Source organism: Furipterus horrens, unplaced genomic scaffold, assembly GCF_987537825.1.
Source record: "Furipterus horrens unplaced genomic scaffold, mFurHor1.1.pri manual_scaffold_2, whole genome shotgun sequence".
NCBI classification, from domain to species: domain Eukaryota; kingdom Metazoa; phylum Chordata; class Mammalia; order Chiroptera; family Furipteridae; genus Furipterus; species Furipterus horrens.
In genome coordinates, this window is record NW_028327172.1 from 171,217,487 (window position 1) to 171,361,665 (window position 144,179).

At 37.3% G+C, this 144,179-nt stretch overlaps 3 protein-coding genes, 2 long non-coding RNA genes and 2 pseudogenes across 6 annotated transcripts; 1 reads left to right on the plus strand and 6 right to left on the minus strand.

Annotated features, from left to right (window-relative positions):
* Positions 1-40,069: 40,069 nt before the first annotated feature.
* On the minus strand, positions 40,070-43,587 carry LOC150019977 (C-X-C motif chemokine 15-like; annotated as a pseudogene).
* Positions 43,588-51,520: 7,933 nt separating this feature from the next.
* LOC150019978 (uncharacterized) lies at positions 51,521-53,359 on the minus strand. The gene is made up of 3 exons (XR_016509313.1): positions 53,235-53,359; positions 53,063-53,146; positions 51,521-52,212 (listed from the first exon to the last, which is right to left on the minus strand). It is a non-coding gene; the product is annotated as an uncharacterized LOC150019978 (long non-coding RNA).
* Positions 53,360-65,464: 12,105 nt separating this feature from the next.
* On the minus strand, positions 65,465-66,491 carry LOC150019979 (platelet factor 4-like). The gene is made up of 3 exons (XM_090266767.1): positions 66,284-66,491; positions 65,812-65,938; positions 65,465-65,681 (listed from the first exon to the last, which is right to left on the minus strand). The coding sequence occupies exons 1-3, from the start codon at positions 66,384-66,386 to the stop codon at positions 65,582-65,584; spliced, it is 330 nt and encodes a 109-aa protein (XP_090122893.1). The 5' UTR covers positions 66,387-66,491; the 3' UTR covers positions 65,465-65,581.
* Positions 66,492-66,960: 469 nt separating this feature from the next.
* Positions 66,961-114,255, plus strand: LOC150019980 (uncharacterized). The gene is made up of 4 exons (XR_016509104.1): positions 66,961-67,057; positions 68,556-68,684; positions 113,991-114,101; positions 114,133-114,255. It is a non-coding gene; the product is annotated as an uncharacterized LOC150019980 (long non-coding RNA).
* Positions 70,128-71,314, minus strand: PPBP (pro-platelet basic protein). Of its 2 annotated transcripts, none has more exons than XM_090266765.1 (3): positions 71,066-71,314; positions 70,605-70,746; positions 70,128-70,469 (listed from the first exon to the last, which is right to left on the minus strand). In XM_090266765.1, exons 1-3 carry the CDS (start codon positions 71,184-71,186, stop codon positions 70,367-70,369), a joined length of 366 nt encoding a protein of 121 aa, XP_090122891.1. In that variant the 5' UTR covers positions 71,187-71,314; the 3' UTR covers positions 70,128-70,366. The 2 variants fall into 2 exon arrangements, with proteins under 2 accessions (XP_090122891.1, XP_090122892.1); XM_090266766.1 differs by having other exon boundaries at positions 70,605-70,734; positions 71,066-71,313.
* On the minus strand, positions 81,051-82,330 carry LOC150019982 (C-X-C motif chemokine 6-like). The gene is made up of 4 exons (XM_090266764.1): positions 82,184-82,330; positions 81,883-82,015; positions 81,682-81,765; positions 81,051-81,315 (listed from the first exon to the last, which is right to left on the minus strand). The coding sequence occupies exons 1-4, from the start codon at positions 82,287-82,289 to the stop codon at positions 81,297-81,299; spliced, it is 342 nt and encodes a 113-aa protein (XP_090122890.1). The 5' UTR covers positions 82,290-82,330; the 3' UTR covers positions 81,051-81,296.
* Positions 114,256-131,610: 17,355 nt separating the features above from the next.
* On the minus strand, positions 131,611-132,237 carry LOC150019983 (ras-related protein Rab-13-like; annotated as a pseudogene).
* Between the last annotated feature and the right edge of the window lie 11,942 nt (positions 132,238-144,179).

The window sequence follows — 144,179 nt, forward strand, 5'->3', positions numbered from 1 at the left end:
GAGTGAGGAGCCCAGTGGGGCTGGAGTGAGCAAGATGGGGATAGTCCAAACTGCCACAGCATGCAAAGCCTTGTGACTATTTCTAAGGATTTGGGCATTAACTCCAAGTGAGAGGCGAGCCAATGGTGGATTTTGAACAGAGTCCTAGTCTGTCTTATATTTTGAAAGGAACCCACAGGAAAGTGTTGTCAAGATGAGACATAGGTGAACATGGATGTTAAGTTACCAGTTAGGAAGCCATGGCAGCCAGTCAGGTAGCTGAATATGGTGGCCCAGACCAGGAGGGTCAGACCAGGAGGCTACCAGTGCGAGTAGTTAAAATCTGAGAGTAAAGCCAACAAGATTGCCTGTTGTGTTGGGAGTGAAGCATGTGAGGAAAGAGAGAGTTGAGGATGACTTTTAAGTTGGCTTGTAATAATATTCCAAGTGATAGATGCATGGCTAGAGACAATGGAACAGGAGTGGTTGGTTTGCATTCAAAAGACATTGTGAAGTAAAACCAATAATAATTGGAGAGAAAACTGCCATTTTCACTTGAAATGCAGGTACTTATCAGTTTAGGGTATATTTTATACTGCCTTCTACCTTTATTTCAAAAGCCTCCTCATAATTAATTCCACCCTACAGATAACCCTGTACTAGCTGTCTTATTTACCTTGTTCTGAACCACCATTTTCTTCTGTGTATTCTTGATGCTTCTGCATAATAATTATACAAGATAAATATTTGGGGATATAAATCCTAATGTTTTTAATGTATTGGTAATTAATAATGAGGGGAAAGGGGAAATGTGCCCAAATACTTGTGTGTGTGTGTGTGTGTGGTGTGTGTGTAGTAGTAGTAGTAATACATAGACTTCTCATTCTTTTACAGCTTTTTAAAATTAACATTTTTCTCTCTTTCTCTCTTTTTCAAATTGGGGATCAGACTTGAATGGGAAAGCTAGGATGAACTGACAGGGAGTTTTGTCATTTTCATACTGACCTGGACACATTGTTATATGAGTTCACAGGCAAAGTTGCAAAGTCAACAATTGTGGAGCAATTTTTTTTTTTTTTGTCACCTTCTCACCTTTATTCCCAAGCTTTTTTGCTCTCCACCCACCTTTTGTCTCTGTACTACCTGCTAGAGCTTTGTCACTTTGTCATGCTCTCTGGTAGACCAGAACCTGCCTTCCAGAGCTTTCACCTCTCCTTTTAAATAACAATTACCTCACCTCCCATCCCCCAGCTTCACCCCCACCTCAATGCTGCAGAGCAATAAGAAATTGATCTGGTTATAGTGCTTGATCCTAAGATAAATGAATGAGCCAAAGTTTTATCAATGAACTTGAAAGAGAATTTGCAGAACCAAAAGTCGTCTCTAATAAGATAATATGTGGGGGTTATATTGTATTTCAGACCACCTCTTTTTGAACACCCAAACCATGCACAAACACAAGCCCAGACACACATATGCACGATGTACACACACATACTCTCCCACGCTGAAAGTAAAATTGTTAAAAATGAGCTGTGACCACATGCAGTTCTTTGCTCCCATACCCCTTCCCTTTCTCCCAACCTATATTTTCATACGCAGATCTTTAAGTATAGGATAGGTTTATGTGTGTGTTATAACAGTTTTCTTTTAAATGCCATTCTTAGCTTCCTAGAAGTATCCTGTGGATTTGTGCATTGTTTTATCTGGAGGAATGCGTCCTTGCAAAATATGAAGGCAGCACAGTCTTGACTGGGTCAGGATGAAGTTCAGAAAGGGATGTAAAGAACTAACAGGCCCTTCAGTATTTTAAATGACTTTGTTTTTCTCACTCAGAAATAGTTTACTCTTTCTGTGTCAGAATTAAATTATTAGATTAAAACAAAAAGAGATCATTCTTTCTTCTTTTGTGGTCAAAGAAAATTTCAAACTACAACAAAGTAAGACAACTAATAGAAATGTTTTAGATTATAAATATAAGAAAGTACAGCAGAATTAGGCTCATTCCTGATTTATGTATTGAGGAGACTCCCAGTCTATTAACTAAGTTTCTTTTAGTCTGGGATACAGATAAGTGCTGGGCGGCCCCATGAGAGATGGAGAAACTCCCTGCAGAGGGTAGGAGCTTTCTCAATATAATGAGTAGAATCATGAAAAGGAATCAAGGGCATCTGACTCAGAGCCCATGTTTTCTAAAAGGAAACCATACTTAGAAGTTTAAATCATAGCCAAATACTGCCAAGCACAACTAACCCGAGGGACTGTGAGGAAATCAGTCATTTGGGAAAAATATATAAGAACTGTAACCTCTTGAGCCAAGCATTAAACATATCCCAGAATTATGGTGGTATCTTAACTTTGTTGACTGTAATGTAGAATTAAAGAAAGGAGGAAGCAAAACATTGAGGATGGCATTATCACCATCCTGAGACTAAACTAAGATGGGTGTTTTGGGGTAACTTGATAATTCCTAAGGACAATGAAGGACCAAAAAAAATACAAACAAAAGAACTTTAAATTGAGTAACTGGGTAGTGGAAAGCTAAAGGATTTTATAATCTATGGAATACACAGAGAGAAAAATTCTTCTGTAGACAAAATATTTTTTGCCAACCCCCCTCCCCCATTTTTAAAAAGAATTGCCATACTCTTCACTCTTTCAAAATCAGAACCTGAATCGAGGCCTTGAGTGCTGGTAGTTCACTAGTGAAGGGACCCAGGACACCAGAATGAGGAAGTGAAGTGGAATAGAGAAAGGTGGAAAGTCACTACAGGTAACTGTTCCTCATGGATCTGCTGCTGTGGGCAATAGGATTTCTAATTCCCAGAAACTTCTAGAAAGCACACAGACTGCCTCCTAGGACTTTTTGTCATAAAGACCTGGAGTCTGGAATATGAAACCATCTATTCTCCTCATCCAGTGGTTGGTCCCCTGGGGCATTAGCTCCCACCCCTACCTGTAGCTGTCCTTGCCCACTAATCAAGCAGATTCCTGTTACTGCCAAAAAAGTTATGAAGGCAGCATGCAGAAAGATCCCTGCTCTTAAAGTGGGCAACTACCAGTGCAAGGTGAATCTGAGATTGTATGGAAACTCTTCTACACAGTTGTGATTGAAATTATGGGTAAGTTGGGGGTATGTGATGTGGAGAACAATAAATGAATGCCAGAGGCTGCCCCTTGTACCACTCAGAGATTCAGTCAAGTTACTGAGTCTTAGCGGGACAAGCTACACTCCGTACTACTGCAGCTAGTCTTAGGTCATCATTGCTATCTGTCATCTCCCTTCTCCATGCTTGTTCTAGATTTTTGTTATCCTTGGTTAGAAATTGAGCTGATTTCACTTGCTTACCTGGAGGGATAACATAAACCTTCATCCCTGAGGGGTTTTAACTTCTAGTTGTCTTGCCATTATTTGGCCCCAGTTTTTGAAATTGCCCATTTACTTTTTTTCCCATGACATAGAAACACCACAAGCCCCCTTATGTATCAACAATGCTAATTCCTCATAATAATCAGGGTTAGTTATATCAACCAGGATAGTAAGGTTTTTATTTACCTGCTGGTCCATGAGCACAAGGGGTCCAAAGTGACCAGAAGGAAGTTGTAGTTTTAGGTTCAGCAGAATATTTTGGTGGGTGCTGGTACCAATGTTCTCCTTGGAACCAAAACTTTGATTTGTCAGATCTTAACATTGTAGTTCCAGAAGCACAAAATCTGCTAGTGGATTGCTGGGCATGGTGGCTAGAAAGCTGAGTACTACTTCCTGGTATTTCCCAGATCCATGTATATATTCTAGCACCATATAATGACTATTGTTTGAATACATGTACCACATCCTGGAGGATAGTGCCCCGCCTTTGAGTGTCATTCCTGAGCTGGTGCATTTTAGCTAGAAATTAAACATTGTTACAGAGAGGAATCACATGGTTTAGGACAAAAATCCACTCCATTCAATTATCTTCATAAAGTCCTAATACTCCCTCTCCCTAAACTCTTTTCCCTGTTCATTCCCAAAAATTTATTTAAAAAACTTTAGTCCTGGCTCACTTAACATTTTTCTCAATTCTTTTATTCATCTTCTCCTTCAGTCTTTGAGCTTCAAGTGGCTTTTCTTGGATGAGTTTAATGTTTTTTTTTTTTCCTAATGAAAATGAATCTAGGTTTTAGTTTTAGCTCCTTCCAAATCTCCTAGTATTCCCTCCTCCAACCAACATAAGAAAGATCCTGGAACACACTAGCTCCATCCTTAGATGAAGCAGGAAAGAGGAAACATGGAGAATACTTACTCTTCTCGGGCTTTTTTACATTGAACAAACTCTCAAGAATAAAATGAACTCTTATGTAGTTTCTCTTCCTATCCAAGGAAACCATTCATTAGAGTATCTAAGGAAGGGGGCAACTAGGCTGGTTCTGATCCTTCTCTGAATGTTGCATGCTGCTCTGTCCTACACTGTCTTTATAGGAATGTCTATTTCCTGCTTTTTCTATTTCCTGGTCTATATTATTAATCCCTGAGAATTCTTATTATATAAGTTAAATATTTATAATCAAACTTCAATTATTGAATTGTCTTTATTATTTCATATCTTTAGAATGTTTTGCTTTCCTTCAATATGATTTGTAAAATATTATACAATACTTTTATCTTGGAAAGAGTGTGTAATTTTTCAACTCTGTTTCTCTAACCTAAACTCTCTATGTTTGAGGGCGGTGGAGAGGGACAGGAGGAGGGTTCTGCCATGATAGGAATTCTCAGCCACCTGTGACAATATAACGTGTGTCAGTTCCTACTTGGAGTACAAGCTGGAAACACATCCTCATTTCACAGTGTTACACTCTTTTCCTGGGTCACGATTAAACACCCCCTCAAAGCATTATTAAGGTCATTGCTATTTTATCTCTTTATTTGCAAAACAGCATGGGCCACACTATTGTCAAGGCCATCTATTTTTGTTCCTTGGAAATTGTATGACTTTACTAATAGTGGGTAAAAACATATACTAGGCCTTTGACAGTATGTCTGTTCTTATAAAAACATATATGGACTAAGTACTAATAAGAAGTGACTATTCCTGTGATACTACATTTCTCCTTATAAACAAGAACTTGGATTAAGGCCACAATATGAAGAACTTTTTGTATTTTATTATAACAAACAAATTGAATATTATTGTGGGGAAAAAACAAAGGGGAGGGAGAGAAGTAGAGAGAAAACTGAAGAGTATGTGACCCTCAACTCTCAACTTAAGATGTTTCTTCCTCCTTTTGGCAGCTAGAATAATGAGGGAAAGAAAATGTAAACAAGATTGAGAGAATAGGACTAAGATTGACTTGTATCTCAGAGAAGCAGTTAGCTATTTGAGTGGCTATTTTGAGTTGTTTTTCTGTTTTGAGTTGTTTTTCTGTTGTATTAGAACATTGGCAGATGTTTCACTTTAAGTGAGCCAAAGCTCCTTATCCTAATTCTTTCTGAACAATTTTGATTTTGAAAATTTCTACTGCCAGTAGCCAGATCCAAAGTGTTGAATATTGGAGTAGCTATATAAGTTACATGGTCACCCAGCAGGGAGAACTTCCATGTGATTGAGCATAATTTATCATCAAATTCAAAATAAGGGCTACCCCTGGAGATGCAACTAGGGAGAGTCCACAGCAGCTTCAGCTACAGTGGTAATATTTTAGTTCCTAAAGGGAATGGTAAACATATTATTTATTACATTATTTTTATACTGCTTTGAATTTCTAAAATATTTTACAATAACTTAATTTTTAAACTAATCAATTAAATAAGAAAAATGAATATACACTTCATGATTATTTATCTGTCAATACTGAGGATGTCTTATTAGCTCTACACCCACTTGTAAAAAGGTAATCAGTACAACAATATGATAGCTCTTGCAAAAGCTTTATGCAAGCTCTGTTATACATTTATTTAACAGGAAGGAATTATTACATGATCAAGAATAGGTGTTATGAAAGGATTGTAACATACCTTATTTTCTCCTTTTATACATTGCTCCTCTGCTTCTAGTCCTGAGGTGATAAGGTAAGCCCATAAGGCATTTTGAGGGTTTAGAGTTTAGACAAAATATTTAAAAGAAGTGAGATTTGAAAAGGGGCTTCCCAGTTGAAGTGATTTTGCACCCCTCCCCCAACTTTCTTCCAGTGACTTAATGACAAAGTTCAGAGACATTTTTAATTGTTATGACTTGGGAAATAAGGTACTCTTGGTATCTATTGGGTAGAAGGCAGAGATGCTGCTAAACTTCCTACTATGCACAGAATAGCTTCCTACAAAAAAGAATTACCTGGCACAAAATATGAATAGTACTTAGGTTGAGAATCCCTGTTCTAGAGACAAGTAAAGTTTTCACTGGTGTAGGGGTGAAGTGGATTGAGAGGTGGGAGGGGATCATGACAGAGCAGATACTGGTGGGTTTCAGAGAAGGAGAGACCTTGTACTCTCTCTTCCAGAGGAGTGTTGAAAAAAATGGTACCCCACCCCACAATAGATTTGTGACATCTGATAAAAAGCAGTTTATGAAAGAAATCTGGTCAAAAGAGTCTTTAGATCACCTCACAGAGCATGGGAATATGCACCAGCAGTGTCATGGAAGAAACATAATGATTCATCTGTTCTTGATCTTTTGCCAGGGGCTATGGAGAGAGCCATGGACCTAAGGAATTTAGACAGATGGGAACTGTGGACATAATGTGGATGCCACACAGAAAATTGACAATGATGTTCAAAGGGTTATTCCTATGACCTCAGTTTTGTGCCTACCTCTTAAGTTAGAAATAATCTTTAGAAAAAGAAAGAATCTACTATCAAGTGAGATTGTGAGTCTACCACACAGGTGGAATAGGATTAAGAATAGGAAGTGAGCTGGACTACAGAAAAATAGATAAACTTCTTGTATACTTGTGGTTACAGACTAAAATTTTATCCATTTCACCATAAATTGTATTACTTAATTGGTGTTTTATTTGAAAAATAAGCCAATGATAATAAATGATATACATTTCCTCAAACATTACCCATACTCCTTTAGCTGGTGCACAGACCCCAGATCTTACCATTCTCTGCCTTGTGTGTACAGGTGTGCACTCACAGATAACAACAAGTGGAGGGAGTGAGGTTCTGCAGTTACCAGCAATTGTTTTGGGGTAGAGTTCTACTCTGGGACACTCTAAAAAGGTTGGATACTTATTGCAATGGAAATGTTTATTGGCACCTATTAGCATAGTTTGTTGCATCTTTAGGGTCATTTTGCATTACTAAAGAATAAAAGTCTACAGTAAGTCATGAGCTTATCTAACTACTCTGTCCCTGTTGTAATAGCAAAACACATTCTGAACAACCATAACATTTTCATAGCCAATAAAATGGTGGTTCAGAAAGTTAAATACCCAGAGCCACAAACCACTAATATATGAATATTTTAAAGTTATATGAAAGTCCTATTTTTAAAAAATATACATAAAATTAGAAAACAAACATATTATGTAAAAATTATTTAATCTCTGACTCTTCCCTGGAATGTTCAAAGTCATTCACTGTTTTTAAGAAATGCTCTTTCAAAGGATATTTTGGAACAAATTTATTATGACTTTAAATGTTCTTTGGCATTTGTTTCTTTGATGTCATAATGCTGGAGGAAAACTTTTAAAGGACTTTTTGCTAATATGCATTCTATTATATTGCTTACAGTTAACTGATGTGCAAATCCCAGTGTGTCTGAGGTGAGCCGTGCTTGTGGCCACTTAACGAGATTCCTCAGTTTGTAGCTTGGTCTCTGGTATAGTTATTTCTATTATCTAATGGCTGGTTCAAATTTCTACATATTTTATTTGATTAATCATGTGGACACAGACCTTGAGCAAAACCAAATTAAAGACATGGACTATGCTGTGGTTGATTTGGTAGGTTCATGGAAACAGCAGAAAATGTTGAAAACACTGAATCGGCAGCAGAGAACCAAAAGTAGCAATATAATCCATAACACTCAGTATAAAATTTGTAGTGAGTTGCTACTCAATAAAAAGTGATGAATGATCTTGACGCTTAATGTAAAATTCTAATCTCTAAGTGTAAAAATAAGTATTATAAGTGAAGATACAATGATTTCAGTTCTTTGTAACCACTGAAATCTTAAATGAAGTAAATTTACACCTGAAACTAATACAAAATAATACTGAATGTAGACTATTGTTGAAAATAGTAAAAAATAAAATAAAATGAACTTCTGTACTGAGTGTAATACTGACTGACGTCCATCCACAGAGGCATATAAGTTCTCTTTTGAATATGTGTATTCTAAAGAATTGTATATTTTTTATAAGTCAGGAAAACATGGTGATACAAAGATATGATTTTTGTCATCAAGATTTCACAATCTAGAGAGAGAGCCACATTTTATAATACAGTTACTGTGTTGCAAGGAATGATAAAATTACTCCAAATAAAATTACATACATAATAGCCTCATTTATAAAATGGAGAAATTTAATATTGAGCAAATTAATATTGGGTAAATTAATATTATCAAACCCTTAAAGCTGTTGCAATGATTGCCTATATTATCATAAGCAAAGTGCTCACAATAATGTTTGATATATATTACATATTGACAAGTGTTAGCTTTTATTATGATTATGGAAACTCTATTTGTTTCTTTGTTTCCTGGTTCTTGTACTGTAGTAGCTACCATTAAGTGAATGCTTACTATGTACCACATAGTTTACTCCAAGTAATATTTCATTAATTCTTTCAATATCTTTATTGAAATGTTTATTATCAATCATGATTTATAGAAAGGAAATGTAATGTTCAGAAATCCAGTAATTTACCCAATTTTAGCTCTAGTAAATTCTGAGCTGAAATTCTATCTATGCTTTTTTACTAACGCACACAGCCTTATGGATAGGGAAAAATACAAAAGGTCAAGTCAATGCATTTTTTTACCTCTTTTTTTATTGTATTATTTTCCATTACCATTTAGTCCCATTATATACCGCCTCCTCCCTGTGCAATCACCACACTGTTGTCCGTGACCATGAGTCCTTTTTCTTTTTTGCTGAATCCCCCCCCCCCCCCCCCCCCGCCCAGAGCTGTCATCTTGCTCTCTGTCTATGGGTCTGTCTCTATTTTGCTTGTTAGTTAAGTTTCTTCATTAGATTCCACATATGAGTAAAATGATATTGTATTTGTCTTTCTCTGAATGGCTTATTTCACTTAGCATAATGTCCTCCAGGTCCAACCATACTGTTGCAAAAGGTAGCAAAGTGGGAATAGAGGGAACATACCTAAACATAATAAAAGCCATATATGACAAACCCACTGTCAGCATCATACTCAACAGGTAAAAACTACAAGCATTCCCCTTAAGATTGAAAACAAGAGGGATGTCTGCTTTCCCCTCTCTATTCAACATAGTACTAGAAATCCTAGCCACAGCAATCAGATAAGAAGAAGAAATAAAAGGCATCCAAGTTGGAAAAAGAAAGTAAAACTGTCGTTATTTGCAGATGACATGATATTGTACATAAAGAATCTCAAAGGTTCCACCAAGAAACTACTAAAACTGATAAAGGAATTCAGCGAAGTAGCAGGATACAAAATTAACACCTAGAAATCAGTTGCATTTTTACATGTCAATAACAAACTAACAGAAAGGGAAATTAAGAAAACAATCCCATTCACAGTTGCTTCAAAAAGAATAAAATACCTAGGAATGAACTTAATCAAGGAGGTAAAAGACCTGTACTTGGAAAATTATAAGACACTGAAGAAAGAAATTGAAGGAGATAGAAATAAGTGGAAGCACATATGGTATTCATGGATAGGAAGAATTAACATCATTAAAATGTCCATACTACCCAAAGCAATCTATAAATTCAATGCAATTTTTACCAAGATTTCACAGAACTAGAATAAATATTTCAAAAATTTACATGGAATCACAAAAGGCCATGCATAGCAACAGCGATTCTGAGAAAGAAGAACAAAGTTGGGGAAATCATGCTACTGAATAGCAAACTATAATATAAGGCTATAGAAATCTAAACAGCATGGTACTGGCATAAAAACAGACAAATAGATCAATGGAACAGAATACAGAGCCCAGAAATAAACCCACACCTTTATAGTCAATGCACTTTTCTAATATATCTTCCTTTTCTACAGCCGACTTGTAGAAAAGATCGTGCTTATTGCCCTCGGCAGATGGAAAAAAAATAATTTGAGCATTGTGCTTCCTACAGTCAATGCTTTGTAGGAAAATCTCTATTTCTAGGTGATTTATGTCACATTTATAAAACATTATTAATAATCTCAATTCATTCCAAAGTACTGAGCAATCAGGAGAGTATGGACAAATGTGATCCATGAGAAACAGTGGTGAATGAAGCTAGAGGGTTGAAGCATGCTTTCCTTGGGCAGGGAGTACAGTCATGGTCTTGTCCAGCCAACCCTCGCTATGTATTTCTTAATGTAAACTAAATATCATTAAATTATATTTTTAATAATACTCAGCTCTCTTAATGAATGAGCAGCTGTATTCATTTTCATTGTTTTAAAACCTAAATATATATGTGTATATATATGTGTGCATTCACACGTGTACACACATACACATATATATTAAAAGGTAATAAATAGATAAAATTGTTAACTATACACCAAGATTGTTCTGTATACTTTGCATTTTATTTAATCTTTAAAACAGCTTTGAAATAGGTGTTATTATTATTCCATTTTCACAGAGGAGGAAACTGAGACCTAAAGAATTTTTTATAAGTATATTTTATTGATTATATTGTTGTAATAGTTCCAATATTTTCCCCTTTGCTCCCCTCCACCTATCACCCCCTCTCCCCCAACAATCTCCCCTCCCCAAGTCCATGCCCATGGGTCATACATAAAAGTTCTCCTGCCTTACCCTTTCATACATTCTTCTGCTTCTTTTTTTTTTAAATTAATTAATTAATTAATTATTTTAACAATAAAAAATAACAATACCTCCCTCTCAGACTTAAGGTCCTTTATAATCTTATAAAGGAAAATGGGCAAAGGTCTCGAGCTCCTCTAGCTGCTTCAAGCTGGACATGGTCATCATCCTACCTACCCTTGGGCCCAGAAATCCCTAATAAGAGTGGGGTTGTGGGGGCAGGGTGGCCTTCCCACATGGGGAAGGATCATGCAGACTCCAGGTCGATTGGCTGTCTCCAGACAATGGTATGCTTGATTTAACAGACTGGCATATTTGTTGTATTCTGGGGGCAACAGATTTGGCAACAGGGTTAAAAGGCATCATTCAATCCATAACCACTAGATAACAAAAGGCAGGTGTTAATTTTTCAATGTCCCACATTAGGGAAAAGAAGGGCTTCTTTGGAGGAAGGTGTACCAGGTACATCTCACCTGTCCAAAACCCTTTTGCCCATTATACTTAGTTTGGGCTGAAGGAAATAGTTTATGTTTGCCCCTCTCAGATCTCTGGGCTCTTTCTGTCCAAGCCATTAGGACAGAAAAGAGAAACCAGTTTTAAAGTGAAGCCCACAGACCACCCCGTTCTTCACCAACCCAGCCACTTAGTTCAGCCAAACCATTGAGTCTCAGGAGGCAGTGATGCAGACAGGACTAAGTGAGGCCTATACATACAGACAATCACTCAGGTAATGAGAGCATAGGTTTATGTCCTTTCAAAACAGAAAACACATGCTAATTTATGTAACATAACCCACATACAAGTCTCTAAATCTGTAAGACTGTCTTATCGGAAAGACATCCAGTTGCAAGGCATTTGACATTCTTCTTACCTGTAAATTAAATATCTTTGATAATACCACAGACATAGTTTAATTTTCAAATCAAAACAAACTTTAAATGAAGATAAACTTTAAAGACGGTTAGCTGCACTACTTTATAGTCTACCACTGAGCATTTTGATTTTCCTTGAATCACGATTTTTCTCCCTAAGATTACCCTCCTTGTCATTAAAGGGACTGCATTAAGTTCATTTTTAATTTATCTTGTTCATTTGCATAAACACAAAAAGAGCAGCAAATGATCACTTATGATCTTTAGTTCTGCTTTGCTGGAACTTACGCAAGGAACATTTAGGGTGACCTTCAGTATGCCCTTCAGGGCATAGAAGCAGAACCACATACCTGGCATTCAGCCTTGCCTGTAAACACCTGTCTTTTCCAAGTCCTTCTGGTTTTTCATTTTGCCTTAAGGTCCCTTCTAGCCATCTTTTAGAAAAACAACTTTCATTCCTTCCCTGGAAAGATTGCCATGGACTGCACATCCAATGAAGGTACCAGGCCTTTTATCTCATGGGCTTTTAACCTTTGAAAGTCAATCCTAGTTCCTCAGTGTTTTTTGGTAACAACCAGAGCCCAAGCATGTCTCCTTTAGGCATGACATTGCAGTCAAATTCTTATTAAAAATAAACCTCTATTAACAACTGGTCTTATTAGTTTTATGCAAAGAAACTTAGGTCATTACTTACTTCTTTAGAATGCCAAACTCTGGAGGAATCAGACAGGGAGAAAAATATACAGCGTGAAGGAAAATCCTTGTCCTAATATTCACTGAACTTGCATTTCCATTCTTTATATTTTCATTTTTTCCCCCACTAAAAATTTTTTTTGTTTGTTTTTCCATTACAGTTGTCCCACATTCAGTCCCCACCCAGTTGTCCATGTCCATGGGTCATTTATACATACTCTTTGACTAGACCCTTCCTCTTCTTACCCCCTTCTCTCCCTCCCATCTCCCCCTTTGTTACTGTTAGTTTATTCCTTGTTACATACCTCTGGTTCAATTTTGCTCATTTGTTTGTGTTGTTCATTAGTTTCCCGTAATAGGTGATAGCATAAGGTATTTTTCTTTCATTGCCTGGCTTATTTCACTAAGCATAATTCTCTCCAGCTCCATCCATGTCATTGTAAATGGTAGAAGTTTCTTCTTTCTTTCAGTACTTATTCATTGTCATTTTCCCCCTTTGTACTTGTGTTCCTCTCTGTCTTTCTCTGCTTCTTCATCTTCTTAAAGTAGACCCTTTAGCACCTCTTGCAATGCTGGTTTGGTGGAGATGTATTCTTTTATCATTCTTTTGTCTTGGAAACTCCTTATTTCACCTTCCATTTTGAATGAGAGTCTTTCTGGGTAGAGTATTCTTGGTTGTAGGCCTTTGTTTTTCATTGCTTGGAATATTTTTTACCATTTCCTTCTGGCTTGTAGTGTTTCTGCTGAGAAATCTGATGATAGCCTTATTGGAGCTCCCCTGTATGTTATTAGTTGTTTCTCTCTTGCTGCTTTTAGGATTCTCTGTCTTTGAATGTTGCCATTTAAATTATGATGTGTCTTGAAGTGGGCCTGTTGGGGTTCATCTTCATTGGGACTCTTTCTGTTTCCTGGACTTGCATGACTCTTTCTCTCCTCATGCTAGGGAAGTTTTCTGTCATTAGTTTTTCAAAGAGGTTTTCTATCCCTTGCTCTTCTTCTTCTCTTTCTGGAATTCCTATGATACGGATATTATTATGTTTCATGTTGTCCTGCAACTGTCTTAGAGCCTCTTCAGTCTTGTTCAGTCTTTTTTCATTTTGTTGCACTGTCTGGGAGTTTTTGTCTACATTGTCTTTCAGCTCGCTGATCTGATCTTCTGCTTCCTCTAGCCTGCTTTTAATTCCTTCTATTGTGTTCTTCAATTCAGAGATCATATTCTTCATTTCCTCCTGGCTCTTATTGATAGCTTCCATGTCCTTTTTGATGCTGGTATAATTCTCAGTAAGTTCCTTATAGTTCTTCTGGAGTTCACTGTAGTTTTTCTGGAGTTCTTTGTAGTTTCCGCTGAGCTCATTGAGCTTCTCCATAATCTGTGCTTTCAATTCCATATCTGATAGTTGGCTCCCCTCTATTTCATTTAGCACTCTTTCTGGAGATTCTACCTTTCCTTTTGATTGGGGGTTGTTTTTCTGTCTCCCCATTTTTGTGACTCCTATTGTTTGTTGGTGCTTCTTAGAATGCTCTGTACTTCCTGGATCTGCCCCTGGTGGCGTCAGATCCTGTACCAGTCTGGGCCTAGGCAGCCTGTTGGAGACTTCCAGGGATCTACTGCCTTTGTCTGAGTTCTTTAGTTGTTAATCTATTCAATCTGTGATTAGCTGTCAGGCTGAAGAACCGTGGGTGTGGCAGCTTAATTCCTGTAGGCAGGGCTTTTGCTTCCCCTCAGGCTGACGCCACTTGGATGGTGGGGAATGGTCTCCCTGCAGTGTGGGGATGAGTCAGCACTGGGACCCGGTCGGCTGCTTCCCCAGCTCTCCCCTCAAAGCCACCACACCAAATTCTCCCCAAGCATCTCTAGTCCTCTCTGTCTTCCCTCCTCTCGAGCCCAGGGTAAGTGGGGGTCAAAATACTTTCATATGTGATCCGCTTAAGAGCTCTTTTTCTCCTGCTGTTTCTCTCCGGCTAGCAGTAAACCCTGTGGCTTTTTGCCCTTCACAGCTGGATACTATTTTACTTTCCACTCTGTTGCAGTAGGCTGGGAAACTCAGCTGGGGGTTTAGACCCTGCCCTTCTCAGGGGGAACCCCTGGCTGCTGAGCTGTTTCTCAGTCCCTTCAGCTGCCACCCATGGGAGCCCAGCCAGCCCTTCCACATCTCTGCACTCCCGACTGGTCACATTGTGATGTAGTGGCCTTTTCTGTCTCTCTGTGGTTATAAGACTTCTCTCCAGCTAGTGTTCAGTTGGTTATTCCAGATGATTTCTCCAAAATTAAGTTGTAAATCCAGACTAGTTCTGGGAGGAGGTTAGTGTAGCTTCCACTTACTCTTCCGCCATCTTGTTTTTTCCCCAAAGAATTTTAAGTAAAACTCCCAAGATAACAAGACTAGTAAAATAAATGAGAGTGTAAAGCTAGTAGAAATGAGAAGCAAGACAACCAAATTCAGGTCTTGAGTTTTTACACATTGTTAGATTGATCCCCGTGTTCTTTAGAGAATTTGTTAAATAATGAGAAATAAATGTCACACATAATTGTATCCTAAGAAATAATCATTGTCTATATTGTTAAAATTTTGTGCACATATAGAATTTTATGCTGATGCAAAGTTTTCATATCTTTTGATATATTGTAATGCACAATTTACAATATTTTGAATTGCTTAAATATTATCACTTCATTTTCTACAGTATATTGTTATTTATTTAACTATTTCTTTGTTTTTAAAAATATACATTGCCCTCATTTTTTAACCATAAAAATATTACAGTGATATCTTGTGTTTAAAATATTTATGCCATTATTCAAGATTATCTTTTAGGTTCCTGCGTTTGTTTACCTCTGTGTCTTAGGTATAGCTGTTGCTCCTGTTACATTGTAAGGGGAAGAGCCTTAGGTATTCGTCATTATGGGTGACCCATTTCGCCACGTTGTGATGCTGTGTGTGTGGGAGGGGTCTGAGAGGGAACGATGCCACCTGCTCAGCACTTGCCCCTTTTCCAGGCACTTCTCACACTTCCATATGGGTCTAGTGCCTCTCTAGCTGTTGCCCTGGCTGCTGTTCCCAGAGTGGGTGGGTCTGAAGACGTTTTAGGACTGGGGGCTGGGGGTGGGGTGCTTTAAACAAGCAGACTCTGCTGAGAGACCAGCAGTTTCTCCCTCCACACCACCCCCCCACTGGTTTGCACAGTCAAAAACAATGAGGTTTTTTTTCCTCGGCACTGGGACCATGAGCTGTGCGATCTGGTCTAGTGCTGGGAGCACTCCCCAGGTGTCCACCCTGACTTATTAAAATATGTGACTGCACTTTCCATTGGCCTGCTGCTGCTGCCACCACCACACTGTGTTCTCTCCACTATAGCTCTGTCCGTCCTATCTGTCTGGATGAGTATTTCTTCTTTATACATTATCTTTGTTTGTTGGACTTCCATACAGCTCAGTTTTCTGGAACTTCTGGTTGTCTCTAGTTTTGAGGTAGTTGTTTTCCTTCTTAGTTGTGGAGGGAGATGCAGCGTGTCTATCTAGGCCTCCATCTAGGAGCCTGTCAAGATGAGGAGACAGAGAAGTATTGTCCAAAAAGGGGAATGAATCAAAATTCCAGTGGGAGAACTAAGAGACAAGGAGATAGCCAAACTAACAATCACAGAGTTCAAAACACTGGTAATAAATATGCTCAAAGGCTTGACATATATGCCTGAGTATGGCAAACACATAAGGGAAGAAGTGAAGGCTATACTAAATGAAACAAAAGAAAATCCACACAAAACCAATGGTGAAGGGAAGAAAACTGGGGTTCAAATCAATGATTTAGAACATGAGAAAGAAAATAACAATCAAACAGTACAGAATGAGGAAACAAGAATTGAAAAAATGAGCAGAGGCTTAAGAATCTCTTGGACAACTTTAAACATGCCAACACCTGGACAGTACAGGTGACAGAGGGAGAAGAGGAAGAGCAAGAAATTGAAAACTTATATGAGAAAATAATGAAGAAAAACTCCCTAAATTTGGTGAAGGGAATAGACATACAAGTCCAAGAAGCACAGAGAGTCCCAAACAAGCTAGACCCAGAAAGGACCACAAAAAGACACATCATCTTTAAAATGCCAAATGTTAAAGATAAAGAGAGAATCTTAAAAGCAGCAAGAGAAAAGCAGAGACTAACCTATAAAGAAGTACTTCTAAGACTATCAGCTGATTTCTCAAAAGAAGCTTCGCAGGCAAGAAGGGTCTGACCAGAAATATTCAAGGTGATGAAAAGCAAGGACTTACAACCAAGATTATTCTATTCAGCAAAGCTATCATTTAGAATGGAAGGGCAGATAGAGTGCTTCCCAGACAAGGTGAAGCTAAAGAAGTTCATCATTACCAAGCTATTATTATATGAAATGTCAAAGGGACTTGCTTTAAAAAAAGATCAAAATTATAAACATTAAAATGACAACAAACTTACTACTATCAACAACTGAATCTAAAAAATAAAAACAAAATTCAACTAAGCAAACCAGAATAGGAACAGAATCATAGGTATGGGGATCATTTGGAGGGTTATCAGATGGGAGGGGGTAGGGGAAGAAATGGGGAAATGGTGCAAGGATTAAGAAGCATAATTGGTTGGTACAAAATAGACGGGGAAGTTAAGAATAACATAGGAAAGGGTGAAGCCAAAAAACTTATATGCATGACCCATGGACATGAACTAAGAGGGGTTGAGATTGCTGGAGGGAAGGGTGGTACTGGGCAGAGGGGAGCAAAGGGAAAAAAAAATTAGGACTACTGTAACAACATAATCAATAAAATACACTTTAAAAACAGATGATTTTTTAGGATATATTCCAAGAGGTTTAATTCTTATACCAAACATGATTTTGTTTTAAAGCTTCAGACTTTTTTGAAGGAAAAATTATTATGAACTTCCCATGAGACTTCTTGTCTATTCTTTCTGCCTGTGGACCCCTTACTTACTCTTCTGTAGTGGCTTTTAACCCTGAAGAATTCCAAATTTCCAGTCATTTAGAAGACAATGTCATTTCCAAATGTAGTTAATTTTATCCCTTAAACTCAGTTCTTTACTGCTTCTGGATCCAGAGTTCTTCCTGTACTGTTCACTTAACCCAGAAAGTCTGTCTCTCCTTAGATTTTGCTGGTTTCTAGCTCCAGTCTTTCACATTCTCTGCCTCACAATATCATTCAAATGTAGATTCTACCTCCTGGTTCAAGTTAGTTCTGTTATTTCCCAACTTCTCTGATGGCTGAAGGCTTTGTTTGGGAGGGCAGGGTGGAGAGAGGGAGTCTGAAGAAATAGACCTTGCATTTGAGGACAACTGCATGTCCTTCTCCTAAATCCCCTGAGTTGCCCAGAGTGTTGAGCTCTGTGGTTAGGCTTTTTCCTGGAATTGTTGTGTAACATATCATGTTAAGGCAGGAGGGAAAGGGAAATTCTCCCAATCCACAAAAATGTCTCACAGACATGACCTGAGTAGAAGCCAAGATCCTAAAGATAAGTAGGACTGGAATTATTCTCAAGACCATAACTCAGCACTTCACAAAGTCACTGTGGTGAGATAAGCTCCAATGTTCAGTTGCACACTGGCTGCTACATTCACATGGCAAACAACAAATAGGATAACACAAGTTAGTTAGCTGGAAAACAAATCTCAACTTTTAAATGAAAAGTCTATGAAGAGTCCAGTGAGTTGCAAAGAAGATGACCATAGAGCTTGCAGAAGACCATCAAAGATCAACTGTATTATGCATGACAGCTTCCTATTTAGCTGAGATATTTGTACTAGCTTTATAAAAGTAGGGATCAGAGGAAGTAGAATCTTGTGAATCAAGCCAAGGACTAGGAAATAGGAATAAAAATATCCTAGGGTCTGACTTCAGTGTTGGCAATGACTTTACATACTTGTACAAGTTACTTTAACTTTTGTTTCTCAATAGCAAGTGCCAATTATGAAGAAAATTACATTACAATAGCAAATGTTGGCTATGAGGAAAATTACAAAGCAGTCCATCCAGGTCAAGTTCATCTGGAGAACAGGTGAAAATAAAAATAAGTCACTGTTCAGCTTGCAACCCATGTCATATTTTAAATGTATGTATATGTGTTTCAATATTTTTTTCATTTTTTAAAAAGATTTTATATATTTACTTTTAGAGAGAGGGGAAGAGAGGAAGAAAGGAAGAGCAACATCAGTGTGTGAGACACATGGTCAGTTGCTTCTCATGCACCTCCAACTGGGGACCTGGCCTGCAATTCAGGCGTGTGCTCTAACTGGGAATCAAACTGGCAACCCTTCAGTTTGCAGGCCAGTGCTCAATCCACTGAGCCACACCAGCCAGGGCTATTTTTTATTTTAAAAATATTATTTTTAATTATATGTATATTTTAATACTTATATTTATAAGGTTTTCAAATAATGGAAAAACAGTGCTGATATCTAGCATATAACAGTTAAAATCATTCTAAAACATTGGCCAAATATAAACATTCAAAAATTTTGGCCAACTCTACCAGAGAATAAAGCTTTGTAAAAAAACCTTAATTGGTGAGAACGCATCTTTTAGATTACTCATTTCCAAAAGATGAAAATGATAAACTCATTCTATCACCATATGCTGACAGATTTTTGGAATCATGGAAAAGGAAATAGTCTTTTTCAAAACACCTTTTAACATTTACCTCTAATTATTAGTAATATTTCTTAGCAAAGAAAGAGTCCTGGTTGGGGCACAGTTGTTAGGGAACAAAGGAGAGTGATGATAAGATATTTCAGTAACAGTCAGCCAAAGGCTTGGAAGGCTTAAGAATTCACTAAAACAAATGTGGTCTGATTGTCTATGATGAAAAACCCAGGCTTAGATAAGGAAAACTAGAATATAAAATGGAATAAAGTGTGGAATTTATTTTAATGTAAAATCAAACCAACTAAATAAAATATATTACGAAGACCATTTTGAAATGAGGTTTTAAAGCATAAAGTTCCTTGGAAACTAATGCATTATACAGTTTATCAAAGAAGCATGCTATTAGTGATAGAGGGAATCCTTTAATTTCTAGCATGGTAATTATTATTCTAATGTCAAAGAAAGAGATAGACCTGTATTAACAGATCTCTAAGGATCTAGTAAACCAGTATATAAAAAATATACTGAAAAGGCAATTCATATATTTTTGCTTGACAAGGAAATCAGATAACAAACTATTAGGCTGCAGGCCCAGGTTTGCATTTTCTGTCATCGGTTTCCAACTTTTATAAATAGGTTATATTCTAAAAATAATTTTTAATCTAAGGTGATTTGTTGTTATCAAATTTTTTTTTCTAAAAATAAGGTTCTAAATGATGAATTACTTCACAGAATATCCCTTGTTCTGACACCCCAACGCATACACACACACACCCTCTTTCTAAACCTAAATATGAAGCAACATAGTGTAGCACAGGTTTTGGGAACAGAACATGGAAATATAGACCAGCAATGGTTATGTGCTAAATTAGTGCCCTTAGGAAATTTGCTTAATTTCTATTAACATTATTTTACTCATTTGAAAATGGAAATAATAATGACTCTCTCAAGGTGGTTTGTCATGAACATGAAGTAAGGCAAGGTAAGCAAAAGCTCTTTTACATTGCAATATCCTACAAAATGTTAGTTATTAACGTACTCTTGTACTCTATGGTTCAGCTGCTCTTTGGATTTAATCACCCTGTGTAAACTACATGAGAAACTAAGTGCTGTTTATCATGAATACATTATGTGGCAAGAAGGGTCTGCAGTAGATCAAATGGTTTAAAGCCCCTAGCAGTGGTGGTGTCAGCCAGCCATCTAATCAACAGAAATATTTCTTCACGGACTCCCCTCACTTTTCCGGCTACAGCGATGATCACTGTTTCCAAGAAAACAATATACTGTGTATCTATTCTCATTCCTCTGATGGGCTCCTAACCAGTGTTTACCATATTATCCTTCTTATTTTTATAACTGCCTTGACTGTGTTCTCCACTTGTTTCATGCATATGAGATTTGTTACTTTTCTTAGATTCTAAACTGTGTGAAGGCAAGACCCATATTTTGCATCTGTAGACTCAAGAGTACCGAGCAAAATTCTAGGTGTAGAATCAATGCTTGACGAATGTTGGATGGAAAGCAGGAGCTCACTTTCCTGGTAAAGAGAATGTTCTCATGAAGCTAGAAGGTGAAAAGGGCTTTGTTGCCTCAAAGGGGTATTAGTAAGATTATAATGACTGAATTGAGTAAGAAGGAAAGGCAGTAAGATCCAAACCACAGGCAGGAGTGGTAATGACTAGATAAAAGATCTATGAGCAATAGCCCAGCATGAAGGTACTTGAGAAGCAATTCATATGATAAAAATTTTAAGTAAAAGCAGTTTCTCAAGGAACAGAGAAGTGTCATATAGCAGAAGATTATAAAAATACAGTTTTTGTGTTTTTTTTTTAGTGGGAAAAGAAGATAGAATCTGGTAGGAAGTTCATTTTCAGGAGAGTATTCTATCTGAGTAAATCTAAGTAATGAAAGTCATTCAAGCTGCAAAGTAGATGGCTAATTCACCTTATGTGTCATCTGAATCACCTACAAATAATAGATAACTATCTCTCTTTTCCAGATTTTGAACTGTGTTGGTTCAGCTAAAATCTTAAATCACAATGATAAAATCTAATATTTTTGAGTATGTGCTATGTGCCAAGACGATTTCAGCTGTTTTGCATGGATTATGATATTTAATTATTACATTAATGTAATTATTTAGAAACTACTAAGGTAAGTACAGCTCAGAACCTACAAATAACTTGCCCAAGGCTCTACTTCTCACAAGTGGTAGAGCCAGAGTTTAAATTCAGCACACCATATTCTTAAACCAGCTTTCTTAACCTCTATCCAAAACACCTCCCAAATATTTTTAAAAGCTTAATTCTTAGGTGCTCTAATTCTGTATGTTTTTAGGTGGGGGAAAAAAACCCATCTCTCTAAATTAATGTATGTGCTGTCTCCTTCCCCAGATTCATTAAGATCACCCCTTTTACTTTCACACCCTCCACCCCCTGCACTTCCCTGTCTGTTGGCTCTTCCTTCTTCCCTCACTTTGCATGCTTTATTCAGGTGAGAACATTGCACAGTGGCTCACCTGCCCATTGGCGGTCTGTGGCTAATTTCAGTTAGGTGTTAGTGGGAGTAAGATAGCAAGAGGTCTGGCAAGTGAAGGGATTGGATTAGTTTGGTTCTACTTTTGCACTTTTCTGAAACCTATAACTCATGGTGCAAAACTGCCTCGTCTCCTGCCTGGCTTCTCACAAAGATTGTCTTTGAGACTAGATATACCCAGGCTGAAGTCAAGGTGCATGACTTTCATCTCTCAGAGCAGATATGAGAGGGAGCCCCAAAATGGAGGTGGGGGGGAACAACTGCTACTACTAACATGCTTACTGTGCACTAGCCTGGCTACTTTGTGTAAATTATTTTGTATGATCTTTAGAGCAATCTTTGAGGTGGGAAGTATTCTAATTATCTCAGGCAGAAAAAGAGTGGGCCTAGTTTTTGAAAAATTTTCTCATTCTCACTGTTTTAAGTGACAGTACAAGAATTCATTTCTAGTTTATCTGATCCCAATGTGTGTGCTCTTTGCACTGTGTTGATTTCATGTCAAGGGCTGGGAGTTATCAGGGGTGAAGTGTTACAGATTGCAAGCTCCTTGCATGAACACATTTTGATAATAAAATCTATCCTTTTCAGAGCTATCACTAGGTGCCAGGCTTTATGCAGAGCACTTTGCATGTTATCTAAATCAATCCCTCTTAACACAAGAAAATATTAATGAATATTGTTGAATGAATAAATGTATAAATAAGTAAATGGAAGTATTGAATCCATGTTTAGTGTTGAGGGGAAAACAGAAGTTCTAAGTCTTATTGAACTACATTAAATCTGATAGTAAAACAAAAATTGTTTCTGTATTGCTGAATGTTTCAGATATCAGTGCAGCAATATTTTGTTTTTGATAAAACTGAACAATTGTTCAACAAGGTGTTGAGGCATAGCTGTTTCTTACTGGGGAAGATGAATACAGTTGACTCTTTATAAAGATAAAGAACATGTTTTTCAAGCCTTTTTTGAATATAACTCAATGAATTGATATTAGATCTTGACTCCATGATCTTCTTATTATAATTCCTTTCTAATTATATTACCAACAGCACACAATTTCTATTTGAGGGATATTTAAGAGGGAAACGCTTTCTGATAATGTTTTAAGTCACAACTCTTCTCTCTCTCAGGACACACCCTGTATATTTCCTGGTTCCTTGCCTTTGCTTTTGCACTTTGCTCTGTTCAAAGGCTCTTCATCTTCCCCACATGTCCCCACCCATCACCTCACACCATGTTCTCAGTCACAGAGTTCCACCTAAACTGTCCCATTCTCCACAAACTCCCCAGAAAAACAATTAATCCTGGTGTTATCATACCATTTTTCCCAAGCCATCCTGATCTCCATGAAGTTCCTTTAGCACTAGCATGCCAAGCTCTTACCCATGTTAGGGCTTTATGTTTTTGGTTTCCTCTGTCTGTATGTTAGACACCTAGGGGAAATCATAATTTTTCCCCCTTTCACTCAGTATATAACTATCTAATGAGAAACTACACACCCTAGTTCCCCTTTCAACAAGATGTAGCTTTATTACAAAACCATATGGATATGAGTGTAAATGATTATCTCTTTTAACCCTCTCAACAATGTATAGAGAAGGCACTCATACTACCATTATTCCACTTCACAAGGAAGACAAGGCTTAGAAACTTTCAGAAGTTCAATTAAAAGTTTATACTTTCAAACTGAGGCTCTTCTATTCCCATACATTTCTTATGATTTTGGTTTGCTGCAGTCAGATGCACAAAGCCCAGATAGTTCCAGGACTTTTGTAATTGAGATCCATGTGAATGATGCCCACACTGAGTCAGGCCAGTTCCAATGGAAGCTCGTTTGAACATCCAGCTGACCTTCCCACATAAGGGTGACTTCAGGTCATCTGTTTAAAATTCTTCGTAGATGTCCATTTCCTTGCTGGTTGGAAATGGTGACAGTAGAGCAACTGTAGAAGTCCATGGGGGAGTATGACAGAGCTGCCCTTTCAGCCTGACCCCTATGTGACCTGACTGAGCAGAGCCTAAGGACCCTAGGCTGTTAAGAGACAAAGAAATAAACTTCTGTATTTGTGAGCCATTGAATTTTAGTGTCTGTTTACTACCCATTACCTGCAACTAATACACTCTCAACACTTTTCAACTAGTAGTAAGTGCTACTGGCATTTCAGGTTTCAGCTTAAATATTTCTTCCTCAGAGAGACTTTCCAAATCTCTGTATCTAGACAGTTTTTCCTCTTGCACCCTAATTTATGGCCCAGCCTTTTTCTCTGAGAAATCTCAGCACCATCTAGAACTCTTTTCTACCTTTGTCATTATTTATTTCTCTTCCCCACCTGGATTATAAGCTCCATCAGTTCAGGGGCCACACCTGCTTATTCAGCAGTATTAACATACTATCTGGCACTGACCTGACATTTGATAAAGATTTGTTAAGTAAATATAGCTAATAGTAATAATTTGGAAAATCATTGCCATGTATTGAATGTTTAGAATTTGTAAGAGTTGTACTGTTTTAGATATGTCATTTCATTTAATTTTCTCAACAACATATAGAAACGTCACTTAATAATACTGTAGTTGTACCATTTTTCTAGGAAAAACTAGTTTAGCAAGCTTCAGTCACTCATACAGGGTTGCACAATTCAAAGCTTACATTTTCAGGTTGGGGTTCTGCTCTGTGCTCCTGTATCTCTTGATAGCATGGTTAGAAAGAGTCAGGAGCACACACCCAGGCAGTTCTCATTGATAAATCCAAGATTTCTACTAATCGAGGTTCAAAACCTAGTGAATTCTAACCACACCATAGCAGGCCAGGTTTAATACTAACAGGCCTTAACACCCAGCTCATCTTCCTACAGAACTACAACACTTACCCTCTTGACTGTATGTGACGGATGGCAACACTATTTATAATTTAAAAACTGTCCTCTACAGTCTGTGTAGTTAATTCAAGGTGTGGCATAAAGAAACATTGTTTTAAATTCTACATAACTTCCAAAGAAACAACCATAAGATTTTTAAAATCTTTTTTTTTTAAATCAAAAATTGAATCTGGAATTTATTCATATTTCAGAGTTAATAATAATTCTCTTATTGCATGTTAGCTGTTAACACACCCTTCCCACACCACACAAGCCAAGCCCAGGGCTTAATAGTGAGCAGGAAAAAAAACTTTCTAACTGTAAAATAACTTGTGTAACAAAAAGATTAGGAAAAGCATTAAATTAGGAGTCAGGGCACTGAGAGTCTAGGTCTGCACTGCCTAATATGGTAGTTATCTCCCACAGTGGCTCTTTACATTTTAATTTCAATTAAATAAAAATTATAAACTTAACTCCCCAGTTACATTAGCCACTAACCACATGGTTGGTGTTCAACAGTCACATGTGTCTAATAGCTTCTCTATGAGACAGTGCAGGTTTATAGAACATATTCTTTATTACAATAAATTCTATAGGACAGCATTATTCTAGACCAGTTATATTTTGTTCTTGAGACTCTTAAAATGCTTAAAATTTACTCAGGACCCCCAAGAGCTATCTTAAAAATATGAATGATAACTAAAAATATTTATTGTATTAGAAATTTAAACAGAAATTTTAAAATACCAACTTATATTCCTTTAGCCATCAGAACATCGAGATCATCACACACATTATATAGTCTCTGGAAAACTCCATTACACATTCTGAGAGAGTTGGGGGAGGGGAATGCAAATAACATCTTAGTGTTGTGAAATGTTTTAATTCTACAAATACGCTGAAAGGGTCTCAAGGTCTCCTAAGGGTCCCCAGATCACACTTTGAAAACCACTGGTCAAGATCTTACTCTCTCCTTACCTAGTTTCTTGTTCCCTTTTTTTCTAAATGCTATGGTGCTTATTTTGCCCAAACGAAGATAAATGTTATGCTAAGTGTGAAATGTTTAGCAAAGTAAAATAACATAATTTGAGCTCTATTGAGCCAGGCTTCTTTGAGAGGAAGAAAATGCAAACTCTTCTATCCAAAGACTAATTCTGACTGAATTGAGGCCTAACAGCCTAATATGATGAATACATTAGCTATGGTTGGAATTAAGTGAGGTTTAATGATTTCACTGCTTTTGCCCCAATAGGTTTTCCTAAACATATATGAAAATCACAGTGACTCAGACTGAACAGTCTCAGGCAGCAATCTGATATTTATACTTCGAATTCTTCCAATAAAATTTGTGTTCACCATCACATCACCATGTTAGGACTTTTAAAAAGATCATTATGCAGTACAAATAAGATTTTCCAAAAATATCAGTCTTCAATCTGACGTAAGATCAGTAACATTTCAGAATGTTTGGTTTTAGACAAAATAGTCATAGGTTCTTCCTGCTTGGTCCTAAAAGTGAGAAAATATTATGCAATGCTATAAACATCTTGATTTTCAGAATAAAGACTTTTTCTGACAATGTACTATTCCTAAAAGTAAAATTGAATTGCTGATTAAGCACATTATAATACTTTAACCATAATAGATTTTACAAAGGTGCTTTTAGTAAAAAATGGTTCATTTCTGGGATTTCGTAAATGTTCATTTTGGTAGTATTCTGATTCTGGATGATTTTAATAATAAAAACTCAAGAGAGATTCCACAGGTTTTACTGGTATCTGTGATTCAAGTTGCCCCTTGCTATGCTGCCTTTTTATGTCAGTGCATGATTTTGAGGGATGTAAGGGAATAAGAGGAAAGGAAGAATTCCCACTTCAGTGGTAAAGGGCAGAGCAGCCGGGTCAAACATTTCACCAAGTGCAGTTGTAGCCTCTTCTGAAGATCTCCGGCTAGTCATTGGCAAGAGAACTTACAACTAATCTCTTCACCCTGAGAGTGATCAAGTCTTAATTTCTTCTCTTCTAGATGATACCAGTTCACCTTTCAAACCCTTCAAATTTTTTTTCTAGGTGAGCTGAGTGTGTGTCCTGTGTAAGTGTGACCTTTGAGATCACCAAAGGAAGTTTCTAGAGTGATGCTGTTGGTTGTGCTGCTCGATTATTCTGTATTCATTTTCAACTCCCTTCAGGATTTGAGATGGGGCTACCATTGAAGGCTGTGGAATATGGAGGACCTTCGTCACAGACGACCTTCAGAGAAAGAAGTCACCTCTGTAGATTCATACCAGCTTGACTCCTTGACTATAAGCTCAACCTCAGAAAGAACCAGGAATGGGCACAATTTTTCTGTTATTGATTTGGACCTCATCTATTTACTTCTCCAGTTTTGCTTTATAAATATCTCCTTAAGAAAATCTTACAAATATAGAATCTATTATTGCACCTGGGAACACATAATACTTGACTTCATATAGTAGTTTGACCATGCAAAGAGTTTGGAGATTGCAAGCTCCTTTCATATATACTTTTAGACAATAAAATCTATCCTTTTGTGAGATATCACTAGATGCCAGGCTCTTCGCTGAGCACTTTGCTTGTTATCTAAATAAATTCGTCATAGCTCTAGGAAATATATACTTTTATTACTTCTAATTCACCGAGAAAGAGAAAGAGTCTCAAAAAGATTAAGAAACAATTTACCTAGGATTGGACACCGGGTTATCTGTTTCCAGATCACTTGTCTTTCCCTCAACTGCCTTTATAGGCTTAGCACAAACTAGGTATTTTTTGTTCACCTACCTTATGTTTATTTCTCTCCAAATTGCATGTATGTGTTTGTATGTGTGTGTTCAAACACTAATGTAGTGCTTTTTAAATGTCAGACACTTTTCTAGACCCTTGACATGAATTACTTCATTTAATCTATATAACAACCCTATGAAGTATAATAATTATAATCATACCATCGTGATTTGAAAAGAAAGGCTCTGTAAAATGTTAACTACATTGTATCACCGCATATTATAATATCTGTCTAGCACATTGTAATGAATTAAACCCAAGGCCTTCTAAAGAACTCTTAAATAATATTTTAAAAATCATTGCAAGCAGAATCAGTCTTATGTTAAAATTTGTATTCAATGTGCACTGAGTCTTACTTTGGCTTCTCAATAGCATTTTCTCTCTCTTTCTAATTAGTGACTATGACATCTCTGTGTTAGAGAGGTTTAATAAACATTTTTCCTTTAGGGCCAATGCCATTCTCTTGCAAAGATGGCAGATCAAGGTGTAGTTACAACTTGTTAGACCATCTCCTTTTGCACTTTCACAAATTCATTAGCTCCAAATGTTGTTCTACCCTCTTAGGACAGTCCATACTTGTATCATGTTTCTTCTTCCAATCATTACAGATGGAGTTACTGGCAGTTAAGGCAGCATGGGTTTCTTGTTTTATGCAAATGATTTCCTCCCTTTTCCATATCATTTCATATATTATATTGCAGTTTGGCATTTGGTCTTGCTTGACCACATCTGAATAGAATTATGCTCCTTGGGAGCCACATTTCTTCTTTCCTTTTGAACTAAAGCTACTTTATGAGTTCTATGAAGTAGCTTGATGAAACATGTTTATTATCACAACTTGAACTTGTGATGATTAAATGTTCCAGCAGCTGAACCTTTTAGCTTTGTCACATTACTTGATGTAAACTCTAGGTAAATGGAATGTGAGGGGAAAGGCTTGGGAACTTTTTTTATTGCTCAAGAAATTTTTTTGTGGCAACTGAGAAATGTGGGGAAAAACCTCAGTGAGTTGGTTTCTCAAGCAATACTTTGAAATATTTTTCAAGTAAATAAATTGTAAGTGCCTGCTTTGTGCAAAATTTACACTAGTTGCTTCAGGGGGTTATACATGCCACCTGCCATTAAGAATCTAACATAATAAAACCCTGAGTGCACTCATGAGTAATAGATAAGAGAGGGTCAGAGAGTTGATGTGCAGTTTTAAAGAAGGGAGAAATCACATATGTATGAGATAATCAAGAAGAGCACTGTGTAAGCAAATGACGTAGCTTGGGAAACGTAAATAAACTTTTCTCAAGTACAGATAGGATTGAGACTTTGGTTTTCAATGTCAGGCTAGGCCATTTGGAGTCACATTCCTGCAGAAAATAGATTAAAAGCCTTGATAAAATATTTTTCAAGTATTTTAAAAGTTGCAAAGCCAAAAATGTAATGAATTATTAGATCAAAGATTTGAAGAAAATCAGGAATTCAGAAAATAAATGGACCCTGAAGGGACCCTTTTTTCCTAAGGAGATTTGTTAATTCCCCAAAATATAAACTTCAATTGTGATCACCCACATATAATGACCAGCCTAGTAGAAGACTGCATTCAATAAGCTCATAGCTCAGGAGACTGCCACAGACAGAATAAAAAAGAACCATGTGTAAACTAGCCCTCAACCATATTTCACATTGAATGGTTAAGTCCAGGTAATGTTAAACTTCAAACTTTAAGATTAAAGGTGGTCTTGGACTGGTAGTGATTTGGAGCACAAATCGACTTAGAGAAAGAATGAACAGCTTACAAGAACTCAACATCAAGTTCAATACACTATTTGCTGCCAATAAGAATATGGCCACATCCAGGTACAAACAGTGTGTGTGTGTGTGTGTGTGTGTGTGTGTTGGTGGCACTATAAAGTGACACTTGCAGCTTTTACCTTTTTTTTTTTTTTAACTTGTACCGTTAATGACAAGGAATCTGCTTGCTTTTGTAATTACCTCAGAATTAGATACTGGGTGAATATTTAAGTCAAGAATACCCAGTTTATCCATCTTTTTTTGCCATGAAATAGTTTCTCTCATAGTATTCAACACTGACTAGTGAGCTCTTTCAAAGAATTTCTATTTTCAAAATATACTAACCATGGATCAATATCCTTTGAGAACTTGTAATAAAAAAGCAATTTTCCTTGGAGGGCCTGACAGACACTTTCCCTCAATTATTTGGGCTATTGTAGGATGTCACATGTCTGGTGCATTCAGCTATGACCAGTATCATTAGCCACTTGAAATATATAAGTATAAAATACAGGATTTTTTCTTTTAGTCTACATTGCTGGATCATCTTCAACTTGCTGACTCCTAAATGCTGGCCTGTGCCCAAGTACATCCTATGACCTTTTCTCAATTTATCTACAATCAAGACCTAGATTAACTTACCTAGTTCCTCAGCTTTAATTACCACTTGTATGCTGATGATGCTTCCATTGGTTTATCCACCTCTCACCTCTCCTCTGAGCATCTGAACAGATGTTGCAACTGTTCAACAGTTCCATATAGATGTCTAACAGGCATCTCAAATTCTGCCTGTCCAAAAAGAACTCTATCTTCCAACACAAACTTACTTATCCCTAGTCTTTATTTAGTAAAGGCACCACCATTCATTCAGTTGCTAAGACCAAAACTGTGTTGCCTTGATCCTTCACTTTTTTTCATGCTCTGCATCAAATCCATCAGCAAATCCTGTTGACTCTGTCTTCAGAATATATTACTCATTCAGTATTTGTCGCTCCTCCTGCTGTTAACTCCCTAGTCCAAGCCACCATTGTCGTGCGTGACATATCTACTGTAACAGCCACCAGACTCGCCCCTTTGCCTCCTTGCCCTTACATTATCACTACTCTCTACACTCTAGCCAGGATGATATTTTAAAATGAAACAAAGCATCTTACTCTCTTGCTCTCAGACATTCAGGGGCTTCACACTACACTAAGAAGAAAATCTAAAATCTTTTTCATGGCTGCAAAGTCCTTTATTAGAGTCTTTAGGTTACATCTTCAGCATCATTTTTGAGACTCTTCCTCTCACTTATTCCACTATTTCGTCCTTTATTTCCTTTTCTTCCTCATAGTTGCCACTCAGTTTCATTCAGGAACTTTGCTCCTGCTCTTCCATCTGCCAGGAATGTTCTTCCACCAGATAGTCACATGACTTTTCCCCTCATCTTAATATGTTTTCTGTTCAAATGACACCCTTTCTCATAAAAGTCTTTCTGGAATATCCTAGCAATTTCCTTCCCTTATTTTCTTATTTTTCTTCTTCGTCTTATCTCATTTTTCTGATATGAATATTAGAATATATCATAATACAACATAATATGATTTTATATATTTGTTCATTTGCTATTGTCTTATCTTCCTTGCTATGATATCAGCACCACCAAAACAGAGCTCCCTATATCCTCAGTTTCTAGAAACAGGCCAGGCAAATGGAGGTACTTGACACATACCTGTTGAATTATTGAATGAATAAATAAATGAATTTGAACGAGTGAATAAATGAATGAATGCAATTGTGCCAGGTTCTTAGGTTACATAGAATGGAGTTTTTATTTACAAATAAACTTGAAGCTGGCTTGGTCCAAGATAGTGAAAGAATCTATTTTCTCTTTATTTTCTAGAATCTGGCCTTGGAAACTGGTTAAACTTAAATAAACGCAGTTCATTGTTCATGCTACATAATATTACCTAATCTCTTCATCCTATTGCATCTGCTGTGGGGATAAAAGAACCCACCTACTTCATAAGATTGTTGTGGAGATGAAATAACAATATATAAAAGTGTTTAAGACATTGGCATATATAGTAAGTGCTCAATAATATTACTTATTGCCATTAATATTATAGTTGTTACTTTACATTTAGAGTTTCTTCCTATATTTACTTTAACCAGTAATAAATTACTCTCACTCTCTGTATCTGGCATATGGGAAAATGCATTAAGTGTTACTATAATATTTACTCCATCTGATATACGCTGTTCTGTCCTCACTTTACACGGAGGTCTGGGGCCACAAAAATGACTGTGTAAGCTGTGAGGATGCAAAAGTGATCTTAATGATTATGGGAAACATTCAATTTTGCTATTACTCTGAAAATTTTTGTCAAAACATTAAAGTATCTCTTATTACCAGTTAGTCCCATATAGGGAAATACAAATAATGAAACTAAAGCTTATTTAGTACACTGCCAGACATCGATCTGGACTCTTATGCTACCTAGGAGTTACCAGACCATACAGGTGTTACAATGAAATTCCAGGCCTGCTTGAAGGTTGACTCTTAGTGGAGAGTCATAATTTCCAGGTAGCTGAAACACCCAAATTTGGGGAAAAAATTAGTTGTGGAAAGGGAAAGTGCTATGGAAGCAAAACAAATAAATATTATTAATAAATAATTTCATGAATTAACTATACTGAAAAATAATACTTTTCATGGAGAAAAATGGAAAAAATTAAAATTTAAATGGAAAGTACAAAATAAGTATTTTGCAATTTATTTTGCAGAAAAATATTTGTTTTATATATGAATAGTTATTACAAATAAATGATAAGACCAATAATTAATAGAAAATTTCCCCAGAAAATGAAATATAAATGGCTACAAAAAAATTAAAAAGAATCCCCACATCTCTCATTAGAGAAATCCAAACTCAAAAAATAAAAGAGTAGTTTTCATCTATCAGGCTGAAAAATATTTAAAAGTTTGACATACAGCATTATTACCAGGATACTGAGAAACAGGCATTTACATGATCTAGTAGAGGAAATTTAAATTAGTGCAAATCCTTTGGAAAACCTTTAGTAATGAATATTAAAATGTGAAGTGCACATAACCCATGACTCAGAAATTTCTGTTCTGTGAATTTATCCTACAGATATACTTGCATAAATGTACATAAAAATAAATACATAAATATTAACTAACACATTATTTATTTTATAAAATAGTCTAGAAACACCTAAATGTCCATCAGAATAAACTGGTAAACTAACAACGGTACATATTTGCAATAAAAAAATCCTACTCCCACTCCTTATCTTGAGTGAGTAAGTAAGGAAAGAAAGAAAAAAGAAGGAAAGCAGGGAGGGAGGGAGAAAATGAAACAATGTTTCCATCATGTCACAAATATGCTGATGTCTGCAAAGAACATTTCTGGGAATATATTGAATTATTGGTAAAAAGCATTACTCCTAGGGATGTAAATTAGACAACTCAGAATTTGGGGTGAGAAGAAAATTTATTTCTCCTTTTTCCTATAAAAACAAACAAACAAGCTATATACTTCCTTACATTGTTTGGATTTTTATTATGTATGTGTTCTTTTTCAATAAATATAACACCTGTACCATTTACTGTTGTAAGTTAGGTCCATCGGGTAAGAAATTTACTTCAGGTGGTGGGTACAATGCAATATACAGATGATGTATCATAGAATTTATACTGGAGACCTATATGATTTTATTAACCAATATCACCATAATAAATTAAGTTTTTAAAAAACTCATTAAACTTTACATGTATGACATATGCAGAATGCTGTATGCACATTATACCTCAATTAAAAAGGTAAACTTATTAATAATGAGAATAATAACAAATCCATATTTCTCTGCAAAATAAACGAATATCAAATTGAATAAAATGATATGATAGTAAGAGTGTGAATATCTTTTTTGACCAGACTGTCCCAGGATTACCATAATTTCAGTGACTCCAAGAGAACTAGGTTACTGCTGGGTATATTCAATGTGTTTTGAGGCAAATCTTAAGGATAATGGATAATTTTTATAAAGGATCTAATTAATGGTCTTTCTTAATTATTGATTGATCCATCTTACAGATTAGGGATCCATCTCACCTGGTGAGCTTTGCTTTTTAGAACAATCACTTTGCAGTGACTAAGACTGATTGAAATAGGGACATACTGGAGTGATGGAAACTGGTTAGGAGGCCATTTCAGGGACACATGTAAAAGTTTGAGAAGGCCAGAACTAAATTGATGACAGAAGAAAGAGGATTAAATGAGGGTTGAAAAGGGTATAGAAAAGGCGGGACCTCAAGACAGGCTGATTGTGGGCCAGAGAGAGGATCAATTTAAAGTGACCTCTTAGTCCTGGCGTAGGCAGCAGGATGAACTGTCATGTAATAAAATATAAAAAGAGAGGAACGGTGGATTTGGTGAAGATAATGAATGCACATCCTTCTCTTGAGCTTCCTAGTCCATGGGATGGAACATAGTCAAGGATAAACATGTGTGTGCTTTGGGTCAGGCGTGGTGCTGAGAGGTGGGGGGACAATTATTTTCAGCAATGATTGAATCTAAAGGGAAGAGAAAATCCCCACATGAATGGTGAGTTTTGGAAGATTAGGCTAAATTAAAATGATAACATATTTTTGTTCATGCCAAGAAGAAACTGCAGAAGACAGGCCTTGGTCCAGACCGAGATTAGAGCACCTGATAACCAGTGAAGGGAGTCTGGTAGAGCTGGAAAGAAGTAGCAGTCAGGATGTTTTAACCTGATAAATTACCATGTCATGGGAAAGAAATGCACCTCACCCAGAAATACACAGAGGGTCTCTTTCTGGAGATTTATGCCTCAGCATTCCACACAGGCTGGGTGCAACCAGGGTGGGGCTGGCTAGAGCGGAAGCAATGGAAGAAAATGGAGATAACAATCATGGCATCATGCTTGGCTCTGCCACTAGCTGGTGTTATAATCCTTGACAAGTCATTTAAATGTGTATTGACTTAAAAGCATCCTCCGTGGGAAAAAAAGAAAAAAGGGTAAAATGTGAAGCAGTTGTAATTTTGACAGCCTGTACAGCCAAGGAGAAGATACCCCAGATTTGAGGGGTATGGGAGGGCTCCATGGAGGTGGTGATATACAAACTAAAGCCATTCTTCAGATCTTAGTTCCTTTAAATGTTAGGTTAGGTGAAGGACAGGTAAGAAAGCAGGGCAAGGGAAACAGATCCAAGTAGAGGAAACCGCATGAATAAAAACTTTAAGCCAACGAATAGAATAGTACCTTCAGGAAGACTATAAGTAAGTAATTGGATATGATTTGTAGAGCATAAATAGGTGAAAGAAATATACTTCTTCAGTCCCTGCAATCATCATCTAAAGAAGATATTAATGTTGACATTTAAAAGGAGACACTGAAATTCAGAACAGTTACTTGTTTGAAATCACACATCTTGTAAATCAAAGAACTAGTGGGGTCTGTGTGCTCCAGATCTTATTTTAACTATTAATTTTTAGCATTGTCCCACATTAACATTTTTAGATGGGCAGGTGGGGGCAGTAGTAATGAAGGCATACTTTTCTCAATGTATCCAGCAAGTTACACTTTGAAAAACTCTTTCAACCTAAACAAACAAAAAAATCCAGTATGTGGTTCATTAGCTATATAATGGTTGAACCACAAACATAAGGAAGCAAACTTCTCTCATAAAACAAGTCAAAGAAATCAATGAATCATTAAGCCTTGTTTCTTCTCAGTAGTTTACAATATTCTTTCGAAACTGTCTCATATTTAGGCATAATTAACACCAGATTTGGTGGCCCTGATTATTTATTACAAATGTACATTTAAAAAATCATAGCAGTTTGATTTTCTTCTACAACTAACTCATCGAGAACAATTCCATTTTAGCAAAAGCACGTATATATTTCCAGAGGCCTGCCTCAGATTTGACCTTTTCTTGAGTTCTCCTTTGGGTGCACTGGCCACCTAGTAGGCCATGCTTACCCATTCCATGGTCTTTTCTTTGTATTTTCGCTCCTGAGGGTTGGTTGTAGTTGGGTGTGAATTTTAATTTGTTCTCCTGCTTAGACTCTATTAAATATGGGGGTTTCATTACAATCATTATCCTTTCAAATATTATTTACTTCTTATCCATTCTCCCTCTCCTCACTGTCTAGAGCCCTTTCAGAAATAAATTGGATATTCTTATACTAGTGTTGAAGTCTCTTAACCTCCTTTTTGCATCATCTGTATTTTTATCCCCTCTGCAGCCTAGAGGCACTTAAAATAATTGTCTCTATAGCAGACTCTAATCCACTGTTTAAGCTATCCAAATAAATTTTACTTTATATAATCATATTTTTATTTTTAAAAGTTTCTTTGTTTTTTAAAACTTGGTCTTCCTTTCCCTATTATTTATTTTTCTGATCCCCCACCAATCTTCTTGGTTTCATAGTATCTTATCCTTTCCTTATGATTCACTTCCTTCTTTAATGTCAAATTACCTGAAACATATTTATAATGGTCTCTTTGTTGATTTTAACACATTCAGTTTAGGGATGCTGCTTATTGCAGCTCTTAACTCTTATTTAGGGTGGACGGTTTCTCCAGAGTTTTATAGATTTGGATTACAAACTCATCTTCAGAATAACTTTACCTTTGAGACTCCTGTGGGGTCATCCTGCTGGGGCATTTTTACTTTCATCTCTGCCAGACATTGATCTGGACTCCTTCTATGTTATCTGGAAGTTACAAGAATGTACAGGTGTTATAATGGAATTCCAAACCTGCTTGAGGGTAGACTTTTAGTGAAGACTTTTTGAGGGGAAAATTGTCTTTTTTTTCTCATTGTTTATGTTGAGGTAGACATACTTCCTTATCACAAACCTATGATCTTTAGTAGCTTTATTTTTATTGAAGGTTCTTATTTCATGCAAGAGTCTTTGTTACTACTCTCTGTCTTATCAATATGCACAGTCATGTCATCTGTCTTAATGTAAGATTAAAACGTCCACATCTAGGTTATTGATAAAACTACATTCAGTCCTCACCCTGCACAACTTAACTCACTTATCTTTGACATTTCTTCTCTTACTTTCGTTTTTAAAGGGTCTTGGGGAAAATCCTGAGGCTCTTTTCCCCTACTTTCTGGAGAATTAAGCTATTCATCTGAAAAGACTTATATCATATCTTATCTAGTACTTCTAGGTGATTTGTAGTATAAGGGGTTCTAGGTTATTTTTCCAAACAAACAAAAAATGTTTTAATAAATAAATAAACCACCTTCTGGAACCAGAAGTGCCATACTCATTTAACCTTCCCTTAGTTTTGAGAAGAGTGAAGAGTGCTCTCACAGTTGTAGAGAGGCCCCTGAGATGTCTGCCAGCTACTCTGGAAATCACCTGCCTCACCCTGGGGTGGCTCCTGGTGGCCACATCTCTGGAGTGGGTTCCTACTCCCCTGTCTACAGGTGTCTAGACCATAAGTGGTTGCATGACTCAGTTGTGTGAACTGGATCCTTTATCTTAAAATTTGGAATTTTATATTTTAAAATAACCTGAAAGTTCTACTTGTGGTTCCAAGATTGTTCTTTTATTAAGCTCAATCTCAGAGCTAATTGTTAGTGTACAGCTTAACAGCATAATTATTATTTTTGCCATGGTCAGCAACAATAAAACTTGCCACCTGCTTTGGTGGCTTGGTTTGTATACTTGTGGATAAGATATTGTGAACAGGTACCATAAAGCTGGCTTTATTAAGTAGTAATTGAGAATTAATTTTGTAATTTTAATAATAGCAATGGCAACACTTTATGATATTTCATGCTAACTTTCAAAGCAGCTTTAATTTTATTAACTTCTTGTAACAATCCTACAAAGGATAGAGATTCTTTCTTTAGTCTTGTTTTGCCATGTGTTCACATTTGCAACTGAGTATAGAGAAGTTCAGATACTTGCTGAGAATCATAGAGCCCAAAGTTTTTCTTGCCTAGGGCTCTTCATGGGTATCACTTAGATAAAAGGCAATAGTTTCTCTGAGGAAATGTGTTTTCTCTTTCAGCTCATCTGACTTCGTTTTCCCTCTCACATATGTAGGTTCGCACATGTAGTGACAGAATCCTGACCAATTTATTTATTAAAAATGCTCACTCCTCTGGAAACTGTTTCTGCATTCTACAGTGAGTGGTGGGTCTCAGCTGGCCTTGTTAGGACCATGTAACCAGGGTCCCTTGGCCACAGTTGATTGGACTTCTGTGGACACCTGAATCACTATGTCCAATAAGGTCTTCTAACCTAACAGTTGGAAATTGAATCTTAGGGAAAGTGAGTTACTTTTTTGTAGAAAACTTGCCATAGAGACTAGGAGAGCAGAGAGAAAGAAGAAAACTCAAGCCAGCAGAGAGAGGCAAAGACACAACTGATGTCAAGAAGACTCCTGAGGGGCTCCAGTGTCTATGGACTAAATCCCTTTCTGCCACATACTGAATGTTTGTGTCCCTCCAAAGCTCATATGAAATCCTAATTTCAATGTGATGGTATTTGAAGATGGGGCCTTTGGAAAGTAATTAATCAGGTCATGAGAGTGGAGCTCCCATGAGTAATACTGGTGCCCTTACAAGGAAAAGCCAGAGAGCTAGCTCTCTCTTTTTCCACCACAAGAAAAGAGCAAGAAGATGGCCAGGAAGAAGACCTTCATCAACAACCTGACCATACTGGCACCTTGACCTTGGATTTTCCCCCTCCAGACTGTGAGAAGTAAATGTTTGTTGTTTAAGCCACCCAGTCCATGGTCGTTTACTATAGTAACCTCAAGTGATTAAGATACTTTCTGAAGCATCATTCTTATTCATTGACGCCATTAGGATATCACTCATCTATTAACACATTTTTTTCCTTCAGAAACAGTAAAGTAATTTGATGTTTATTCACATAATATGGTGTTACATATGCAGAAATTCTAAGAAGAAGTTCAATAATTAGACCATTACTTCAGTCCTGTATTTCCCATCTCTTCTTTCTGTGATCTTTCCTGGGTCTTGATGGTCATAAATTTCATCCTCCTCTTCTCACATGATGACTCCACAATTTCCTAGGATGGATCACTTCTACTCTTGGCTGATGTTATCTGTTAGGTTTGCTTAATTTAAAAGTGAATTCTCTATATAACTGTATGACAACTGTATGACATCCCATTTCCTTCTTCTAAACGCATTCTTATTTTAGGTCTTATAATGAATGAAAAATTCCTCTAAAAGAAGTATTTTAGTTTTGAACGCTGTAGATAAATAATCTTACTTTACACAGAGATCCAAAGTTGTGAGTGACTAAAATGGGGTGGAGGTTAAGATCTTTGGAACTCAAAAGTTGAGCATTGAGACCAGGGTGTTGATAAGTTAATTAAAACACACACACACACACACACACACACACACACACACACACACAGTGATGTTATTAAGGATGGTACCAAAGGGTGGAATGGAGAGATAACCAGAAGTCAAATGCCAGAGTTAGCCAGAAAAGTAAGTGGACCAAACGATTGTAGGGGACTGCATGGAGGAGGTAAAATATTGAGCCTAACAGGGAAACCTCTCACCTGCTCTATGAGTTTAGGGGACTGTCTTTCCTACATAGTGGACATTTCATCACCTTTCCTGCTATTACTCCCCTCACATGTAGTCAGTCACCCAATTGAAAGCAGTATTTAAGTCTGCAGCATAAATAAAGAAAGCAGTTAATTATAATCCTAAATTAGCATAAATTGGTGCTATTTTCAAAGAAAATTGTGAAGGATGCCAAAGCTCACAATGAAACCAAGGGCTCTTGATATCCACAGGATGTGATGCCCCTTGAGTGACCATCAGTGAAGGGCACTATAATATAAGCAGAGTGTTGTGTAACTATATAGACACACAGGATGACCCATCCTTGTAAGAAAAAAAAAAATAAAGAAAAAATCCATCTATTTGATGAACTGAAAATTAATGATAGCCACAATTAAATACTTTATGCGTATTATCTCTACTTCTCACATGACAGACCAAAGTAAGAACAAGTGAAAGTATGTAAACCCCCAATGTTAAGTGAATTATCCAGAATGATGTAACTTACAGCTGATGGATCTGGAAGAGTAAACCATAGCTATAGGATTAAAAAAACAAGGTTTCTCCCTCCATTGCATCATTCAACTGACAAGAGGACCCTCAGATGAATCATAAGCTATACATACCCTTAACTTCTTTTCTGTTTGATTTTTCAATTAAAAAAAATACAAACACAAAATTTAGGCTTTTTTTTTTTTCATTATGAGTACTCACCTCTTTCTTTTTATCACTGCTATGACTTGAAAATATAAAAAATATTTTTTTTCACAAATTAACCCAAACACCCTCCAATCATCACCTGCTAGCTCTCATTATACCTGCTCCAATCATCATTTTGCAAATTCCATTTTGAGTTTAGTTTCTGGAAATGTTATCAGAAATACATTTTTTTCAAAGGCAGGAATTTTTTTTCTTAAAATTTATTTCATCAAAATATCTTTCATCTATTATCTGCCTACCTGGGCTGAACAAGACACCTTCTAAATATTTTAAATCACTTTCATATTCAAGGAGGGTATTTGGATATCATGTTAAATAGAAAGTGTAGGTCATTGGTTCTTGAACTGCATCAGAATTAACTAGAGTTTGTTAAAATACACTGTTGGGCCCACTCTTAGAGTTTCTGATTCAGTAGGTTGGAGATAAGACCTGAGAATTTTCATCTCTAATAAATTGCCTGGTGATGCTAATTTTTCTGATCTGGAGGCCACACTTTGTGATTCTCTGGTATAGACGTATTCTAAACTTATTGTAATTTTATTCTAATTTGTAGAAGAGTCTGTATATTTCCTAAATACATACTTAATTAAAAGAAAGCAGAGAGCACAAATACAAATGTGAGTACCCCTGGTATTAATTTTATCTGTCTATAATCTTTTTGATAACAGTCATCACCCTTTCAACCTCAGAATCCAAACAAATTAATTTTCCATTTTTTCAATATGACTCTGAAAAGAAAAGGGGGCTCTGGTTAAATAATAACTGCACTCAATAATGCTTTAAATATATTCATTAGAATTTCTGCAACAGTTAATGCATATGCTTAAAATGAGCACATGGCTCTCCAAAGAATATTAATCATATTATTAGAACATGATTTTTAGTCACATCAGTATGTACAACGAAATTAGTTTTAATCAACTAAAACAACATCTTTTCTTTAGAGACATTTTAGGTTTCCATTAATCAGCAAATATTTACTGGTCTCAGGATGTACAAGGTACAGAGCTAAACTCTGGAAAACCTGCATAAGTATAGTATCTTCCAGGCTGCCAGCTATCAATTCCTTACTATATATTTTATAATTACATCTATGCTAATTTTTTGGTTTTAGGCCCACAGTAAGCCTTATTTATTACTGGGAGAGACAGAGAGAGCATAATTTGCTTATTTTGCTTATTTAAATTAATTCTGTAGTTTTCAACTGCACTTTACAGAACCACAAATCTTTACTCCCTTGAAGTTCATTACATGAGGAACAGATTATGTTACTACAATCAGGGTTTAAGTAAATAATGCAATTTAATATTCAGTTATGAAAAACAATGATAGTAGTTAAATAATAATTCCTTAGCAAGTTACCTATACAAGGATAGCCACAAAACATCATGAATAATGGTGAAAACTCAAAAGTATTTGCTTGCTACCACCACTGCCATCTTAGCCAAGTTAGAAGGAAAAAAAAACCCTTTAACTTTTTTCAAAAGAGGAAAACTAAATTGACATTTCCCTCCAGAGATGTGACTACCCAAGTAAAATGTTGAAGAGTTTTAATAATAAAAAAAAGATATAAAAGGTTTTTGTAGAGAAAATCATAAAACTTTGAAGACATTAGAGAAGACCTCCATAATTTAGGAGCTATTTTATGTTTTTGAAATAGAAAACTCATAATCATAAAGATATCAATAATTCACAAATTAATCTATAATTTCAAAGAAATTCCACTCACAATTATAATTTAATTAGTGCAAATTTACAAGCTGCTTCTAAGATTCATGGGGAAGAGCAAAAGTCAGAGAAAGGAAAAGAAAAAGCCACTCTGAAGAAGATAAAAAAATTTTCTTTTCCTCATGTTAAGAATTATTATAAAATATTAATAATAAAGATGGTGTACATGTATAGACAAATTGATTAATGAGACAGAATAAAGTGGTCAGAACCATCCTTATGCATTGGGAGAGTTCTTGTGTTTACAGCACAAGTAGCATTGTAGATCAGTGGGAAAATGATATTTTAATAAAGAGTCTTGGAACTATTGATGAGCTGTATAGAATAATAAAATAACATTTGATAATTTCATCACATCATATACAAAAATAAATTCTGGGTCAGTTAAATTTTTAAATGCAAAAAAATTAAAAATTTTAGAATAAAAAATAAAAGTATACTTTTATAAAAAAGTATGTGAAGGGTATTTTTTTTTAAACAAAACACTAAATCTGCTAACCAGAAAAGAGCATATTGCTAAACTCACATTTATGTTAATTAAGAAAACAACATACCAAGAATGAAAATATGAACCCCAAATTGAAAGATGAGAGTTTTTATGTATAAGTCTGAGAAAAGATTAATATCCAAACTATGTAAAGAAAAGCTGATAATATCCAAATAGAAAAAGAAGCAAAGTTTATAGTAATTTTACAGAAAATGGAACAAATGCTTATAAATATATGAAAAAATTTCCCACCTCATTAATAATATATAAATGAAAATTAAAAAAATAAAAGATACCAATTTCTACCCATCAGGCTGACAAAACCAGTTATTGGCCAGTATGTGAAGCAACAGATTATTAAATGTAGGAAGGAGTGTCAGTTGTAATAGTAGGACATTACCTAGTAAGATTGAAGATGTGCACACCCTAAACCCAGCAATAACTTTTAGATACTCTCATCCACATGAACTAAGAGACATAAAATGTTGATAATAGTAAAAATCTAGAAAGAATCCAAATGTTTAACAATTTTGGATTGGATAAAACAAATCTGTATTTATTGATTTAATATTCCTACAATAGAATACTAAATACCACTTACACTGAATTAACTACATCTAAACTCATCAGAATGTATGTATTGAAGAATATGATGTTGAATAATAGAAGCAAGTCACAAAACAATACACTCAGTGTGATTTCATTGACCTAAAGTTCAAAAGCAGGCTTAGTCCTTTCTAACTTCCATATCACAAATATTGACTTAAACAACAAATATTTATTTTATTTCTCACAATTCTGGAGGTTGGGAAGTTCAAGATCAAAGTGCAGGCACTTTGGGTGTCAGGTGAAATTCCACTTTCTGGTTCATAACTCTCTTGCTGTGTCCTCCCATTGTGGAAGGGTAAGAACACTGTCTAGGGTCTCTTTTATAAGGATTCTAATCCCATTCATGAGGGTTCCACCTTCATGACCTAACCACCTCCCAAAGGCTCCTAATATCATCACATTAGTAAACTTATGATGTAGGTCACTTATATCTCAATACAAGTGGGAAAAAGTTAAAAGAAGAAAGTCTGGTATTAGAGGCTTCCATTCTCCCCATCTTCACTACTTACATAATTTCTTTTCTGCTGCAGTAGGTACCTTCAGGCATCAACTGAACATTTGAGATCAATTTGGGATGATAAAGTCAGAATAAGTCTGAATACTCTGACATCGAGACTCTTGGCTCTCACAGGGATCAGCTGTGTGAGATAAGAATAACAAAACCCTGAGTAAGAACTAGGCAGCCATGATGCTTAATTCTTTACCTGGAATTGAAATCAGTGCAACAAGGTGATCAACACACAAAATAAGTCTGATAGAAATATCTAGGGAGACAATCACACAAATCTAATCATCTACCATAGAGATGACCAATGAACATTTATTGAGCATCTACTATGTTTGAGAAACTGGTAATTACACTATATCAATAATTCATTGTCTAAAAATATAACTTATTTAATAGTAAAGTCAGCTTGATTTCCTATAATCTAAAGATTTTATATGAATTCTATCAGTTAAAGGTAGTGATTTCTATCTGTATTCCATCATTAAAATAAATACCCTAAACCTATTTGCAACACTGTTCTTGCTATCATTTGTAATAAGAAAAGCACAGATCATTACAGTCATATATTTCTAGGAATATAAGCAGATTTTTAAAAATTAATTTAAGAAAATTTTTGACACTCTGAAACCTAAATGCATGTTCTGGTTAGGTATTAATTTCACAGTTTCTACATTTTGCCTGATGCCAAATACAATCTCATTAGATCTGGAATCTTTTCTGAATTATTTCTACCGCCTAGGAGGAAAAGACAGAAGGCATGGTTGGTTTATCAAAGATACCCAGGACAAGGATGACCAGAACTGTTAGTGAGCTCTTAGCAGCCATGTCTGTGCTTGTCCTTGATCCTCATCTAAATGGTATAAGCAACACTATAGCCCTCTTTTATGTGCTCTTTGTAGCCCCGGGAACTTTTTTGCAGTTCTTGCATTCTCTCTCCCTATTGAAGAATGAAAGGAGCAGTTTATAAGTGTCATGTTTGTCACTTACAAGCTAAAGAGGAAGCTGGGTTTGTTTTTCACATTTTGTTTCATTTTGTGGGTTGGGGTAAGAAGAGGTGAATTTGTCCAAGAGAAAAATAAACCTATTTTTTCCTTAGGGTGGTGAAACTTTGTAATTGTGAAGGGTTCCATTCTAGTTGCAGTTAATGGTAACTTGCAGAATAGAATCACAAGAATATCTATATAGCTTTTCAAAGGTTACACTTGTACAAAGTAGGAAATTAAGATGCTTTCTCACAGCAAATACTTGCTTCTGGTTTTTATGCCTAGTTGCACAATCCAACTCAAGGTCATAAAAGAATCTGCCAAGCTCTAACTATATTTACAATATAGATAACCTACAAAGAAACTGAAGTTCAGATTACAATAACCCTTGTCCTCCAAAGAACAGCAAACTAAAGTTTACTTTTGGTTTGAAGGCAGCAGTTTCAATGAGCTTGAAACTGAATTATCTAACAGTGAACTATGAACTTCAATTTTTTTCCTTAAGATTTATAAGATACCTTAATTATTCCATACTTAATATATTTTTTTTCATTAACAAATTAAACACTAAAGTACTTGTATTTACTTCCTAGTGCTGCCATAACAAAAGTACCACAGACTGGGTGGCTTAACAACAGAAACTCTCTCACTGTTCTAGAGGGTAGAAGTCCAAGATCAAGGTTTGGCAAAGTTGATTCTTTCTTTGGGCTGTGAGTGAGGGAGGGAGCCGTTTTAAGCCTCTCTTCTTGGCTGGTAGATGGTCATCTTCATCTTCACATGGTGCTGTCCCTGTGTATATGTCTGTCTCTGAATTTCCCCTTTTTATAAGAAGACCAGTCATGTTGGATTAAGCCCCACCCAAATGAGCTTACTTTCATTTGGTTACTTCTGTGAAGACCTTGTACCCAAATGAGATACTGGGGGTTAGGAATTCAATGAATTTGGGAGAGGGACATAATTCAACCTATAAGAGCATTTATTTGAAGACTCAGTAACTACTGAAGAGCTGATATAGTCCAAAGGTAAACCCAGTCTAAATAATGAGATAAGTTTTCTAGTTCTCATTGAGCATTTATTACCTGCCAGGACCTTTGCTGAATACTAGATATTTAAAGAATAAAAATTGAGTTTCTGCTCTTGAGAAGTTCATAACCTGTTTGGAAAGACAGCCATGTAAGCAACTTAAACAAAAAGGTGATCTGTGCTATACTAGATTTGTCTTACCTGAGGCACACTGAGGCAGAGGAGGACAGGCTTGGCCAGAGGAAGAGGGGAGGGAAGACTTCATAGGGGCGGTAACACAAGAGTTGCTAAAGATGAAAGGATGCTTATCAAACAAAGGCTGATAAATGTTCCAGACAGAGAAATGCACAAAGAGACACTGCTTTGTTAAGAGTTGCTATGGTCTGAGTATTTATGTCTCCCCCCAAATTCGCATATTGGAATCCTAATCCCCAAAGTGATAGTATTAGGAAGTGGAGCCTTTGAGAGGTGGTTAGGTCATGAGGGTAGAATACACAGGAGTGGGATTAGTACCCTTATAAAAGAGACTCCACAGAGCTCTCTAGACCCTTCCATCCTGTGATGACACAAGGACGAGTCTGTGATGCTGGCACCCTGATCTTGGACTTTTAGCCTCCAGAACTAGAAGAAATAAATTTCTGTTGTTTATAAAAAAGCCACCCAATCTGTGGTATTTTGTTATAGCACCCCAGACAAACTAAGGCAATGGTCTTGACATGTCAAGGAAGGGGAAAAAGTTATTGCAATCTCAAAATGAGATAAATTTTAATAACTTGTCAACATTCAATTGGCCACTCTACAAACAAAAAAAGGTGCAAATAAGTTAGAAACACTATTCAGACATAACCTTAATTTATTTGGATCTTATTTTTCTTCTGTATCAAGTAGAGGTCATAAAATGCTGTGTTATCAACATGTGTAAATATTATGATGATAATAAGGAAGTATACAAGGATGATAAGCAGTGTTAAAAGACTCAAAATAATTTCATCTTTTAAAACTTTGAAGACAGGCTTGGGACATCATGGAGGTTGTTAAGAAGTTTGTTAAACAGGTGGTGATAAAAGATCCAGGTAGTTCTAATTCTAGACTTACTAAAATCTATGCTAGAGCTGGAGCAGAATTAATTTACAATTAGATCAAGATTGTTTAAAATGCTCAGATTGTCAACTTCTAAGGTTTTATAGGCAATCTACTTTATTAGCTGAATTTTTCATAACCCTGAGACCTATACAAAGATTCAAGTCACTAAGAAAATCTTATTTTTAGTTGTAATCTTATGTTTCATTCTTCAAAATATTTATCTACACTAATGGAGATAGCGTGAATGTGGTAATAGTAATGATCATTTATTGAGCTTTGCTTTGTGTCTACACACCTGTATGAACTTTTTGAATGTTATCTGGAAACTTCACAAGGCATGTTTTTATCTTATAGATGAGGAAATTAAATATCATAGAGAAATTAAATAATTGTAAAAGATTAAAAATAGTCACAAATTCTTAATAGCTGCTCACTTTAAGCTGTGGAATCTGTTTCCCAAATGCCTTGACTCTGTGCTGACCTTAGGACTTGCTTTGGCCAATAGGATGTAGTAAAAGTGATGTGGATACTTCAGGTCAGAAATACAAATAACCTAGGAGCTTCCACTCCTGCCCTCTTGAAATGTTGCTGTCACCATAAGAAGATAGTCTGATAGAAACATGATGCCCAGCCAATAGCTAGCACCAACTACCAGACATGTAAGTGAAGCAGTCCTGCTTAAGTCACTAGATGACTGAAGCCACGTAAGTGACTGCAGAAAAGACTATCAGAAGAACCACCTACTGAGCCCAGCCCAACTTTTGTATCACCTAGCCTAAATTGATGACCTGTGGGATCATAAGCCAGAATAAAATGGTTATTGTTCTAAGACACTACATTTTGTGAAGACAATAGATAACTGATAGAGCAATTTAGCAGATCACACAAAATGCCTGAATGCACTCTTTACGTCAAATTGTTTGGCCACAATATTCATCATATTTCCTTTAGACTACCCAACGGTAGCTTGTGATATGAATCACCTGTTGGTTATTAATAGTACTCTGAGATTTGTTCTCCAAATTTTAAAAGCCAATCCTAGAACTAAGATTTCAAGATAATAATCTTCTTTGGCAATTATCAGAATGGTCTAGTTAATAAAAATAGCCTTGTACTAAATTTCAGAAAGCTAAGTTCTATCCATTTTTAAATAAAACAGTTCTGTGACACTTGGTAATTACTTAGTGATCTCTGAGCCTACGCAGTCCCATTTATAAAATGAAAAACTATTTTTTTGTATGCTCTCTCAGATTTGAACTGAACAAAATCCTGCCTGGTTGCTGCTACAAGATAACTTCCTGGTTTTAATGTGTGGCTTGTTTATTCCTCTCAAAACTATGTGTTTTCTTTTTCAGGGAACTGTTGAAAGTAAAAGGTACAGTTTCAACTACCTCTCACTTTTAAAAAATGTCACTTTTAATTTGGAGAACAAAATGTCAGTAAGAGTACCATCCTTTTCACAGGTGAAAATTAGGTCATGGGTGTAGGTTTTGTTGACTATTTCCCCAACCACATCTACTTTAGGACCTTATGGATCTGGCCTCCAGGGTTTGACTTCACTTCAGCCAAGAAAGAAAAATCAGAGGCTGATGCCCTGATGTTTGGATGATCTATGACTGTCTAATGTAAATCCAGCTGCTCCTATTTCTTGATTTGAGTTGTTGTTACAGTTTCTTCAGAATAAGAAAACAAATGCAATAGCTGCTTGGGAAGTGAAGATATTACCACAGTTGTACTTAACGATGGTCAGTGTGGTTATGGTTGTACAATTTCCTATTATCACTTTTTCCTGCCCCACTTCACACTGTTCTCCCTCTAGACTCTCTGGTATTATACTCCTTAAAAAAATAGTACAAGAGTCTTAACTTTGATATTAATTTTGGGGCAATCCAAGTGATCTAATTTAGGTTCCTCTGAAAGTAATTCTGATACAAACACTTGTGTGGAGTAGTTTGTCTTAAAGATGATTACAGGAAGAACAAGTGAGGAAGTGGGAGAATGGAGGTAGGAAAGAGAAAAAGGGTAATAAAGTCTATGTCATAAATGATATATGATTGTACAGAATAACTAGAACTTAATTTTACTATGGAACCTCTGAGAAACTTTGTATAATGTTCCTTAGAATTGTTCCACCAAAACTTCCATTTCCAGCCATGTTGGAGTAAAAGGAAACAGTCCTAACCTCCAGCCATAAACAACTAGAAAACTCAACAAAACACATGAAACAGTTGTTTTTAGACATTTGAACAACAGGTACCAGAAGACTAGGGTCCCCGAGAAAAGAAACCAAACAAGGTTAGGTCCATGATCACCCTGGCTTTTTTGCTGAGGCAATTCTGGAACACTGAGCCAGGAGGAAGACCCTAAGGAGAGCACAATGGTCTTGAGGAATCGAGGAGACACAAGGAAACTGAGATGACTAGAAGTTATGGAGTTGAGTTGTATAAAGGAGACATCCATTCAGAAAAATAGAGCTCTAGGATCTACACTGGGGTTCCATTGGGTCTCTTTGATCAATGCAAAGTCACAAATGCATAGGGTGAAACTGAGCAATTCTCAGACCTCACATGGGATAAAGATATAACTGAAGCCTGACTTATTAGAGTGAAGAGATCTTGTGTGCACTCAATAAAGACACAGAGGGGCATGACTTTGTAGTTCAGCACTAGGGCAAAGAACTCTCTCTAGACAACCCTAACAAAACTGAAAAACAGCCTCAGAAATATCAAGTTGATGCTCTAGTAACTTACTTGCCTATCAGAACAGAAATCAAGAACTCTAAAGGAAATAAACAAATTTCAACAGTTGTCAACACAAGATTCAAAATTTCTTATACCCAATCAAAATTAATACACATGCCGAGAAATAGAAAAATGTGACCCATAACCAGAGAAAAAAAATCAGTCAAGAGAAATAGACTCAGAACTGACAGAATGATTAAATTTGTAGATAAGAATTTTAAAATAACTATTATAACTATGTTCAAGGGTTTAAAAGAGAATGTGAACATAACAGAGAGTTGAAAAGTATGTAGATATAGATAGATATAGATATATGTAGATGATATAGGTATATATATGTAGATATAAATACAGATATAGATTTAGATATAGAAATTGATGTAGAAATGGATATATAGTGTAACTTCTAAAACTGTCCAACCAAGGGAGACTAGAAAACAAAATATTCATCCACTAACTCCTGCCCCTCAGTGAGGGTTGCCACCGAGGGCATAAAATTACAGGCCATCCTGTCTGTGAGCTGAGAAAACTCTCTCTGCCATTCCTCCCACCTGCCTCAAATGAAGACAGACCTCAAGAAGAGAATCAGAAGGATGAAGGAGATTGAGTTGAGAAGGTGTCAGCAGAAATGTTCATTGCAACTGTGGAACTAATTGTTATGCAGAAGGAACATGGAGTAGGGCATCCACTGTGAAGATAGGACTAGTCTTCTCAGTTATTATTTGTCTAGGTAATCAGAAAAAAAGACAAAACAGTATCAGCTATTACTCTGAATTGTCCCCATTATGCTATTGCAGGTCTGCCACCTCTGCCATCCCCCAGTGTCTCTTTAGTTACTCCTGAAAGTCCTGAGAAGACGTCTCAGTAGAACTCACAAAGAATGACTCGCAAGGACAGAATAGTGTCAGCCATGTTTCATCCTCCTTGACTCTAGCTCCTTTGGTAACACTGCTCAGGAAACCTCAGTCATTGTTGCCGTTGCTCTTTCCTGCTGATGACCTACAAAGTTGTGATGTGTCACGTAGTATTCTTTCCTTACTTCCTTCACCACAAGACCACACTTCACACACCCTTGTGTCCCATTTCCTCACATAATATTCTTAATGAAAGACTGCTTTGTGATTGTAAAGACTCAGGGCAATTTGGTGTGAAAACTGCACTATATACCCACTCAATCCAGGACTGACACTGAGATAATGTCCATGGAGTTGGCCTGATGACCAATGGCATATTTCTGAAGCCATCTCTGCAACAACTTCAGAAAGCATATTCTGTTATTACATTCATTCTATTGGGGGGGGCGGTGAGGTTAGGTGAAGTCAAGAAACTTACCCAAAATCACACAGCCAATAACTAATAGAGCTGAAATTTACTCCAAAGTTTATTTGATTCTTTGAAATCTGTCTTTAACCACCATGTAAACAGAAACATATTTCTCTTTTTAGTGCTCCAATGTTCCACATTGACAAGAGCTAAGTGGACAATCCAGGAGGATCAAGACAATGTTTGAGTGCAAGAAGTGGTCTTAGGTGTGTGAGGGCTTTATTAAGCCTTTTAGGTGCTACTTGTAAATATTTTTAAATGTCCTATGATTTGCGATTAGGGAATAAATGGCTTTTGTGGAACTTCTAGAATGGTTTGCATTTATTTACTACTGTACAGTTCACAAATTTTCTCACTTCTCATTTCATTTGTCTCTAACTGATAACATTGGTGTTATGAAGAGATTATTATTTTCAACTTCTTTAAGTGCAAAAAACTCACAGAAGTTGTTTCTTGCTACATGGAGCCCTCATTTACCCAGCTCTTTGGGGCAAGCCGGAGCTTGCTCTCAAGTATACAGGCTACTAGTCCTTCCTTCTTGCCTCTGCTGAAGGCTTTTACTGACAGCTCAGGATTTACTGAATGAGTCCTGAATCAGAGACAAGGACACACCCCACACATCCACAAACATCCCTGCTTTTAAGGTTTGGAATGTGGTTTCTTATAGATTATAGGAATCTTCCATTTTTGACAAGCCAGTTTTGCTTGTCTTGGAAACCCGGGGTACTGCTGTCAAACTGGGGCAGCATTGAATACCAAACTCCAGAGGACTTTCTCAAGCTAAACAATCTATCAGGGTCTATAAAAATTGCACTAGGAAAAGTGAGAACTAATGCACTCATATCTTAAAACCATTCTATTTGACAAATAGGCAGAAAGGATTAGGATAAACATTTAACTCACTGGTAGTTCCTCACAAATAAGGATTAAAAAATTGAACCCAACTATCAATTAGGTATTTTCCTAGGTGAAGTACTCCTTCACTTTTTTTTGCTTCTACTGATTATACAAATTATTTTAGTTTTGAAGAAAAAATTCACTTCACTGTCATTTCACTGCCAGCTTCATTAAACTGTCAGTTATTAGGAAAACCATTCAGCAAAAACAATGAAACCGGGGTCCTTGTTAAGATAACTGTAAAAATGTAAATGTTAAGGAGGTAAACCTGAGGAGCAAGGTAGCAAGAAGCTACTTATTGAAACAAACAAAGAGGTGGGCAAAGTAGGTTTACAGTTGTGAATATGCAAAACACAGAGTTTATTCTGGTATTATTATTTATTAATGTCTTTTTCCATACAAACAACTGTAAACCTACTTTTGCCTGCCTCTGTATATCAGTGACTCTTGAATTGATGGCAAGGAAATAGCTCACAGTTGGAAAAGCACATTCTTGGGTAGGTGAGAGCCAATGGAATTGACAGCTACTACCAGATGAAGTTAAGCATAGTTTATAGTTTGATTTATATGTATAGCCAATTGAATGTACAAGAGAAAAAATAAGTGTTAAGAAATCATCAGATTTTCCAGTAGAGATAGTTGCTTTTTCCCCCCAGAAAATGAGACAAACACTGTTTATTTTTAAATACTTTATTTTATTTTTGGCATAAACATCAATAAATATTCAAACCTCTTAGTTTTAGGACACAAACATTGCATAATTAACACTAAACAAGGCATTATGCCTTACAAGAAAGACATGAAATGTCCAAAGGATGTTTAGAACATTGTAGTTCTTAAAGCTTCAACATTAGAAATGTCCACATACTGTGAAATTGTTCCAATAAATAAAAACTGGAATTCTTTTAAATAGTTACAAAAATAGATGTACAAATGCATCCCCCTACACTGACAATGGCCTCTCTATTTACTTGGATCCCCCATCTTCTGCCATAGCAGCTGGCACTGCTATGGGCTCCTCGGAAATATTAATTTAATGACTAAAGAATATTTGCAAACATTTTACCTTCAAATTAAATAAGAAGCAGAATTGGACTAACTTGGGTTTGACATAATATAAACAATAAAAATAATAGTACAGTGTACAGGTAGAGTCAATCACATCCTTAATGATTTTACATGTAAAATATTAACATAGAATATTTGAAAACCAACCAATAAATACATAAATAAGTAGACGAACTCTCCTAAGAGATGCTCAAACATATGAAACCCAATCCAGGTGGCTTTGGGAGCTGATGAGCCCTCTTTTTCCTCTTTGATTTTCATAAGTCAGAGCCTGCTTCAGGTATAGCCATCAATCAGCTTCTTGCGTCCTCTGGTTAGTTGAAGCCAGCCCTCTAATGAGAAAAAGATTGTCCTTAGTAGTTGCTCAGAAAAGCCATCCACAGAATTCTCTCCCCATGTCTGCCCTCTAGATTTCAAAGTTTTCTGAATCTGGTTTCCCCAGCCTGGCATGAAGTGGCTGCTTTTAGACTGTGTGGCAGAGCTCTCTTAGTTCTTGAATGCTCTTGTTTAGTAATGTGGTGGGTGGTAATGCCTGTGGTTCTTTCTGAATTACTAGCTGCTAACAGCCAGAACCTCTTGGGTAGGTAAGTGCCAAGGGAAGTGACATTGGATCATCTGTCACGTTGGACCTTACTTAAACCTCAGAGCTACCCCAGGCAGTAGCTACTATTGTTTTCCCTGTTCTGAGTCTAGATAAACTGAAGAATTGTCCTTGAGATATACAGCTAATCTGGTCAAACCCAGATTTCTACTTACTACAGTGTCTCTGCAAAGTCCCTGCTCTTCACCACTAACTAAGCTTTAGGGCCTGTGTTGCAGAGAAACAAGGGTTCTGTTTTTCAGGTGTGAAGCCCAGAAAGACCTGGGGGGACCAGAAGGATCTCAGTTTTTTGTTTGTTTGTGTATTTATTTGTTTTTTAACAGGTGGAAAACTTTTTAGCATAACTGCCCAACACCAAGGAGAATTTTAACCAAGGCAGCTTTACCCATATTCATCTGAATGGGGATGGAGAGCCCCGGAAATATCCTATTGGACCAGAGCGAATTAATAACCTTAAGGGCAAATTTAACTGTAAGATAATCACTTTTCACTTCTTCAGCTAAACCCTGGGTTTCCCTGACATAATTTTCAGGAGGCAGATGCCAGTACCTGTCATCAATGACTCTAGTCACATAACTCACTTGTTTAACATCTTTTCGATGATTTTCTTAACCAGGGGGGCTTCGGGATTGAGACAAACTTCCTGTCCATTCTTGAGAGTGGCTCTGCAGAGAGAAGGGAGAATCCACGTGAGACAAAGACGGCGGGCTGGGGTCAGGGTAGAAGCACCTGGACGATGGAGGTGATACTTACATGACTTCGGTTTGGGAGCAGTGGGGTCCTGGGTTCGTCACCTTCATACTCTGGATGCTCCTGGGGGGAATTCCCTGCGAGGTCCGCAAGCACTGGCAGCGAAGTTCATTGGCCACTGGGGAGACAACAGGCTCGGTTAGTGGAGCTGTCCCTGCGAGGGCGCCCACCCACCGTCCCCTGTCCCCCCTTGGGATCCCCGGGCTCTGAGTCTCACCTGCAGTGTGCCGGCAGGCGGCGACCAGGAGCAGGAGCAGCAGCGCCGCCCGGAGGAGTCCGGGGGCGCAGGGGACGGCGGCGGTCGCGGTGCGGGCCATGGGGCTCAGCTCGGAGAGTCGGGGCGGCGGTGCCTGGAGCGCGAGAGCTGGCAGGAGAGCTCACTGAGCGAGATCTGTGGCTCCCCGAGACGGACGAACCCCTTTTATCCATGGTCGGGGCGGAAAATTCACAGCCACCGGGCAGGGTAATTCCCGGACCTGTAGGTTGTTCCCGTGTCTGGAAAGAAGGTTCGGCCCCGCCCCCTGAAGGCAGCTTTGTGATTGTAAAGGGGACTGGTGGGTGCCTCCCCGCCTTGCCTCCCGCGTGACTCGGTGGACTCTAGGATGTTCTATTTCCGCCCAAATCCTCAAGCGGGTGGGGCAGTCGTCGCCGCGCAGGAGCTACTGCCTGCGAGGGGTGATCGTGGGCGCCCAGTGACCCCAGTGCGCGGGTCCGGGAGGGACTGGGAGCAGATCAATGCGACCCTCAAAGAAAAGTGCCACAGCGTTAGAGCGAAAGAGTTGTCTCTCTTAGTTAATAGACGTGAGGAATCAAGGAGGGGGGAAGGCTGAATTTTACTTAGCTGTTTACAGATACTACATTCATATATATTCCATATACATAAAATGAATGTAAAAACACCGTAGTTATCTATTGTTCCCTTGTTTTATATTCTCGTCACACTTCGAATGTCGGTTTTATTTTCCATTTAGTGATAAGAGGGATCAGTGTCAAAAGTTGACTCCAATGCTAATTTCAATGAAAACTAGGGGCTGTAATAAGAACTCTTCTGTATACCGCTGAAATTCCTCAGAGATCTCTTTGCCACGTGAGGGGTTCAGATTGAACTATGACATAGAGGACTGGTGGTCCCCCTGAAACTGCAAAGAGGCTAGTAGGGCAGATTCATGGGCTCACGTTTTCTGGTCTATCCTTGGACAAAACTGCACCTGAACACGAGAGCAGAGGGACCTGGCACACCCTTGCTCTGTTTGTACGGGGCTGAAATAGGAAACATCACGTCACACATAACGCCCCGTTTCATTTACTCCAGGACCTTCAGTGTTGGTCCCCCTTTCTCTAGAAACATTGACACATCTCTGTATTCTGAGCAAGAATTTCAATCTTTTAACCTGATGCCTTTATTACTTTTTTCAAATAGTAAAACATTGCTTGATTCAACATTAGGTATATAGGGTTTAAGTGTAATTATCCAGGTTGGATTCGAATCTCTTGGAGACATGGAATACAGTGGGAGGCAGGAGAGAAGAAAGGAATGGCTTCTGGCCCAGGGATGGGAGTCTAAGGACGTGGCTCCAGGCAGACCAGCTCCGTGGATCAGAGTCTATACCAGGTAGACAGCCAGCCACCTGGCATGCAGTGAAGCTGCCTGTGTATAATTGCCACCTATCACCTACAAGTTAAAGATTTCTTTGCCTATCCCAGTGTAGTTATGAGAAATGAGTCATTTGTGAAAGCCAGCACGGACAAAATGCCTTATAAATATTTGTTAAATAATAAAATGGAAATAACTCTTTCCAACATTACCTAAACAGAAGCTCAAGCTGTGTGAATCCTATAAAGAAGAAAAAAAAAAAGCAATATAATGGAAGTTTTACTCCTCAGTTTTTCTTTACACATTTGAATTTTTCTGTATCAGGCTTTCTAAGAGCAAGCCACATCTGAACTCTACCCAGAGATATACTTACCTGTTTTGTTTTGTTTTCCCTTACTGTTCAGCTGTATCATTGATTTATATTGTAGTCCTACTTCCAATCACTTCATATGTAAAAATGGAGCTTGAATTAAAGACTTTATCTTATTTATTGGAAATGATTTACAAAATGAATGACTATCTTTAAAAATACTCTAGTGTTTATCAGTATGTTCCTGAGAGAAAAACCAGGGGAATTAAAGGAACATTAAAATTTGTGTTAAGCAGCAGGAAACAAGAAATAATCTAAAGCTTATAAAATATATGACTAGATCCTGAGTAATTGAGAGTTTGTGTAGTTACTCCTCTTGGTATCAGTCATCTTCTGGGATTTGATGGGAAACTGGCCCAGAAGTACAAAAGCTATTCTTTAAAACTTGAAAGATGTATTGTTTTGTTTTCTAATTGTAAATTTAACACAGACTCATTTTATAAAGCTTATAAAAGTCAGAAAAGCATAAAGAGATTTTTTTCCCCTTCTAATCTCTCTTAACTTTTGTTTATGGAATAAACTTTAACAGGTCATTGAAACTTTTCTCTTTTCTTTAACAAACATAATAGCTGACAAGTTATAGGAGTTCACAGGACTGCATAAATATGAAGCAGGTCACTTTATTTACTGCCACAGACCACAGGCAAGTTAGCTAACCTCTATCCTCACCCCAAGCAGCAGCACATTTATTTTGTGCTAAATTCCAGGAGCTTCTCTGTTTTAAAAATATTGACTCATTCAATCTTCCAAACCTCCTTATAAAGTAGATATTATGAGACTTTAAGGTTACAGATAGAGAACTGAGGCACAAAGAGGTTTAGTGACTTTCTAAGGTTGCAAGATATGGAGGCTGGTTCTCAAAACCAGATAGAATAGTTTTTAACCATTGTGCTCTGATGAAAATGTTCTGTGATGTATCTGAGCAAGAACTTTCAGAGGAATGATTTTTTTAAAATCTGCTTGTTACTCTCTGATTTGTATGATTCAAGTTTGCTTATTCTAAAGTACAAGCACCACAAATTGGTCATACATCTCCATTGTTTGGTTTCACTAACAGCACAACTGTCTCCTGTGGCTTTGATAGAGCTCTTTAGATTTTCTTACAGTGCCCCGTTCTGATAATGTAATAGTTATTCTACCATAAAGAAACCCAGGGAGGAATCTGGCAAACATCTATCTCCTTAACTAAATGATTAAGGTCAATATCATCTGTGTGACGTCAGGTGGGTGTACCCCCTGGTATGATATGATGATAAGAGTACATCACTCTTTGGTATTTTTTCCAAAAGTTTATAAGCCAAGTCTAACAATGAGAACAGCATTCTTCAACATTAAGTTGAGAAATTTTAAATAGTTGACTAATAAGTACTCTTTAAAACTGCCAAGGTTGTGAAAAATAGGAAAAGACTAAGAAGCTGTCATAGTTCAGAAGAAAGTAGGAAGCCATGATAGATAACTGTAATGTGGATTGCATCCTGAAATAGAAAGTGTAAGCAGAAAAACTGGTGAAATTGACATAAAGACTGGAGGTTTGTCAATAGTAATGGGCCATTGTTGGTTTCTTAGCTTTGGCACAGATACCATGCTGATGTAAAGTGTTCAAAATGGCAACTTAGTGAAGAAGACGCTGAAACTGTTTCATCTTTGCACCTTTTGTGAATTTAAAATTATTTCAAAATGAAACGTTTGTTTTAAAAAAAAAATTTATCTCAATCAATTTAGAATAACACCAAAATAAAATCAGTGGGCATGTGTGCTTTACCTGGTAGCTTCGTAGAAAGGGAACTGAAGTTTTGTTGAGTTTGTATTGCTCCAATATGACAATCCAAAATATCTACTTCCTCAGTTTGGAGACTTCATCATGTTTCATAGGCTTAAATACCGTGTCTTCAGCATTAATTATGATGTCTAAATCTTTCATCTATTTCTTGTAACTGAAGAAAATCAGGTTTGCTGTAATGGTCTCCAGACCCAACCCATAACTGACTCAAATGAGGAGTACAAACAGATTAGAATTCCAATTTATGTACAGGAGCTTCCAAAAAGAAGAAGAAGAAAAAGAAGAGGAAGAAGAAGAAGGAGAAGGAGAAGAGAATTAAGCCTGTCTAGAAACAACCAACATTTGTCGATGGTGTGGATTTGATTCATGGGAAAGGCTTAATCAAAATCACTCATTTTCAGAAATAAAAGAAAAAAATTTTATTTTTGGTCATGATTATTTTCTTCCTAACATGTCATTTGAATCCATTAGATCTCCATCAACCAAAATATACAAATATTTATAACCACAGTGATGGGTAGTCTAGTGCTTATCCTCTTGTTTGATCAAGTGATATTCTAAGACAATGACTTTTGCAAGAGTTGTTCATCAGGTTTTTATGCACAATCGTTGAACCCACACAAGAAATGACTCTTAAAGAGATGAAAGAATCTTTAAAATAGAAGCTTTGGAGGTGAAATTCCTTTTGCCCTGTAATCATTATGAATCTTTCAGAATTGATATTTAGTACAATCCAGGATGATCAGTTCTTCTGGGCCCGCTGTTTACCCCGCCATTACTACAGCCACCAACTGTGTGCAAAGGGAAAGTTACAGCTCCTCACCTCAGCTGTACCGGGTACCTTTCTGCGCCAACGTTTATCTGTCGCCACCATGGTAAACCTCTTGCCCAACAAGTAACAGGAGGCAGTCAATAAATATTCCCCTTCTTTCATGTTTTAGGCCAATATTCTACCTGTCTTAGAGGGTCCCCAGTAGGATTAAATCCCAGTTGCTCATACCCTCTTTTCCTACTTCACTCTTTCCAATTTTCCAGTCCTGTCCAGTGGGGACATTTGCCCATATAAATATGCTGGAATGGCAGGCTGATGACCCAGGCTCTGCTTTTTGAGGGCACTTAGGTTAAGACACTGCTGCATCCTGAGAACTAGCCATGCTGACTGGCAGAGGCAGGAATGGGCAGTGGAGATCCACTCTACCTATAGCTTGCCTTAAAAACTTATTCCCATACAACTTTCATCTCTATTTACCTAAAATTATCTAGTGACTGGCTCTGTGGGAATGTGAGTGAAGATTTCTGAACATGAAATTAAATTCTTATATCAATCTACCCATACAGGCCACGGTCATGACTGTGCAGCAGGAACAGGGTGGTACCTAATGTGAATGGGCAGGGGACCCATTCCAGAAAAAAGAGGACCAAGTGAACAAGGGCATGAAATCTGGAAGCAGTGTGGTATGACCCAAGAATAAAAGTAAGTAGTTTATTTTGTTTTAACCTGGAGTTTTACACTGAGGCAGGGAGTGCAGAGAGACAGAACAGGAGGATAAGCATGGACCAGTCACCAGAGGCTCCTGCTTGTCACTCAGGAGCTGTTTCATATGCCACCTCTATCAGAAAGTCCCCTAACTCCATCCCAGTGATCTCATTGTGGGGGAGTATTGGTTTATACACTCCCATGTGGGTTAATGTACTCTGCAAGGGAGATAATATATCTCATTTCTCTTTGCATTGCCCATCTCCTATATGTATCTGGCTCATACTAAGCATTCAACAAATGTTTGTTAAAATAATGCATCAACAAATTGTTTCAGACCACTGTTTCTTATAACCAATGTGTCCTGTGGTCAGGACATCAGAAAACTGTCCTTGGAGAATTGAAACAGTCTAAAATGTCCTTATTTTCTTGTGCCTATTTTGACTACTTAGCATGAATAAAATCTCTTAGCAGGCATAAGTGAACCCAGATGAGCCAGAGTTTGAATTGTGTGTAAGAGCTATGGAAGATTATTCTACCTGGGGCATCCAGGGAAATGAGTCTGAATGAAAGACCCTAGAAAGGTCTGAGGCTGAGGTCTGTCATCAAGTCCAAACAACGCAGTGTAACCTGCACATATATTCAAAGCCAGAGGGTCTGAGATACCCAGGTCTAGAACAGAATGGCAGCAGTGTCAGGAATAGAGCAAAGAAAGTCCTGGTTGGCTGCCACAAATGGAGATGATGCATGTCTGGGCTTTATGGACCATCTGTCTCGTGGTAGATAGGAGAATCCAGCTAATTAATGGTATAAGATCTGGGCAGGTAGTGAGGGGCTAATAGCTATTCATCCTATACCTTTTAAAATTTTATTTATGTGCATAAGGCAAACTGATAGGTGTAGTAAGAGATGTAAGTTGGATAAAGTCCAACTTTTAACATAAAATTCTTCCTTTAGCCTGTGTACTTTCTTCTGCAATGCTAGATTACTTATTTTTCTGTTCCTGGCATGATAATAGAATGATATTTAAAATATTTTAAATCATTCACTTAGTACTGAGAACCATTTGATGTATTAGCTCTGATCAGGTGTTTTTTTTTAATGTTTATTGTTTTTTAAAAATATTTTTATAAATGGTTTTTCATCTCTATTTTCTTAAAATTGTTTCTTAAACTTTCTGAGAAGTGGTACTCACTAAACGAATAACCTCATGACCATGTTACAAGAAGAAATCCAGGATTGCCAAAATTGCAAAAGAATAAGGAAGTTAAAAAAATTTTCTTAGAAATAATCACATAAGAAATTTAGATTGGAGATGAAAATATTATTATGACATTATGATATTATGTAAACAAAGTTAGGAAGTTGAAAGATGAATGTGTAACACTCATGCAAGGCATAAAGAAACAGATTTCAACTAGGAAAGTTATGAATAATCATAAAATCTTGATATTCAGCATAATGTCAGCAGCATTTTCCAATGTTCACTATCTGCCCATTTCTGCTCAGAAATATATTTGTTTTCATTTTTTCTTTCTAGGCTCTGTCTATATACTCAGGTAATATTGGAGGCAGAGAATTTGAAGTGATATTTATTTCAAAGAGGTAGTTCTGCAAGTGTATCACTGTGCTAGTCCATTGACTGACATTTCTAAAGTAGTTGAGAACATTAAAGAAATATGAAATCCAATTAGATATGCTAAAATTATGGTGGAAGTTGAGAAAAAATGGCTTGGTTGTATACATTTTACATATGCGTATGTTATACATCGAATGTGAATATCCACAACCAAATAACATTTCATGAGCACATATAGAGCATATGTGTGTCATTAGGGGGGTAAATGGAGAGGTGAGGGCAATTCTTTACAGATTTTTTAATAGTTACAGATGTGACTTTAACTAAAAATCATACAAATCACTGATGGGACAAATGACATGAGTGTGTTATGTCTATGAATAATTTAGTGCAGCCTCTGAACCTGACAAGGTCAAGAATTGGGAACACAGTCTTTAACTAACTTTCTGTTAGCTAGGTGCAGGATCCAGCACCCAAATGCCTCATAGTGCTAACTGCATTATTTTTTCCTTCCCTGTAGTTAATATTTGACATTTATTTAGCACCTACTTTGTCAGTCTTTCTTTCTGGAAGTGGGACTAAAAGGAGGTTAATAGGTATGACCTTGTCACCTAATCTAAAGGAGGAAAACAAATAATTACAGGTCAGTTTAATCATATTCTGTGGAGATGCATATAAACTGCTTCATTCCTTATTCTCCAATAGAGTCTATTGTTACCTCTAGCTTCCTGGAAAAAGAAGACTGAATCTCCAAACACAGCTGGTCAGTAAGAGCTGATTATTCCAACTCTGTTTCATAACTGCTCTTCTTTCAACTTTTACTACCTGTCACTAAAAGGTAGCTAATACTAGCATAATCCCCAAATAGTGCTTGCTTCGGCAATGAAAGAAATATTTGACAACCTTACATCAAAGTTTATTTATTTTCCTTGTTTTCTTTACTAGATAAACAGTTAAGCCAGGCTTCTAATCATTAGCAGTCCTGTATATTTTAAAAGCTTATAGATTCACTGGTTGATAAACATTGTGGTTTGCTATTTAACTTGCCTTTAGTTGTTACCATGCATGGAAAATACAGCTGTGTCTGTCATGTTAAACCTTTTTCTTTCTTAACTAGTTCCGAGCTCCCAAGCTTTGGGTTGTAGTTCTGTGTGGAAGTACAGTCAGTCTTGTTGGCAGTGTTCTTAATGAATTGCTTCTTAGAGCCAGGATTGTGGCCACTGCTGTTTGTAAATATGTGTTCTGTGGGTAAAACTCCAAATAAAGGGAAGAAAGTAACTTGTACTTACTTGGTTTTAATTCTGAGTCAGACCCATGCTGGGTCCAATAAGAGAGATTGATTAGCTTACAGAGCCCTGTGAGGTGGACAGTACTGCCTTTGTTTGGCAGATAAAGAAACAGGAGACTCAAAGCCACACAGAGTCAAAATTGAGATGTGGCCCAAGGCTATCTTATTCAAAAACCCCTTGGGCTAAGGCCAGAAACTATATGGATAAGAAAAAAAGCTATAGGGGAAGACGAAATGATTATAAAAAACATGAATTTACTGAGTGTGTTTGCTTTTTCCAAGTCCTCCTAAAAAGCAATGTATTTTCAACCCTCAAATCAGTTTGTATGAAACCCCAAACTGAGATGTTCATGGCTGAAGCAGAGTAGGCAGTGAGTATAAATAAGAGCCCCCAGCAGTACAGGATGCAGATTCTCAACTACCCAGACAATGTTCCACTTGCTGCTGCATCTTCCTCTTAAAGGCTGCTCCTCATGGGGTTCCCAAAGACTCCAACCCCAGGTCAGGCCTGCAGGTTTGAGATTGAAGGTAGACTACATGCATCTAGATTTAACTGTCCTGCTGGTTCTGAGCATACTGCTCCAACTGACTCCCTAAGTATCTTGGGAAACACTAATTAGAGAGATTCCTTTCTAATGAATGCTTTCTTTGTCCTGTTGACTTCTCACTAATTTATTGTTTCTTTGTCTAAAAAAGTATAAAAAAAGTCCTAGTTCAACACAGAATATTAAAACTTGACTCTTCAGCCCAAGAACTAGAGAAATGTTTTCAATCTATGAGTTAATGATCCAGCAGTGGGTTATAAAATCACTTCATAGGTTTCTGGCCAATGCTTCTTTTTTAAGTGGATAAAGTAAGATAAGATAGTATAGAAACTTAAATATAAGAAAACATTGTACAAAGCAAGTATAAGTATTGTACTGTGAGCTTGTTTTAGGGGTATGTGTATGTAAATGCATACACACATAATGTATACATACATAAACACACAGTGACTACACACAGCACCTAAAATGTATAGGTAAACGCTTTCTCTGGCCAGGGAAAAACTTATTCTATTACTCAAAATTGGGACAAGCAATGCTCCCTAATTAATGTCAACTTAATGAAGTCATTAATACATGTTTCCTTTATGATGGTTCATAATGGATTTTACTGTCAATGAGCAATACACCTGATAACCATATTGTCAGGGCCAAGAGAATGCTGCCTCCAAATACCCCACAACAGCATATTGATTATTTTGGGCTGAAGTCACTTGAGGTGCAGCAAAAGCAGGAAGAACTCTCTGGCTGTCCTCTCTCCCCTCAAAAGCAGGAAATATATCTCTATAAGAGGTGTTCTGCCTGCTCCTGAAGGACTGAGAGGTAACCTTATCATGAAAGATATAAAATCCAGAGTCGAAAAAGTGTGTTTAAGCAAATATTGTAACACCTAAGCTTTGTGTAGATTCCTCACGAACAAATACCCAAACCTGCTGAGATTCCTTTCTAATAAGCACTTTCTTTGTCCTGTTTGTTAACTTCTCACTAATTTATTGTTTCTTTATCTGAAAAAGTATAAAAAAGGTCCTAGTTCAATCATTTATTTGAGCCTCAGTTTATGATGTCAGCATCAAGTAGTGATTCTCCTGTGTGAATATATTAAATTGTTTTTTCTTCTCTTAATCTGGTCTTGTGTCAATTTTGTTATTTTATCACTAGTCCAGCCATAAGAACTAAAGAAGATTAGAGTGGGGGGATTCTCTTTCACTCCCCAATAATATTAAATGACTAATATTTTCAAAAAGGAGAAGAACATTTCTGAACACAGAAAGTAATTTTTTGAAGTTTTCTTTATTTCCGTCTGTATTTTTTGTAATCTATAATGAGCATGCATTTTTTGTCTTTTATAAGGAGAAAAAATGTATAGATTTTTAAAACCAACTAAACAGTCAATGCTCTAGGTATTGAAGAAAAATAAATTTTTTTTAATCACAAAGGCTTTAGAAGGGCAAAAGGAACAAAAAGAAGAAAAATGAGCTACAACTTCCAAGAACAAAATAACCTTCGGTGTTTTCCTTTCTTTTTTCTTTTTGATAAGGCTCTTGACTATGCAGTAAGTGCCTACGTTGTAAACATTTTCTGCTGACTGTTTCAAGCCAGCCAAAGAAAAATAAAAACAAAAATAAAGTTGTAGTACATTCAATGTTTATCATTCCATAAATGTTTATAACAGCAGAGAGCTGCAGTAAACTGCACCTGACTTGGCCATTTCCTAGCAGGAAAGTCCTCTCTGGATCCTGTTGCTGATAAAAGTGGCAGCATGAAAGTGTTCTTTAGGCAAAGTAATTCTGAAGGGAGTCTTTATTTACATAGCACCAGCATTAGTTGACATGGACAAATCTGTTTTGGTCCTTTGGCCTTTTAGTCACACCTAGGTGTGTTGTTTGTAGCAGACAGTAAAAAGAAAATAAGTGAAAAATATTGTATCACCCACACTCCGTTTGCAATTATTTCTCTCCCAAAGTTCAAAAGATTTGAGGAAATTGTATTGCCACTGCAACAATTTTTGCTACTTATCACCAAGAATTGCTCTGTTAAATGACGTATTCGACACTCCAAAATGACTGAGATGGTGCATTGAGAGCAATTTTGAGAGTGATAATAATAATTAATAGTTGCTAATTTTTAAGCATAGACTATATATGAGGAACTATGCCAGGTGTTCTGCACACATCATCTATTTATTCCTCACAGTAATCTATGAAGCAGACACTCATAATATTTCCACTTTACAAATGAGGAAATTTAGGCACAGAAGCAAAGCGAGGCACAGACTTGGTGCCATGCTCAGGACTTTGGACCTTGAAGATTTTATACAGGGAAGTATCTGTGTTTTGAAAAGATAATTCAGATGACAACGCATATGGTGGACTGAAGGGAAAAATACCAAATGGGCAAAGCCTAGTTGGCAGACCATCATTCACTCTCCCTGTAGACACTCCAGCTCTGAGGAACAGTAAATGTGCTGAGGGCTTACTGATCTTGTGTCTTTCTACGTATTTTTCATCTTGTGGCAGTTCCATTCTCCCCTTTGTCTCTCTGGAAAATTGCTACTCCACCTTCCAGAGTTGGTTTAAGGAACTGTTCCTCTGTGAATGATTAGCTAGCACACCACCACCCTGTGTGAAAGGCAGCAGTGTGGAAGCAAGAGCAGGGAGTTGGTAGTCAGGCCAATCTACTCAGCTTCAAACAAACTGTGGCCTTGAAAGGGTCCTTAACCTTTCTAAGACTGTTATCTTGACTCTGCAAGGTGAATAATATTACCTACCAGGCAAAGTGGGTGTGGACATTTAGACGATAGATACTACGGTACTTCATAAGCCTCGATATATAGTGTTTAAGTTGTTTGTCAAAGCCTCTCCTGTCCTTTGCCCCTCCACCGCCTCCCACAGAAGCTGAACTGGACCATTCTACATTTGTTCTTAACAGTTCAGTTCCTTCCTCTACACAGATTAGGTTGAAATGACATTAGCTCATGAATGAATGCCTAGTTTTCTCCTGCCTCACCTAGTTTCTGCCTTCCTGCCCATTATGGTAGGCTAAATAATGACCCCTTCCCCTGAGATGTCCCTGCTATAAACCCTGGAACCTGTGAAAATACTACCTCATATGGACAAAAAAGAAAAAAGAAAGAAGAAAAAACAGTTCTCAGGTGGGTTAAGGATCATGAGATGGGAGCATTATCTTGGACTATTCAAGTAAGCCCAACATACTCACCAGGGTGCTTTTAAGAGGCAGGTATGGTGTAAGAGGAAGAGGATCAGAAATGATGAAAGAAGCTGAGGCTGGAAAGATAGAGGAAGGGACCACAAGCTGAGGACTTTTTGGACTTTTTTTACAAAGCAGCTCAGTAAAGCTTAAGTGCTATTAATATTTATTGACATAACTAATTATAACATGTGTAAACAAGTAGTTATTAAGTAATGTAATCATGTAAATATGCAAATATGTCTCAGCCAACTTGTAACACCAAGCAAAATTGGTGTTTATTAAACAAAGACTTCCTTCCAAATATATTTTTACTTAAAATTCTGGAGTTTTTTTCTTATATAAAATCACCATGCTTTGCTCCATTAAGAAATATTTTGAATGTACCACAAGTTGATTGATTTTCTTTATTTAAAATTTGAAGGATAACAAAACATCACCTTTTTCCAAAGATATACTGAAAATGGAAGAATAAGCAAAATACATTATATAGTATATGTGCAGATTCAGTCAGCCTAGTAGTTTACTTTCCGTAAGTTTCTTGATTATTTTCTTATATATGGGGGCGTGAGGGTCCAGGCAAATTTTCTTCCCATTCTTCAGCGTGGCTCTGCCAGAGAAAGAAGAGAGGCCAGCCCCTCAGTTGCTGGGCTTGCACTCAGGATTAGGCTCGGGGTGGAGGGACGATAGGCAAAGGTGGAGGCAGAGGGTGGGCACAAGAAACAAGCGCGAGGACTCACATCATTTGGGAGGTGGGGCAGTGGCGTCCAGCGCGGATCACCTCCAGGCTGCTGATGTGCTTGGGATGGACTAGGGAGGTGGTCTTCACACACATGCATTGCAGGTCCTGATCTCCTTCTTCAGGGTCTGCTGAGGAAGGGGGTTGGGGGGGAGGGCATGAGGATGGGGGAGGGAGTGGTGTCTCCTAGAATGACTCCTTAGGGGTCTTCCTCACTGCGTTTGGCCTTCATTTCCTCATCCACAGACCTCAGTAAGAAGTATTGTCTATACGGTGAAGGCACAGGACAGCGCTTGGCACAGTGCCCACACACACCTAACGTGTGTTCAGTAAATTGTCATGGATATCAGGGGCAGTTACAGACTCCACCACAGCCCTGGGGGTTCCCGGCCTTTCTCCGGGATTGCACGCCCACCCCCACCCCCACCCCCACCCCCACCTCCGGGACCTCCCTGTCTTGCTTCTGTTCTCACCACTGGCGCCAGCGACCACAGCTGGCAGAAGCAGCAACCCCAGGAGCAGCAGCCCTGGGATGAACCGAGGGCAGGACGCATGGAAACTCGCTCTGAGGCCCATGTTGCCAAGATGCCGACAGGAGACCAAAGTACAAGGGCAATACGAGCGGGCGCTCTGCAGACCAGTGGTTCTGAGGCTCTCCAGGCCTGTTTTATCCCCATTGGCCGTCCAGTCCGGAAGCCTGGGTGGAGGGTGAGGAACTGCGGTGCAGAAACCCACAAAGAGTTGGGCTCTGGCCAACCAAGATTAGAGGAACAGAAAAAAGCCTGGGTCATCTGTCTTGACTGCAAGCTGGTAGCAGGATCCACACCCCAACCCACTTTCATATACATGCACATTTGTGGAATTAGAAACAGTATTTGAACCTTATAAAATATGTGTTCTTTGTTATGTGTAACAGTAGAATTCCCTGTAGCCCCCCCGTTGCAATTTACACAGCATGTACCTTCAGGACCGAGACAGTTTCTCTTCCCTCCCCAGCTTCCAGCTGCCTTATCAAGAACTGCTCATCCACTCCTGCTTTTCTTGTTTATGATCACTGAGTTGAGTTTAGTGGCTGTGTGTGTTAAAGGTGTATAGTTTGTAATTGCTTTCTGCTACTCAAAGGTTGAATTTGGTCTCTAGGTAGTGATTCAGTTCTGAATTTCACCTGACCGTGGAAGGCTTCCTCAGTCTGTTGAATGGGGTCCACCAGCTCTACCAACTCATCATCCAATACTCTAGGAAGCAAGGTATCATCCTCATTAATCCTCTTACTCTGAGAAAAAACTGTGAAAGTAATGTTTGAATGCCCTCTTTTTGTTTCTTCATTCTGCTCAGCCAAGAAGAGAGGTGGAGAAGGAGAGTTTCCAGGCCACATCTTCCAGTGCCTGCTGTGGCCTCACAGTACCAGTGACAGTGCGAGGTGGGCTGCATGCTGGCAGGGGCAGTGATGCTCTCAGGACACAGAGCATCTGGCAGTTGTGTGGAGAAGACATGGAAGAGAGAGAGGGTGTAGGATATGCTACAGAATCCTATACCAGAAAGGTCGAGAGATCATTTTTCCTTCCTTGAAAAAGAATGACTTTGGCTCTTGATGGGGGCAAAGGACACCCTCATCTCATAGCCAGAGGCTCTCTGTCACATTGGTTAACTGTGGTGCAAGTCACCAGGAGCCCACTGCATGAAACTAGCTGACTTCTGACATCTTTGCTGCTCAGCAGGAGCAGAATTCTGTAGGGATATGCAATTTAATTCCTGAGCCTAAAATGTTATTTCTCTTATTCTCACACCACCTGCCCTTTCAGCTGGCTAAGTCCTACTCATATTTCTGTTGTCAGCTTAAATATTACTTCCGCAGAGGACCTTCCCTGAAAGCTGAAGCTAATTGTGTTCCTGTGGTTGTATCTTGTAGCACCTTCAGTTTTTCCTGTTTCTTACAAATCATGCAAATGTACACACATTTATTATGCACACAGATATATATGCTCTATGAGGTGAGAGATCATAATGTTTATCACTATCATACTGGTGGACTACGGGAAACTCAATATAAAGTTATCACATTTAGTACAGGTAATAATTGTTGGAACTAATGATGATGAGGTTTTGACTTGTTCATATATCTGTTGCTTCATGCAGTTGGAGCATACCTCTATAGTAATAAGTGTCACATGTGGTTGTGATTATCAACTTCTCTGCTTCTCCCACCAGACAGGGATCCCTTCAAGGGCAATTTTCTGTGACTCACACATTTTTGAATATCCAGCATTCAGCACAATGGCTGGTGCAGAATATGTTCATGAAAATGAAACTTGAAATCAGGTTAGTGGGTGAGGGAATGAATAGGAAGAGTAATTTGGGAGATGGATGGGAAATATAATGGATTTGTATAACTTTGCCCTCAGATTTCAATATTTGAAGTGTAAAAGAATCCTGGAAGTAGTAAGCAACAATTAAATCATTCTTTCTCTGCATCTAAATAGAGTAATTTTATATGCATACACAAAAATCAAAGACATCCACATCTCAAGAGATATTAGCATAGTGTAAAAACTGTGGCTTGTCTCAGGAGCTGGTCCTGTTGGAGTTCAGTAAGAAATGACTGGAGAAATGAAAGAAATGCTGAGCTATTTTGAATTATTGGAGAAAAGCTGACAATGACTACACTCTACATTTACTGCTTAATTCCATGTTCATTTATGTATATTTTGGGTTAACTATTACTTAATAAATGCATTTATTTTATAGACAAAGCATTTCAAGACATCGAACTTATAATGGTGAGGAGATTACAAAAGGAGACCTTAACAATGCCAACTTTGTAAATTAAAAATGCTTAATACATGAGTGTTCCTGAAACGACATGCACAAGTTGGGGTAAGTGAACGTACTTATTACTCTATAATTATTGTAGTGTATGCAGCATGCTATTTATGTATCAAGTCCTATTTTGTGTATCAATAACACTAAGTGATATATAATATGATCTCTTTACTTGTGAAAAAAGAATCAAGGGAAACAGTGTGGTGTGATGGCTAAGAGCACAGTTCTAAATCCTCACTCTGTCACCTACTTAGTTATCTGATCTTGGGGCAAATGTCCTAATCTCTTTGAACTTCAGTTTTCTTCTCTGTATTCCTGGAGAGTGCTGATTTAACAAATAATCACTAACATTTATATATGGGTTATGGTGTGACATGCTGTATTTTCACAGCCTTGAATTTATTAACTCCTTCTTTTCACATCAACTCTGTAAGATAGGCAATCTTATTGTCCCATTTTAGAGATGAAGAAACTTAGGAACAAAGAGAGACCTTAAGCAACCTGCCAAAAGTCATGGAGCTAGCAAGTGGTAGAGCAGAATGACCCAGTTATTCTTTCTCTGGAGGACATTCTTTCAATCAGATCATATCTATCTTGTAAGAATTATGTATTCTGTGGATGTAAAACACTTATTATACCTGACACATTAAGAGTTATTCATGAAGGTTAGCTATTATTTTAGTACATTAAAAAATGGAACAGATTGTCAGCTAGTGACTTTTGTTGGTCATATTGTGAATACCAAAATGTAAAAAAGAATTAAAAAATAATTAAGGCTCTCCCCCAACAATTCTGTTAAAATTAATATGTGATAACAAAGTAATAACAAATTTTAATTTTATGTTAAAAGTTATGTAAGACTAGTATGAGTGTAACTTTAAGAGATTAAGAGATAAATGAAAGTTCTGTTGATTATAAAATAATAATTAGTAACCTGGTAAATTTTTAAATATTGTACTTATTTGCAATGCTGATTTTAATACTAAAATCTTAATATTGCAAACATTAAGCAAATGCAAATATGTACAAACATATCATGCTAAAAAATTTTATACTGAGTAGAATCTGTATTATTACTATTATTCTTGTTGTAGAAAATACTGGAATTTTTGATAGTTTGTTAATGTTTTTTATCAATTTTTTGGCTTACTACTATTAAATACATTCACTTTCAAGTAAATAACCACTGCTTACAAAACTTACATTCTACAATTTTATTAATTTTAGGGTTTGAAAGCTAAAATAAACATTAGAAAAATCTTTCAGAGAATTCTCTTAAACAAGACATCCTAGGACTAAGACAATGAAAAACTCTATTAAGTCCCTAAATATATTGGCTCTATGTGATTCCTAACATCATGGACCATTATGAAACCTATCAATCATGGGCATGTCTACTAAACAATAAAGCAGATCAAGATAAGTTAACACAAATGTCTTTAGAAAGAAACTTTTAAACAAAGAAATGCAAAGCATAGTACCACATTTAGCCAAGAGTTCGGCAGTAAACCACATATTTTATTTTGAAACCAGCTTGCTTACTTCCACCTTCTCTCTGTCACCTATTAACCAGTCTTCTCAGAATAAAATGTGACTTTTGAGACAGAATGGGAAACATATCCAAAGTTTAATACAGTGTGAACAGGAGTCCTGGATAAATAAAAACTCTAGAAAGCCAGTGCTTCAAACTCCTACTCTTACTGGGTGATAAATAGGATTGACAGAAAGTGAATGGATTAAAGAGCTGACTCATCACCTTCCAAAATTTTCTGGATTATTTTCTTGATTCTGGGAGCTTCTGGATCCAGGCAGATTTCCTTCCCATTCTTCATCTTGGCTCTGCAAGAGGAAGTAGAATTATTTGTGTATCCTGGCCTATCAGAGGGGATCCATGGGGCTGAACAAACCCGTGTTGGTGGGAATAGAGGCAGAAGGCTTCCCTAATGAGTTAATAATACAGAAACAGAGACTTACATCACTTCAACTTTGGGGCAATGGACTCCTGCCTTGAACACCTTCACATTTTGGATGTTACTAAGATGAATGCCAGAGACGGTCTTTATACACTTGCAGCGAAGTTCAACGTACTTGTCCACACCGTTAGCTAGGATAGAAACTGTGACTCTATTAGTGGTCAAGATTACATTAAGGATCTTATCTATTACTTGATTCCTCAGTCCCCTTCTTTGTGAATTTTAGCTCTCTCACAAGGCCACTATGAATATGATCTGAAACCTTTAATAAAGTACCCAAGCAGAATGCTTGGCACACATTAAGTGCCCATTAAGCATAGCTCCTCCATTTAAAGTTAGTATCATTTCCTTCAGCAGCCCCAAGAGTACCTCCAGTTTCCCCCCAGACACAGCTGCAACAGAAGCAACCACAGCCACTGGGAAGCACTACTCCACAGTCAACCTTCCCGAAGGTTCTCTTACGTTTTCCAGTGGTGGAGGGAACCAGCACAATCAGGAGCAGTGACAGTGGCAGCAACACCTGTAAGACATGAAGTGGGCTGGCACGGGCACAGGAGCAGGTGGTGCTGGGTCTGGTGTTCATGGTGGAGAGAGAACTGAGCTGGAGTTGCTCAAGAGCCAGGAGGCCTCAGCTTAAGGGTGGATTGCTGCCAAGGAGTCTGCAGCTAAGCAGCTTTTCAGCTGTCCTGGTGTCTTTTATACACACTCCCTCAAGGCCGGTAAAGAGAAAAAGGATAGGGAGGGGGAGGGATAGGGGAGGAGTGAGAGAATGTGGTGATATATGCCTAAGGGTGGTCAAATTGCACCCAACCCAGATAAACACCAGGCAAGTCAAGATCCCTGCTAGACTTCATTTTATGTATTACTCTACACTCCCGCTTCCCCTTTCTCAATACCTACCTCCCCTACACATGTTGCATATATTTTCTTTGTGTAACTATCTAATATGCCCCGCCTATCCTATAATGTAATTTATATGAGACCTAATAGACATTTTATGAGCACCTGAAAACCTAAATATATGACTCTGTGGAAAGACAATTATCTTCCCTTTCTAGCTGCCTAGAAAAATAAATGTTCTTATCCTGGTTGTTTGCAGTATGTGGATAAAATAAATTAATTACAGTCAAAGCCTCACTTTGCATATTAGTTAATGGGGATTTTTCTGTCTTTGAATATTTTCTTTTTTGTATTTTTATTTAGAAAGTAGAAGCAAACTTATCCTCCCTTGTATTATAAAATAAACTGTTTCTATTGTCTGAATATACCCTAAAAAGCAAGATCCAGAATTGTTATTTTCCTTTTATTTTTTAATATGTAACATAATTTATTATAAGAGATTTATACACTGCACATGAAATAAAACATGCAAGTTTCTCTTTATTATTACTCCACATTCCCACTCTACATTGCTAACATTGCTAATAATTTGGCTTTAGTGTTTTATTCTGTCTGCATTTATGTATACACGTACATATACAGAGACACACAGAATACATAAAGATATACATATATACATAGAGGAAGACATAGATCTTTTTTATATAAATGGCATCATTGTATCACTTTTGCCCTTCAAAAAGATGTCATCAGCACCCTTTCATGCTACCTCAATGTAGTTTTGCCCCATTCTCTCTAACGGCTGTGCTACATTCTGTAGCACTGGCAATTGTCCAACCTACGTCTTATTTGTGATTTTAAGGGTGTTTCCAGTTTTGTGCTATGCAGATTGTAATAAGATCTTTATTCCTCAATTCTCAGATCCTAAATAAGGATTTTAATCTCAAACTTCACTTGATATAAACTCCCACAGAAATGCAGAGGTGGACCTACACATCATAGGCTGGTTTATATATGTTATTGTCTGGATCTCTATTCCATCTATAAGACTTGCTTTCTCAACTAGACTGTATACTTTTGGAGGCAGAGGCATGTCCAAGGTTTATTTGAATGCCTTGTGTATCCTATGGTGCATAGGGTCCTAGATAGGGCTAGTGAATAAATCAATGAATATCACATGAAAGAAAGTTTCTCTATGCTTTCTAATAAGCTACAATTCTCAAACCAAACTCCACATGGCCCAAAGTACCTGTGGGGTAAAAAGGTGATTTGGAAGGCTGGGCATCATAGATAAGGTCCTGGGCACAAGCTATCTTCCTTTCATGCTATATACAAATTTTACATCATATTTAAACTTTCCATTTTCTTTTTGCTTAATTTGTATAACTTTAAAATTGTAGAAGAAGCTCTCAAAATGTTAAATGTACAAAATTACTTTCTATCAAAAGAGTGATTACAGTAATTAATCTTTCCAATTAAAAAAATACTGTTAAACCAATTTTCCCTGTTGTTTATTAGTTATCAGCTACACCTAAAGTTCTTAGTTCCTGTTTTTTCAATGATTCCTTATTTTTCACCATCCCATTGGCTTTCTTTTTACGACTTACTGTCTTGCAATAGAACATATTAAATTAAAGTGATTTTCCAGCTCTCCCAAACCATAAATTCATTGTTTAAGAGAAGGCTTAAGGAAAACTTACGCTTGAAATTTGGATCCTTCTCAGAGCTGAGATGTAGAGAATCTCAACAGAAAACAGTGCAGAAAGCAAACTTTTTTCTAGATCTTCCTGAATGATGGTTTTATAGCCTTTTGCCATCATTGAAAATCAGATTTTTAAAAAAATTCAAACATAAACTGAAAACCATTTCCAGAGCAAAATATAAAGGTTTTTTTAACATTATTCTTAGTATCTTTCTTTTTCTGTTCATCACACCCCTCATGGTGTGCAGTGTTTACTGGTTTCACTGGGTCAAGCACAAGTTAATTTTCTTTACTTGGTTCATTTAGTAAGATTACTCAGAAATACATAATCCTTTTGGGGAAATGATATTGAAAGTCTTTGAACTGATGATGCTATTTGTGTTAGTTGGTACCTGGAAAGAGGAATGCATGTAGCACAGGATCATCAAGTCATTGTATTAATCAACAACTGTATTTTGTCACAAAAGACACATTGTCAGCAAGGTTCATGAGGAAGTATTTACAAATTTCTTGAGTCATGAGTTTACTAGTCAGCATTTGAGGTAAATAGATATTTGCTAGTTTTTATTGGTTAAATAAGTTTTGTTACGTACTTAATATGTTCTAGGCATTATAAAGTTCTCTTCATTGTGTGACTTAGTCATTAACTATTTCTATTTAAAAACTGTGACCCCAATATTTGTGCAAAGTAGTGGGATATAAATACAAATCTACTATTACTACTACTACTGCTGCTAACTGCTATTACTACCATTTGCATAATTTTCTTTGATGTCCTTGAATAGAAATACAACACAGACACTGGTAAACTGCACAGAAATGGGCAACAAAATTTTAAAATCATTATTTAATCAAAAGAAATCAGCTTTTAAAATTATAACCTAAATAAATGCTAGAAAATTAGTGTCAGGGTTCTTGGATTTAAAAATAACTAGCCTTTTTATAAATCCTACATTGTCACCCTGGTGGGTTTTTTTTTTGGTGGTGAGTTACTTTATCTTTTTTTCCTTTAAGTTGTTGTATAAATAGCAGTCATTCAGGAAACTGGAAAGTTTTCTAGAACTCAAAACAGAATTTATCTGTTAGCTATTTTAACAGAAAATATCTAGAGACATCAGAGGACCATTACCATTAAAATTAAGACATACAGGGGTGGCCAAAAATAGGCTTATAGTCATTTGTATAAAAAATGATATGATAATTAATAAATAATAATACAAGAATAAACTGTGCTTCACATTTCACAACTGTAAACATACTTTTGCCAACACCTATATATTAACTCTGCCTGACATAGAATACTTTAAACTGACATTTCTCAAGTATAAAAAAAATAAGCTATCCCCTGCAAATTAGTCATAAAAGCAATTGATACAGAAGATCCCAGGAATAATAAAAATTTGGGTCAGTTCATTAAAGTACTTGAATCAATAGATTGAAATACTAGCCAACAAAGGGTCCCTATAAGTGCTGAAATCAAAATTTTTTTATAACTCTGAGTTGATAAGAATGACCCAAACCTCAATTACTCTAGGACTCATTCAACTCAGGCTGTATTCCGTGTGGAGTTGAAGCATGGGGTTGGGATGAGGTGAGAGCGAGGAGGGTGGAGTAGGGGGAAATCTTATAAAGGGTCACTGCAATCTTTGGCAGGCCTGAGAATTTTATTCTAGTTTTTTATTGATTAATATTATTTGTTGAACATCAGACACATGATGCTCCTCTTTTGACCTTTTTGCTGTGTAACAAGCCAACCTCAAACAGTGACTTACAACATCAGTTTATTATTTCTGATAATTGTGTATGCTAATGGGAGGTTCTTCTGCTGTCTTCTGTCTTGCCTGAAATGACTGAAAAGTCTAAAATGGCTTCATTCACACAGGAGGTGGTTGGTTGGTGCTAGCTGCTGGATAAGATTTCTGCTGGGACATAGTGCTCCTGTTGTTCCTCTTCCTCCTTTAAGTAGCATCATTTTATTGCTCAGGAATAAATAAAGAATGAATGGGAGGAAGCAGAACAGAGAGTAAGAGAAAAGAAGAAAAAAAGAGAGAAAAAGAAAAGAGTTCTCTACTCTCCTCCCTTTCTTTTTCTTCCCCTGCTCTTTTCTTTCCTCTTCTCCTCTCCCTCCCCTCCCCTGCCCTTGAAATCATGATGCATCACCTAGACGCCCTTTTAGCACCACTGGTGGTGTTATTCAGCTGCTGCAATGATGGGAACAGAAAGCTCACAAGTAGAGGCCCTTTCTGGGCATAGCCCATGGCCTAAAGGAACAGGCTCGCCAAAGCTATGCCCACTCTCCAGGCGTAGCCCACACCTAATGGCTGGTCAAGATACAGAGATACCTCCTTTGTCACTATTCAGAATAACCCTGAAAGGCCATCTTAGCTCCAGAGCTTTTCATAGAACCATCTGAATCTTTTGTCATAACAGCAACTCTTCCTTTGCCCAATGCTGCTTCTGTTCTTCCTGAAAGATACAAGGTGAGCACTCTTCAGTAAACTTCTTGCACACAATTCTCCTTTCTCAGTTTGATTCTAAGAATTCCTACCTATGACTCTCTCTTTTCCTCTTTCTCTCTCTTTAAAACAATCTAGTCTCTTTTCATTCAACTGTCAGAAAAAGCTTTGTCAAACAAACAAACAAACAAACAAACAAAAAAATCTCTGAGTATATTTGCTGCCAAAGGACCTTAACTTAGGCTGAAGACATCTCATCTTTGTAATCTCTATATTCTAAGGATCCTTCACATGGTCCAGTATGTATCTCCCTTATCAATAAATGCTATCAAATGTATCAATATTTGGTGGATGAATGTTTATAAGAAGGAAAATACATTATACATTTTGATACTGTTACCACATAATTGATGAAAACATAGCAGAATATGAATGTGTTGATTTCAGAAGCTTCTTAAACAAGAATGGTGGAAAAATTCTTAAAAGCACTAAAACTTAATCACACATGCATAGCTGGAAAGACTACAGATAAATCTGAAAACAAAAAATAACTATTGAGATTTCAGTTTTCTCTTTTGTCAAGAGGAGTTTTAATTAGGAGACTTAGGAAAGAAATGAATATCTATCAAGCCTCTGCTTTGTTCCAGGAGAGGTCTTAGTGCCCGAGAGATAGATATTACTATACTGATTTTACCAAGGAAAAAACTGAGGGATGGGGATGTTTTAAAAAATTGAAAAAGTTGCAAAGCTAGAAATACTCACAACTAGATTTGAAACACAGTTACTCTGACTTTATACTGCACCACAAATTATAAAGAAGTATCACCAGTCTCTCTTATGAAAATGAATCAACTATTTTTCTTTTGATCCAACTTTAAGGAGACTCAGAGACAATCATCATATCTACTTTGTGTGGCATTGGAAACTCTTCAATATTTAAGAAACAGGACTCTACACTTTGTAGAAACAAAATTTTACATGGAAATGCTAGGCCTTTCTGTTATATTTTCACTCTACATATTTGAAGTGTGAACCATCCTTCTCAGAAATATATTAGTTTTCATACTACAGGCCACCCATGACCATCAGTCAAAATCAGGATCATGTGACTTTCCTTGTCTTCTTCAGTGATTCAGTCAGGGAGGCAAACTGAAATCCCCAGGTGCTCATTCTGTCTGGTAAATTTCTCAATTGGTCACATCCAGGAAGGACTTTTGACATTATATACAAGATGAGTTACTCTTAGCAATTTTTTTCCTTATGCAAGAATTAAAACTATGATACAAAGCCACTCGTCATATTTATCATAGATCTTGTTGGACCTTCAGGAATTGAAGGATTATGTGAAGGTGCCACACCCAGAGGCAAGCAGGAAAGTCTGGGAGAATAAAAAACATTCATTACACATGGAAATTGTCTGGATTGGAGCAATAACACAGAATAGATTTTAGCTGATATATTCAATTCCCTGTAATTTAATATATAAGAGAGTTTTAGGTGGATAACAGTAAAATAGTGTGTCAGGGTTTGTATGAGAAATATATTAAAACATATCCCAGAGGTCATACATTAGATTCATTTTTCCCAGATATGTTAGTCCTTGAGTTTGCTAGTGACAGGATCAAGAATTGGTGAATACAAACTGTCACTGAGGTTTTTATATATGTTATACTACAGTAATATATTGTAATTTATTTTCTTTATAGAATGACCAATTATGGCATGAACATAACAAATAGAATTGCAAGGATATTACAAATAGGTCTTATTGTAGGGTTTATGAACAAACTAAACTTATAAATTTTGTTTTTAGGGAAAAATAAAGATCTTGAATAATGATACAGAAAAGTATATAAGTAATATTTATTACTTTGCAAATCATATATTTCACCCACCTGAAGGGTATTTAATATGCTTTTATTTATTATTATCAGACACTCACTCAATGAGTATATTAGAGCTGATATAAAAAATCAGGTATTGTTTAAAACACTGAAATTTGTAGTTTAAACATTTATGGTACTTTGGTTTTCTTTTTCGGGTTTTCTCCATGATTAGTGTATAATTCATAGGTTCAAACAAACAAAAGGAGACCTCAGAAGTTTAATATATAGCAAAGGAGACCTCAGAAGTTTAATATATATGTTTTATTTATTTATTTATTTTTTTTGTTTTTCAATTACAGTTGACCCATTTTTCCCTCCTTTTTCTCCCCCACCCAGCCCTCCCCCTCTCCCACAATCATATTAATATATATATATTAAATTTGAAGTATTTTATGCTTTCTACATTGCTGAAAAATTGTCAACACACTCATCTCTTTGAATCTCCTCAAGGTTTTTTCATCTTTGTATTTGTGTTTCTCTCTCTGTGTATTACACTTATGCTAATAAATAATAGAAGAACATATTAATCTAATAATATTTTAGGTATAAGGGGATGAAAAGATGTAGAATAATAGGTTACATAGATATGTTAATGACATATTAGGATATACTAATATATACAAATATATGCTGATATAAACATATACAAGGGGGAACCCTCCAAATATCCAGAATTATCTTCTGGAGGGCAGACTCCTTATAGTACAGGCTTTCCCCACTAGGTGAATGTTCTAGGAATCCATCTCTATCAGTGTACCAGCTGGCATTGTTGTGAGAGGTTGTGTTCCATTTCAGTGGATTTTTTGAAGACTCAACACATTTGCCCATTTCATAATGGGTTTTTTACGAGTGCACCTGCCCACACCATGCTGAGTGTTTGGCAGCTTTTGGCCAAAAATGGCATGACTCCATGCCCCACCCTCCCTATTCACTCAATCCCACTCTATGCAATTTTTTTGTTAGTTTGTTTCCACAGATGAGAAAAGTTCTCAAAGGGAAACACTTTGCCAATGAGGAAGAGGTGAAACAAAAAGATGACAGAAGCACTAAAAGGCATCAAAATCAACAAGTTCAGCCCTGGCTTGTGTGGCTTAGTGGATTGAGTGCTGGCTTACAAACTGTAAGGTTGCTGATTCAATTCCAAGTCAGGGTACATGCTTGGGTTGCAGGCCAGGTTTCCCAAATGGGGACTCGCAAGAAGAAACCTATCCATGTATCTCTCACAATTGATGTTTTTCTCCCTCTCTTTCTTCATCCTTTCCTCTAATAAATAAAATCTTTTTTAGAAATTGACTAGTTCAAAAACTGTTTTGAGCAGTGGAAAAAATGTCTCGATAGGTGTATTGCATCAAATGGAGAGTACTTTGAAGGTGACTGAAGTTTCAACATGTAAGAATAAATACACAATTTTTATAAGTAAATGCAGGGGTTTTCTTGGGTTCCCCCTCATGTAGTATATTAATTTAATTGGTGTGTGTGTGTGTGGTACTAATTGGATTAGTCTTTTTCTCTTTGTTTTCTTGCTTCTCCTAAGAATGAGCTAACGGAACAGTGGGACTTGTTCAGCCTAGATCATGCATCTGTTCAAGCACTTACTATGAGCTAGTACTGAGTTGAATATAATAAATATTGTCTTTGACCTGAAGGAGCTTACAGTGAAGTTTGAATAGACACTAAATAAATGACCACATATATACCTATATAGTTTCTATAGACTCTAGTCATGTTGGTGACAGAATGTTAGAAAATTAAAGAACAAAGTTTTATGAGAGAATATAAAAATGGCCTTAATATGATGAGGGAAAGAGTCAGAGAGACCTTAAAGGAGAGGCAAACTGACCTCAAAGAAAGAGTGGGAGTTAGCCAGGCGTTATAAGCTGGGGTGGGGGCTGCATACACCACAGGTCTTGATGTAAAAGAATTGAATTTATTTGATACTCCCCATGAGCCAGGTTATCGATTTTAGGGCACTGACAACTTGAGGGTGAGGATAATTTATTAATTCATTAAGTCAGTCTGTGCTAGGTATGGGATATTCAAAGGGAAATGAAATATGGTTGATATTCTAGGAGAGCTCTTAGTAAAGTAGGATAAGGAAACTCTAACAAGTAAAAGCAATGCAATATTTTCTATTCAAATAAATTCATATATATATATATATACACACACACACACATATATATATATTGTCATGAGAACATCAAAACAAAAACTTTGAATTTTGCTGAGAGTATCAAGGAAAACATTATGAATGAGGTATTGTTTGAGCTGAGTGCAGAAGGATAAATAAACTTCCTCCTAGAGGCAGAAGAGGAAAGCCACCTCTACATAGAGGCTCTAGCAAATCAAAGGCATGGAGCCAGGAAAGATCTAAACACCCAACTACAAAGATGGGAAGGAAAAATGAATGAAGGAATAGTCAGGAGTTGCATGAAATGGAATATAATTTGCCATACTTTGCAACTTATATTTCATGTCTAGGAAATAGGAAGTCAGCCAAGGATTTAAGATAAGGAAGTGTCACCTATTTGTGTTTTCTAAAGGACCCAGAGACCATTGGTGTTATCAAGGAGTAACTGGAAAGGCTGAAATAATGCAACAGCATTAGTTCTCTAATGCCAGAGAGGAGCCAAAAAGGAGCATAATTAATTTCAAAATAAGGTAGAATTAAAGAAAAACACAATTTTTACAACAATATAAGAAGGAAGAAACACCATGAGTAAATTTTTTAAATCTTTTATTTTTACAAAGAATGAAAGAAGTGCTATAAATTAATAGGACACAATGTTAACATAGTAAATGTGATGTATCTGTAATTCCTTATAACAAACTGGTCAAATCCTTAAAATGATACAGTATAAGCATTTACAAATCTTAGCATGTGTATTTTTTTTAAACTAAGTAATGAGTTTATATTCAGTTCAAATATTTTTAAGACCTTCAGAGTACAGATCATTGTTAAGTTTGCCTTATTCTTAAAAAAACTAAAAGAATGTATTTTTATAGAAACTAGCCATAATGAATTTATTTATTTCCTACCTTCTTCATCCAAAGCAGTATTTGGTGACTAAGATTATAGTACTCTTAATGAAATAGTTAATAAATACAATATAAAAATCAAAGTTTAATGAGTAAGTCATGACATTATGCCATACCAAGAAGACATCAAATGTCTAAAGTTATAGGAAAGAATATATTACTCCCTATTATGAAGTTAAACATTTAGAAATTCTAAATAAGGGAATATATTCTGCGGTAATAACTGCATGATGTGCCCAGCTTTCTAATGCAATATAACTTAAATAGGATTCTAGGGTAAAGAGTAAGGAAATTCTCTAATATATTTATTCCTCAAGAAACAATACTAAAATAGTTAAAATTCATGAGAAGAGTGGGTTAGCAGTTTATCTTTTTATATAGCATTTTAAAGAAATATCATTCACATATTAAATCCACAGCTTTTTCAGTGATATTCTAGGGAACATATACTAGTAATAAACTAATCACCCTGAAAGGGTAACAACCAGTAATTCTTGACTCACTATTAAGTCAACTGCCATAACAGATAAAACAACAGCAAAGAAATAGTAGTAAATACTGTATAAATACTTCATAAGATGAACAGAAAGCTGCAGCGACAAGCATAGGTCCATCTGCCCACCCTTCCCTCAAAGTGAGGAATTCATGGTGGAACCTAACTCACTGGAAAAAATATTAGCCCTTGCTTTCTGTCTTCACTCTGTTGAGATATCCCCAGAAAACTGCTCTGCTGAAGAACTGGGCAGTTTTTCCAATGCATGATCCTTCTCTTAATTTTTCTGCTTTCCACTGCTGAAGAAAAAATAATATATCAGTTACACCAAATTTCCACACTCCTATATACTCCAGCTAGTTTGCAAAACACAGAACTTAAGATCAATAAAGAGCAAAGGGTGGACTCAAGGACTATACTAACAAAATATATACGTCTTAGTCATGAGTTCTCTGTAACAATTTAGGCGATTACATGCAAGATTGTTGATAAAGGTTTTTCCAGAACGCTGGGGAACAACTTTCCTTTTTCTCCTGAACAAGCTTTTTATTCCAAGAGTGGGCTGGGAACTAGTAGCCAAACCCATGCAAAGAATAAGGACCTTGCAAAGGCTACTCTCCAAGAGAGATTTAAAAAACCACGAAGATCAAAGTGACAGCTACCTGCTCAAAATTTTCTGGATGATTTTCTTGACCAAAGGGGCTTCTGGGTCCAGACAGACTTCCCTCCCGTTCTTCAAGGTGGCTCTGCAGGGGAAAAAAAAAAAAAAAAAAAAAAAAAATGATGATGATGCGCCCCTGACCTGCAGGGGCTGAAGACCCAGGCCAGGGTCACAGTGGACACCGCAGTGCACGAGGACTTACATCAGTTCCGCTTTGGGGCACTGTGGGCCTGCGGCGATCATCTCCAGGTTACTGATCATTTTGGGATGAATCGTGCGTGTGATGGTTAAACACAGGCAACGCAGCTCTCTAATTAAGGCCGCGGAAGGAGCAGCTGGGCAGAAAGAGAGACACTATTATAGAACGGGTTGCAGGGAAAGCTTTTCTCCAGTAAGCTTGGCTCCGGACTCTTTCCCCCCATGCCCAGGACGCTGCAGCCACTAACAGAGAGGCTGGGGCGCACCACCCTGCCAGGTGCGTCCTGCGGGCTGGGAGCTCTCACCGCTGGCCACGGGCCTGGGAGGCGTCAGCAGCAGCAGCACGAGCAGCGCACAAAGAGATCCCGAACCGCCTGGGATGCGGGCAACGCAGCTGGACAGGAGACTCATAGCAACAAAGAGGGTTAGGCGAGAGGGCGCGGATTCAGGAAGGAGGAGGCGCGAGGATTTGAAACTCCAGAGCACTGCGGAGTCCTTAAGCCCTCCGCATCCCTTATATTGGCATTCGCCCCTTCCCCCAGGCAGGAAACGCAGGCTTTGGGGTGCTTGGGAAATTCCCTGAACTGAAGGGGCGGGGGAGTGGGGGAGGTTTGAAGCGGGAGGGTGTAGGCTGTGGGAGTTGGTAAGGAGGGTGGCTGGGAGGAGTTGCCTGCACCCATCCGCGGAGCACGTGGTAACCTGGCCCGGAGGTGGATGGAGCTGCCTGTTTCTGCTGCAGGTGAGGGGCAATCCTGCGGAGATTTCATCCTCTGGGCCAACCAAAGCTAGTAAAGACCAGCTTCTCCTGGGGAACAGAGCCCTCTAGGAGGGGCCCCTCATCTCCATCTAATGAGGAAGACTGGAATCGAATTAGAGGAAGGTTTGGCTTAAGAGAAATTTGTGCTCATCCTTAACTCTACTGTATTATTATTACTCAGGAGATGTAAGCTGTGATTACAACTGCACTAAACTGAAAGCCCTACATCTTCTCCTTATGCATGGGTCATTCTAGGTTTCTCGGATTGGTTTTTTATTCTTCGGACTTCAGCCAGCTTTAGAAGCCAAGATAATATGATGAAAGTGCCTGTACTACTTTAAGTCAGTGACAGGAAAAGCCTTCAAAATCAATTCTGCTTACTGTAAATCCTACGTTTGAGTTTAGCAAGCATATTGCCCTACAAAATGATACCTTGCTTTCTGCAGTTCAATACACTATTGAATTGGAAGAGGTATGTTTTTCTTTGGGGGTTCAGATGGGGTGGGGTTAAAGCAATGCCAGGGAGATCCAGCCTGCTCAAGCTATGGTTCCTCAGCCAGGTGTGTCATTGACCTAGTTCAGAGAAGCTGTGGGAGGTTGATGGATTTGAGGAGCTAACTAACTGGGAAGCTTGGTTTGGAGATTAGAATTAATTTGTCAGCAAGACAGCACCCACTCGGGCTTCTCTCAAACAACTTCATGGGAGGGAAGAGTGACTCACATACACAAGCTTCTGTAACCATCTGACTTCGTGGTCAGTGGTGTGACCAAAGCCATTTCAGCAGGCCTGCTCTGGTGTGGAGTGAGCCCACAGCTGCCCCCTGAATTTGAGGGATAAGGTGGCTTCCAGCTTTCTCTCCCTCTTCTTTCTCTCTGTTATCTTGGAAGTAGTTAGAACACCGAAGTTTTAATGGCCAACTCTTTTACATGTCTAAATCCATGGCATGCATAGCTATGATATTGAAATACCATGCTGGCTTTCTTTCATGAAAATCTAACCAGATACTCTCCTGGATTATTCTCAAGACCCTTATCCTCACAATAGGTTAAGACAATCAGTAAACATAATGGCAATAAAAAACCAGCCATGGAACAAACTTCTTTTCCTTGTCCCACTTGACCTTGGGGCATTTTATTAACTTTTCCACTCATCTTCCTTGGCAGGACAATCATCTCCATTGGTGAGCAAGGAGGAGGAGTCATAGGCCTTTAGAACATTTAGTCTGGAAGGAAACTGAAGAAATTCTCTAGTTGAGGAAGGCTGAGAGGTTTGGTCTCACTTTGTGGGAAGCAAATTTGGAAGGTTTTTCTCCTGTATAGCTTCCTGATACCATCAGCATCATACCTGACTCAACTAATACAATCCTTCATCCTTCTAGGGAGTGGTAATCTGGCAAAAACAACCTGCAGATTTATTATACTGACTTTTTAGAGATTAGTATGCATCTGAAGACAAAAAATAAATCTCGCTAATATGGATAAGACAAGACTTCAAAAATGTGACTAAAAGTCTTAGACAATTAAATTCAACTTAACCATAAGGAATAAACCACAGTGTGATATGGCTTTATGAGAAAAAGGAAGGTTATTGAATTGTGTGTGTGTGTGTGTGTGTGTGTGTGTGTGTGTGTTAGGTGAGTTCCAAATAACCTATTTTAAATATAAGCAAACATATGAATTCATTTTGGCACTAAATGTTAAGATCAAAGAAGGGTCATGAGATGTGATTTCCAGTTGTTCTTGTCCTCTTGAAACTCTTTATAGATATCATGCTTCACATCATTGCCGCTCTAAACCAACTTAACATGCATTGTCTACAGAATATAAAGAAAAACATTTTTCCAGCTGGCAAGCAGGTAATAGAAAACCCCCACTATAAGTGGGCTATTGGGTTGCCCAACCTAATCAGGAAGTGCTACATAACTTAACCTGGGTTCTCAAAATCATTCAGGCACTTGGCCCACATATGGTTCCTATCTAGGTGTCTCTGATGTGGGTCTTATACGAAGACAAATAGGATTGTGATGGTCCAAGAATCCCTGAAGTTGAGAATGACAGCACCAAGTACCATAGGAGGCAGACCTATTTAAAAGTAATTGCTTCTTTATCACCATTTTTAAAGGGAAGCCAGCTGCCTTACCTGCACTGTGTCTAGGTAATAAAAAAAGGCATGGTATTATTTTTTCCACTAAGTATAATAAAACAATCCACAAAATGACACTGATATCTGGACAGCCCAAATGAATGGTTTACTGTTTGTCAAAAGCAGTAAAAATGTAGTCATAATACCACAGAGTATTGTAATATGAATTAGGACATTCTTAATGGTTTGAGCTTCCAAAACACTTTTATGCTTATTTTCTTTTGAACCTCATATTGATTCTTTTTGGAAGATAAAAAAAATTCTCCCATCCTCATTTTTCAGCTAGGGAAAGGAAACCCAGAGAAAGAGTTAAGAAGTAGAAAATCTAGGACTGGGAATCAAGCTCTAGATTCTATCTCCCACAAGAAATTTTTAATGGTTTCCAGATTGCGCACTGTTTTCTTCACAGTCACTGGCAAACACCCCATGGCTCTCCACATCTGGTTAACCACTTTATTTGTATTGCCCAGCAACCATATTTTAAGCTGTTGAAATCCTTGGTCTCTTTACTCCTGGTCTTTGAGACCACAATGATGTCAAAAGTCCAAGAGCCTTCCAGGTTAACCAGCCTGCAGCTGTCACCTGCTATTTAAACCCTTCTCTTCAGGTGCAAAGTTCTGTCTTCTCTGAGAACATTTATTCTGACAAAGCCAATTGAAATGTATTGCTTCCACCTTTGATCTTTGAAAATGAATGTACTTGTAATAACTCTCTCATGAAGCTGAGTTTAATTATTACTTAATTTTGCTTTTTTTCTTGTAAGTCAACTTTAAACTCTTTTAAGTCATGGTGATAGCTTATATTTCTCATGTAATCTCTCAAATTTCCAGTTCAGTGACAAGCAACCTATGAACATTTGATGACAACTAATGATAACATTTTATTTTGCAGTGTTCTTTAAATTACAAGTCGTCGTCGTCGTCGTCGGCAGCCGTCCGTCTCGAGAGACGATGGTGTAGCTTCTTAAGTGTCTATCTGCACCGCCGAGAATGGCTGTGCAGTCCGACTCGGGAGTGACACGGTATCTGTCTCCTCCCGTGTTGAATCGACATCTTGTGATGACGCTGGAGTGTCCTCTCCAGTGAAGCTGAAGCTACAGAGCCTGGGCAGGGTGATATGGAGGGTCTGCTGTTGCCCATGCAGCAGACCCCCCCTCTCTTCACAGCTGAAGGGTCCAAGGGAAAGACGGAGTCAATACAGCTTGGCTTCAGGTGCGCCGCAGGAGTTGCCGGTGTTGACTACAACGTCAAACCGCCTTAGGGACTCCGGCTCCGGATTTTCTGTCGGGGTTTACTCCCTTAGCCTTTCCCCTGAAGAGGTATGCCGCAAGGCAGCGGAGGTTTTTTGGAGTCAGAGTTTTCCTTCTCTGATGTGCCCTGACTGGAAGATCGAACCAGCGACACTTAGCTCGCAGGCCGACGCTCAATCCACTGAGCCAAACCAGCCAGGGCCTAAATTACAAGTAATCTTAACATTAAGGTGGAAAGAAAGAGGCTGTTTACTGTTGATAATCATTTGAATTCCTCTATTTAAAACTGGTGTTCTCCTATGTTGGAAATTGTTTCTTGGTTATTCTTAGGGCCAATGCAAATAATATTTTCAGTCTTTAAATTTGAACTATTCAAAAGAATGTTCAGAACCTTGCAGGATAATTGATATTAAAAGAAAGAAAATTATATAACTAAACTACCTATCAAATTACATATTTTATGTGACTTAAAGGTTAGTGAAAATAAATGACAAGGGGAAATTCTGATAAAGTTATAGTGTGTCGAATGTTAACAGTGTGGGAATGTTATTCTAAATTGGTCTCTTCTAACAAACCAGTGATGCCTTTGATTATGTGTTCATATATGACCTCAGCCTTTTCGAACGTGTTTCTAAGTTTCTATTTTTCTTTATATCCACTATGCTTTATATTAGCTTTAAAAAATGCTATAAAATTGCAAGATTTTAAGATGTAGACATATCATTTATCAGGTTAAACACATCAAGCATATCAGTAAAGAGTTTATTACTCAATAAGAGTTTAAGTGGAGGATAGAATTATTTGCTTGGATGCACAAGAGAAGAAAAAAGCCAGTTACTCTTGGGTTAATTTTGTCTGTCTCCTTCCACATTAGGCATGGCAGCATCCTTAAGTAAGAATTTTGCTTCAAAACTGCCCAGCTTTATTATGAAATATCAGGAATGAAATCCCTCCTTTTGTCTGTCACCTTTTTTTTTCTGCCTAATTTAGAATAAATCTGTTTGAAAAAAAATAAATGTGCAAACTGAGCTGGCTCCAAGTAACTATAGGTGGGCTTTTCCTTGTCACCTCCTGGGTGGGTGAGGCAGCTAGTTATCTGTTATTCAGCTGTGCAAGCCTGCAAAAAGTTTCTCTTGACAAGACATGATATATAGAAAGAAAAAAAAGATAAGGATTAAAGTTTTAAATGTTCCAGAAAGCCTTGGGCTTCTCAGAAATGAGAAGCATTCACTGGTTTCTTCAGAAATTTTGTCTGGGCTAAGCAAAAGAAAAAAAAAATCTTTTGACTACTTTTAAATTTTTTTCAATTATGGTTTACATTCTACATTATTTTGTATTATTTCCTGATGTACAGCATAGTCATTAGACAATCATGTACTTTAGAAAGTGATCCCTCTGATATTTGGAATACCCACCTGACTACATACATTATTATTATGATATTATTGGCTATATTCCCTTCTTGTAACTTATAGCTCTGTGGTTATTCTTAAATAACTTTTTTGAGAAGCGCTTTGTCTGAGGTTCTTTATGGAAGTTAGACTTCTAATACTGTGCTTAATAATGGTCATTTACTGTACTGTTTTTGACACTATTAAACTTCATACCCTTTTTTAGAACTTCTGCATTCATTTTCATTAACGATATATTAGAATGTTATTGATTGATGTTTTCATAGGAATCATTGTGATGTATTTCTGCGTGTGATTTATATACTCTCTAGATAATAACACCCCCCTTTACTTCTTTTGTCACTACTTGAACAAATAGTACACATGAATACATACACCTCACCACAACTATGGTCTGAATATCTGTGTTTCACCCAGAATTCATACTGAATTCCTAACCTCCAATTTGATTGCATTAGGAGGTGCCCTTCATGAATGGTACTAGTGTCTTATAAAAGAGGCCCCATAGAGCTCCCTGGCCCCTTTCACTCTGTGAGGACAGAAGAATGCACCATTTATAAACCAGGAAGCAGACTCTCACTAGACATTTAATCTGCCAACACCTTGATTCTGGACTTCCCAATGTCCAGAACTGTTAGAAATAATTTTTTGCTATTTTTAAGCCATCTACCTTCTCATATTTTGTTAAATTAGCCTGAATGGACTAAGATAACATTCACAAAACAAAGATCAAAAAGGAAAAATAGAAATAGAATATATCTTTGTAGTTGATTTTTGCCATGAATTATTTCATAAATCTGATCATAAATTTCAACTTAATAACTACTTTTACACATTTTTAAAATATTTTCACAAGAATCAGGAATTAGTAAATTGGTTCTACTATCGTAAGAGATGTTGCAATGCCAAACTAACTGTCATAAAATCCTAGAAATTCTGACAGATGTTAGACTATGACTACCTTGCTAACCAGTTGGAATTTTAAAGCATGGCTTCCCCTGGAGAGTAACTTGACCAAACGACTTTATAAAATGTTTCGCTTTGAGTAATTTTGGTTTCCAAAAATTCAGCATTAGTATTTCAGACTGGAAGTGATTTTCTTTGGAACAGAATATTCCTTGGGGCAGCTTTTATTTTCCCCTAATTTAAATGTGTGGACCTTACTGGTCAATGCTATTGCAAAGGATTATGCCATAGAAAAAGAGAAAAATGGTAATGACTAATGTATTAGTGACAGAACAAAGCTTGTATCTCTCACAATGTGATTTTGTACAAGTGCATTCTTTGTAATAAAGGAAAGTTGTGAAAGTTTTATATGAAGTAAATCCAAGTAGTTTTCCATAATGATTTGAAAATAAAACCACAACTAATTAAGTCAGTACAATCCATGAAGGAAAGAATTTATAAGCTGGATTATATGAAAATTAAAATTTCTGTTCTGCAAAAGACACTGCCAAGAGAATAAAAAGTCAAGACACAAACTGGGAGAAAATATTTGCAAAAAATCATATCTGATAAAAGACTGTTATTCCAAAATATACAAAGAACTCATAAAACTGAACAATAAGAGCACAAATGATCTTGTTAAAAATAAGACGGACTTAATAGACACCTCACCAAAGGAGATTTATAGATGGAAAATAAGCACATGAAAATATGCTCCCCATTATATGTCATCGGGGAAAAGCAGATTAAAACAATGAGATACCATTGCATACCTATTAGAATGACTGTCGATCGGTTGCCTTGCCTCTCATACATCCCCAACCAGGGACCTGGCCTGCAACCCAGGCATGTGCTGTCACTGGGAATGAAACCAGCCACCTTTCAGTTCACAGGCCAGTGCTCAATCAACTGAGCCACACCATATAACTCTTGTCTTTTTAATAATCGTTTCTAACAGGTATGAGGTGATATCTCATTGTGGTTTTAATTTGTATTTCCCTGATGGTTAGTGATGTTGAGTTTCTTTTCCATGGACCTGTTGGTCATTTGTGTGGGTCTATTTTTTTTTTTTTTGAAAAAACATTTATTCAGGTTCTCTCCTTATTTTTAAATCAGATTATTTGTTTGTTCACTACTGATTTGTATGAATTCTTCATATATTTTGATTATGAACTCCCTGATATATGTTTTGCAAATATTTTCTCCCATGTCATAGGTTGCCATTCTATAGGTTCATTTTGTTGATGGTTTTAGAATTTTATACATAAAAGATCAGTTAATCTGCAAAAAAAGTTTTACTTCTTTCTTTTCAATCTTTATTTTTTTAACTTGCCTTATTTCACTGGCTAAAGCCTCCAGCATAATAGAAGGTTGAAATGGTGATAATGGATATTATTGTCCTGTTCCCATTTAAGTCGGTGAAGTTGGTTGATAGTGTTGTTCAAAACATCTATACATTAAGTTATAATTTTTCTACTTCTATCAATTATTAAATGGCATTATAATCTCTAAATGTGAAGGAAGATATGCCTGTAATCAGCTCTGTTTCAGATAATTTAAAACTATGTTATTAGGCATATGCATATTTAGGAATGCGATTTTCTTGACAAATTGAGCCTTTCTCATTATGAAATGTCTTTTTTATTGCCAGTATTCCTGTGTAAAAATCCTCTTTCCTTTAAGTCTATTTTGCCTAACATTAATAAGTTCACTCTAGTGCTTTTTGCTTTCTAATTGTATTTTCAGTGTTTTATAGGTGTATTACATTTTTCCATTTTGAATGGTCCACTTTTCCAATCCAAAGTTTCCGTTTTCTTGCTAATATGTCTCATATACTCTCATTATTATTACATTATTCTTTAAATTCTTGAAAATATTAATAATAGGTGCTCTAAAAGTCTTGTCTGCCAATTCCAACATCTGATTCACCTGGGATTAATTTAAATGACTTCTTTTATTTTCTTTTTAGTTACATTTTCCTACCTTTTCATGTGTTTAGTGATATTTGATTATATGCATAACATTGTATATGCAAACTTGTCAGGAGTTGGAATAATGTTCTTTTCTTTTCATGGGTATTGACATTTGTTCTGGAAGGTATTACATTGTTAGTAGAATACTTTGGTTTTTTCAAGATGAGTTATTTTTCTATTTGGTTTTAAATTTAATCCTAAGGTATTTTTTTTACTTGCCACAGTTTTTTTTTTGCATCTCACCTGATACTGGAGCTATCCAGCAAAGTTTTTTTTTTCTCTTTTCAGACTAGAGCTGCAAGATTCCTAGCACTATATGACCTCTGGTATCACAATCCAGCTCTCAGTCACATAACAGGCCATATTTTCTAAGCCTCACAGAATCCCACCCTGTACCAGAATGCTTCAGTCTTCTACCAGGAAACTGCATTAAATTCCTCTACAGTACTCTATTTTCTTCAGTACTCCATCTCACAAATTGCAGCTCCTTCACAAGTCCATTCTGCTTGAGTTTTATTTGGGTTCCTTCTCTTTGCAGGTTAAAGATCTCCTAAGGAAGAATGTCAGAATTATTGAGGGGCTTATATCGTGTGTTTTCTTCTCTCAGTGATTAGAATTTTTCACTGACTGTTGTGCAATGCCTGAAAGCCATCACCGAGTAACTTTTGTTTAGTTTTTGATTGTTTTTGGCAGAAAGGTAAGTTTTATAACAGTTGCTCCACCGTAGCCAGGAAAGAAACACCTAGAAAACTTTTTATAAAGCATAAAAAGAATAAATAGTGTAAAATATTATTGTTAATATTACCATGTGTTAGTTAAGTTAAATAAGATGTGTCAGGAAGAGTTTTACAGAGTAACTTTATGGATTCTGAAAATTAATTTCATTCACTCATTTGAGGGTGTACTTAAACATTAACTATTTCTTTTTTGTCCATTTTAGCTTTTCACATCTCTCAAGTCTCTACCCTTGCTTCTACGAGGAATGTCTCATTTCCTTGCCTTAAAACTTTTAACGTTAGTTCTGGCAAGAAATTTTTATTATATGTACAACTGAGCTCATTTCATTTTTTATTCCTGCACACTCTACGTAGATAATATGCCACATCATGTCATGACTAAGAAGGGTGAAGTTTTCACATAGTTCATTATTTTATAATTGCTCAGGAGTTCTCAAATTCTTTAACTGTCCAGGGTATAAATGCTGGGTTTTACTGAAGAGTGTCTTGTTGCTCTTGGATATACATTAAATGACTAGTGCATCCATAGGAGCTGCATCATTGACCCGTTTGGATGCTTCCTTTCTATTTCTAGCTTTTGAAATTTCTCTCTTCCTTTAGCTATATATTAACTGGAGAATCTAGAATCTCTGCCCTAAATAGGATGTTTGTAGAGAGCCATAACTCTTAGCCGAATCTCAAAAATAGACACACAACCAAAAGCAAAAAACACAGCCAGTGACAGCATTGTTAGGAGCAGCACAAGTACAGCAGGCCAGTATGTTGTGCTTGCAGCGCTTTCACTGCTCTTCTGGCTGGGGGTAAAGAAGATTCTACTTGCCTCCATTGTGGTGCATGTCCAGGCTCCATAGGAGGAGTTCACTTTCTATTTTGAGGAGATTATAAATGGATGAGATATTGAAAAATGGGTTGTCCACATGGCATATTTTAGAAAGAGGATGAGAAAAATTTAGATGGCTGGCAGTCATGGTTACTTCTTGATGGTCAATGAATGACATGCTGAGTCATGCTAAAGGTAAGTTTTCAATGAGACCAGAAGAGAATACATGGTTTTTCAACAGATGTGATATAAAGTGCTCATTTGAATGGGGATGGATGATTTGCAGATTTTAGGTTAGTTCTTACATGGCTCCCTGGGAGTGTCAATAGTCGGTAGAATTTGTTGACTCTGATGCTGTGAGGAAATTGGAAGCAAACACATTATTTACTGTAATATTTCAAAATATTATCCCATTGCATAAGCCTTTCCCAAGATTTCAATGGCTGATTCAATAATCCTTCAACTTTGACTTAAGTGTACATGACAGTCCTTCAACTTTGACCTAAATGTGACAAGGTCTAATGAAATCTCTCTGGTTTTATATTCAATGAGTACGTCTTATATTTGCTTTGGATGTCTTCTGCCATTTTGGGCTAATCAATCAATCAGTCAACGAATCAAACCTGAACTCATACTAGTTTTAGATTACTTTCTCTTCCTGGATTATTAAACAGTAAAATAATATTATTAGAGTAAAAGATAATATGTCTGGGGCAAAATTAGAATGACTAAATTTTTATCCATCTCAAGTGCTTTCTTCTGTTCCTTTCTTTCCTGTTTTGGCTCAAATTCTTTCATTGTTAATTATTTTTGAGAATATTGTTTTGCTGAAAAAGTTCTTCAGCATCCTTTTGCCATTATCTGACTTATAGTACATGCTGAGATTACAATCAGTCGTCGTCGGCAGCCGTCCGTCTCGAGAGTGAGAGACGATGGTGTAGCTTCTTAAGAGTCTATCTGCACCGCCTATCAACACGGGATTACAATCAGTAGCATTACCAAATACTGTTGTCATTATAAAGAAAATGAAGGAACTAGTATAAATGACCCATGGACATGAACAAAAGGGTGGGGATTGACTGTGGGAAAAGGGGTGGGCGGGGGGGGAGCAATGGGAGAAAAAGTGGGACAACTCTAATTGAAAAACAATAAATAAATTTTAAAAAGAAAATGAAAAGACAACCCACATTAAGAAAACATTTGTAAATTATATATAAGTATCTAGTATTTAGAATATATAAATAGCTCTTAGAACTAAATAAAAATCAAATAATCCCATTAAAAATGGACAGAGCATTAGAATTTACATTTCTTCAAAGATACACAATGACCATGAAAAAAGCACATGAGAAAAGCACATCATTACTATTTTAGAAAAATGCAGTAAAGTAAAAGTAAAAAGCTACAAAGAGATACCATACCACTTTACATCCACTGTGATGGCTATAATCAGAGTGTTATACCACATTGAGTGTTGTAAGGATGTGGAGAAGTAGGAATGCTTATACATTGCTGGTGGAAATATAAATAGTGTAGCAGAGAATTAAAAATATATATTCACATAAAAACTTGCTTATGAGTGTTCATAATGGTATTACTTGTAATAGCAATAATGAACAAACAACCCAAATGTCTACCAACTTACAAATGGATAAACAATATATATATATATAGATATATATCTATATCTCAGAATATTATTCAGCCATAGAAAGTACCCAGTTTATATTACAACATGGGCAAACTTGGAAAACATTAAGCTAGGTGAAAGAAACCAGACACACAGAAAGTTACATATTGTATGATTCCATTCATATAAAATATCCAGAATAGGCAAATCCACAGGTGCCAAAAAAAGGGGGGTGGTTTCTAGGGGCTAGGCAAAGGTAGGAATGAGGAGAGACTCCTAATGGGTATAAAGGTCCTTTTGGGGGATGATGAAATGTTCTGGAATTAGTGGTGATGGTTGCATAACTTTGTGAATGTATTAAAAACCACTGAATTGTTCACTTCAAAAGGGTGAACTTTATGGCATATGAAGTATGTCCCAATGAAAAAGATTGGGAGCCCTAACTAGAACTATTAATTCATAAGTGGGGATGAGGGTTGCCAGGAATCTATGTTTTAACAAGCTCTTCACAAAATTCTTGTGCGTACAGTTTCTGAGAAGCATTCTTATAAACAATTAAAAAATACAAATAAAAATAAAAATAAAGACTAGCTGACCAAAGCTTGGAATGGCCTTTCCAACCTCTTTCTCTCATCAAGGCTTCAGCATATACCTTTATAGAGCTTCATAATAATGAAATATTTCTTCAAAAATTAATAACAATATTATAAGCAATAATAATGGCCACCAAATATGCCAAGCAGATTTTAAAAAGTTATATGGTTAGTTAAAGTACCTCATGTGCATCACATTTTTTCTGCTAAGTGCCATGTAAAGGCTTTTAATTTTTTCCTGATCAGCTCTTTCTCCTGTTCCTTCAATAATAGTTTTGCACTTTTTTAGGCCTGGTTTTTTTTCATGTACTCACTCTCTCTTTCTGGTTCTAATTTCCTTAATATATGTCTCCATGTCTTCAAACTTTTCTATATTTTTGCCTGGTTTTGTCAACTTCCATTGTTCTAAGAGCTCAAGATGCAGTGATAAACAAAAACATAAATCTATAATCCAGTGTGTGAGGTCAAACTACAACAGAAAAAAAAAAGCAAGATAGAGATTGTGATAGATGCTATAAAAGAGGCAGAGTACCTTTATAGTATGATACTCACATAAGCTGAGAATGCTCACATTAGAATAATGATCATTGAAGAGGTAACATTTTAAGCTGATACCGGAAGCATAAAAATGGCATAGCCCTGCAAAGAGCCTAGAGAAGTCTTCAAGCAGAAATAACAATAAAGGCAGAAGCTGGAAAGAGCTTGTTGTATTTTGTTAACTAAAAGAAGGCTGGTGTTGGGTGAAACTTACAGATGTTCCTTGACATATGATAGTGTTACATCTTGATAAACCCAATGTAAGTTCAAAATATTGTAAGTCAAAAAGACATTCAATACACCTAACCTATTGTAAGTCAAAAGGGCATTTAATATCTAACCTACCTAGTGAACATTGTAGTTTAACCCAGCCTACCTTACACACCATTGTAAGTGGGGATGGTCTGTGGTTAGAAAGGGAGGAGTTGTATGAGTGAGGGTGAGTAAATAAGAGCCAGGTCATGCAGTAATTTCTAAGCCAAGGTAAAGTGTTTATATTTTATTTTATTTGCAATGAAAAGCCTTTCAAGGATTTTATGTTGCAAGAAAATATGATCTGTTTCATAGTTTGAAAAACCTCTGACTTCTGCATGGAATGATAAGAGTGTACAATTTGGGAACAGAAACACAAGATAGAAGGCAATTCTAATAATTTAGGTGATGGGTAGGCAAAATATCATCTATGGGCCTGCTGCTTGTTTTTGTAAATAAAGTTTTATTGAAACACAGCTAATGATGACTGTCTATGGCTGCTCACATGTAACAGTCACAGTATTAAATAATTGTGACAGGGCCCATATAACCTGCAAAGCAAAAATATTGACTATCTGATTTTTTACAGAAAAAGTTTGTCGAGCCCTGGTATAGATGAGGAGTATGGTGGGTAGACTAAGATGATATCTAAAGGAGATTTAGAAATGTTGGAAGATTATGAATAAACTTTGTAGATGCAAACTTTAGAGCATGCTGATGGATGATACAGACAATGGAAAATTTAATGATTATTCTTAGTTGTTTGATGGAAACAACTGAGTGTATAGTGATGCCATTTACTGAGATATAAAAGATTGGAGAAGGAATGTGTTTAAATGGTAGTGAAATTATGACTCTTGTTTCATATACAGTTTTAATGCCTGTGAAATATCCAAGTGGAAATGTTAAGGAAGTAGTATAGGAACTAAAGAAAGTGGCTGTGCTAGAGGGAGACATCAACATAGAGAATTACTTATGGAATCCACCTAGTGAGAGATCTAGAAAGAAACTACAGTGTAGAACAGTGCCTTGAGGACTCCAGTGTTTAGCAGTCACCAGCCTCAGAATATTTGTCCTCATATTCAAACCCTTTCTGCATTACTGACTCCTTCTCATCTTCTCCAGGATCTGGCTATGTGACTGGGTACTTCTTATTGATTCTCTATCTTTCTTATAACATCACTGCAAAACAAATGCTATTATTCTTTGTATTAATATAAGATAAGAAATTCCAAAGAGGCTAATCAACTTGCTATAAGTTTTATAAATAAGAGAGTTTCTGGTCCCAAGGTTCATGATCTTTTCTTTGCCACATTGTTTCCCAAAGAAAGTCCTTACATCATATTTGCTGGGAAGAGACTAGGGTGTGATGGCAGCTAACACTCCCTCTTGGGATTCATTCTGCTCCACATTATATACCAAAGTTTCACAAAAATGACCCTTTCCAGAGATATATACTCAAGGAGACTTTACACAGGCTCTCATGTGATCCTAACATCCTGGTAAACACAATAATTTCCTTAGTTACAAATAATAATTGAAGTAGAAAATAAATGTATTACAAAGATATTGGGAAGCTCACCAAGTTTTCAGCAAGGCCAGAGAGCCATCATCAAGAACAATATCCAAAATCAGGCAGAACCAGTTTGATGCAGGCAACACATGCTTCCTCAGATGGTCGTGGACACCACTGTTTGCAGCTGAAACAAAATATATCTACCGTCACTGCCACTGCCCATTACCGGAGTTACTCTACCTCTTCTAGCTGTGCCTCAACACAAATCATCCTCTTCATTAAATGCTAAGACCTATCAGGGGCTTCTGATAACATCTCCTGAGGAATCTATTTAAATGCATGAAAAACCCTACTGTTGGTACCAAGTATCTTCTGGTACTTAGTAATAGCATCTCAATTGTAAACACTAATTTTGTAGCAAGCCAAAAATTCACTTTGCCTGCCATGGGAGCCAGCTTTTAGACCAACCTTATATAGACAATTAAGAGTATCATACTCAACAGATGTTCACTTTGTTTTCTTGGTTTTGTTTTTTGAATTCTTTTTACATTTGTGAGACATTTTGATTTGGGATTCTATAAAAACTCTTTGGCCAACTGTTAGCAAAGATATAGCAAATTGTTTATATAGATCTATAATTAGATCACTCACCTCTAGTGAATCAATTATCTAATATATATTCTAATACTTCCATGAGTCATTTTATATTTTGATGTCTTGCTTGCCTTGGGAATAGCCAATATTCATTTTACTTATCAAAAGTACAGTAACCTCCTTCTGGACAATATGGAGGCCTAGATAGACATAGTGTGTCTCCCTCCATAACTAAGAAGGAATACAACTATCTCAAAACAAGAGACAACCAGAAGTTCCAGAAACTCGAGCTGCATGGAAGTCCAAAAAACAAAAATATAAAGAAGAAATACTCATCCAGACATGTAGGAGGGGCAGAGCTGGGGCAGAGAGGATGCAGTGTGATGGTGGTAATGGTAGCAGCAGTGGCAGGCTATCAGAAAGCCCATTCACACATTTTAAAAAGTCACGAGGGATACCTGAAGAATGCTCCCAACACCAGACTAGATCGCACAGCTCATAGTTTCAGCTCTGGGGAAAATAAAGCCTCGTTGTTTCTGACTATGAAAACCAGTGGGGGTTGGGGCAAAGGAAGAAACTGCTGGTCTCTCATCAGAGTCTACTTGTTTAAAGCACCCCCACAGTCCTAGAACATCCACAGACCCATCCACTCTGGGAACCACAACCAAGGCAACAGCCTGAGGGGTGCCGGTCACATACAGGAAGTAAGAGAAGTGCCTGGAAAAGGGGCGAGTGCTGAGCAAGCAGCATTGTTCCCTCTAAGACCCCTCCCCCACATACAGTACCACAACCTGGTGAAACAGGTTGCACTGTACTGATGAATACCTGAGGCTCTGCCCCTTACAACATAACAGGTATGACAGCTCTACCCAAGACACAGAGGCAAGGAAGCACAGGAGCCTGTCAAGATGAGGAGACAGGGAAGTATGGCCTAAAAGGGGGAACAGATCAAGGTTCCAGTGGGAGAACTAAATGACAAGGAGCTAGCCAACTTAACAGATGGGGAGATAGCCAACATAACATATATAGAGTTTAAAACACCGGTGATAAAGATGTTCACAGGCTTGACAGATATGCTTAAGTTTGGCAAATGCATAAGGTAGGAACTGAATGCCTCGCTAAGTAAATGAAGGAAAATCCACACAAAACCAATGGTGATGGGAAGGAAACCAGGGTTAAAGTCAATGATTTGAAACATAAGGGAGAAAAAAGAACAGTCAACTAGTACAGAATGAGGAAATAAGAATTGAAAAAAATGAGGAGAGGCTTAAGAATCTCTGGGACAACTTTTACATGTGCTAACATCTGAATCATAAGGATGCCAGAGGGAGAAGAGGAAGAGCAAGAAATTGAAAGCTTATGTGAAAAAATAATGAAGGAAAACTTCCCAAATTTGGCAAAGGAAATAGACACACAAGTCCAGAAAACACAGAGTCCCAAACAAGCTAGACCCAAAAAGGACCACACCAAGACATATCATAATTAAAATGCCAAAGGTTCAAGATAAAGAGACTCTTAAAAGCAGCAAGAAATAAGCAGAATGTTACCTACAGAGGGGTGCCTATAAGACTATCAGTTGATTTCTCAGAAGAAACTTTGCAGGCAAGAAGAGACTGACAAGCAGTATTCAACGTGATGGAAAGCAAAGACCTACAACCAAGATTACTGTATCCACCAAAGCTATCATTTGGAATGGAAGGGCAGATAAAGCGCTTCCCAGACAAGGTAAAGCTAAAGGAGTTCATCTTCACCAAGCCATTATTACATGAAATGCTAAAGAGACTTATTTAAAAAAAGAAGTTTAAAACTATGAACATTAAAATGACAACAAACTCCTAACTATCAACAACTGAATCTAAAAACTAAAAACAAAATCCACCAAGCAAACCTAATAGGGTATGGGGATCATTTGGAGAGTTATCAGTTGGGAGGGGGAAGTGGAAGAAATGGGGATATGGTGCAGGGATTAAGAAGCATAATTGGTTGGTACAAAATAGACAGGGGGAAGTTAAGAATAATATAGGAAAGGGTAAAGCCAAAGAACTTATATGCATGGCCCATGGACATGAACTAAGGGGGGGTGGATTTTGGAAGGAAGGGGGGTACTAAGCAGAGGGAAACAAAGGGAAAAGAGATTGGCACCACTGTTATTATCAATCTAATATACTTTTTAAAAATGTACAGTAATATTAGCCATGAATTTTCTTTCAATGCACTCTGCTATCCACAGGTAATGAAGCTTTTCTCATTTAAAAGCTATTTGTACTTGATACATGGGGTCTTCCTAAAACATACTCAAAATAAAAAGGAATAATTAATTATTGTTCTCCCCACCTCTAGTTTCTAGCTGTCAAGTAACTCAATTTTACTAAACTATTCTTGTGATAATGTACATAGTCTTGTCTATATCACTGCTACTATAGTTCACCTTGGATCCCCACGCAATATAGCATCCAAGTCCATCTGTTCCTTTAATATTGCAAATTATTTTTTTCAGAGAATTTCAAACTCTTCATCATGTACCCCAGGTTGAAAAGCTCCACGACTCAAACCACAAAGGCCTGGTGTTGTTCATTAATTTATAATGCATTTATTCCATAGACATTATTGATCACTGACTTTATATGAGAGACAAGGCTGTTCTCTCATAATATTAAGCAATAGGAGGAGCATATAATAATCAGAAAAGGTCTTTAAAATTATTTTTCTTTCTATCCTCAGTTTATTCTCTGATAGAAGCTTATCAGTTAGAGAATTGACTTTAGTACTTTGGAATCGGGTTTGTTTCATTAAGAGACTAAAGCTTTGTACTGTGTCTATCCCCATGGCCTTTCTCTGACTGGTTCTGACAGGTTATTATTATTATTATTATTATTTTTAGTTCCAAAGAGTGGGTCCCTCTGGTGAATAACTAAGTTTCCTCATGGTGGTAGCAGAGACACAAGTATGCCACTGGGATCTTTGTCTTTCAAGGATTAATGGTATGTAGGGAAGAAATCCTGGTTACCCACAACCCCCAAAGCTTTTAATGTGGAAGGCATGACTTCAACATGTTGTCATGACACTGGTGCTTATAACCAAAGTATGTGCTGAGGTCCCAGGAATGACTTGTGTTCTTCTCCTTTTGTCTCTATTTTGGCCTCTAATACCACTTCCCTCATGAGCATCTTCCAAGTTCTAATTACTTCCCCTGAAAGTTAAGGGGATGGGGTGGTCACTAAGCATTCTCAGTTCACCCATGCCTCCACAGAAGCATTTAGCAGCAGCTAGCATCTGTTCTCTTGTTTTCTCAGTGAACTTAACCTGCCAGAATCCATCTATTATTATTCTCTCAGCTCCCCTCAGAACTAGCATTTTCAGCATCAGTACATAAGAAGTTTTCTCTTCCCCTACATTTTGGTAGGTATTAAAAGACTTAATGTACACACCACTGTTTTCCATTAATTTGCTCTTCCTTCCCTTTCTTTTCCTCTCTTCTCTATACTCCAAATATCCATTCAATAGTCGTTAATAGTAAGACCACTGTCTTAGAGGCATTGATGAGCTTTGATCATTGAACAACCTCTAGGGAGGACCTTGTGTCAATAGATTTTTATCAATCTCTTTAACTGATTATTTCTGCTATATTTTTCTAGGAAAGACTTAACCTTCTGCCAGAAAGGTGTAGTCCTGTAACAACCATAGTTTTTAATATATCAGAGATCCTGCCATGAACATTAAGATCATTCACTGATATTGAACTATAACTCAAAATCTGGAGAAGTCTGCCAGGAAAGTAAGAAAAATATGGAACTTCTAGCTATAGAACAAATTACTTCTTTTTTATTTATTTTTAAAATTTTGTGACTTAGGTACTAACTTATTAATTAATTCTTTGGATCCTCCTCCCTTACCATGTTGGACAGTTCCCACAAAGCCTAGGCCTCCCTCTCCTTCACATATTGCATATTCACCTAAGGGCTCTGATGTAGGAAGAAAGGTAGTTTAACAGCTGCCCCATCAGGCAGTATTGTCAAAACCAGCAGATATAGGAGGGGTGAATATGGACCTATTAGTTATATTAGTTCATAGAACCTCTTTGTTTACAGTTTGGCAGCCATGGGAAGGACACCCCCACTAATACTATTTAGGGATAGTGATGTCTGAGATGGAGAAATGGGTGACTCCTCTTTCCTCCTCTAGGCTGAAATACAAAATGTTTAAAACTCTAAACATAAGCATCAGGTTATAATAAGCTAAGTGGGCATCTGAGATGTTACTAAGTTACAAAATCTGTTATTCCATAGAAATTACTCATAAAATTATATTCTCCATCACCCCTAAACCATTTTCTGGCTTGTTAATTTAGTTAGTAGAGAAGTTGCCTCAGTTATATTTGATCTCTCAGGATGCAAATGGCATTGTCTAGAGATCACCTCCTGGGGCCACATTTCATGCCTGCCTGTTGTCTTGCCCTTGAATCGCCTTTCTATGCCACAATGGCGAGGCCAACACTCAGCCTTGTATGAGGAGTTAAAGAGCACCAGAGACTTCTTTCCTTTTATTGTCGGGGTAGCCTCACTTACTTCTTTCTTTGTTCCCTTCTTATCATAGAAAATCCTACCAGGGGAATTGGTTCTCTCAGCTGCAAGCCTGGGCCAGGTCTCATCTTCCTGCACTCCTCTGTGGTTGGTTGGTAGTTCTGTTGCTTAAGCCATTGTTGCCCACACAACAGGGAGCTGGGTTAGCTTTTCTCTGTGTGGATGATCATGCCGTCATGCTTAGAGGTAACCGTTTCAAGGCCTTCCTTCCAGTCATCTTCAGAACAAATACTTTTCCTTAGAGGCCCATAGTAGATAAGATTTAAACCTTGAATTTTACATTGAAACATTTATTTCATGTTTAAAATTAAACCTTGCTGCTTCAATGTCTGACTTAAAGACTTATTTGTTACAAGTCTACTCATCCGATATTGGGACTTATGGAAAACCCCTGATACTTAGTTACAGGTAAGAATGAGTTGTGCGTTGATTTAGCAGTATGAGATATTGGAGTGCCTAATCAGAGAACCCCAATACAAACAATAGTAATGCCCCATTGCACACTTCCATTTTTGAGATCAGTCATTTCTGAGAGAGTTTTTGCCAGCCTGGTTCCTTAATTAAGTTGATACCTGTGATTAGTATTTAATATTTTACTGAACTTGTGAATTAACTCTAACTTTATTCAAGCAAGCTTATGAATCATAAAAATCTTAAATTGTATGATTGGATGTAAGCTATTATTTTGGAGATTTACCAACCTATTAGAGCAGTGATTTTCAACCTTCTTCATTTCATGGCATACATAAAATAATGACTAAAATTGGTCCAGCATACCAAAAATATATTTTTTTGCCAATCTGACAAAATAAATAGGTATAAATTTGATTCATTCACACTGGACAGCTATTGTTGTGTTGGCTGTTGTTATTTTTTAATTTGACAATCTAAGGGAAAGGAGGATAGTGCCTCTGATTAAATAGTCAGGTATGGCATGTTTTAAAAATTCTTGCAGCCCACCAATTGAAAATCACTGTATCAAAGCTATGTATTTTGGGGAAATGGAGAGAAAATAGAAATAACATAGTAAAATATTAAAACATGTTCTGAAGAGTTTTTAATCTCTTTATTATTGTGATTGAATATGAAAATATAATTCTATATCTACATATTGCTATATCTATCATTTCCCCAAGTGCCTGGATTATAAAGAGATTTCTCATTGTACCATTTTTCATCATTTGATGGATATGTTGAATTAAGCAGGAGTTAGTTCCCTCTAGCAATGATTGCTAGCATTGAATAAAGCTAGTCTTAACTATCCTTATGTTGCTAGAACATGTGATGATACTGGTTAATGGCCTATAAAAATAACAGGATGTGGTGTAACATGACACACTAAATCCTCTGCTGAATCAGGTTTTTTGTTTTTCTCAGCTGCCTTCCTCTTTTCATCTGGCACTTAACCAGATTATGCTTTACCTTTTCTTATGAAGTTGACATAGAAAGATTGTACTATGTGCATTCTCTGTACCTCTTACTCTAAACAACCATTTTAACAGGTGACAAAGACCTTACTTACCTAAATATTTGCTGCAGAGTAAGCCCAATGTTTTGATGCTTCTCATCCTCTCCCCTTTTTTCCAGAATTCTACTACTAGCCAGCCCCACCTACCATATATGAATAAACAGAAGCTAATATTTGATGACAACTACTTTGTGCCAAATATATTTTATAAATTGTCTTCATTTAATTCTCCACAAAACAAACTCTTTTAGCCCATTTTTGGATAAATGTTCAGGAGGTTAGAAAGGTTGAGTGGCTTGGCTATTGTCACACAGAAATGTGGTGGAACTAGAGTTTAAAACCTTCCTGCCTGACAGCAGTCAGTACAGACAACCACAGCTGGCTAGTCTTCCTTGATTCTCCCAAGGTCACTTTTGCATATGCACAACTTTGTCTGCCAGGAAGGATGGCATCTGACTTTCTCCGTTGATAGGTCAGGTGTGGCAGAGATGCTATGGTGACCTGTCCATGCTCTTGCTGCCCATCCCCATTCATTTCTCCCTGTCTGTTTCTTTCTCTATGCCATTCATTCATTCATCATCTATTTATTGAGCTTCCATTGTACTAAGTACAGAGCAATACCCCAGCACTGAAAATATAGCCATAAACCAAAGGGTTTCTCTTTCAAGAAACAATTATCTTATAGGGGGTTACAACTGACAAACACACACACAAAAAAAGATATGTGTGTTTGTGTGTGTGTATGTATGTATGTATGGTGTGCCTGTATATACTATATAGAGTGATTTAATAAGGACTCTAACACAATGATATTTGAGCAAAAATTTGAAAGAAGTAAAGAACAAGCTTTACAGGCTCTGGGGGTAAAAATAAGTATCCTAGGCAGAGAAAACAGCAGGTACAAAGATTCTAAGGTAGGAGTTTGATTGATATATTTAAAAACCAATGTAGTGGAACATAATTAGTAAGAAATAATCAGAGGTGGTAAGCTTAGGGCTTTTTTTTCCTTTGCGGTATCTAACAAGAACTTTGGATTTCTTCCAAAGGTGAATGATAAAGCCATTCGATGGAATGGTCTCTCTTTTGAATAGTTTACCATGCTCTATATTTAAAAAAAAAAAAAAAAGGATCATGGAGAGGGAAAGAAGAATGCAAAAAGACCACAGTGAAGTCTTTTAAAACAGTTCCAGGGACTCCTGGCCAAAATGGAGGCATAGACAGACATGTTACATCTCCCTCCACAACTAAGAAGAAATAAAACTACCTCAAAACTAGAAATAACCAGAAGTTCCAGAAAATCAAACTACATGGAAGTCCAGCAAACAAAGATATAAATAAGAAATACTCATCCAGACAGATAGAAGGGGCAGAACCAGGGTGGAGAGCATGCTGTGTGGTGGTGGCAGCAGCGTCAGCAGCAGCAGCGGCAGTGGCAGGCCAGCAGAAAGTGCAGTCACACATTTTAAAAAGTCAGGAGGGACACCTGGGGAGCATTTCCAGCTCCTCACTGGACCTCACAGCCCACGGTCCCAGCACCAGGGAAATCAAGCCTCATTGCTTTTCACTGTGTAGACCAGTAGAGGTTGGGGTGGAGGCAGAAACTACTGATATCAGCAGAAACTACCATTTGTTTAAAGGGCCCCCATGATCCTGGAACATCAGCAGACCCACCCACTCCGGGAACCACGGCCAGGGCAGCAGCTAGAGGGGCGCCAGTCTGGTGCGGTAATGGGAGAGATGCCTGGAAAAGGGGCGAGTCTGGGCAGGTGGCATTGTTCCCTCTCAGACCCCTCCCCAATATACAGTGCCACAACGTGGTGAAACAGGTCACCCTGTATGATGAATCCCTAAGGTTCCACCCCTTACAATGTAACAGGAGTGACAGCTCTACCTGGGACGTGGAGGCAAATAAACACAGGAGCCTGTCAGAATGAGGAGACAGAGAAGTATGGCCCAAAAGGGGGAATGGATCAAGGTTCCAGCGGGAGAAATAAGTGACAAGGAGATAGCCAACCTAACAGATGAGGCTATGGACAATCTAACAGATGCAGAATTTCAAACACTGGTGATAAAGATGCTCATGGGATTTACAGATATGCTTGAGTACGGCAAACGCATAAGAGAAGTGAAGGCTATGCTAAGTGAAATGAAGGAAAATCCACATAAAACCAATGGTGAAGGGAAGGAAACCAGGGTTCAAGTCAATGATTTGGAACATAAGGAAGAAAAAAAACTGTCAACCAGTGCAGAATGAGGAAGCAAGAATTGAAAAAATGAGGAAAAATTCCCAAATTTTGTGGAGGAGATGGACATACAGGTCTGGGAAGTACGGAGGGTTTTGGGAGCTGGGCCCAGGGGGGAGCACACCAGGACACATCATGACTGAGATGCCAAAGATGAAAGATAAAGACGGAGTCCTTGGGGCAGCAAGAGAGAGGTGGAGATTTGCCTATAGGAAGGTGCCAATAGGACTATCAGTTGATTTCTCAGAGGACACTTTGCAGGCAGGCAGGGACTGGCAAGCAGTATTCAATGTGATGAAAAGCAACCTACAACCAAGATTACTCTATCCAGCAAAGCTATCATTTGGAATGGAAGGGCAGATGAAGTGCTTCCTAGACAAGGTAAAGCTAAAAAAGTCCATCATCACCAAGCCATTATTATATGAAATGTCAAAGGGACTTACTTAAGAAAAAGAGGATCAAAACTATGAACACTAAAATGACAACAAACTCACAACTATCAGCAATTGAATCTAAAAAATAACAACAAAATCCAACTAAGCAAACCAGAATAGGAACAGAAGCATAGGTATGGGGATCATTTGGAGGATTATCAGCTGGGAGGGGGAAGGGGGAGAAATGGGGAAATGGTGCAGGGACTAAGAAGCATAATCGGTTGGTACAAAATAGACAAGAGGTTGTTAAGAATAATATAGGAAAGGGTAAAGCCAAAGAACTTATATACAGGACCCATGGACATGAACTAAGGGAGATGGGATTGCTGGAGAGAAGGGGGTACTGGGCAGAGGGGAGCAAAGGGGGAAATTATTGGGACTACTGTAACAACATAATCAATAAAATATACTTAAAAATATATAGAAAAAGAAAAAAAGGACAGTTTCAATGTAAGATGATAATGCCTTCTTTTGTAGTGGGAGCCTTAGAACTGGTAAGATGTTTTTCGGTTGGGGATGTTTTTGAAAGGGAGAACTGACAAAACTTTCTGGTGAATTTAATGTAAGGTGTGGCATATATGAGGTATTAAGGGTGGCCCTGAGATTGGTCTGAGCAAGTGGAAGCATGAAGTTGCCATCACTGAGTCAGGGAAACCCAAGAAGATTAGGACGGAAATGGGTTAGGATTTAAAGTTTTACTTTGGTCATGTTAATGTTAGAAATTCCTATTAGATCATGCAAGTAAAGATGTAAAGTATTAAACAGTTGGATACAGGAATGTGTAGTTACAGAAAGGTTTGGGCTTGAATTATATAAATTTGAGAGTGATTATCATATTGGTGATACTTACAATGAATTGGATTAGGTCACTCATAGAAGTAACTATAGAATACAGAGAAACATCTTCTTAATAGTTCTCTACGCTAGTTGAGTTGCACACCAGGATCTCCATGGACTTTAAAATATATACACATATCAAAGGACAACTACAGACTCATCATCAAATCAAAATCTTCCCTAGATAATTAATTATGTGGAAACTGACATGTGTTTGGGAATCAGTATTATAAGCCATTCTGTTTGTGTTATAATAAGTAATTAATTTTTAATGCTGAGAAGGCACTTTTTTCCACATCCACTGCCATCTACTCAAATCCAAGCTTTGGTTTTCCCTTACTATAAGTATTGTACGCACATCCATTTTTAAGCTTGTTTTTGCACAGTTAGTTCACGTAATCTTTTCAAAGATTAAATCTTCAATGTCCTCTTATTGTTCTCAATGACAATAATCCTTCAGGTGGCCTGTAAGGTCCTGCCTGGGGTTGGCCCTCTGTCTTTCTATCTCATCAGGCACCAGACACCCCCTTTCCTCTCTCCACTGCAGTAAAACACTAGCCTTTCTTCAGTTCCTGCTACACATCTGCTTCCTCTCATCCCCAGGTTTTGCACTTGCCATACCCTCTGATGATTTTTTTCTCCCCTTGTTTCACCTAATTAACTCTTACTCATGTTTTGACCTCAGTTCAATATTCATTTTTTAAAGGAAGACTCTGACTTTTCTGACTAAGCCAAATAATCCCATGGGAGGAAGTTATAAAACAAATCTAGGAGTTGTGACCAACATTTTTAAAGAAGGAAATAGACTAGAAAGGAATAGAAAATGTCAGAGTGAGTTGTGAATAACAAAGATAAATATTATAAACTTTTGTTTTTGTGTGCATTCGTCGGCAGCCATCCGTCTCGAGAGACGATGGTGTAGCTTCTTAGGAGTCCATCTGCACTCTCCAGTGAAGCTGAAGCCACAGAGCCTCGATGAAGCTACAGAGCCTGGGCAGGGTGATATGGAGGGTCTGCTGTTGCCCATGCAGCAGACCCCCCCTCTCTTCGCAGCTGAAGGATCCAAGGGAAAGACGGAGTCAATACAGCTTGGCTTCAGGTGCGCCGCAGGAGTTGCCGGTGTTGACTACAACGTCAAACCGCCTTAGGGACTCCGGCTCCGGATTTTCTGTTGGGGTTTACTCCCTTAGCCTTTCCCCTGAAGAGGTATGCCGCAAGGCAGCGGAGGTTTTTTGGAGTCAGAGTTTTCCTTCTCTGTGTGTGCATTAATAGGCTGATATACTCTATTGTGTGTGTGTGTGTGTGTGTGTGTGTGTGTGTGATTACTAGCTTATTGTCTGACTGTAAGTCCCTTGAGAGCAAAAGATTTTGTCCTCTAACTTTTGATCTGATGCATAATCCTTGATCAAATCACTTGCCCTTATCTAACTGAACACTCAAAGCATATTTATAGGAAGAAAGGAAGGAAAACAACAGATGTGGGAATTTATATTTGGGTCAGGGTAAGCCTGTAACATTACATTTTGTAGTGGGATCAGACTAGCTTTGCCAATGCAAATTCTGTGGGCTCATTGACCTCATATTTGAAAACAAAAAGCCTTCCTGTAGTGTTTATTTATTTTTAATAATGTTTAAATAAGCAATGAAATACCTTCATTTATAAGTGATAAGGAAAATGGTTAGCTCAGGAAATCTGATATTACTGTAGGTTGCATTATTTCTTGAGAAGAGCTTTAGAAATTCAAGCCATCATGAGAACTATAGTAGAGCAATCTGTTTTTTAATTCCTTCCCGAGATTTATGAAAAATTTAGAGATGATATCAGAACTAATGAACTGGTGTCTCACCTGAGCTTGGGAATTGTTTTTTCTTCCCCTAGGTAGCTCTGTTACTCACTCTTATAATCACTGTTTCCAGTCTTTTCTATTCTTCCCATTTTAAGTTTTCTGTCTCCAATGTCAGAAAACTCTACTGAAACTAGCTTCCAAAAAATACAAATTATTTGGATAGTTCACTGAAAATTGAAGTTTACAATTAATTTCAAGTCTGGTTGAATCCAGGACCCCACTGGTGTCACCAAGCCCTGGTTTCTTGTCACCACCTCCCTGGTGCTGGCCCCACTCTCAGGTCCCATGTAGTTGCAGATGGTTGCTGGTCATCTCAGGTCCCTCCATGCTCTTAAGTTCATCTAGTGAATTTCAGAGCAAAATTACCATTTTTTTCCACTGAAGTTCAAATCTGTCCCTAAGTCAATCATTTTGTGGAAGGGGATGTAATATTCTTATTGACTAGACCTGAGTCACAGGCCTAAAGCAGATTCAACTTTTTGGGAAGTGTGTTGATGAGAATGGGGGCTGAGGTGGCTGCCAGAAAGTGAACCATTGGAAATAGCAACTGTGAAGCACCTCACCTACTGTAATCCCTTCCTTTCACGCTCAGCAAATGATGTTCCTTTCTACCTCAAGAGAACATAACAGTAACTGTCCTTTTTTCATATCTGTATCTTTCTACACCAGCCCTTACTGGGACTTTCATTCATCAATTCTCCTATTTCTCCTGTTTATTCACTCTTTCTTTTCTCTCCCACAAATGTGTTCAAACTTTCTCATCTTTACAAAAATGTCTCTTGATTCTATTACTCCTTTAGGCCACCAGCCAATCTGCTTCCTTACCTCATAATCAGGTTTCTCAACAGTTTTTCTTTCCTCTATTAACTTCTCTTTAATTTACTCATAATTTTATGATAATATGATTTTCTGCCTTATTAAAATTGCTATGACAACAATCTAATTGAAAATGGACAGAACATCTAAAGGAGAGATACGATGATAAACAGGTACATGAAAAGATGCTTGACATCACCAATTATTATGGAGAACAGATTGGTGCTTGTCTGAGGTGTGGGGGTGCAAAGTATGTGAAAGGTGTTAAAAGACATGAAATTCCAGCACCACCAAACTCACTGTCTGATAGATAATAAATTTTAATATGTTTATGAAATAAATTCATTCATAAATGTGAATCCCACATTTATGAAGTATAAAAGGGAAAACTGGTGAAAGGGCCATGGTTATGATTTTATTTCATTTAATGGTATGCTTTGAAAATAATATTCTTAAAACTGGCTACTTTTCAAAGTTATATATTACTTAGCTTTTATATACATTCTTTTCATTTAATTTTTTTTTCAATTGCACTTTCAATATTATTTTATATTAGCTTCAGGTGTACAGCATAGTGGTTAGAAAGTCATATGTGAGATCTATCTGGAAAAAGTCCAATCATTGTTAATATAATGAGAATGGTTTGCTCAACATCAATGTAACTGGCAGCCAAGGAGAGTGGACTGAAATGCACATGTGTGAAAAATGACAACTTCACTGTACTAGTCAGTGGGGGCAGAAGATGGCACTGAGTGAGCATGTGTACTGTGTGGCCATTGTATTCAAAATGACTGAGTGAGTAGAGCAACGAATCTGCACCAAATTTTGTGTTAAGCTTGAACATTACTCATGGAAACTATTCAGATGATTCAGAAGGCTGCAGCTATGGCCAGCTGGTGATTGGCAGCTTCATTACAACAACATGCCCGCTCATGCAACACATGTTGTGCAGATTTTTTTGGCAAAACATCAAATCACCCAGGTGACTCAGCCCTGCTACAGCCCAGATTTGGCACCCTGTGACTTCTGTTTTTTCCCAGAAATAAAATTACCTTTGAAAGGGAAGAGATTTCAGACCATTGATGAGATTCAGGAAAATATGATGGGGCAGCTGATGCCAATTAGGAGAACTGTGTGAGGTCCCCAGGTGCCTACTTTGAAGGGGACCGAGACATCTTTGTCTTATGTATGATGTTTCGTGTATCTTGTAGCTTCTTTAATAAATGTCTCTATTTTCATATTACATGGCTGGATACCTTCTGGAAAAAACTTGTAGTTTACTAAGTGTTCCCCCAAGTATGTCCAGTATTATTCATCTATGCATCCGGGCAGTTTCTCAACATACCTTCCTGTAAGGCTTTGTAACTGAGTGTTACCTTCTTGAACTTTGGAACCTATTTATTTCTACTTGAAAAAATGAGTATGTTCCACTTTAGTTGCGATAGTATCTATATACCACCTTGGTACTTTCTGCCCTTTAATTCTTCCTGAAACCTTGCCTAACTTTTTTGTGAGGTTGGGAATTTCCTCAGGGACTTTTAGGAATTTAATAGAAGAGATATGATCCCATGAGTTATTGTTTGCAGTGATGGTAAACCTCACTATATTTCATCATTCTAAACAATCCAGTCTCAAAAACAGAAAAGATATATTTAGGCCCAGTGTTAGGTTAAGTGTATTGGGAGCTGGGCACTCAAATAAAGATCTTTACTATCTCTCTGAGGATATGGTAAATTCAGAGCTGACTCTTACATATATCGAATTGATGGTAGTCCCCCAGAAGAATTCCTAGAGAAATGGCCCTGAAATTGTGAAAAATATGTATTTTTGTTACCTTTGCTTTAAAAAGCAATCTTTTGATTTAAAAAATTTTTATTTATTGAGAGAGAGAAAGAGAGAAACATTGATTTGTTGTTCACTTATTTGTGCATTCATTGGTCCATTCTTGTATGTATCCTGACCTGGGATCAAACCCACAGCCTTGGCATATAGAGACGATGCTCTAACCAACTGAGCTACCTGGCCAGGGCAATCTTGTGACTTTTTAAAGCAACAAAAAACTATAAAGTGGAAAGTAAATATACTAAAGTGGTTTCCACAGTAAGATTGGTATCCTAGAATTACTATAAAGGGAATCATCATTTCTTAAGGAACCTATTTATTGTGAGTCAGTATAAAATATAATGCAAAGCCGCACCTGTGTATAGTTTATCTGCTTAACATCTTGTTCTACCCAGAGCAATGAATGGGTCAAGTTATGTTTGCCTTTCAAGATGCTAATAATTTTGCTTCTGACACTAGATAGATCAAGAGATAACTGGCTATGTTTCTAGAGTGAAACCCTGGGGCTCTAGTGTGAAACCAAGAATAATGGCCACAGAGGTTAATAGGCAAAGCTGGTCCATGATCAGGGAAGGGGGCTTTGTCTTCCTCTTCACCTAACTACCTTTCACAAATCTCTCTATGTTTTTCTAGAATTTCCTCATAATCAAAATATTTTTCTTCAGATAAAATATCTGTCTGAGTCATGCACTTCTTACTGTAAAATTATATGTCAGGCTGTGTGATAGAGTGATTGTATTTGGCATTTAATCAAAGCATCTAATGAAAACTGAAGGGCAGTTATTCCCACAAAAGAATTTCAGGAATAAGAGGTAGTTTATTTTTTATTTTTTAATTGAATTTATTGGGGTGACATTGGTTAATAAAATTACATAAGCTTCAGGGATACAATTCTATAATACATCATCTATATATTGTATTGTGTGTTCACCAACTCCAGTCAAGTTTCCTTCCAGCATCATTTATCCCCTCTTCCCTCTCCTCCACCTCTCCCATCGTCCTTTCCTCCTGATAATCACCATACTATTGTTGGTCTGTGAGGGTTTTTTTGTTTTTGTTTTTGTTTTTGCTTAATCCCTTCACATTTTTCACTCTGCCCCCTCCCCTCTGAGAGCTGTCAGTCTGTTCTCTGTATCTATGAGTATTTCTATTTTATTTGTTAGTTTACTTTGTTCATTAGATTCCACATATAAGTTAAATCATATGGTATCTATCTTTCTCTGACTTGCTTATTTCACTTAGCATAATGTTCTCCAGGTTCATCCATGCTGTCACAAAAGGTAAGATTGTCCTCTTTTTTTATGACTGAGTGGTATTCCATTGTGTAAGTGCACCACAGCTTTTTTATCCACTCATCTACTGATATGCATTTAGGCTGCTTCCAAATCTTGGCTATTGTAATGCTGCAATGAACACAGGGGTGCATATATTCTTTCAAATTAGTGTTTGTCTTTCTTCAGATATAATCCCATAAGTGAAATTACTGGTTCTTAAGACAGTCCCATTATTAATTTTTGAGGTAACTCCATACTGCTTTCCACAATGGTTGCACTAATCTGCAATCCCACCAGCAGTGCACAAGTGTTCCCTTTTTTCCAGCTGTGAGGTGGTGTATCATTGTGGTTTTAATTTACATTTTTTGATTTGCCAATAATACATCTGATAAGGGGTTAATATCTAAAATGTATAAAAACTTATAAAACTCAACACCAAAGAAAACCAAAACAAAACAGAAAAACCCCAAACAATCCAATTAAAAACAGGCGAAGGACTTGAATAAACACTTCTCCAAATGGGACATACAGATGGCCAATACACATATGACAAGATGCTCAATGTCACTAATCATCAGAAAAGAGGTATCTTCCAGTCAGAGCCTGAAATTGCAACAGTGATGCTAATAAAAAAATAATTGCTGAGCCTATGCTATGAGGATACCTAAGCTACTTTGAGCTGGATGCTTTGAAACTTCAACAATCCTGTTCTGTGTCTTAATTATTATTTTTCTCTATTTTCTCAGGTATACTAGTATTATTATACTAAGTTAAATACTATTGCATAATTATTTTGTGATTAATTTATGCTTTTACTTTCCAAATGACATATTTATTTGTCATTCACTTACAAAAGCAGAAAAACATTTAAGTTGTAAAGTCCCACTTTTTTTTCTGACCACAACAAACAAGCTTTTGCTTTCTCTTCTATCAGCTATGAAGTAGGATAATCTAACCATTATTCTTTCCCACCTCTACCACCTATTGTGCAGTGTTGGTCCACAATAGGTACTCAATATGAGTGAAATGACTGGCATCTTTTTATCCCTACCACTATAAGTTTACTGTTTAACATTTCAAAATGCTGTTGTTATTCTGACAAAAATTTTATAAGGTCCAAAAACTGAAGATTGACTCTGTTTCTTCTATGGTGTGGCTGTCTCCTAGATTTCAACATGCCATTGACAAGTTAAGTTGAAAATTTGCACAGAAAGAATTTGTGCCTTGTTCGAATTTGTAATAACAAAATAATCTAAGTTTTTGAGCTTAAATATAGGTCTTACAAAAACATAAATTTGGTACAATAATATTACAGAGAAATTCTTTTTAACTGTTTCATTGTTTATATTTATTAAAAGTAAGTTTTGATGTTCTCTGTCAATTATCTTGGATAATTATCTTGGGTTAAGTTGAAAAATATCAATGGCCTAAAGATAAATCAGTGAGCATATAGTATTTGTATTTAAGTTACTCCTCCATGTTTTTAATTATAGTTTAATGAGGATTCACTAGGTTAATGAAATAAGAACAAAAAAAGATACAGTTCAGAGAAAATTCTGTGTGAATATTAATGCTCCAGATGTAAAGAAAATGTGTAAAATTGGGCCTTGCAGACGCCGTCGCCGCTGCCGCCCCGGATATTCCCGCATCCAGCCATGGTCAACCCCACCGTGTTCTTCGACATCGCTGCCGACGGCGAGCCCTTGGGCCGCATCTCCTTCGAGGTGTTTGCAGACAAAGTCCCAAAGATGGCAGAAAACTTTCGTGTTCTGAGCACCGGGGAGAAAGGATTTGGTTATAAAGGTTCCTGCTTTCACAGAATTATTCCAGGATTTATGTGCCAGGGTGGGGACTTCACACGCCACAATGGCACAGGCAGCAAGTCCATCTACGGGGAGAAATTCAATGATGAGAATTTCATCCTGAAGCACACAGGTCCTGGCATCTTGTCCATGGCGAATGCTGGACCCAACACAAACGGTTCCCAGTTCTTCATCTGCATGGCCAAGACCGAGTGGCTTGGTGGCAAGCATGTGGTCTTCCGCTAGGTGAAAGATGGCATGGGTGTTGTGACAGCCATGGAGCGCTATGGGTCCGGGAATAGCAAGACCAGCAAGAAGACCACCATTACTGACTGTGGACAACTCTAATACATTTGACGTGGGTTTTGTCTTAACCACCAGACCATTCCTTTTGTAGCTCAGGAGAGCAGCCCTTCACCCCTCTCTGCTTGGAAATGTTCTGTAATCTTCGTGCTCTCGCCGCAGTTCATTGGGTTCCATATTTTCCTTACCCCTTCCAAGTCTAGCTGGATTGCAGAGTTAAGTTTATGATTATGAAATAAAAACTAAACAACAAAAAAAAAGAAAGAAAGAAAATGTGTAAAATTGTTCCCTACTCATCAGTTGGAAATTCTGTGAACAAAAAGTCCTTTGGGTGTCACAAAAGTAACTTCTGACAATTAAGCATGTAAAATTTTTTGTGATGTTACAGGTTAATTACTCAAACTTGTGAAGAGGAGTGAAATTTTTAGAAATGGAATGAGCTATCCAAATCAATATGAATTATAATGCCCATCATTTTCATGGTAAATGAAAATATGCATAGAAACATAGATACATGTGGTAAATGTTGTTTTTCTTACTTATGCAGTTATATTCAGAATTATATTCAGTCTATAAAGCAAATTATTAATTGTAAAATTAATTTTATTACAATTCCTTTGTAAAACTATTCATATGTATACTGTTGAAGTGAGAAGTCAGAGATAAGCAAGAAAAGGAGGCTTGAATGGCCTATGTGATAATGGATTAGAGGTGAAGACATCAGTATGAACTGATGCTTCACTTAATATTGATATAGGTGGTTACACATAGAATTATTTATATATATGTCTATGTACTTTGGTTAGTATTTACACATATATTTTCTTGCATTGACAGTAGAATGGGCCTATAAACAACAATGCCCCAGAACCAATAAGCATAGTTAGTGTTCAGCTCTTGTTTTCTGATGTCATTCTCCAATAAAATGCACCAGGGATTCTTGGGAAAATGGCAAATTCTAAGAATGGAATACAAAAATTATTATGTGAACTTGGAGTATTTATAGTTCCAGAAAGCAAGAAAGTCTTAAAAGGAAGCACACACACACATACACACCCTGATGGGGTATGTTAAAGTGACACAGAAGCCAACTGAAATAGCTCCTAATGTTCAAAGATGGAAAAATTTGAACAACAAAATAAAGTAATATAAGATTTTAAGTCAAAGTATAAAACAAATATTCTTGAGTTCATTCTGAGATAAATAAATTATTTAATAAATAAATGAATGAAGAAGAATAAACAAGTCTCACAGCAAATATCCAAATATTTATGTAGATATTCGGTCCTCAAAGAGGTAGAATATAAGTATGGATTGTACCTAGTGACTTTCTTCCACAAAGTACAGAATGGAAAAGGCAGAAAAATTAACAAATTTATAGTGTAGAAAACTGACAAAGACTACATCAGGCAGATGATCAATGAACATCAACAATGTTAAGTCATGTTGATATGATAAATTCAATATGATATTCTCAAAATAATGTGATAAGCAAACTTTTGTGAACTTCTTCTCAAAAACCAATAATCCCAGCCTAACCATGACAAATAAATTCTTGTTGAGAGATATTTTACAAAATGTCTAACCAGTACTTCTCAAAATCAACAAGGTCATCAAAAATAAGGTAAGTCTGAGAAACTGTCACAAACAACAGTTGTGTAAGTTAACTTGACAACTATAATGTAGTAATCTAGGTGAGATCCTTGAACAGAGAAAAGATATTAAATAAAAACAAGTAAAAATAAATAGTGAATGTACTTTAGTTAATAATAATATATTAACATTGGTTCATTAATTGTGACAAAATGCACCTACTAGTGTAAAACGCTAATAGTAGAGGAAATTGGTATGGGATATATGAATGCATCCTATACTGTGTTTGAAAAAATTTTAATAAATTTAAAACTATATTAAAATAAAAATGGAAGAGTACATTAAAATCTTAATATCCTTAGGTTAAGGAAGACATTTCACAGTCAAGAATGAGATTTTGTGAAAAGCAGCAGTTAGAGAACAAAAATGAGTTCTTGGAAAATTAAACTATAAGTAGTGAATTCAATACAAGGTTTGGAAGGTTTAGAAAAAATCCACAAAGTAGAAGTGTAGACATGAGGAATATAATAAAAAATGAAATAAACATAGAGAATCAGACCAATAACTAATAGGAATTCCAAAGCCTGAATAAAATAGAAAAAAATTATCAAGGAAATAATAAACAAGAATTTTTCAGAAGTGTAGGATGTGAATTTTCAGACTGAAATGATTTTGCAAGTACTCAGCATAATACACACACACACACACACACACACACACACATACCCCTGAGTACCAAATTATGAAGTTTAGAAAGTCTAAGATATAAATCTTAAAAGTTTTCTAAGAGAACATCCAAATTACCTATGAAGAATAAATACCAAATTGGGACCATCTTTCACATCAGCAATACTTTAAGTTAGAAGACAGTGGAAAATTTGAAGAAATATAATTTTCAACCTAGAATTTTTTATTCAGCTAAACAATCAGCCATGTTATGGTAGAAGACAGAATGCACTTTTAGATATGTAAAAGCTCAGAAAATTTACCCCTTACAATTTTCTTTAGAAAGTTTCTTGAAGACGGGCTTCAACAAAACAAGTAAATAATTCTAGATAAGGGAAGACAGAGGTTCCAGCAAATAATGAATTAAAGTCAGATAACAAAGTGGTCAGAGAATAGCCTGTTCATATTAGAGTAGAAAGTTGGAGGTCCTGGATCATAATTCTTTGTGAAGATGTAATATATATTATCATATATAACATGATGGTAACATTTTTGTTTTCAGTAAACAATATTTTCATAGAATAGGTAAATACTGTTTAATGATTTAAAAATTTTATGGTCAGCAGGTGCAGATGGCTTATGGTCATAGAACAGAATGTGGTAGACAAAATAATAGGACTAAATTATTAGCTTTCATAAAAAAAAGTCAGTAGAGAGTCATTTAATGTGTATACATTTTTTAAAATCTTGATTCAAACACATTATTTAGTAGTACGGTATTATCTACCAAAACAAAGCAGCTAAAAGCTTTAAAAATGGTTGCTTCTGGGGCTTAATGTAAGAAGAGGAAGCAGATTTCCATTATAAGATCTTCTATAATCCTGATTTTTTAATTATACTTTATTGTTTATGCTATTACAGTGCCCCAATTTCTTTTCCCTTTGTTCCCCTCCACCCAATGACTCTCCTGCCTCCAGTTGTCCCCCCCCCCTTAGTACATGCCTATTGGTTGTGCATATAGTTCTTCTCAACATCTTCCTATCTACTCCACTCCCTACTACTCTGCTTCTCAATTCCTGTACCATCTCCCTCCCTTTCCCCATTCCCCCTCCCTGCTGACCTCTCCCCATAATGTTTCCCATACCTATAATTCTTTTTCCACTCTCATTGCCTACTTAGTCTGCCTTTGTTTCAATTACCTAGCTTCTGTTGTTGGTTGTTGTGATGCAGTTTTCATTTTAATATTCATAGTTTTGATCCTCCTTTTACCAAACAAGTCCCTTTAACGTTTCATATAACAGTGGTTTGGATCTGATAAACTCCTTCAGTTTTACTTTGTCCTGGAAGCACTTTCTCTTCCCTTCTATTCTGAATGACAACTTCATTGAATAGAGTAACCGTGGTTGTAGGTTTTTGCTTTTCATTACTTTGAATATTTCTTGCCAGTCCCTTTTTGCCTGCAGTTTCTTTTGAGAAATTAGCTGATAGTCTTATTGGAAACCCTTTGTATGTAATTCTCTTCTTCTCTCTTGCTGCTTTTAAGATTCTCTCTTGATCCTTAATTTTTGACATTTTGATTATAATGTGTCTTGGTGTGGTTCTCCCTGGGTCCAGTTGTTTTGGAACTCCCTGTGCTTCCTGGACCTGTAAGTCTATTTCCTTCCCCAAATTAGGGAAGTTCTGCTTCATTATTTTTTCACATAATTTTTCCATTTCTAGTTCTTCTTCTTCACCTTCTGGCAGCCCTATGATTTGGATGTTGGCCTGCTTATAGCTGTCCGATAAGTTTCTGAGCCTCTCCTCATTTTCCTCACTTCTTGTTTCCTCTTTCTGAATTGGTTGACTGTTTGTTCCTCCCCTATGTTCTGATTTGTTGATTTGATCCCTGGTTTTCTTGCCCTCATCACTAGTTTCATATGTGCTTTTGTTCATTTCAGCAGGACTAGCCTTTATTCCTTCCCTGTCTTGTTTAGCATCTCCTGTTAGGTCTGTAAGCATTATTATAACCAAAGCTCTGAACTGAGCCTCAGAAAGATTTTCTATCTGCTCCTTCATTAGATTAGATATTTGCTGTCTGGTCAGCTGCATCACCGGGATCTCTATTATAATCTGTGTCATTCTGTTTTGTGTTTACCTTTGCTTCCTGGGCAGGGCTGTCACACCTCCTATGCTATAGGGGGTAGAGCCCTGCGCACTTGTAACAACTGGGCAACCTGTCTCATCACACTGTGGCGTTTTCTGCGGGGGTGGGGGTCCAAGATGAATTCCTGCTGCTGACTCTCCTCTGAGAGACCAGGGGCCTCATCCTCTGTCCCCACCCCCTCCAGGCCTCACAGTCCAAGACAATGGAGGTCTACCTTCCCCAGCTTTGGAATCGCAAGCTGACAAGTCTGGTGTGCAGCCAGGGGTGCTCCCTAGGGGCTTCTTGCCTACCCCTAAATACGGGTGTCTGTGCTTACCGCTGTTCTGCCTCCATCACTGCTGCTGCCGTGGACAGCACAGCTTGAACTCTCCTCCCCAGCTTTGCCCCTCCTACCTGTCTGGACGAGCACCACTTCTTTATAACTTCATACGATGGCCTTCCATTTATTTTCTAGAACTCCTGATTATTTCTGGTTTTGAGGTAGTTGTATTTCTTCTCAGTTGTGGAGGGAGATGGAGCATGTCATTCTAGGCCTCCATCTTGGCCGGAAGTCTCCTGTGTTTGTTTACTTTCGTGTCCCGGGTAGAGCTGTCACTCCTACTATGTTGTAAGGGGTGGAGCCTTAGGTATTTGTCAGTAACAGAAGACCTGTTTCACCACGTTTTGGTGCTGTATGCAGGGGAGGGGTCCGAGAAGGAACAATGCCACTTGCCCAGCACTTGCCCCCTTTCCAGGCACTTCTCCCACTTCCTCACTGAACTGGCGCCCCTCTAGTTGCTGCCCTGGCCATCGTTCCCAGAGTGGGTGGGTCTGCGGATGTTCTAGGACTGTGGGGGCCCTTTAAACAAACAGACTCTGCTGAGAGACTGGCAGTTTCTGCCTCTGCCCCAACCCCCATTAATTTGCACAGTCAGAAGCAATGAGGCTTGATTTTCCCCGGTGCTGGGACAGTGAGCTGCACGGTCTGGTGAGGAGCTGGGAACGCTCCCCAGGTGTCCCTCCTGACTTTTAAAATGTGTAACTGCACTTCCGCCGGCCTGCTGTTGTTGCTGCTGCTGCCACCACCACATTGTGTTCTCTCTGCCCCAGCTCTGGCCCTCCTACCTGTCTGGATGAGTATTTCTTCTTTATATCTTTTTTGCTGGACTTCCATGCACTTTGATTTTCTGGAACTTCTGGTTGTTTCTAGTTTTGAGGTAGTTGTATTCCTTGTTAGTTGTGGAGGGAGACATAGCTTGTCTGTCTATGGCTCCATCTTGGCTGGAAGTATAATCTTGATTTTTAATATAATGTGTTTGCTTTTTTAACTTTATTTTTAAATTACAGTTGGCATTCAATATTATTTTGTATTTGCTTCAGGTGTACAGAATAGTGTTAAAAAACTTAAAAATAAGTTATATGTTAACTTCAACTTAAATATTTCTAGACATTCCCTTTTACTTCTTCCCAAAATGTTTTTATGTGTTTTTAAGTATTGAGGTGATATATCAGCTATAGAGACTGCTATTCTTGCATTTTCTATTTCCTGAAATGTAGGAGTCACTGAAAATCTTCAAAAGGAGTTTGTTGACACATTTTCCAGTCAAGGATTCAAACAAATCTTAAAACTTTAAGTTTTATACACCTATGCTCATAGCAGCATTATTTAAAATAGCCAAGAGGTGGACGCAACTCAAGTGTCTATCAATGTATATTCATAAGAGATAAATGTGGTATATCCATACAATGGAATATTATTCAACCTTGAGAAGGAAGGAGACTTTGACATATGCTAACATAGATGAACCTTGAAACATCATGCTGAGTGAAATAGCTAGTCATAAAAAGACATATTGTGTGATTCTACTTATATTAGGTATCTGAATTAGTCAGATTCATAGGGACCAAGTATAATGCTGGTTGCTAGAGACTGGAGGAAATGGGACGTTATTGCTTAATGAACACAAAATTTCAGTTTGGGAGAATGCAAAAGTTCTGGAAGTGATACGGCTGATGCTTGTATAACAACGTGAACGTACTAATGTCACGGAACTTTACTCTTAAAAATGGTTACATTGGTAAATTTTGTGTTATTTGTACTTTGTCACACACAATTTTTTTAACTTTTGTTTTTTTAATGAATGACATCCTATTGTAGCTTAAAAAAGACCTTTATTTAAGTATTTAAAAACTAATTTTTTAAATATTATGCAGTTTTTGTCTTAAATGTAATACAGCAAGTAAACTACCTAGCATATTGCCTGGCACATTGTAGAAGCTTAATAAATAATTAAGCACATGATTATCCTACATATCATGTGAAAATTAAAAAAAAATCCTCACCCAAGGATAAGTTTTATTGATGAGAGAGAGAGAGAGAAGAGAAAGAGACATTGATCAGTTATTTCTCATATGCTTCCCTATTGGAGATCAAACCCACAATGAAGGTATGTGCCCAGACCAAGGATTGAACCCACATCCTTTTGTTGTAGTGCATGACACTCCAATCAACTGAGCCACCCAACTAGTGCTATCATGTGGAGTATTTGACATTATGTTGTGGCTCTATATGTGGTTATATAGAGGTCAATTGTATGTGAAATGGGCATATAAAGAGCTACAGTCTCTGTTGGAACCCATTATGTCTACCTATTTTTCAAATAAAGAACTGTAACTGAGTGGGAGACAATTTCATAATTGGGAACCTGTCTATGATAAGGTCAAAGTGGCTTAAAGATGTCAGGTCACAGGTGATACCTAGCTTTCACCCAGAGATACACCTTATTATAGAAAGTAAAAGATTCAAGCAAGGTGTCTGCAGTTATATAAGACTTTGTGAACTAAAGTGTTCCTAGAGCTTTATTTCCTGGGTGTACTTTTGTTTTAGTTAACTTTAAAAATTTTTTCATGATGTTAAAGAATACCCAAAGCAAGGGATTTGTCCAATTGTGGATCTAACAGAAAGGGAGTTCCATGAACCCATGGAGCAGCATGACAAGAGCAGTAGGAGTCAAGGTGAGAAGGATCCAGTAGGGAAAACTCAAGAGGCCAGAGTCAAGCACTTACAATTAGAAAACCACCTCTTCACACTTTCATCCATAATCTCTGGCCACAAAGGTTCTGTATTTGGTTTGGTTAAAGGAGGAAATATTTTCTTATATCATACTTTATCTTTGAAAAGGGGAAGTTTTCAAAATGTTTTGGCCTGATGTTTAAATTTTTGGATCCACATATTTCAAAGAGAAGAGGATACTTCAAGTGCAACAAGTTTTATGCTGCAGCCTCTTAAAAACTATACCAAACCAAATTTGCTTGTAGTATAATTTTATTTCACATCATATGCACTCATGTCCCAAGCTACTTGAAATTTATTACCAGGGAGAATAAGACAACTCATCATTTTTATTTCATAGGAAGAACTCCTCTGTAAAATTTAAAGTGAAAATACCAAAATACTGTTATATTCTTGAAAATTGCTAAGAGAATAGATCTTAAATTTGTTCATGACACATACACAAAAAAGGACATTACATGACATGATGCAGGTGTTAGCCAATACTATGGTGGTGATCATTTTGCAATTAAGTATATCAAATTAACACTATTTTATACCTTAACCTGACACAAGTTATATGTAAATTATATCTTAATAAAGATGGAAAAAATAAGAAAGTGGATGTGCTACAGCTCAATGAGTTATAAATAAATGCAAATAAATTTGGTTTCAAATCCCAGCTCTGCATTTAAACTTTGTGTGTAACCTTGGGCAATTCATGTCACTAAGGGTTCCTCGACCTTAGCTCATCCCCTTTTCTCTGCCTGGAATAAGATGAGTAAGATGTAATGAGGAATGAATACACTTTACTTATTTAAAGCTACCCATATTAATCTTAGTAAATATTAAACCCATCTTGTTACTATAACCTTATTTTTCTCTCTCAAAACAAGAGCTGGCATGTTAAAAGTTCCTGTGTAAATCTAAGAAACAGCCTGACCTTGGAGTCCTGCTAAGCTGACAAGACTAGGCTGCCAACCCAAGGACACTGACCGTAAAGAGCTATATCAGGATCAGCAAGAAGGACACTACCTGCATGACCCCTGGATCTCTTTGTTCTGCTTTCCCCCTCCTTCCTCCTTGTAAAAACCTCTGCCAGCACTGAGATGTTAGGTTGTAACTATGATTTAATATCTCCCAGCTAGTAATCGAAGTTCTGTATTCTGTAACAAATCAAAGCGTTTAATCAACCCTGTACTTTAGTTCTCCTTGTAGTTGTAAGCCACAGGTTCTGGGAAAGGGATGAATGCTAATGCAAATTGAGAGGTAACACCAGAACAAAAGGAATAAACCTGGGCAGGAGCTGCACAACTCCCCTTTTAGCCATCTCTGCTTACTCCTGCTTCCCTCTATCTCCAGCACCTGCATATCCACACTTCCTTGAGAAGTTTCCTCCTCCCAAATTCCCTGTAAGAATCACTGACTTGACCAGAGATTATAAAATAGGTTTTTGAGGACAAAAATCTGCCCATCTTTTTGATATGCTGGCAGTCAAGTAAACTTCTTTCCTTCTTGCCAGCCACTGTCTCCAAGTTCAGGTTTATGTGGCAACAGTCTCCTTAATCTGAATTTGGTTAAAAGATGGAGCTTATTGTAGTTGCTCGAGGTCACCCTTGTAAGGCAGGAACAGGATTTAAATTCAGAGAGTCTAATTTCAGTGGCTGAATGTGTTTTATTATTTTGTTGTTGTTGTTGTTGAGGGCTTAGGTTTAATTTTGCTTGTGACAATTTTTCCTTTAAGTTATTTGTCTGTATGTGTCAATAGTTGTATGATATGGAAAGTAGGGTGTGGGGATTTTTTCAGTACTTTTTAGCTGTAGCTGTGGATGAAAAGATGCCACATACTAAACCTGAGTAGCTCAGGGGAGGCCTGCATGGTGGCCTCAGACTCAGAGACCTCAAGTAAACACACAGGATGGTCTGAAATTAACATTTTTTTAAAAAAACTAAAAACAGTTCATGGCAAGCAGTGAGATGCTAGGCTAAAATCTTTCCTGACAGAAGTTCATCTTTACCTTAACTAAGCCTATCTGTTGTCTTTTTTTGCATCTACAGTAACATACCTTTTGATGTCAAGGGAACTTCTCTTTTTCCAAACCCCTCAATGAGGGGTTCCTTTACTAGCAGGACCAATTGCACAGATGAAAATTACCCAGAAACTGTCTGTGTTTTCTGGGGAGCGAAGGGTGAGCATTCTCATAGAGGAGAATGTTCCAGACTCCTTCGCAGATTCCAGATTTATTTTGTTGCAAGCATGCAAGGAATCCTGCCAAATGGGATGCAACCATTCTGCCAAACAGGATGCAAATAACTTATCTACAAAGCTTTGAACCTATTGTGTGAAAATCAGCCTGGTGACAGAGAGTTGTTATCTTTTTATCACTTCCCTGTTATCTTATCAGAAATGTGTGACACCTCTGAGACTGCTTTCAGCCTGTTTGCACTGCCTTTGTTTTCAGGGCATTGTGTGTGGGGTCACAATTTTCTGAACCAATGCCACCTATCTCCCACACCTCAACACAACCGCCACACCAAAGCCCAGAACAGAAATCTTCTTATTGTTATCATCATTGTGTTAATTGTTGACTGTTAACTATCCTGTACTCACCTATCTAAGAGGACTATGTGTCTATCAATTTACCCTTCATCTAATCTTAGCAGGTTTGCCCTGCACTTTTTCCTGCCTCCCAAATCTATCACCAATAGATTTCATATAACTCCCTTATGGCTCCTCTTTGTATTGCAACATATAAAATAAAATGCAGAGCATTTACTCAATCCATTGAGGTTTTGTTTCCCAGCAGTTGTCATCAGTTTGGCTCAGTTAAACTCATAAAAATTCCTTCAGGTTTGGATGTTTCTTATGCTGACATAATAAAAATTTCGGCTGAAAACTAGTATTGCATTACTCCTTATGCAATCCTATTGTGTCCCATTTAAAGCTGTGAGATCTTGTAAGATATCATTTCTAGTAGCCATACAAGTAGCTGAATAAGGTCTCTACACTGAAACTGAATTTTAAAAATACCTGGTCTGTGCTGGACGAACTGCCAGAAGCTGGGCAGTGGCATTGTTCCTTCTCTGAGCCCTTGTCACATAGTCACAAAGTGGTGAAGCAGGTTGCCCTGTTCCGGCACTTACCTAAGACTCCACCCCACACAATTTACAGTTGCCTTTCTACATAGGCCATGCTACTAAGACAGGGAGTAAAAGCAGCTCTACTTAATGAACAGGAACAAACACAGGGAGGCTGCTAAATTGAGAAGACAGAGAAATATGCCAAATGAAAGAACAAACCCCAGAAAAAGAACTAAGTGAAATGGGGATAGCCAACCTATCAGATGCAGAGTTCAAAACACTGATTATCAGGATGTTCAGAGAACTCCTTGAAGATTACGCTAAGGGAAATAAAGAATTCACAGTAAACTAAGAGAGAAGGGAAGAAAGCTGGACTTTAAGTCAACAATTTGGAACATAAGGAAGAGAGAAACATTCAACCAGAACAAAAAGAAAATCAAGAATTCAAAAATATGAGGATAAGCTTAGGAAGTGTAGGAAACAAGGAAATAGTGACTCCCAAACCAGTAGAAAATCATTAGTAACAAAGGGCAAATGTAATTAAAGGGTCTTAAGGGCAAATGTAATTAGAGGATCTCTGAGAAGGGAGTTGACAGCATTAGCATATTTACAAATCACAATAGTGGCATTTAGATAATCATGTTAGATTGTAACTCCAGAGTAACCAGTAATGGAGAAACCAGGGAGAAGGAGAGGGGTGGGGGAGCTAATCGTGTTAATATAAAACCAGTTTTCTTTATCTACTTTGCACACATATTCTCCTCCCTGAGGGTGCGCCTGACTCTGCAAACTCGTGAATAAATGCCTTGCTTTGCTGCTCAAGTCCTCTGTCCTGGTTTTTATTGTGAGCATTTCTCAAAGAACCTCTGGAACATCTCCAGATGTGCCAACATCCAAATCATGGGGATGCCAGAAGAAGAAGAGGAAGAGCAAGAAGTTTAAAACTTATTTGAAAAAATAATTAAAGAAAATGGCCCTAATTTGATGAAGGAAATAGACATACAAGTCTAGGAATCACAAAGAGTCCTGAACAATTTGGATCTAAAGAGGGCCACACCAAGTCACATCATAATTAAAATGCCAAAAGTTAAAGATAAAGAGAGAATCTTAAAAGCAGCAAGAGAAAAGTAGAGAGCTACCTACAAAGGAATTCTCATAAGATAGCAGCTGATTCCTCAAAAGAACTTTGTAGGTAAGAAGGAGCTGGCAAGAAGTATTCAAAGGGATTAAACTCAAGCACCTACAGCCTATATTACTCTATCCAGCAAAGCTATCACTTAGAATGGAAGGACAGATAAAGTGTTTCTGTGACAAAGTAAAGCTAAAGGAGTGCACCACTAACAAGCTATTATTATAGGAAATGTTAAAGGGACTTATTTAAGAAAGAAGATCACAACCATGAGCATTAAACAGGCAACAAATTCACAACTATCAACAACCGAATCTTAAAAAAAAAAGAAACAACAACAACAACAAACTAAGGAAACAACCAGAACAGGAACAGAATCATAGCTATGGAGATCATTTGGAAGGTTTTCAGCAGGGACGGGGAAGAAGGAGAATGGCGAAATGAGATTAAGCATAATTGGTAGGAACAATATAGACAGGGGGATGTAAAAAAATAATATAGGAAAGGGAAAAGCCAAAGAACTTACACTCATGACCCATGGACATGAACTAAGGGGTTGGGGTGGAGGAATTGCTGGAGAGAAGTGGGTACCGGGCAGAGGCTAGCAAAAGGGTAAAAATTGGGACAACTGTTATAGTGTGAGAAATGCTCACAATAAAACACCAGGATACAGGACTTCAGCATCAAAGCGAGGCATTTATTCACGAGTCTGCAGAGTCAGGCTCACAGCCAGCCAGGGGCATACGCACCCAAAGTAGACAAAAAGACTGGTTTTATATTAAATTGATTAGCTCCCCCTCCCTAACGCAATTAGCTCTCCCTCTGCTCTCCTCCTCCTGCGTTTCTCCATTACTGGTTAATCCAGATTCACAATCTAACGTGATTACCTACTTAACTAAGAGTGTGATTCGTCGTCGTCGGCAGCCGTCCGTCTCGAGAGACGATGGTGTAGCTTCTTAAGTGTCTATTTGCACCGCCGAGAATGGTTGTGCAGTCCGACTTGGGAGTGACACGGTATCTGTCTCCTCCCGTGTTGAATCGACATCTTGCGATGACGCTGGAGTGTCCTCTCCAGTGAAGCTGAAGCTACAGAGCCTGGGCAGGGTGATATGGAGGGTCTGCTGTTGCCCATGCAGCAGACCCCCGCTCTCTTCGCAGCTGAGGGATCCAAGGGAAAGACGAAGCCAATACAGCTTGGCTTCAGGTGCGCCGCAGGAGTTGCTGGTGTTGACTACAACGTCAAACCGCCTTAGGGACTCCGGCTCCGGATTTTCTGTCGGGGTTTTTAAACATAAATCTAACCAAATCATACAGCTCCTTTCAGTAGTTCGCATTGTTTACTAGCCCAAACCCTAATTTCTGGATGTCACGCTCCAGCCTCATCTCTAAATATTCTACACCTTCCTCCTTGTTCATTGGTCCTCATCCTCTCCACTCCACCCTGTCCCAAGCCTTTTGCTTCTTTGTATCTCCTTTGCATCTATTGGGTTGGCCAAAACATTTCTTTGGTTTTTTTCCCCCATACCATGGCTCTAGTAGTGCTTAGTTGTTTTTAACTTCATTTGATATAATTTTGTTAGATTGCATTGTGACAGCTGTCATATCAGCGTGCATTAAAAAAAAAAAAATCAAAATAAGTGAATTTTAACCCGGCCTGTTGTGGCTCAGTGGACTGAGCGTCGGCCTGTGAACCAAGTGTCGCTGATTCGATTCCCACTTGGTTCGATTCCCAGTCAGGGTGTTACAGAACCCCTGGGCTGCTCCAACTGAAAACAAACCCACGGGCTCTTTAGTTAGGGGCCCGATTGCCCGCCGCCAAAATTATAACTCAATATCAGAGTTTAGTGAAAAGAACAAGAATTGTTTATTTAACAGTTATATAGATTTAGCTATTTACGGATTTCTGCTGTTAAGTCTTATGTTCTTTAAAACACCCATAAATACATATACTTGCCTCCCCCCTACCAAACCTCTCGATTTCCTGTGCTCCCTCCATGTGGCTTGGAGAAGGGGTCTCCAGGCTGCTTTAAAAGGCTCTTGCCATGGGGTTTTGAGAAGGAGAGGAGATCAATGCGGTTTGTACGAGAAGGCAGTTTACAAGGAGGCTGAGAATTCAGGCAGTTCTGCATTGAGAACCAGAGGGCACCACAGCACATAAAGGACCTCCCCAATCAGAACTGAGTGATTGGCAGCTGCTGGTAAAGCTGAACTGTGTTTGGAAAGTAGAGGAACCCATGTTTCTGACCTTCCTAAGAGTGTGATTAACTAAGGGTAATCTAGTTATAAGTCTATCTTCAACTTATTTGCAAAGTTATGTAGCTACATCTTTTCATTTCTCTGTGTTAGTTGATAACAATCTTCCTCCATTTGATCCCAGAGGCATGTGTGAGGAACTGCGGAATATCATTTCCTGGTGGCCCCTTTTCCATGATTCATCTGTTAATTATCTCCTACTGGTTTGAGAGTCACTGGCTTCTTTGTCCCTTACAATAGTATAATCAATAAAATATACTTTTAAACAATCTGCTCTGTGGGGTTTGGGATGTAAATAAATAAATAAATAATAAAAATAAAAAACTTGCTCTGGGGTTTGATGAAAACTTGCTTTGGGGTTTGATGAAAACATCAATCAGTCTTCCTGGGATTCACAAAATGCAGGTCTTTCCTCATCTCAATCAAATTAAACTACCTGGACAATTGACTACAGAGCTCAAGCATAAGCCACAGATAAGGACGTTACCCCATCAAAGCTTCGATACTTAATACATTATCAAATTATTTTCCACATTTATCAAGTTAATTTCCAGGTTTTTCTCCCAGCACTGCCAGACCTTTTTCTGAGTGTTGTCTTTTAACAACAGAACCAGCAGCACAAAAAGGCTTTGCTGCTGACTACAGTGCTGTGTGTCCACTTCTACATGGCAGGCTTGAGGGTTTCTTCAACACCTTGAACATCGTATCAATGAATTTAAAAACCTCTAACAGAATTTTGTCTACACTAAGTCTGTCATTTTCATTATCTTGATAAAATATCAAGTTTGTGAGGTAATTTCTCTGTTTTAAAAAAATACTGTGTAATAATAGAAGGGTATTATGTGTACTAAGGGGGCTGTGTATCAAGCCTGACTTTTTTGGTGATGGTTCTTTTGCATGCCAACACTTTTGTCTCTTTATATTCAGTAGAAAGGGACTGTTTTTGTTAAAATTGGCTTGTCAATCTCGTAAGTACCACCCAAAGGTTATGTTAACTTAACTGTTGTGCTTGGCATATATTAATGAATAAATTAACCTTTTTTTGTGTCTCATTTTCCTCATCTATTAAGCAGATAAAAATGCCTACCAGCTACCTAAATGGATTGTTGGCAGAATCAAAAATGCTTGCAAATATTATTGGATAACAATACTAGGTCCTGTTATTTCCCTGAGGCTAGGGCTGTTACTCCCTTGGGGAAGTGCAAAAAGAGTCCTTAAAAAAAAAAACAAAAAACACATAAAACAAACAAACTCTGCAATCTTCTGGAGAAGACTCTGCCCAAAACATCCCTTTTAACCCATAATAGAAAGATTATGTCCACACCTTCAGGTTCAGATAATCTCTACTCCTAGCTGTTTCTTATTAGTTAAATAGCTAGGGAAGGGAGAAAGCTGTAGGACTAGTCCTGATGTTACCACAGAAACCTGGGTTTTCTCACTGATACAGTAAAGAATTACAGATCAACGAGCCTGTTAGAGGGCATGCAAAGTATATTAGTGAATGGGAGAGCAAAAACAAGGGTGACCAAACGGTGACCAGAGTCCAGGTGGCCAGAGAAGAGAAAGAGTGGCCAGAGGCCAGGAGGGCAGCCCTCCCCCACCCCATGTGGCAAAAGGGCTAATTGAGAAAAAGAGAGTTCTTTGTTCTGAGGACTTACATATTTGGCTAGGTGTGGGTGAAGAAGTTAAATTTGATTGATGGGTAAAGATGGTGCCAGCTTTCCCCAGGGAGACATGACTAACCAGACATAGGTATGGGTGTGGGTGTGTTAGCCTAAATCCTTATCTTTCTCTAGACTTTCTTCATTTTGCATACGTTATGGGAGGCAGGCAGTTAACCAAAGTTGTTTTGGGGGCTTTTCTTTGGGCACTGTAGTCCCTATCTCCTTCCAGGCCTTGGTATGAATACACAGTTTTAACGTTTTCCTTTTCCCAGCTAGTGGAGATGATACACACAGACTCAAGGGCTGCCCTGTTCCTGCACTATCATAGTTTCCTTGTGTTGTTCAGAATGCCTGGCAGCCTTATCGGACCAGACTCGGGACTCCTGGGTCAATGGATGAGACATGTCTTCCTTTGTTTCAATGGTGAGGGTCCTGCATTTATTTCCCTTCTGGTACTCACTTGACTGTAACACTGACATTGCAGGAACCCAACCAGATTCAGGTGGCCCAACCACCTTAGCATAGGACTTAAGTTTATGAGTAGAGAGTAATTCCAACAATGACAAAAGTTACCCAAACTGGGGACATTTGTGCAAATGGTGGCATCTAATACTGAGAAAGACCATAGAGAGTGACAGATGAGGACCAAACTTTCAGAGAGTGGTTCTGAGCCAGCCTCTCTCACAGGACCCTAAAACCTGACCCAGTAACAGAATAAATCAATTATGTAAGTGTGGTCAGTGGCACAAGCTGTGGAAGAATTCACAGGGAAGAAAGTGCAGAGAGAAAAGTTTTTATTCACTCTCCAAGAGAGGAGAGGGGTGTGGTGTGGAGAGATACACCATCCTTGAGGGGTGGGGGCTTTGAGCATTTATTGGATCAGAATTGTATAATAAAAGGGCGTCGGGGGTGGGGGGTGGGGGGTGCTGTGTTCTAGCCCTGGGTTTATGGGCACTGTAACACAGGAGGTTTCAGGTGGTTTTGCATAAACTGCTGTTTGCTCCGTTGTTATCTTTTTCTGTGACTCTGGTGGTTGGTTACTCTTGTTCTGTTCTTGCTTTCAAGTAACTTCCAGTCCTGGGGATATAAACTCAGAAGAGCAAAATGGCAGTCATATTTAACAAGGTCATAGGCCTGCTCAGCAAATGATGCCACAATAGCAAATGGCACCAGCTTTATCCTTTCAAATTATATATTTACATTTGTTTGCCCTGACGACCCTGGCTAAGTCTGAGGCCCAGCGCTATCTATCCTTTCTTTTCCCCTTCCTCGCTTCCTACCTCTTTCTCACCTTTTTTAATTTTCTCCATTTCTTCCCTTCTTGCTTCTTCCCTCTTTATTCTACCTCCTTTTCTTCTCTAGCTTTTCTTTTTTTCTTCTCTATTTGCTCCCCATTCTTTCACTATCTACCCATTTTTACCTCTCTAAGCCCTATCTGCTATTTCTACCCCCAAAAGCCCTCAGCCCTGCCTCCCCAGGCTCAGCCTCCAGGCTTAGGGTGGAGAGGCACAAAGGAGTCCTCAACACAAGGAGAGCTTGTTGGTGTTCTTTTAGTCATAAGTTTTCAGTCATTGCTGGAGGGCTTGCTGCCGTTTGCTTAATCTCTGGCCTCCAGACTTGAGAAAGATGTTCTGGGCCAGGGAACTGAAAACGTCATCCACATTCATACTGGATTTGGCACTAGTCTCAAAAAATCAGATTCTGTGCTCCTGAGCCAACGTTCCTGGCTGCTGTTTCTGTATCTTTCTCTTGGCTCCCCCTGCCACACTTGGCTCCAGCAGGCAGTGCTGAGGCATTCTCCTTGATGCCCTTTGTCCAGTTCTGAATATTTTCAAAGGATTTCTTGTCTATGATGTTGTAGACTAGACTAATTCCTGGAGGATGGCAGAGCTCACAATGGAGCCGTGGACCATATTCCTTATTTAGGTTACCCGCTGTACTCTAAGTGACTCTTGACCAATGGCAGTGGGCAGTAGTTATCATCTCCAATGGCTCTTGGCCAGCTGTGTCCCAGATTTGCAGTTTGATCTTCTTCCCTTCTACATCCACAGTCCATATCTTGAAATCAATTCCAATGGTAGAGATTAAGTGTTGTTGAATTTGTCCTCTGCAAAGTGAATAATCAGACAAGTCTTGCCCACCTCTGATTCCTTGATCAGCAGCAACTTGAAGAGGCAGTCATAGGCGTTGGCCATGGTGGACAACTAGCGAGCACAGAGAGGGGTCCCAGGAGCTGAATTCTTAACCAACAACCTTTAAAACATATATATATGGTCAACTGATTTTCTATAAAGATGCCAAGATAGTTCCATGGGGGGAAGGTAGTACTTTTAATAAATGGTGCTGAAACAACTGAATATCCAGTTGGAATAAGTGAATTTTGATATTTGCTTCACACCAAAGATAAAATTAACTTAAAATGTCTCATAGACCTAAACATAAAACTATAATTACCATATTTATGAAAGAAAACACAGAAGAAAATTCTTGTGGTCTTGGGGTAGGTAAACTTATTTTTTTAAGACAACATAGTAAAAGTACTAATCATAAGTGAAAAAATTGTTAAATCTGACTCTGTCAAAATTAAAATCTGCTGCTTCTCATACAACACTTTTAACAAAATGAAAAGTCTAAGTCACAAACAGGAAGAACATATTCATGATACATATATCTTATAAGATTCATGATCAAAATATATAACATACAGCTCATTAAGAGGACAAACTAATAATACGTAGGAGAAACTGTTTTATAGGTATAGCATAGAAGGAAGTGTATAATTGGCCAATTAGCACATGAAAGGTTTTTAAGATCATTAGTGGTTAGATGGGTTCATATCTTTATCAAAATCCATCAAACACTGCACTTTAAAACAGACATTTTCTACTGGTGTGCTGCAAGAAGTTTTAAAACATGAAATACCTAACTATTTAGTCAGGGACACTGACCTCTTTTCTCTTAGAAAATGACAACAGCCAACACAATGACAGCCATTGGTGTGAATGTCCTATCACCATAAATATATAGGTTATATAATAGAACTGCATCTTATTGGTCATGCCACATAACAAGGTTGTGTCTGATTTGTTAACTGTTGGTTCCAAAAATCCTTGATTTTTTTTTTTAAAGTCATCTTAGAGCAAAAAGACTGGGTAATTACTTTTTAAAAAAATAAATAAAAATTGTACCTATTTTTGGTCTGATCGGCAAAAAATGTAATAATTTTTGGTGTGCTGCAGAATTTTAGTAATTAGTTTATATGTGCTATGAAATGAAACATGTTAAAAATTGCTGGTTTAAAAGAGATGCTTTTTACTGTATATGAGATACTATATCTGGATATGTTTGCTTTTTCATATCCTTATTCAAATGGAATACCAATATGCAACTTCTAAGATTTGTCACCAATGAGAATCAAAGTGCCATCTTCACTTCAAATTTTCAGGACTTGAATATGGAAGAAGTCAACACTTTTTGGAGCCATGAATATTGTCCAGATTTCATCTGTGACTCCAATTAAAATTTCAGAAGATTTATAGATGCAAGATGCCTGTTGGCAATGCTACAGTATCTTTAGTTGATTCGTTCACTCAGTCACCCATAAAATGTGAGGCATTTCCTACTACTTTGCTTCATCATTTGTTGTTTCTGAGGCTCAGATGACAGCAAACCTACCTAAAATTTTCCTTCCAACAAGTGAGGCTCACCAATGACATGCAAATTTTTCAAAGAGGACTAACAGCCTTCTTTTCTGAAAAACATGATATGAATAAATTTTATTTATTTATTCATTTATTTATTTATTAATCTTCACCAGAGAACATGTTTTTTATTGATTTGAGAGAGAGAGAGAGAGAGAGAGGGAGAGAGAGAGAGCGAGAGAGACACATCTATGTGAGAGAAACAGATGGGTTGCCTTCTGCACACACCCTAACTGGGGATCAAACTTACAACCTAGGTATCTGCCCTGATGGAGAACTTAACTTGCAAACTTTTTGTGTATGGGACAGCACTCGAACCAACTGAGCCACCCAGCTAGGACAAATAAAGTAAGTCTAAAAGGTTCTTAAACTTGTCATGCTTTAAAGATAAATGACACTATAAGTGGGAAACCAAAAAAAAAAAAAGTTAAATTTTAAAAGCACTTAATAAATGTAATAAAATTTTATAAATTTAAAATATAAACATGTCATTATTTGTGAACCTTTTCCCCTTAAGCTTAAAAGGTTTTATTTGTTTCGGCTCTACATGTATTATGTACTTAAAATTAAGTATATCCAAAAAGCAAAAGTAGTGTTTTTCATGTTTCTCTAGTTATTTAGAACAAATTGTCAAGCACTGCTGTACTTTGGATCAGATTTTATAATGATTTACTAGAGTAGTTAACAACATCAGCTACATCCAACTTTTAAAGATTTTATATAAAATCTTGGGTTGGCCAAAAAGTTTGTTTGGCTTTTTCTGTAAGGTGGCTCTAGTAGCTCTTAATTGTCTTTAACTTCATTCAAAACAATTTCATTAGATTGTGTTGTGTAAACTCAGAGGGAATTTTTTAAAAAGTTATCAAAATTGGTGAATTTTTATGCAGCCTTTTAAATATAAAGGTGGAAGAAAATATGCATTTTTGCCATATTATGCTTTATTATTTTAAGAAAGGTAAAAACATAACTGAAATGCAAAAAAAGATTTGTGCAGTGTATGGAGAAGGTGCTGTGGCTGATTGAATGTCTCAAAAGTGATTTGAGAAGTTTTGTGCTGGAGATTTCTTGATGGACAAATGCTACACAGTCCAGTAGACCAGTTGAAGTTGATAGCGATCAAACCAAGACATTAATTGAGAACAATAACATTATAGCACACAGGAGATAGCTGACTTACTCAAAATATCCAAATTAATAGTTATTGGTGAATATGAAAAATGTGCCTTTTATTTTATGGAAAAACTAAAGAGACGTTTTGGCCTACCCAATATATCAAATATACATTTTACATGTTGAAAAATAATTTTCAGGAAGCATGTCTTTGGATCTCAAGGACTTCAATAATACAGGTTAGATGTATTTCATTAGAGTTGCAAAATCATATATTTTCATTGAGATAGCCTTAAAGTTTGACAACAAGTACAAGTCATGCATTAAGTAAGTATTAATCCTGGAACAGTATCATGCATATTCTCAGAATGCTTCCACTTTGTTCCAAAGACCTAATAGTTGCAAGGCCCACATTGTCAGCACCATGAACAATCACAGACTTAATGACCTTAGGCCATTTTACCAGAAGTTGTGTCAACATCAAAATGTTTTGTTTTTACCCTGCAGTTCTGTCAGGAAATATTTTGCTTTTAGAAATGCTAGCTTAGAATCTAGGTTAATAGAGTACTTTACCTAAACCAGCCCGTTTTTCTTTTTCAGAATGAAACCACAGAAGTAAATATGGTTTGAGATTACTAATCCTCATAACAAGGAAGAAGGAAGTTTGGCAAATAAAAGCTCAAAGGGATTTTTGATGAAGGAAATATTTGAATTCCCTTCTCTTTCCCTTTAAGAGAAAAATTGCAGAAACATATTAAGTCCTTTATCACTCAATTATAAATCTTCTTTTTTTAAAAAAGTAATATATATCCACATAGCACTTATCTTTTTATCTACTTCTCAGATTAAGAAATAGTAATATTTTGTTGTGTTTGCTTCAGGTTTTTTTTTCTAAGTATATTTTATTGATTATATTGTTACAATAGTTTCAATTTTTTCCCCTTTGCTCCCCTCCACCGAGCACCTCCCCTCCCCCAGCAACCCCCTGCAAGTCCATGCCCATGGGTTGTACATACAAGCTCTCCTGCTTCACCCTTTCATATATTCTTCTTTTTAAAAAAATAATTAATTAAAATTAATTAATTAATTTAACAATAAAAAATAACAATCCCTCCCTCTCAGACTTAAGACCTTTTATAATCTTATAAAGGACAATGGTCAAAGGTCTCGAGCTCCTCTAGCTGCTTCAAGCTGGACATGGTCGTCGTCCTACCTACCCTTGGGTCCAGAAATCCCTAATAAGAGTGCGGGTGTGGGAGGGAGGGTGGCCTTCCCACATGGGGAAGGATCGTGCAGACTCCAGGTCAGTTGACTGTCCCTGGAAAATGGCAAGCTTGGTTTAACAGACTGACGTCCTTGTTGTATTTTGGGGGCAACAGATTTGGCAACAGAGTTAAAAGGCATCATTCAATCCATAACCACTAGATGACAAAAGGACAAAAGGACATTAATTTTTCAATGTCCCACATTAGGGAAAAGAAGGGCTTCTTGGAGGAAGGTGTGCCAGGCACATCCCACCTGTCCAAAACCCTTTTACCCATTATACTTAGTTTGGGCTGAGGGAAATAGTTTAGGTTTCCCCCCTCTCAGACATCTGGGCTCTTTCTGTCCAAGCCATGAGGATAGAAAAGAGAAACCAGTTTTAAAGTGAAGCCCACAGACCACCCCATTCTTCACCAACCCAGCCACTTAGTTCAGCCAAACCATTGAGTCTCAGGAGGCAGCGATGCAGATAGGATTAAGTGAGGCCTATACATACAGACAATCACTCAGGTAATGAGATCATATAGGCTTATGCCCTTTGAAAACAGAAAACACATGTTAATTTATGTAACATACCCACAAACAAGTCTCTAACTCTGTAAGAGTATCTTATTGGAACGACATCCAGTTGCAAGGCATTTGACATTCTTCTTGCCTGTAAATTAAACATCTTTGATGATACCACAGACATAGTATAACTTTCAAATGAAAACATATTTTAAATGAAAAGAAACTTTAAAGACGGTTAGCTGCACTACTTTATAGTCTACCACTGAGCATTTTGATTTTCCTTGAATCACAATTTTTCTCCCTAAGATTACCCTCCTTGTCATTAAAGGGACTGCATTAAGTCCATTTTTAATTTATCTTGTTCATTTGCATAAACACAACAAGAGCAGCAAATAAGCACTTATGATCTTTAGTTCTGCTTTGCTGGAACTTATGCAAGGAACATTTAGGGTGACCTTCAGTATGCCCTTCAGGGCACAGAAGCTGAGCCACATACCTAGCATTCAGCCTTGCCTGTAAACATCTGTCTTTCCAAGTCCTTCTGGTTTTTCATTGTGCCTTAAGGTCCCTTCTAGCCATCTTTCAAGAAAGCAACCTTCATTCCTTCTCTGGAAAGATTGCTGTGGACCACAAAACCAACAAAGGTACCAGGTCTTTTATCTTGTGGGCTTTTGTTACCTTTGAAAGTCAATCCCAGTTCCTCAGGGCTTTTTGGTAACAGCCAGAGCCCAAGCATGTCTCCTTTAGGCATGACATTCCAGTCAAAGTCTTGGTCAAAAATCCTCTATTAACAACTGATCTTATTAGGTTTACGCAAAAAAAACTTATGTCTTTACTTACTTCTTTAGAATGCCAAACTCTGGAGGGATCAGATAGGGAGAAAAATATACAGTGAAGGAAAATCCTTGTCCTTCTAATATTCACTGAATTTGCATTTCCATTCTTTATATTTTCATTTTTTCCCCCACTAATTTTTTTTCCATTACAGTTGTCTCACTTTTTTCTCCCTCTTGTTTCCCCACACCCTGCCCCCCCTTCTCCCACAGTCAGTCCGCACCCAGTTGTCCTTGTCTGTGGGTCATTTATACATGTTCTTTGACTAGGCCCTTCCCCTTCTTATCTCCTTCTCTCCCTCCCCCTTCTCTCTACCTCCTCTGATTCAGGTTTTTTTAATTTAAAAAGTAATATAGATACTGAAGCCCTAATCATCAGTCATTTTCCCCCTTCATAGCCCCAATCGTAGAATGATAGTGTCAGTCTCATTAATGTTCTAAACCTTTACTATACATGCATGTTTCTATAAATAATACAGTATGACTATTTGGTGGTATTTTCATGTTAAAGAATGGCAGTGTAGTGGATGTGCTATTTTTTTAAATCCAAAGTATGTTTTAAAGTCTTACCAATGTTAATCCAATTAAATTGAGTTGTTTCATTTTAGTTCTGCATCATAGGATTATCTACTAGACGGACTGCTGAGAGACAGTAGTTGTCTCCACATCTTGCTATTACCAACACAACAGTATTTCATAAGCATTCTTATACATCATTTCTTAAATGCATGGCTGAGAATTTCTCTAGGATGGACACTAAGAAGGGTAAAATGTGCGCATCTTCAACTTCAATAATGTATTGCCAAACCACATTCCAAAGCTCTTATATGCATTTTTATTTTCTCCAGTCATGTCTGAGGCCCTATTTCCCCACATCCTCACCAAAAGTCAGAGTTACAAGATTTACCAATCTTTGATCATCTGATGGATATGAAATATTACCTCATTGTGGTTTCAATTTGATTTTTGATAACTAATGAAACTAAATATCAACTAAGTTTCTATAAATTACTTTTAATATTCTTGTTCAGTTTTCTATTGGATTGTTTGTCTTTCTCATTGATACGTAGCACTTTGTGATATATTTCAAATACTGATTGTAGAAGAATAAGGCTTTCATTGTGTTTAAAATTAATCTGTTAGACCATTTAGCTTTGCCGATTTTAATTTTAATTTCACTGAGTCTTAGTGTAAAAACAGTTTTACAATTATAGTTTTACCTAAAGTTCATAACCCCAGTCTATTCATGAAAAAACATCAGATACATCCAACTGAGAGACCTTCTACAAAATACTTGACCAGTACTCACCAAAAATGTGAAGGTCAGTAAAAAAAGAAAAAAAAATCTCAGAAATAATCACAGGTTGGAGGAGCCTGAATGAAGTATGGTATCCTGGTTGGATCCTGAAAAAGAAAAAGGGCAATAGTGAGACAAAAAGACTTCTCTTTTAGTTCATGGTATTGCACTAACGTTATTTTCTTAGTTTTGTTAAATGTACCCTGCCTATAAAAAGTATTAATATTAGAGGAAGCTGAGTAAAGGCTGTATGGAAACACTGCATGATCTATTATTTTAAAATAAAAAGTTTAAAAAGTGAATGTCCATACACTTTATTTTACTATTTTTATGATGAACCAAGACCATTTAAAATTGGATACACACACACACACAGGGTGTCAAAAACAAATGTATACACACTTTAATAGCTGGTAACTTACTGAATTTTTGTTTTGTTTTAGATTTAACTGTTGACAAATAATGACTGGAACCAGGTTACATGTTGAATGAAGGAAGTTTATTCTGAAGTGCTACTAGAAGTACACAAATGTCGTAGAACTGCAAAGACAGGACTGACGGTGTGATGCAGTTGATCCATGAGTGGATTAATCGGCTATTTCTTTCTTTCAGGTATTGTGCCTGGTGCCACTTACTTGAATTAACTGTAGGAATCAGCCATGCCATGTATTCACGAAGATTTTCATGATGAGGACATTTATTTCCAACAAGATGGAGCGCCTCCACATTACCATTGTAATGTAAGGGCCTATCTTAATGAAAACCTGCCAAACAGATGGATCAGATGAAGAGGTCCTGTAGATCACCCTGCGCATTCACCAGGCCTCACACCACTAGACTTTTTCCTTTGGGGATTTCTCAAGATTAATGTTTATGCTAAAAAACCTGAAACCATTGATGAATTATGAGTAGCCACTGAAAGAGAATGTTCCCAAATACCAAATGAAATGATTCTTGATGTTTGTGATACCATTGCTTCGCATTGCCTGCAATATCTAGACCAGAATGGTCAATGGTTTGAAAACGGGTGCTAAGTATAAAAAAGTACATTTATGTAGTTTATTGTGAACATTGAAAGGGAACTGTATGCTAATAAATACAGACTTTATAATCATTAAAATTGTGGATACATTTTTTTGTGGGGACCAGTATCTTTGGAATTGAATTTACAAGGCGTATGTTGCAGTGATCTTTAACACAACATAAATTATCTAGAAAGATGTACCCCTTGGAGGATATTTTGTATTTAGTTAGACTCATTCTAGGTGACAAGAGACACTATAAAAAATGTTAGTGGATTTTTTAATATATATACTGTTTAAGTATTATCTATGGCCCAAAATGACATTCACACATTAAAATTATTTAACTATGAATTTAATTGTCTTTTATTCCTGGCTGTTAAGATATTAAAACTTTTAATCTGCTCAAAAATGTTTACATAAATACATGCATTACTGTTACTTTGTGATTATATTAGTCCAAACTGACAAAAAGAATTAAGGAACCAGAAAATCTAAGTTAACAACAAAGCACAATACAATCAACATTGACACTTGAATGTGTCACTGAAATTTTGTTTTAAATCTACCTGATTTTTCAAGTGGAATAATTTTATAGAATTAAATAATTTGAAATATTGTATGAGATTCATAGAAACAAATGTTAAAAGACTTCAGTTTTTACAAACAAAATATTTAGTTACTTGTGTTCATGTACTGTCAACTATCAATTCAGATAATGATAAATTATATAAGGAAATACAAGAAATCTTAAAATTTTTTGCCCATTTCATTCTTTATGCAAAATCCCAAATATTTTGCTACAGATAGGCCTGGGCAGATGTGGCCAGTGCTGGTAGCTGGGCCAGTGCCTAGAGTGTTGGGCCAGGAGATTTAGACTGAGGAAAGGGAAAAATGAGCTCTCCTCATGCACCACACAAGCTGGCCAGAGCCTTTGCAGGATGGACTGGTCCTGGGAGCCACGGGGCAGCAAAGGGCAGCTCCAGCAACATACAGATTTCAGGAGGGAACCAGGAGGCAGAAAGCCACTCCCTTAGGTTCCTCCTGCTCTGAGAATTCTGGTCATTATTTTGGGCCTTTATCTTTTTGGGAACAGCTGGGTTTTATTTGTGTTTTACCAAAGAGATGAGCCTGGAAATGGGGAGTTCCCATCCTCCTAAATTGTGCAATATTTTAATAAAAACCTCTTTCCTTCCCCACAAACCTGTCTTGGGAATTTGTCTATGGGTGATGGCAGGCAGCCAAACCCCACTTTTGTTCACTAACAGTTGCACTAATTAATGTTTCATACTTGTAACCTGATTTTTTAAAGTGTATTTTATTGATTATATAGTTACAGAGTTCCCAATATATTCCCCTTTGCTCCCCTCTGCCCAGTACCCCACTTCCCTCCAGCAATCCCACACACCATGTCTATGGGTTGTACATATAACTTCTTTGTTTTCACCCTTTCCTATGTTATTCTTAACTTCCCTCTGTCTATTTTGTACCAAACAATTATGCTTCTTAATCCCTGCACCATTTCCCCATTTTTCCCCTTCCCCCTCCCAGCTGATAATGCTCCAAATAGTCCCATACCTATAATTCTGTTCCTATTCTGGTTTGCTTAGTTGGATTTTGTTTTTATTTTTCAGATTCAGTTGTTGATAATTGTGAGTTTGTTGTCATTTTAATGTTCATAATTTTGATCTTCTTTTTCTTAACTAAGTCTCTTTGACATTTCATATAATAATGACTTGGTGATGATGAACTCCTTTAGCTTTACCTTGTCTGGGAAGCACTTTATCTGCCCTTCCATTCTAAATGATAGCTTTGCTGAATAGAGTAATCTTGGTTTTAAGTACTTGCTTTTCATCACCTTGAATATTTCTTGCCAGTTCCTTCTTGCCTGCAAAGTGTCTTTTGAGAAATCAGCTGACAGTTTTAAAGGCACCCCTTTGTAGTTAACTCTCTGCTTTTCTCTCATTGCTTTTAAGATTCTCTCTTTATCTTGAACCTTTGGCATTTTAATGATGGTGTGTCTTTCTGTGGTCCTTTTTGGGACTAGCTTGTTTGGGTCTCTCTGTGCTTCCTGGACTTGTATGTCTATTTCTTATGCCAAATTTGGGGAGTTTTCCTTCATTACTTCTTCACATAAGCTTTCAATTTTTTGTTCTTCTTCTTCTCCTTCTGGCACCCCTGTGATTCAGATATATGCATGTTTAAAGTTGTCCCAGAGGTTCCTAAGCCTCTGTTCATTTTTTTCAATTCTTGTTTCCTCATTCTGTACTGGTGGAGTGTTTTTTTCTTCCTTATGTTTCAAATCATTGATTTGAACCCCAGTTTCCTTCCCTTCACCATTGGTTTTGTGTGGATTTTCCTTCATTTCACTTGGGATAGCCTTCACTTCTCTTATGCATTTGCCATACTCAAGCATATCTGTCAAGTCTGTGAGCATCTTTATCACCAGTGTTTGGAATTCTGCATCTGTTAACTTGGCTATCTTCTTGTACGTTAGGTCGGCTGTCTCCTCATCGCTTAGTTCTCCCACCAGAACTTTGATTCATTCCCCATTTTGGGCCATACTTTTCTGTCTTCTGCTCTTGACAGGCTCCTGTGCTTGCCTCTACATCCCAGTTAGAGCTGTTGCTCCTGTTACATTGTAAGGGGCAGAGGCTTAGGTATTCATCAGTAGAGAGTGACCCATTTCACCATGTTGTTGCGCTGTGTGTAGGGGAGGGGTCTGAGAGGGAACAATGCTGCTTGTTCAACCCTTGCCCCTTTTCCAGGCACTTCCACTTTCATATTGTACTGGTGCCTCTCTTGCTGTTGCCATGGCCATTGTCCCCAGACTGGATGAGTCTGCAGATGTTCTAGTACAATGGGGGTCCTTTAAACAAGCGATTCTGCTGAGAGACTGGCAGTTTCTTTCTCTGCCCCAACCCCCACTGGTTTGCATAGTCAGAAGCAATGGGGTTTTATTTTCTCTGACACTGGGACCGTGAGCTGCATGGTCTGGTCTGGTGCTGGGAGCACTCCCCAAGTGTCCCTCCTGACTTTTTTAAATGTGTGACTGCACTTTCTATGGGCCTGTCGCTGCCACCATTGCTGCCTCCACAACACAGCGTCCTCTCCACCCCAACTCCACCCCTCCTACCTGTCTGGATGAGTATTTATTTTTTATATCTTTGTTTATTGGACTTCCATGCAGTTTAATCTTCTGGAACTTCTGGTTGTATCTAGTTTTGAGGTAGTTGTATTCCTTCTTAGTTGTGGCGGGAGATGCAGTGTGTCTGTCTAGGCCTCCATCTTGGTCAGAAGTTCCTGTAACTTGATTTTTAATAGTAAGGAATAAAATCTGCCACAAGTTGTTTTTTTTCATTTAAAACTTGTAGCAATAAAACTCTCAAATGGAAAGGTTTTCAACTTGTAATTTTAACCTTAAGGTTAATTTTTATTTTTTAAGTATGGCAATTGGATACTACTCTTTTTAGCCTCCCTTATCTCTAGCTAGAAATAGCTTCAAGCAAAGGAGAAGATCTTTTACTTTTAATTTATAAAATTTCTAGCCTTCTAATAATGACTCCTGTTTTTTGGCATGATGTTTGTTAGTTTTGGCAGGATGACAATTTGTTTATTATCTGTAATTAAGTTTATACTAAACAAGCTGATATTTCTAAATCAGACCTTTTCCTAATTTTTCACATTGTAATGCTTCTATAGACAAGAAAAGGAGTTACCTGAAAAGCAGGATTTCTAGTTTAAAGTAAGGCGCATGGTCATAATAACAATTCTGATTTGTTTTCCATAGTTATATTAGGTGTATTTATTTTTCTTCACTACATTTCATGTGTTTTACAAAATAAAAGTTTAATGACTCTACAAATATTTAATTTTCCACCTCAGAGGGAACATTTTGCAATAGAAAATCATTTTATGATCCAGTTCTCTGAACACTAATTTTTTTAACTCATGTTGTAGTTGCATAGATCACATTTGTCAAAGTTCAGCTCTCTCAGAAGTCTCCATCTTAACCTCTAAAAACAGAACCCATTAACAACTGCTGTCATAGAGGATCTGAAGGGAACTAGGGAGAGTGAGTTAACCAAACTTTTATACTTTAAAGAAAGAAAACATCAGAAATTTATATCAATGCTTTATTGGTATCTTGATTACCATGAAGGGTCAATTCCCTATCTTAAAGTTCCCCGGTCTATTCTTCCTTGGACATGAGATGAAGCATATATAAGAAACAGTGGTTCTAATAAATTTCAAAGCATTGGGAGCTGATATTCAGAAGTATCATTTTTATATAATGAATAAAATTATTTAATCTTAATATAATGGTGATAGCAAGGTGGCTTTTCCTCACTCAGCATATTTGTTGCTTATAATTACCTACTTCAGCCAAACTATGGGATT

Excerpts from the sequence above, each read along its gene's own strand:
- LOC150019982 (XM_090266764.1), bottom strand. The coding sequence starts at position 82,289 with ATGAGTCTCCTGTCCAGCTGCGTTGCCCGCATCCCAGGCGGTTCGGGA. Across the intron at positions 82,016-82,183 it reads TCCCAGGCCCGTGGCCAGCG|CTGCTCCTTCCGCGGCCTTA; the intron begins GTGAGAGCTCCC and ends CTTTCTGCCCAG. Across the intron at positions 81,766-81,882 it reads TGCCCCAAAGCGGAACTGAT|AGCCACCTTGAAGAACGGGA; the intron begins GTAAGTCCTCGT and ends TTTCCCCTGCAG.
- PPBP (XM_090266765.1), bottom strand. The coding sequence starts at position 71,186 with ATGAACACCAGACCCAGCACCACCTGCTCCTGTGCCCGTGCCAGCCCA. Across the intron at positions 70,747-71,065 it reads TCCCTCCACCACTGGAAAAC|TTTCTATCCTAGCTAACGGT; the intron begins GTAAGAGAACCT and ends ATAGAGTCACAG. Across the intron at positions 70,470-70,604 it reads TGCCCCAAAGTTGAAGTGAT|AGCCAAGATGAAGAATGGGA; the intron begins GTAAGTCTCTGT and ends TTCCTCTTGCAG.
- LOC150019979 (XM_090266767.1), bottom strand. The coding sequence starts at position 66,386 with ATGGGCCTCAGAGCGAGTTTCCATGCGTCCTGCCCTCGGTTCATCCCA. Across the intron at positions 65,939-66,283 it reads TGTGGTCGCTGGCGCCAGTG|ACCCTGAAGAAGGAGATCAG; the intron begins GTGAGAACAGAA and ends CTTCCTCAGCAG. Across the intron at positions 65,682-65,811 it reads TGCCCCACCTCCCAAATGAT|AGCCACGCTGAAGAATGGGA; the intron begins GTGAGTCCTCGC and ends TTTCTCTGGCAG.